Consider the following 128088-nt stretch of genomic DNA (forward strand, 5'->3'; position numbering starts at 1 on the left):
CTCAGTCTCTTCCCCGTCTCCGTCTCCCCCGCCGCTTCACCCCTCCCCGCCCCCCACGGCCCCCCCCCCCCCCCGGGCCCCCCCCCTTGCCCTCCCTCCCCCCTCCCGTTTCCTCCCTCCCTTCCTCCCCCCCCTTCTTCCTCTCCTCCCTCCTCTCCCCCCTCCGCTCCTTCCCGGGCAGCCTCCCCCCTCCCGGCGCCCTCCCTCCCCTCCCTCCCGCTCCCCCTCCATCATCAGTATTCCGCTCCCGTCTCTGCCGCTCTCGGCTGCTCCCGGTCGCTGCCGCACCGTCCGAGGCGGGGGCCGGGGCCGGGGCCGGGGCCTGGGGGGGGTGGGGTGGGGGGAGAGTGGCGCCGGCGGCCCGAGGAGGGAGGGAGGAAGGCAGGCAGGAAGCCTGGAAGGAAGGAAGCGAGGAAAGAAAGAAGGGAAGAAAGGAAGGCAAGAAGGAAGGCGGGCCGGTGGACCAGGGCGCCGGGCCGGGCGGCGGGCGGGCGGGCGGGCGAGGAGGCAGAGCGGCCCCCCACCCCCCGCCGAACCCCACCGCTGCCGCTGCGGAAGCCCCCTCCCCATCCACGAGCCGGGGAGGGGGGCGCAGAACGCGACAGCCCGGGGCCCGGCCGCAGCCCCGCCCCCCCGCGCCTCCCCGCAGCGGGCCTCGCACCCCGGATCCCGTTGCCTCATTGGGGGGGTCCTCCCCCCGTGGGCCGGGCATGCTGCCCCCCGGAAGGAGCCCCTTTCCTCGCTGTGAGTAGCCGCCGAAGGGCCCGGGCGGGGGCGGGAGGAGGAACCGCGGGGGGGTGGGGGGTGGGGGGCATTCTCTAATTAGGGGACCGTGGTCTTAGGCCTCCTCCGGGATGGGGGGGCGGCAGAGGACAGTGGGCGGGGCCTGCTGGAGCGCAGAAGCCGGTGGGAGAGGCGGCCGGGTGGAGGTTCTTAGTTCTGTGTTGGGGGGTCGCCGCCGCCGAGGGATGGGGGGAAGCACGTCTGGCAGTCGCTGCGTATCCAGCTGTGGGGCTGAGGATGGAGGCTTGCGGGGAGGGGGGGCTCGCTGGATGTGGGTTTGGGCCCCCTCTCTGGGTCGGGAGTCCGAGTTCTCCCCCCCATTGCCCCTCCCACCTTCCACACCACTGCTGCTTGGGGTGGGGGGGGCACTCCAGTGATGGGGAGGGGGGGAGAGGCGGGCACGGGGTTTCCTTGGTGACCGCGCCTGGCAGGAGCGGTTGCCGTGGCAACCGGGGAGAACCGGGGAGTTTGGGAAGTGAGAATGGGAAAAAACGGAGGGGTGACTGGGGAATGAGACACCCCCTCCCCAACCTGCAGCCCTTCTCTCTCTGGGGTCCCCCAACCCCGACTGAGGGGCCACCGAAACCCGGTCTCTCCCTCTTCCCAAGACCCCCTTCCTTGACCCCATTCTGCTTCGTGGGGCCTTGCATCCCCAGGCACGTGTCTCTCTTGGACCACTACCTGCACCCCACCGTCCTTAGCCTTCTCCGCTTGGGGACCTCCCCTCCCCCATTTGCTGCCCTCCCAGGCCTTCCCTCCCTCATACTTGCTCTTCTAGGACCTTCTAACTGCTCCTCATCTTCCCCTCAGGATCCACTCATCTCTCCACACCCCCCCCCACTCCCAACCCCCATCTCTCACTCTCTCCCCAATATCCCCCCTTGATGCCCTCTCCAGGAGACCCCAACTTTAGCATCTTTCTCCTCTAGCCCCCGGCCCCTACCATGTTCCCCTCAGGACCCCTTACCACTTCCCCTGATTAGGGCCCTCACCTGGGCAGGGGTCTGGAGCGCCTCTCTAGCACTCCCAGACTCTTTCACTCCATCCTGCTCTGTCCCGGACCCCCTTCTGTGACCTTTCTTCACTCAGGGCCTCCAACCTCGCCTCTTCACTTCAAGGGCTCCCCCAGCCCCTGTTCCCTGGTCCTAGGGGCCTCCTCTCTGGAACCTCTCCTTCTCCAACCCTCGGGTTTTCCCAACTCCCCTTCAGTCCCTGGGAGCCCGAGACCCAGGCTCTGTCCTGGGTTCCTCTGTCCAGGGTTCCGCCCACGTTTTCAAGCCCCCACATCCGCAGGCTCCTCCTCTCAGGCCCGGGGTCCAGCCACTCTCTCTGCAGGACTCGGGGTCCTGAGGCCCAGGATGCTCCCTCGCCCGCCCAACCCTAACCAGTCTCTGGGCACTCACATCTTCCCCCTCCCTCCCCACCCCCACCTCCTCCGGAGCCCCGGGCCCTTCTCCCTGACCCGCTCCCTGCAGCCTCAGACCGGGCTTTCTGGAAGAGACTTTCTCAGGGTGAGGAAATCCCCTGGGGAGAGCCCAGCTGGGAAGGGGGAGGGGGCAGGGAGCCTCAGGGCCGCCCCTCGGCCCCCTCCCCACCCCCTCCCCAGCTGGGAGCTGCAGTCGAGCCTCCGCAGCGCCCCATTGCTATGCGCCTCACATCCCGAGTCCCGGCCGCGCAGCCGCCAGACAGGAACTCGGGCTCCGGCGGCAGCTGGGAGTAGCCTTCGTCGCTCGCTCCTGGTCCAGGCCGCGGGCAGCATCCTCTCCCCGCTTAAAAAACTCCCCGCCTCCCACTCCCGACCTGGGCCAGGATCGGCCTCCTTCCCTCTTCCTGTCTCCTTGCTGCTCCTAACCTGCACCTCCTTTTCCCCTCCCCACAGTCCTTCTTCCCCGGGGTCTCCTCTGATCCTAGCCCCGGAGAGTTCGAAAGCACACTCAGGAAAGAACGACAGAAAGCAGAGCGGGAAGGATTCTGCCGAGGCAGGGAAGGGAGGGAGACAGAGGGACAGAGAGAGGCACAGCGAAAGTGAGAGAGGGGGACCCGACTCCCAGACACACACACAATTAGGGCGCATCGCCATGGGGCCAAACATACACGGAGTTACTTCATTTCTCTAGGGGAGAGAAGGGAACACACACCATCCTCACACACAGAGCCAGGGCGCAGGCGAGGCAGAGACACAGGGAGCCACAGATTCTGGGAGCGCAGGGACAGACCCAGGGCACAGCTGACAAGGAGTCCGGGGCACCCCAACACCAGAGAGGTGCAGGGGGCGACCAAGGCAAAGGGTCCAGCCTGCTAGACAGAGTCAGCCATCAGTGGAGGGCAAGAGGGGGAGTGGGAGACAGACAGAGGCGTGTGTAAGCAGAGGTGCACATGGGCGTGTGTGCACGCGCACACACACACAGTCACTCGCAGCCAGAGTCTCAGATGTGGAATCAGACAGACCCAGTTAAACACTCGGCTTTGGTGCCCAGAGCCAGGGAGAAAGACCGGGATACACAGAGACCGGAGGGAGAGACGAAGCAGGGAGACGTGGCCAGAGAGAGGCCCTCACACCTGGTGGCCCTGGGACCTCACACTCGCAGAGGCACAAATGTAGAAGCGCGGAGGCGGTGGCCTCAGAGCTGTGAAGGTGCAACCCCATGTGATGCTGGTCTAGTCTCAGAGCCCAGCTCGAGGGTCCAGGGGTGTGTGTGTGTGTGTCTATGTGTGTGTGTGTGAAGGTGCAACCCCATGTGATGCTGGTCTAGTCTCAGAGCCCAGCTCGAGGGGCCAGGTGTGTCTGTGTGTGCGTCTGTGTGTGTGTGCGCGCGCGCTGAAGGAACCCAAGCAATCGCCCTCCAACCCAACCAGAAGTTAGGAGAGTGCCCAGGTGCACCGAGTCAGAGAGCTCGGCGGAATTAAGACATCAGGTATTAGAGGGCCGTTGGCCCATCTCTGGAAAATGGAGGGAGGGTCCAGCGCGTGCACGCACACACAGGCACCGAGGCCGGTGGAGAGAGGCAGATTTCCTGGCGGAAGCGGAAGCGCGGAGTTCTCAGCGTCTTCCGGTGTCTGCGCCTCTCTTCCCTACCCTCTCTTAGCTCACCTGTCTCCTCTGCCTGGACGGCGGGCCTGCTCTCTATAGCGCCCTTCCTCTCCTTCTCTCCTTCCTCTCCTTCTGGCCTCTCTGGCTGGTCATCTGCCCCAAGGTGTCACCTGGACCTCCTGTCTTCTATCTCTGCATCTCATGTCCCGTCCCACCCCTCGGCTGACCCTGCATCTCCCCCGACCCAGCCCAGTGCTTTCGCTCCTGGCTCCTCTGTCTGCCTTTGCCTCTATTTCCATTTCTTTTCAGCCAGGCCTCCTGCACTCTTCTTGTTGTTTTCCATGCACTTGCCCTCTCCATAATCCTGAACAGTTACACTGGTGTCCTGAAGACCAGGAGTCTTAATTCCCCCAGTACTTTCAAAGTGTTTAATGTGTTGCCAACTTTTTTTTTTAATTAGCGATTTCACATAAAAAACTCATTCTCACCAGGAGAAAAAAAGTGTTTAACTATATGTGGTGATTTGTAACTAGACATTGTGGTGATTATTTTGCAAATAATGAATTATTATGCTGTGTGTTGTGGTTGTTTAGTCACTAAATCGTGTTCAACTCTTCCTACACCATGGACTGTAGACCACTAGGGTCCTCTGTCCATGGGATTTCCCAGGCAAAAATACTGGGATGGGTAACCATTGCCTTCTCCAAGAGATCTTTCTGACGCAGAGATCAAACCCATGTCTCCTGCTCATCAGGTGGATTCTTTACCACTGAGCCACCTGGGAAGTCCATTGTGCTATACACTTAAAGCTAATATAATATTCAATTATATCTAAAAAAATAGCCAGCTTATCAACTTCTTTTGAATAATTCTCCCCCACCTCCCACCTCTGGGTAGCAATGGGCTGTGTTCAGGTGCTCTGTTCTAACCTGCTTCATCTGTCAGTCTTCCCTACCCAGTGCTATAGTCAGCTGAGTTTTCCACCTCTGCTATTTTCTCTTCTCTTCTTCCAAGTGGCTCTTGGCACCACCCCACACACATACTGTCTACACTTCTTCCCTTGGTTTTCTTCCGGAATTGGGGCTCTCTCTTCCTGTCCCTCTTGCTCCATCATTCTTTGGCGCAGTTTTGCCCCCAGCTCTGAGCCTCCTTGGAGCCAGGGCCTGCCTCCCTGCCACACCAAGGGAGGGAAGACTCATAAGACCACCAGGCTGCAGAGTACAGACAAGTTCTCCATGGCCACAGCCCCTCGAGGTGTCTAGAGCTAGCGCTGCGTGAAGCCACCACGTTACAACCCGTCCTTGGCTGGCTGACAGCCAGGGTGGGCCCCAGACCCCGCCTGTGTCCCCTGTGGGTCAGGGTGTGGCCCACAGGCAGGAGTGGGCTCCCTGTGTGTTGGAAGAAGGGCAGGTACACGCTGGCTCACTTGCTACCAGTGCAGGTCTCAGAGGACACGGGGCTCGGTTCCAGGAGAGGAAGGGCTTCACCTGGTCTCATCTTGGGGTCAGGGTGACATGAGGTCCCCTTGGTGCCGTGACCGTGCTCAGACCCCCATCAGTTGCCCTGCCATCACCCTTGTCGGGATGAAGGTAGAGTGACCGTGTTTCCTCTCTGGCAGGGTGTAGGAAGCCTCTTCATCTCTGATTTTAGAAGCCCCCTCCTCTTTGCTAGGGAGAACCTCGTTTCCCTTCCCTTCCCAGTCCCTGAGAGTGGGGTGGCTCTGCCAGAGAGGGGGGTGGCGGGAGAGTTAACAGAGTGGCACAACGCCCCCTTGTTGCCTGGAAACCTACGTGCAACTGTTGTCATGGCAGGTGGAGGGGACAGGCTGCATCTGACACCTGAGAGATGGGCTGGTAGGGGCTCTGCAGGCGGGAGTCCATCCCAGGGGACAGCTGGGTCCCCAAGAGAGCTGCAGAGAGTGAGAACGCTGGGTCCTGCTCTGTGTGTGTGGAAGGGGGATTTGAGCAGCTTGTGTGTGACCCAGATCAGGAGGAGGGAGGGAGCAAGGTGGGGCTGGTGCAGCGACCCAGGCCACCCCCTTCCCGTCTCCAGCTGGGGCCCCCTGAACCCCTCAGCCCACACTGCTGTCAAAGTGTTGTGCTTACACCCCAGAGCTCTTGTTCAAACAGTGTGACAAGGGTCAGAAAGCAGCGGCAGCCCCAACTCTCCCAGAGGGCCAACCCCAGGCAGTAAATGTGGAGATCTGCCATCCGCTTGTCTGGAACCCTCAAACACAGGGCTGGAGATAGTGATAAGACCTGACATTCATTAGAACTTACCCTGGGCCAGGCTCTGTGTGGGTCATTCCAGGCGGATTCGTCCTGTTATCTCCTCTCGGGAGTCCTGGGAGGGAAGCACGATCATCGTCCCTAGTTTAACAAAAGGGGGCACTGAGGCCAGGAGAGATGAGGTCCTATGCCCAAGATCACCAAGCTAAAAATGGCAGGGCTGGGACCGCAAATCCAGGCACTGGCCACCCTGTGGATTGCCTGTCCCAGCTGAGACACTGCTTTCCAGAGGGGGAAACTGAGACCCAGAGAGGGCAACTTGCTGGCCTACCAGGCCCCCTGAGTGGCAATTAGGATTGTTAATAATAATGATAATGAGATTGTTAACAATAATCAATTCAGAAGGTTAGACCTCCAAGGAGACACTGGAGTTCTGGTAATGCACGGGCTCCTGGCCTCCCAATCTTGTTCATGCCCTTCAAACCGTAGAGGGGATAAGACATATCCTATCCCCTGGGGCCCATTGTCACAGATGACTTTCCTCGCCAAGGTAGGGGTGTCCAGCTGGGCCTGGGCAGGGCACAAAGGCCCCTCAGGTGATTCTGTGGGCCCCCTGACCCAGTGATAAGTGGACATTTTTGATCCATTCAAAAACGCTGGATATACATATGGGGGGGGGGGTAGGAGGTGGAGTCACAGTGAGAAACAGATTTGTTCTTCTGACCCAGTGAGAATAAACAATAATGGTTATTAATTATTTACTAATAATAATACTGGAAAAGACCCTGAAGCTGGAAAGATTGAGGGCAGGAGGAGAAGGGGGTGACTGAGGATGAGATGATTGAATGGCATCACAGACTCAATGGACATGGGTCTGAGCAAACTCCTGGAGATGGTAAAGGACAGGGAAGCCTGGCGTGCTGCAGTCCATGGGGTGGCAAAGAGTCGGACACGACTTAGCGACTAAACAACAACTATAATGATTGTTGTCACTACCACTGAGGTGCCCAGCACTAGACAGGTCATCCTGAATCCCTACCGGGGGGGGGGGGGGGGCGGAGGGAAACATGGCAAGAAAGCAGCGAGTCAGTGTAGACCCAGGTCTCCCCGACACCCATGTTCTTCCCACTCTGACAGCGTGACGTCTCTAGGAGGAGAAGGATAGTCACGGTTACAGAAGAGTTTTATTGAGACCTTTCTATGTGTCGGGCACTGCACCCAGCCCATCACAGATATCATCACAGATACGGGGCCACAGACGCCCCGCCATCCAAGGAAGTTGATTAGCTATTTTTCTCATCTTACAGATGAGCAAGCTGAGGCCCTGAGAGGCGATGTCCCCTTTCCAAGGTCCCACGTCTAGTAAGTGTGACAATCCAGGTGCTAACCCAGGTCTGTACCGCCCCCCACCCCCAGCACACCCTTAGACAGGGCAGGGGGAGGGTTCCTTTCTCATCCGGAAATGGAATGTGGGAGTGGACTGCACACTTAGGGGGCCCGTGACTACTTGCTGCAGGACCAGCATCCCTGGGAGGTGTGGGATCTCCACTTCGTCTTGGACCTACCGAATCAGAACCTACACTTTCACAAAGTCCCCGGTGGGTCTGGACACGCAGACGTCTAAGGAACGTGCTCCTGTTCAAGGAGTTTTCAACTTCTGGTCACTGTTAGTAGAACCACCTCTCCCCCTCCCCTCTGCCCTTTTTTTTAGATGTAGTAGTTCTGCACACCCTGAGATGGAAAACAGATAGCAACATCACCCTTCCAGGAGACAGCAAGGGGAGGGAGGTCACACACAGGCTGGCTCACACCAGAGCCCTCCCTCCAAACTCACCCCCATGCACCCCTGCAAAGTCTTGGCAGTGGCCACTGGTTTGAAAGCTACCAATACCAGGCTAGGTCCTAGTTCTCTCCTGGGTAGATTCAGTTCAACGGTGGTGTTAGCTCCTCCCCACCCCCAACATCCAGAGTCACGCAGAGTATAGGGGGCCTGGAGGTTCAGCTTCCTTCCCTCTCTGGGCTCCTACCCGGGACCAGGTGGTCACAGGTACATTGAGAACTTGGGAATCTCATGGCACCTCAGTATGCCCTTCTGTGAAGTGGGCCCGAGGATCCCTAGCACAAGCCTGGCACGGAGTAGGCGTCATATGACAGGCAGAGCCAGCCTGGCTTGGGTGCCCTGCTCTCAGTCAAGTTTGTTTCTCCAGGTTTGAGCTTCTCCAGAGTCCTTCCAGAGTGCTGTGAGGCTGTCGGGCAAGGTGTCTGAGCCGGAGCCCAAGTTTTGGGGACTCAGAACCGGTTCCAAGTGAGACTGAGCCTGAGCTGGGAGACATGGGGATGGAGACACTGGGATGGAGACGCGGGGATGAAGACACTGGGATGGAGACACGGGGATGGCCGTACCACACCGCCCAACACAGGCACCACTACGGCCACAGCCACGTGTGGCCATCAACATTTAGATTAATTTAAAGTGGGACTTCCTTGGTGATCCAGTGGTTAGGACTCCACCCTTCCACTGCAAGGGTATGGGTTTGATCCTTGGTCGAAGAACTAAGATCCCACATGCCACAGGATGCAGCCAAAAAAATTTTTTTTCTAGATAAATTTAAAGTAAATCAACAGTTCAGTTCCTCAGTTGCACTCACCACGTGGCAAGTGCTCAAAGTCACACGTGCTGGTGACCACACCCAACAGCGCAGAAAGAAGGTGCTGGGGGACAGTGACCCATTCAAATACTGGTCTCACACCAGCTGGCAAACAGCTGCTGCTCTTTCCTCATCCCCTGCCCTCCCAGCCCTTTCTCATATGGTACATGCATGCATGCAAAGTCACTTCCGTCGTGTCCAACTCTATGAGATCCTATGGACTGTAGCCCGCCAGGCTCCTCTGTCCATGGGGATTCTCCAGGCAAGAATACTGGAGTGGGCTGCCATGCCCTCCTCCAGGGGGTATTCCCCACCCTCACCTCGAGGGACTGAACCCCTGTCTGTTACATCTCCTGCATTGGAGTCTACCCAAACTCATGTCCATTGAGTCGGTGATGCCATCCAACCATCTCATCCTCTGTCGCCCCCTCTCCTCCTGCCCCCAATCCGTCCCAGCATCAGGGTCTTTTCAAATAAGTCAGCTCTTCGCATCAGGTGGCCAAAGTATTGGAGTTTCAGCTTCAACATCAGTCCTTCAAGTGAACACTCAGGACTGATTTTCTTTAGGATGGACTGGTTGGATCTCCTTGCAGTCCAAGGGACTCTCAAGAGTCTCTCCAACACCACAGTTCAAAAGCATCAATTCTTCAGCACTCAGCTTTCATAGGGTACCTGTTTTCAATTCCCATTTCTCAGATGAGGAAACAGAGGTGCAAGGTGTGGTTCCCAGCAGAAAACTGGCAGCAGCTTGGGACGGGAGTAGGTCCGCTTCTTTCCCCATGCAACAGCCGGACTTCACGTCCCAGTTCACCCTTGCCTGTCACTCACTGGTCAGACGCCCTCCTGGGCCGCCTTGCTCCAGCTCTGAGCTGATCTGTCACTGACATCCTGTGTTAGAGGAGGAAATGGGAGCCCAGAGAGGGGGAGGAGCCGGCCCAAGATAGCACAGCCCGTGACAGAGAGCACCCAGGCCCAGGGTCCCTCCACCAGCACCTCCCGCAGCATGGCGGGTCTGCCACCTACAAGTAAAGACTGCGGTTGGGAGGTGTATCTAGCCACCCCGCCGTTCTCCTCCCCTCTTCAGCCTCTTTCCCCGCCCTCTCCACTTCCGTGGCTCTAAGAATTTGACCCCCCCCCCTCCCGCCGCATGGATCAGAAGACCCAGGCCTCTCCTCCTGCCTCGTCGCCTGTTTCTGCCACTCTTGCAGACTGGCGGTATCTTTACCTTCTCCTCCTCTCCATCCCTGTGGTCCCCCAGCCCCAGCCTCACCCTATCCCCCTGGACCTTTGACCCAGCTCATCCCCGGCCTCCAGTCTCTCCCGCAACCCCAGCATCCACACCCCCGCCTCTTAGAGCGCTGTGGAGGCAGGAGGTCTTTGTAACCAAGCTGGACTCTGCAGATCCTCGGCTCCCATCCGCCTCTCTGGCCCCCGGGGCTTTGTACGCAGGGGGTCCCTCCACCCCACGCGCCCGTCTTCACCCGCCTGCCTCGCGATGGTCCTGCAGCTTTCAGCTTTGCCATCACCTCCTCCAGGCCGGGGGGCGGCGCCCCTCGGAGACGCTCCAGGGCCTTCAACCCTGAGCTCACGCTCTCACTCAGCCCTTTGTGGGTCTCCCCTCTGGACCGCTAGCTCCCCCAAAACAAAGGCAGGTTCCTCTGCCCCTGCGGCCCCGGAGCCGGCAGGGAACCCGGCGGTAGGCGGTGCTCGCTCGCACCTCGGTTCCGCGAGTGTGGAGAGGCTCTGTGGACGCCTGGAGGGTTACAGGCATCCAGGATGCTTCCGGACAGACGACCCCCGTGCCTGGGGAGCTCACCTCCTAGTGCGCAGACAGTCATCAGCAGGACCAGTCGTGATCCATCAGATAAGGTCGGGCCAGCTGATGAGGGTTTGAAGGGAAGGAAGTGAAGTGTAAGGGGTGAGATGGGGGGCGGAGGGTCGGGACACCCTGCCGCAGGTGGCATTGGAACAGAGGCCGGAATGGAGACAGAGGCAGACATGCAGACCTAAGGAGGCCCGCTTCAGGCAGAGGCAACTGGAGCAAAGGCCTAGAGGAGGGAACGTGCCTGGGATGTGGGCGGAGCCTCAGGGGGGGGGGGTCGGTGCAGCCCCTCTGTAAATATCCCTTCAATGAATGTATGAAAGATCAAATAAATGACCCGTCAGTGCGTCTCTGGGGGGTGTTGGGGGAAGACAGGAAAATATATCCCTTGCCCAGCAAGTCATCCCTCCCTAGCCCACCCCTGCCTGGGGAGCCTGGGCGGGTCCTGAGCTGAGACCCCAAACTGTCCCCAGCAGTTAGTTCTGGATCGCCCTAGTTCCAGGGTGGTTCTAGCTCAAAAGTTAGGCGACTGTCAACTCCTGAGGCTTTAGGGGTGCTTTTATTTTAAAAAGCATTAAGGACACGGACTGACTCAGAGGGACACACGTGTGAACTTGTTTCATCCATCCTTGAAGCCTATGCTGCGGGTACCCTCCGCCCTCCCCACCCTAGCCGCTCCCGCCCGCGCCAACCCCCCCCTGCCCCCGCAGGACAGACATCCAGAGAGGGAAGTGATCCTCTCTGCCCGGCTTTGATGTCTCTCCACCCTCCCGGCTCCAGGCTCCTCTTCCCCCACCCCCCCACCCAGTCCCTCACAGTCGGGAAGTTCTTCTTTAGATCTAACCTCCATCCCTCTTGCTGCGACAGCAGTCAATTTCCTATCTTCTCTCTCACCTTCTGAACTTCCCCCAGAAAAAAAAAAAATGAGTACGCCCCGACAGGAATGTTCCCTGCCTCCCTTTTCTCCTCGCCCCACCTTTTCTGGGCCCCTAAATTTCTCAGCTGCCATCTGTTTGAATCCTCTTAGGCTTGATGCCCTGAGAACTCTCAGGACTGGAGCTTGGGAGGATGGGGAAGCTGGTGAGGCCTCGGCCCACACCTCCAGCGCCTGTGTCTCCCTGCCTGCACTTTTCCCCTGGATCTCAGCTCCCTCTCTAGGTTCCTCTGTTCCCCCTTGAAGCCTCTCCCTCTCTCTCCTCTGGCGGCTCAACCGGTAGAGTCCGCCTGCAATGCAGGAGACCTGGGTTCGATCCCTGAGTCACAAAGAGCCCCTGGAGAGAATAATGGCAACCCACTCCAGCCTTCTTGCCTGGAGAAGTCCGTGGACAGAGGAGCCTGGCGGGCTACAGTCCATGGGGTCGCAGAGTTGGACACGGCTGAGCGACTAGCACTCCGCTCGTGCCGCCTCCCTGGGCTCCCCTTGGTCTCCGCTTCCTCTCTCTGACTCCGTGTCTGTCCCTCTGTGCTCCTCACACCTCTTCTCCCTGGGCCTTCTAGCAGCTCTGTGTCCGCTCTGTCTCTGGCACCACGCAGCGGTGGAGGATCCTAGCGTTGAGGCTTCTCCAGGGCGCTGGGGTGAGAGAGGCAGCGCGGTGACCTGGCCCAGGGCTGGGGCTTGGGTTCCAATCCCAGCTGTCCCACCTCCGGGCTCCGTGACCATCAGCCGGTGCCTTCAGCCCTCAGGATCTGCTTCTCCATCTGGAAAATGGGCACAAGAACAATAACCTGCTCCTAGGGCCGCGGGGAGAAGCCAGAAGCTCCAGCGGAGGGGGCCTCCCAGGTGGCACCAGGGGTAAAGAACCTGCCTGCCAATGCAGGAGACATTAAGAGACGCGGGTTCGATCCCAGGGTCGGGAAGATCCTCCAGAGGAGGAAATGGCAACCCACTCCAGTATTCTTGCCTGGAGAATCCCCATGGACAGAGGAGCCCGGCGGGCTACAGTCCATGGGGTCGCAAAGAGTCTGACACGACTGAGCGCCTTAGCACGCGCACATCAGGTAACGGCAGCACTCCCTTGGCGCAGGGCCCCAGCGAAAGCTCACTGGAGCTCCCCGGCACTATCAAGGGCGCACCGTGGCCAGCAGGGGTCACGGAAGGCAGGGCACAGTTGAGCGGGTCCCCCAGGAGGACTGTCCCTGCTCTCACGGCGAACTTGAAGGTCTGGAGCCCCTCAGCTCTGGGGCGGCTGACAGGGAGGGGCGCCTTCCCAACTGTGTCTTTGGCCTTGAGCAGGTGACTTTGCTTCTCTCTGCCTCGCCTTTCCTGTCTGTGAAATGGGGGTAAGAGCAGTCCCCTGTCAGAGGTCCAATGGGAGAGCTATGGTAAATGCTAGTCAACCTGCCAGCCTGGAGCCCAGACCCTCAAATACTGACAACTGACCAGAGCTGGGTTGTGAAGGTGTTGAACAAATGCAGGGAAGGACTGTCTTTAAAGGGAGTGAGGTGTTGGGCCTGAGGAGCCTAGGGGAAGCGGCTGGGAGAAACGAAGAAATCGCCAAGAAGTGGAGGTGAAGGGTAAGGAGGGGCTAGAGAGCCGGCGGGACCCAAGAAAGTCAGAGGGAGCCCTGGTGGGTGAGACTGGAGGAAGGGTTGTGAGGGGGTCGCCAGGGCAACTGCTGCACCGAGGGGTCCCAACCTCAGTGATGAGCCACTGGGATCAAGGGGTAGAGATCTCGCTGGGCCAGATACATGGCAGACATTCGTGCGTGGCGGTGGCGTTAGTCAAGGAGATGGTGTGAGTCAGGTATGTACCTCATCCCTGGTTTTGAGAACATGCTCAGAAGAGGGTTAGCCAGCACCCCTGTTAGCTGGGTTGGAGGGGTGTAACTGGGGCCAGGCGTCCCCTTGGCACACAGCGATGTAGCCCACACAGGTGGCATCCGAGGTGTGGCTGCCCTCAGATTTGCCTGCGTTTGGTGGGTGCACACAGCAGCCCTGGGGACCTCGGGTAGAGTATCTGGGAGCCTATCAGCCAGGTGGCACCACGGCATGGGCGTGGATGTCCAGCTGAAGGCGGTTCTGCTCATGGTATATGGATGTGCTGCCTCCACCGGGCTGGCTTCCTGGGATGGGAGGGAACGTCGGGATCCAAGAGGTCTAGGGGGTGAGCCTGAGATGTGCAGCTGGGGGATGTGTGTCTGGGCCGGGTGTGCAGAGAGGGGCATCTCTGGGAGGCATCAGTGGGGCACCTGCTGCTGCCTCCACTCGGTCTTCATTCAGCACCTACTCTGTGCCAGGCACCGTCATAGGTGCCGGGAACCAAGCTGCACACAACAGACACAGTCCCTGCCCTCGGGGCGCTTACACTCAAGTGCATGGGCTTCTAAGAGGTCATCGTCGTTGTTGTTCGGTCACTTCAGTCATGTCCAACTCTTTGTGGCCCCATGGACTGTAGTCCGCCAGGCTCCTCTGTCCATGGGATTCTCCAGACAAGAATACTGGGAGTAGGTTGCCATGCCCTCCTCCAGGGGATCTTCCCCCCTCCAGGGATCAAACTTGCATCTCTTGCAATGGCAGGCAGATTCTTTACCACTGAGCCACCAGGGAAGCCCTGGGAAGCCCCGGTCAGAGGCTAACATGCGTCAGAGGGTAACAAATGCCACATAGACAAAGCAGAGAACGTTCTGGTGTGAGGCGGGGGTGCTGTATGATGCAAGGTGTTCAAGCTGGCCTCACTGAAAAGGCGACCTCTGGGCAAAGACCAAAGGGAGGGTGGGACGCCTGAGGGTCCAGGCCGTGGGAAGAGCATGTGCAAAGGCCCTGAGGCAGGAGTGTGTGCCCGGATCCGGAAGCAGCAAGAGGTTAGTGTGGCCCGAAGTGGTTGAGTGAGCAGGGGAGCAGCAGAGGGTCTGCTGAACCTCGGTCAGGTCACACACACACACACACACACAACTCCCCCCCAACCCCCCACCCAGACAGAGTGTGAGGGCCGCCGAGCAGAGGGGGGTCAGGACCCCTCAGGCCACCTGTGGGAATAGTCTGGGAGGGAAGGTGAGAGTCAGAGAGGGGAGACCAGTGAGGAGGTACCTCTGATCACCCAGGGGAGATGGTGGTGGGCATAAGAAGTGGTCAGATCTGCATTTACTGTCAAGAAAGAGCCATTTCCTGAGCCAGTCAGTCCCCCAGTGGCCCTGTGAGATAGATACTATTATTATCCCTGTCTCACCGTGTTTTTCTGCAGCTCAGAAAAATGAAGTCACTGGCCCGAGGTCACACAGCAGGTCCAGGACGCAAACCCAGACCCCCTGGTGCTTGACCTATCCTCCTCCTACTGCTACTTGATGTTGGGGTCTGGAGGCTGAGGGTAGCGTTTGTCAGCATCTCTACCGGCGTCTGCACATAGGAGGGATATGGGGGGAAAAAAATCTGTTGGATGGATGGATTCATCGACTGATGGATGAATAGAATGAATGGAAGAGGCTGCCCTGCCCTGCCCATTTTGCAGAAGTGTATCAGGAGGTGGATAGCAGGAAACCACTGAAGTCCAGCGGGAGGGGACTGAATCTGGCAGTGGGTTTCTTTGTGGTTATGAGCAGGGGTTGGCCCTCGGGCTGAAGGACTGGGATGACCTGGGCCCGGGTTCGCTGGTATACTGGGGTGGAGGTCTGTACCCATGTGGTGGCGGGGGAGGGCGTTTGGAGGAGCTTCTGGGGTGCTGAGGGGAGCGCTGCCTGCAGAGAAGCCCTAGCTAGGTTGTCTGCACTCCGGGGGGCAGGTGTGGGAGGGGGTGCTGTGGCCAGCGGTGAAGGGGGGGCGGCCAGCGCCGGCCAGGCCTGATTTTGCAGCCCGTGAGGTTGTCTAGACCACGAGGCCAGGCTTGGCACGGTCCAGAGCCCCCCTTCCCCCCCTTCCCCGGGCAGCCCAGCCTTCAACCTTCCTCCCCCGCTTCCCTCGACCTTCCCCGGCTGCCCAGAACCAATGGGTTAATTAGATAACAGAGCCTTTGATTAGCGGGGGAGGGGGAGGCCTCCGGCGCAAGGAAAGGGTGGGGGGGGGGCGGGCGAGGAGGAGGGAGGGGAGGCGCCCTCCCCGCGCAGGAAGCGAGGAAGAAGGAGGGGGGAGGGAGGGAGCCGAGGCGCACAGCTTGGCTCTGCACTGCCGTGTGACTAGAAATTGTAATCGCGGAGAAAGCCAGGGAGAGACAGACGGAGCCCGGCCTAGGGAGACCGAGACGGACGGACCGACGGACAGAGAATCTGACCGAGACGCGCTTCCCGACCGACCTACGAGCGGGTGATGGGGGCGCAGCGAGAGTGAGGAGGAGATGGAGGAGAAGGAGAGGGGGGCCCGGTGGTCCCAAGGGCAGCGAGACAGCGAGGGGGGCGCCTGAGGAGGGGGTGGGGGGGCCCTGAAGAGGTGGACGGGGGACTGGAGGAGGCAGGGGAGTCTGGGAGAGAGCAGGGGGCCGGGGTCCCCGGGGGCAGACGGGAGGCGGGCGGAGGTGGGGGCGGGGGTAGCCGACCAGAGGAGGCGAGCCGGGAGGGGAGGAGGAGACGGTTGCTGCAGTGGCCTAGACGAGCCTCCCGGGGGGTGGGAAGGGCGACAGGCGAGGAGGGGGGGGCGCGGGGAGACCCAAGAAGCCCCTGCGCCCCCCCCCACAACCTCGACGGGAAACCCTGGAGGACTGGGGAGGCAGAGCCCCCAGCGGCTGGAGGCATGCGGAGGGGGGGGCCTGGGGCGCAGGGAGAGGCCCAGCGGAAGCCGAGCCACTGGGGTGAGTGTCGCTCGCGGCGTGTGTCGGGGGGCGGTGGGGGGAGACGAGGACGGAGAGATGGCGGAGGGCGAGGAAGGAGGGGAGGGAGGCCCCGGCGCCGCAGAAGCGGGTGGGGGTGGCTGCGAGCTGGCAGCGGGCGAGATGGGCACCGAGGCAGCGGAGGGAGGGACGCAGGGGCGGTCTGGACCTGGGGTGGGCGCTACCGGGCTCCCACCGCCCGAGGGACATCGCGATCTGGGGCTTCCCCGGCCTCAAATCCTGGCCCCCTCGGGCTGCGCGGCCTCTAGGCTGGGCGGTGCGGGGTGGGGGTGGGGGGGGACTGGCTTCTCACCAGTCTCGTGAGGTGGGGACAGGCATTGTGGGCGCGGGACGAGGACCCCATCGCCCTCGCAGGGCAGCAGAGAGGCGCTCACAGCCCCCACCCCTCTGGGCAGAAAGATGAGTCTGGGCTGTAGACCCAGGACCAGCCCTCCCCCCACCCCACCCCACCCCACTCCATCTCTCTGTGTCTCTATCTCTCCATTCTGTCTCTCTTGTCTAGATGTTGCTCTTCCCCTCACACACGCGCGCAGGCACACGGACACACGCACATGCATTTTTTTTTTTTTAATCCGAGTTACAATGATGTTGGAAACCGCGGGCGGGAGCGTGTGCGCGTGCGTGCGCACGGAGTGCGGGGGCGAGCCGCCCCGGGTCCGCGGGTCTGGGAGCGCGAGGGCGCGCCCCGTCACCGCTGAGGGTGCGCGCGTTTGTACAGACCGCACCCGCCCCCCATCCCCGGTCCCCCTGGCCTCCCCACACGTGGGAAACTCTCGGGTCTGCCGTGCGGAAGCAGAGCTCGCGGGCGTGGGCGCGCGCGCGCGCGTGTGTCTGTGTGTGCGCGCGCGCTGGGGATGGAAATGCTGCTTGGAAGAGAGGGCCGGGCGCCCCGGGGGTAAACCTTCTGCCAGTCCCCTTCTGCCACTACCCAGCCAGCCCCAGGCTCCTCAGTGGCCTCATCCGTCAATTGGGTATCCTCACAGCTTCCTCCCGAGGCTCCCCGGGAGCTTAAACAAGCGTGTGCAAAGTCTGGCGCAAGAAGGGGCTGACTCACAATTCCCAAGTTATTGTTGTTGTTTTCACTGCGCCCGTCATGACTAGCCCATCTCCCTCTAGCCCGTCTCTCCCCTGTGGAGATGGGGGTGGGAGAACCTGACCCCACGCAGCCCACTGCCCTCCCAGAGCTCCGGGTGGGAGTCCCCCATCACCGAGCCCTACCCTGGCAGCGGCTCAGCCACATCCTGCGGCAGCCACTGGCTCAGACCCACCAGCCGCCCTCGTGGCCTCCAGCCCCTGCCACCCAAGGCCACCTCCTCCCCCGTCATCGCCGCCAGTCCCCTGCCTCCCCACGGGCTTCCTCCCAGCCTCACCTGCCCACACCCAGCACTTATCCACTTGTCTTGTCTGGCACCTCACCTTCTCCTTCAAGGTCCCCCCTTTGAGTCTAACTTAAATCTTTCCAGCTGCTGCCAGGAGGCGCAAGGGAGACAGGAGCCCCGTGTGTGATGGTGGGTGGGGTGTCCGGGTCCCTGGGAAACCTGGCCTCTACAAGCACTCCCTTGAGGGAGAAATGGGGTGAGGGGGCGTCCAGGGGGCCGGACCCCTCCCAGAGGCGCATGCAGGTGGCAAGGGGACTTGGGTGGGTGCTGAGATGGGCTCCAGATCCTAGCTCTGACTTTCTCAACTTGGCTCATCACCTTTTGTCTGTCACCTGTGTCTCATCTGTCTCTCACTCCATCTCCACCTATCGATGTCTCTTTGTGAAATCACACAAGGAGCCAAGTTTTTAATCTGGCTGATGTCTCCATCTGTCAGCACATCCTCTCCCCCTAGACTCAGTTTTCTGTTCTGGGAAATGGGCATAAAGTCTTCCCAGCACGGAGATGGTGAGCTGAGGGCCAGCCCCTGCCTCTCTGCCTCCCTCAGCCTGTTGGGCCCTCATCACCTGGGACCTGGGGTGGCCTTGATCCCTTGGGTCCTGAGCCTTGATGGCAGCGGCAGCAGAGAGTTGTCTGGACTCGGGGGAGGAGCTGGGCCTCTCGGGGGTGGGGGTCCCTTCCGTCACTGAGCCTCTTCCTCTCTCCGCTCCCAACAGCCCCCCGGCGTCCAGGCGGAGCATGAACATTGAGGATGGCGCGCGCCCGCGGCTCCCTGTGCCCCCCGCTGCCGCCCGGTAGGATGTCCTGGCCCCATGGGGCCCTGCTGTTCCTCTGGCTCTTCTCCCCGCCCCTGGGGGCCGGCGGGGGCGGCGTGGCCGTGACATCCGCCGCCGGAGGGGGCACCCCTCCGGCCACCTCCTGCCCTGCTGCCTGCTCCTGCAGCAACCAGGCCAGTCGGGTGATCTGCACCAGGAGAGAGCTGGCTGAAGTCCCGGCCAGCATCCCTGTCAACACGCGGTACCTGAACCTGCAGGAGAACGGCATCCAGGTGAGCTGGGTTGGCCGCCGTTGTGGGGGCCCTGGGGCAGGGGCGCGGGTGGTGGCCGGGCGGCCGGTCCCCCCTCCCTGAGCCACCAGCTCTTCATGCTCGTCCGTCTGTCCCCGGGCACTTCTCGGACACTGTGTGCATCCTTGTTACTTGAGCCGAGGCTGTGTCTTGCATTTTCTCAGCATGAGGCTCCTTCCTGTGTCTGGGCTGCGGCAGGACCGCCTGCCTGCCTCCCACAGTGCAGGAGCCGCAGGTCATGCTGGGGGTGACCCTTCCCTAAGGCCCCCCCCACCCCGTGCCATCTGCACTGCCGCGCCCGCCGCCTGGGGCATTGGGCACATGACACTGGGCCTCAGTTTCTCCATCTGGAAAATGGGGATGATAAGAGCTCTGCCCGCAGGGCGGGTGTGAGGGCTGCTGGACTTCATAATTGTCGAGGGTGTAGACTTGCTCTGGCACGGGGAGCAGTGCTCATTCGCTTGTGGTTCTGGGCTCCCGGCCCCGCGGAGTCTGTATGAGAGCCAGGTGCTCCCAGGTGCTGGCTCCTGCTGGAACGGGGCAGGTGCCGTCCGGTTATTATTGTGGCTAAGACGGGCTGCCCGTGATGCTTTGGGGGCGGGGCTGCACTGTTTTGAAGCAGGTGTGTCCTCTTCTGCTCTTTTGTCTCTGGGGCTGGATCATCCTTGGTTGGGGGGATCTTCCTTGGTTGGGGGGTGCATCTTGTGGGCTGTAGAATGTGGAGTGGTGTCGCTGACCCCCAGAAGCCAGTAGCATCCCACCTCCTCAGTCCCAGCCACATCTCCAGATATCAGATATCCCCTGGGGATGGAGGGAATCCCCTTTGGTTGAGAACCACGGCAGGGTAGGCGTTGTGTGGGTGGTTTTCTTTTTGGCCATGAGGCATGTGGGATCTCCTCACCCACGGAACAAACCGTACCTCCTGTGTTAGAAGGCCAAATCTTTACCCCTGGACCACCAGGGAAGCCCTGAGAACCACTGGGGTTGGTTGGCTGGTTTTTGGCTGTGACGTGTGGCAGGGCAGGCAGGACCTTCCCCAACCAGGGATCAAACTCACACGCCCTGCTTTGGGAGCACGGAGTCTTAACCCCTGGACCCCCGGGGAAGTCAGAGACCCTCTGTTTCAAAGGCCTTTGGTCAGTCCGCTGTCCCCATTGCAGTCCTCTCCTCTCCCAGCCCGTAGAGCCACGAGAGAAGAGGGGTCTGAGCTAAACTTCCCCTCCCCCACTGCACCTCCTGGCCTGACCCCAGGAAGGGGAAGGGCTCAGGGACACCCCTGCCATCTGACTGTCTTGGACTGCCTGAGGACCGGGGCCCCATCTGTGGGGGCAGAGAGGGGACCTCTGGGGGGGCGGTCAGTGTCAAGTGAAATGCCAAAGGCCAGGCTTTCGCTTCCTGGGTGGCTGTGGGGCTAGAACACCTGACATCACCCAGCCCCGCTCCCGCACGACTGTGTCCCCCCCCCCCCCCCGTCACTCAGCCCCGCTCCCGCAGGACTGTGTCCCCCCCCAATCACCCAGCCCTGCTCCCGCAGGACTGTGTCCCCTTGGGCTCCAGGCCACCTCCCCAGCTGCCTCCCCCAAGAGGCTCCCTTTCCTGCTCCCGACCTTGGAGTCCAGCTTCAGTCTCCCGGCTCTGTTCAGGTCTCCCTTAAGCGGGCCCTCCGTTCCCGCCTGTGTTCCCCGTGCTCCCTCGCCCTGTCCTCTGATACCCCTGTGATGTCGAACTGATGCTGCCAGGCCCTTCCCTCTCCCTGGGCGGCTTCCCCTCCAGAAGGGAAGGAAGACATAGTTGACTGGGCAGGCACGGCAGGCTGGGGAAGCTGGGACCTGGGAGCCCGAAGCAGGGAGGTGAGCGTTGTCAGGGATCCTGTCTGTGACAGTGTCGCGGAGTCCATGCCGCAACGACCTCCCCGTGGTGGGGAGCTGGATGAAAAAGTCCGCCCCTCCAACAGCTGCTGAGGGCCAGTCCCCACCCAGGTGCCCCCGCCCCCAGCCCTGCCAGATCCTAACTCCATACACCCAGCCCATCGTCTCGGGGCCTCCACGCAGGCCTGGCAGTGCCCTCTGCCTGGGTGTTGTTCAGTCACTGAGTTGCATCTGACTCTCTGTGACCCCACAGACTGCAGCACGCCAGGCTTCCCTGTCCCTCACCAACTCCCGCAGCTTGCTCACACTCATGTCCATGGAGGCGGTGATGCCATCCAACCATCTCATCCTCTGTCGTCCCCTTCTCCTCCCACCTTCAATCTTTCCCAGCATCAGAGTCTTTTCCAATGAGTCGGCTCTCCGCATCAGGTGGCCACAGTCTTGGAGCCCTCTGCCTGAAACCCTCCAAAACCCCCTGGTCTCTGGAACGAAGTCCAGGCTCTTCTGCGGCAACCAGTCACTCTCCCAGCCCTGAGAGGCTGCTCAGACCGTCCCCTCGCCTGAACCTGCCTGTCTTTTGGCCCTGAGGTCCCCCAGGCTAACCTTCCCTCATTGCCTTCCTCTCTGGATCCACAGTCCCCCAACCTCCCTGGCCTTCCCCCTTAACACTTCCATCATTCAGTATCACTTGGTCGTCTTCCAGGAGGGAGGCTGTAGTGTAGGTACTTGGGACACATCCGTGAGCAAAACCGACACCCAAATGCGTCCTCCTAGTGCCCGCATTCCAGGACTTTGTCTAAAAGGAACTGTGTGCTGTGCAAAGTCACTTCAGTCGTGCCTGACTGTTTGCGACGCCATGGACTGCAGCCTGCCAGGCTCCTGTGTCCTTGGAATTCTCCAGGCAAGAATACTGGAGTGGGTTGCCACGCCCTCCTCCAGGGGATCTTCTCAACCCAGGAATCAAACCCACATCTCTTACATCTCCTGCATTGGCAGGCGGGTTCTTTACCACTAGCACCACCTGGGAAGCCCAGGAAGAAATGTACTTTGTATTAAAGATGTTAAGAGCTGTGGGGAAGGAGGCTGGATGGGGGTGAGGGGGGTGGTGGCTGCAGCTTTATAGGCACAGGGGTCAGGGTGGCCTCATGGAGAAGGTGACATTTGAGCAAATGTTTGTTTTCGGTTGTTTTGTTTAGCTGAGCTGTAAGGCTTGTAAGAGCTTAGTTTTCTCCTAAGGATGGAATCTGAGCCCCCTCCAGTGGAAGCGTGGTGTCCTAACCACTGAACCGGCAGGGAATTCCTCGAGCACGCGTTTGGAGGAGGTGGTGGTGGGAGCCTTGTGGGGGCGTTCTGGGCAGGGAGCAGCAGGTGCAAAGGCCCTGGGGTGGAGCCTGCCTGGTGTGTAGGAGGAACAGCCAGGAGACTGGCATGGCCAGAGCGGAGTGAGCCACAAGGAGAGGGTGGGGGTGAGGACAGAGGGCGGACAAAAGGGTCGCATGGTCATGGGGAGCGCTTGGCTCTTCTCTGCTGGAGACAGGAGCCAGGGGAGGCTCTGAGCAGAGGACATATGGGCCCTGACTTGGGTCTCTCTCTGGCCAAGGTGTGGGGACCCCAGAGGCAAGAGTGATGGCAGGCACGCCTGTTCAGAGGCTGGTGCAGAGCTCCGGAGAGAGAGGTTGGTGGCCCGGCACACTCCAGGACAGGTTATGGTGGAGGTGGGAACAAGCGGACAGATCCTGGGTCAGTTTGGGAGGTGGAGACCACAGAATTTTTTCTGCAAAGTGGATCTAGGAAAAGAGGGAGAGAGGGTGACTCTGTAGGTCTGAGTGGACCCACTGGTTGGATCTACCTGCCCGTGTGTCTATCACCCCATCACCCAGGCCACTGGCCACCAAACCATGTAACCCACACCCCTGTCAGATTATACATGTATGAATTTATTACAAAAGTCATGCAAAGGTCTATAGCATCCATGGATCGCATGTTATAAAGCTTACACAAAAATGGCTACGTTAAAGGATGGTGTGTGTGCATGCGTGCTCAGTCATGTCCAACTCTTTTGTGACCCCAGCATGGATCGTAGCCTGCCAGGCTCCTCTGTGCATGGGATTCTGCAGGCAAGAATACTGGGGTGGGTTGCCATTTCCTTCTCCAGGGAATCTTCCCAACCCAGGGATGGAACCCTCACCTCCTGCATTGGCAGGCGGATTCTTTACCACTGAGCCACCCGAGAAGCCCATTAAAGGATGGCAGGCATGTCTTTTTTTATTTTTTGACTGAGCCATGTGTCATGTGGGATCTTAGTTCCCTGACCAGGGATCGATCCCACGCCCCCCGCAGTGGAAGCTTGGAGTCTTAACTACTGAACCACCAGGGAAGTCCCCAAGCGTGGCAGGCATGTCTTAAAATCCTAACACTTTCGTTTCTCACCCCTGGAGGTTCTTGCACCCCCCCCAGCCCTGGAGAGCACTGACCCCCCCCCCCCAAAAATTGCATATTCCCTGAGGTCAGGGAATGTCCAGTCCACAAAAGCAGACGATTTGAAATGTTTAGTGGAATTGTACACCCTCGGTGGACACAGACAGATAGCAGGAGAAGTGAGGTCACCTTAGTTACCAAATAACTTCTTAATTATTCAGATTTTAAAACTGAAATAACTCACCCTTAGTCCCACCACCTAGATATAATAAATAACTACTGTTTACATTTTGTTTTAGAGCCTTCCTTGCTCTTTTCTGTGCCTATGTAAATGTGCTTTTGAATTATTTATCCTAGAATAAACACAAATTAATTTAGGAAAACTAGAAAAGATATCTAAATAAGAACACAGGGACAAAAGTCAAGTGTAATCCGACAACCACAGGTAACTGCCATTAACATTTGGTGTCTTTTCATTCAGAGACTCAGCACGTACACCTCCGTGCGTATGACAGGTTCAGGTCTCTAAAGAGATATTTTGCTTTTATTTTTTAAAAGAAAAAATGCAATCACCCCATTTCACGCTGGTTTGCAACTGACTTTTGGCACCTAGGAATTTAACCGTGAACATCTTTCTCCCTGATTCTGATACTTGTCTATTGTACGTTTGTGTGTGGTCAGTCGTGTCCGACTCTGAGATCCCGTGGACTGTAGCCCTCCAGGCTCCTCTGTCTATTACTTGTATTTTAACCACCACATTGGATTCCGATATGTGGGCGTCGGGTTAATTCACTTGTCCCTTCTTATTTCCAATGTTTTAACTGATATAAGCAATACTGCAGTGAACATCCTCAGTGCTTGTTCTTTGTACCATTCTGGATTCTGCCTTGGGGATAAATTCCTAGAAGTGGGATGGTGAGGTCAGAGGCCGTGACCTCCCCAAACACGCATGCACACACCCGAGGCCTGGCACCATAGAGGTGGCCGGGGTTGGGAGATTCAAGAGCCATCCCCCGCCCCCCTTGTCTGTGGTCACCTGCTTGTCATCTGGGCTCCCAGCCAGATGGTCACCTCCCTGAGGGCAGGGACCTCCCCCGCTCCCTTCTGCTTCCCCAGAACCCAGATCAGAGCTTGGCAGGCACTAGGCGCTCAGCAGGTATCTGTCTGAGGATAGAAGGCCAGCCCCAGGGGAGCCTCCGTGAGCTGTAGCAAGCCAGTCCTGCAGCCCCCCGCCCCGAGAACTGGGGGCAGCCCTCAGGTTCAGTCACCCGATCCCACTCACCCCGGCTTGCAGTCCAGCGAGGGTGAGAACGACACCGGGAGCGCAGCGCCCATGTAGCCACCGGGACAGGGGGCCAGGCCCTTGGAGATGCTTTCTAGGCAAAGCCCTAGGGACTCGCCTTCCCTCAGCCCCGATGCCACTCAGGCCGGGCACCTGCCCACCCTGGCCAGCTCAGGGACACCCCTGCTTCCCCGGATCCTCTGGGTCCAGGTAGACACCGTGGCTCTGCACGGAGCTCAGCCAGCTCACCCCTTCCCAGCCCTGGGCGGCGGGGGGTCCTCTCTGGGACCCCTCCCTCAATCACAGCCTCGACCTCCTCTCCTCATCCCCGCTCTGTTCTCCTCCCCACCCCCACCAGAGCCGACCATCCGCGTGTGTTTACTCTGGATCTTTCTGCTTGTGTGTGTTCTTGCAAAATGCTTATTGTTGCTTTGTGTGCATGCGTTGTTAATTTATGTAAATGAAGCTGCGTTATAGACGGCTTCCTTTGTCTCGCTGTTTTCACCGGGCCTGGGTTGTTAAGAGCCTTCCATGTCGCTGTGTGTGTGTGTCTGTGTCTGTGTCTGTATACTCAGTTGCTTTAACTGCTGCAGGATTCCCTTGATGGGACGACCCCACCAACACCCCCCAGCCCCCAGGAAGCTTCAAGCTGCCCCCACCACAAGCCCTCCCTCAGGAGCCCCTTGGGGGCTGCGGCGGGATCAAGTCTGCAGAATGCACGCCAGGGGGATTCAGAGGACATGATGCACTTGACCTCACAAAGTACGCTGACCCGCCCAAGCTTCTGTGGGCTGCCCTGGTCCCTCTGGGGGCCCACCATGGGGTCCTGTGGGCAACGTGTGTGGAGTCACTTGACTAGGAAATACGCTTCCGTCCTAAGGAGACACTCAGAGTTGTGCTGAAGGCTGGGTGGCCCAACGGCCAAAACACAGATGCAGCCCGGGCTCCCGGTGATCGGACATCAGCTCAGGGAATCATCGAGCATCCTGATGACAGAACATCCACGCACCGATTTAAAATGGAGTTTAGGGCTTCCCTGGTGGGCCAGTAGTAAAGAGTCCGCCTTTCAAGACAGAGGATGTGGGTTCGATCCCTGTTCAGGGAACTAAGATCCCCTATGCAGTAGAACAACTAAATGCAAGCGTTGCAACCACTAAAGCCTAACTAAAGTTGCACAACTGCAGAGTCCATGTGCCTCATCAAAAGATCCTTCCTGCCACAACTAAGACCCAGCACAGTGAAATAAATTAATAAATGTTTAAAATGGAGTTTCGAAGACTATTGAAGGACACCGGGAAATGCTCAGAAGATCATACTGAACTTTTCAAAGGATGCAAGTAGTGTGTCCAATGTATCTTTAAATTTTAATTTAAAATTAAAACAAAATCCAGGGAGGGACCACTCAGACATGTTAGCAGTTCCTCTTTTTTTTGGCCACGCTGCAGCTTGTGAGAGCTCAGCTCCCCAAACAGCGAGCGGCCCTGGGCCCACAACTGTAAAAGCACTGAGTCTTAACCACTGGATCGCCAGGGAATCCCTTGAATTTCTTCTTGATGTCTTCTTCATTCTCTAAATTTTCTACAGTGAGGGCATTTAATACTTTTTGAAACCGGTAAAAGATTGAACTTAAAAAATAACAAGTATAGGGCTTTCCTGGTGGCTCAGTGGTTAAGAATCCACCTGTCCATGCAGGAGACTCGGGTTCGATCCCTGATCCAGGAAGATCCCACGTGCCTTGGAGCAACAAAGCCCATGTGCCACAACTGCCGAGCCTGTGCTCTAGAGCCCGAGAACTGCAACTACTGAGCCTTCCCGCCTAGAGCCCGTGCTCCGCAACAAGAGAGGTCACCGCAAGGAGAAGCTCGAGCACAGCTGGAGGGTGGCCCCCACTCGCTGCAACTAGAGAAAAATCCACGCAGCAAGAAGACCCAGCAGAGCCCAGAATAAATACAACTGTTAAAAGCAAAAATAAGTACAAAATGTTACACAAGCCGAAGGAAGAAGTCTACGCTGGGATTTACTCACCTTTCCCTGGGGAAGGGAGAAAGAACTAGAGTTTGTGGAAGATTTGCCCCGACTCGTTTGTTCCTGTAACAGCGGGATTGCTCCCATCTGACGGGTGTGGGAACGGGGACACAGGTGGCTAGTCCCCCTGCTTATCCAAAGTCACCCAAATCGCGGTGACCCCAACGGCTTGCCCCGGGTCCCAGGAGCCAGAGCGGAAAAGCGAGGCCTTGCTGGCCAGGCTTCGGCTTCAAGAAAGTCAGTCTGTTGCAGAGAAGAACCCACCGTGGTGCATGACCGAGGTGACAGTTTGTGATTTTCTGGGCGGTCGAGTCCTACCAGCATCAGGAAACACAGGGAGTTTTTGACCAGATGGACTTTTCCCAGCCAGAGCTCTTGAAGGAAGGGAATGGTGAGCAGAGTGGGTGCAGAAGGACCCTCTCTGGAGGTCAGCAAGGGCAGGCTGGTGGGACTCCCCACCCAGGGTCACCGGGCAGGAAGGGACAGCCAGCCTCAGGGGTCACGCCCAGGTTCCCAGGACTGGATGCCTAACTGGACCTCCCCAGCTTCCATCCTGACTCTTGTTTCCTCCTTCCTTCCCTCAGAAGCGCCCCCCAGAACTCTGTGTCATCCCAGCACCCCCAGAACCCCGGGTCATCCCAGCGCCCCCAGAACCCCGGGTCATCCCAGCACCCCCAGAACCCCGGGTCATCCCATCCCCTTCTCTGGCACTTAGTTTCCGCATCTGTCAGACGGGACTCTGGAAGCCTTGTCAGTTTCTTCCTGACTTATTTTCATTATGACATGTTAACACACACACAAGAAGAACATGGATGTGAATGTCCAGCTCAAAAAGACCATCAGAAAGAGAAGGGCTGGGACTTTCCTGGTGGTCCAGTAGCTAGGAATCTGCCTGCCAATGCAGGGGACACAGGTTGTATCCCTGGGCTGGAAGATCCCACATGCCTCAGGACAACTAAGCCCATACACCACGACTATTGAGCCTGAGCCTGGGATCCACAACCACCAGAGCCTGCGTGCCCTAGAGCCCGTGGTCCTGAAAAGAGAAGCCCATGTACCTGCATCGGAGAGGAACCACCACTCTCTGCAGCTAGAGAGAGCCCGCATGTAGTGATGAGGACCCAGTGCAGCCAAAAGTAAATAGTTAAGTGGAAAAAAAAGAAAGGCTCCTTGCGTCCACTGCACGGGGTGAGGGGTTGATCCCTGGTCGAGGAATGAAGATCCCACATGCTCTGTGGCACGGCCAAAAAGTAAACTTTAAGAAAAGAGAGCGAGAAGGGCCACGTAAACACCGCCAGGACAAGAAATGAAACATAAAGAACCCTGGACCCTCCCCCAGCGTCCTCGCTCCGGGCAGCTCCCCTCCTGCACATCTGGCCGCTTCTGCTCCGCACACCCCCTGAGACGCGTCCCTGGGGTTTCCTGTGGCCGTGGCTGCGCCCCTTTCCCTTCCGTATTGTTGGGTCACGTTCTATCCATTGCAGATACCTCAGTTCCTCTTTGCATTTCTGCTGATGGGCATTTGGCCACGCCAAGCAGCATGTGGGATCTTAGTCCCCCGACCAGGGACCAAACCCACGCTCCCTGCATTGGAAGCAGAGTCTTAATCACTGGACCACCAGGGGAGTCCTGTTGATGGGCATTTGGATTGTCTCCAGGTTAGGGCTCTCACAGGCTTACATGCTGGCTCAGTGGGTAAAGAATCAGCCTGCCAATGCAGGAGTCACAGGGGGTATGGGTTCACTCCCTGGGTCAAGAAGATCCCCTGCATGAGGGCATAGCAACCCACTCCTGTATTCTTGCCTGGAGAATCCCATGGACGGGGGAGCCTGGTGGGGTCCATGGGGTTGCACAGAGTCGGACACAGCTGAAGCCCCTGAGCACACATGCAGAGTGAGAACTCTGCCTGCTTTTAGATTTAGTCTTTCCGAGTGGGAGGAGATGTGGGTGGAGCCCCTCCCCCGTTTATCCCTAGAGAGTGGGCTGCCTGCCTCTGGCTGGGATGGGAGGGGCGTCAAGGCTGCCTCAGAGTCAGGTGTGTGGGTGAGCGGGCCCAGGAAATGATGCCACACACCTCGGGCTTCACGGGGCAAGTCCTGTGCCAGCGAGCTGGTCTGCTTCTTTGAACATTGGACGCCCAGGTGTTCGCTCTGGTACCTACCTTGATGGAGGCAGAATCCTTCAGGACTCGGCCTCCCATCTCTCCCCCATCCAGCCTCCTGCATCTCGGGCAGGACACTGGCCCTTCCTGCTCCCTCCTAGCTCACCACCTTCACGTGTGCTGTTCCCTTTTTCTGGAATGCTGTTCCACTCTCCCACTCACCTGGGCAACCCCGGCACTTAGAATGGTGGGGGACTGTTGAAATTTGACTCATGAGTCCTCCGACACATTATGGAACCCACTGGGGCCTCAGTTTTTTCATCAGCAAAATGGGGATGATGGTCCTTCCATCTTAGAGCTGCCAAGAAATTCCATGTCTCTAAGCTATGGACCAGCACGTACTGAGCGCCACTGTGTGCCATGCGGTCTTGGGGCCCTGGACTCAGCACCTCAGCAGGTCTGATGTGGGAAGAGCGCCCTGCACCTTAGCACGCACGCACACAGCCGATGAACAGTGTTGTGGTGGTTAGAGGTGAATAGCGAGGGGGCGCAGCCATACATACATACATACATGTGCCCATTGTCCCCCAAACCCCCCGCCTCCCCTCCAGGCTCCCCGTGCTCTACAGGAGGTCCCTGTTCGACCCCCGAGCCTTACCCACCAGGCCGCAGGGCTCAACCTGTAAGGATGGCTGGGCGGGGTCTGCCTGAGCACCCCCTGCCGCCCCATGTAGCCGAGGAGGGCCAGCGCATGGAGCATGCTGAGAGGTTGGTTTCAGCTGCCCTCTCCCATGATGGTTGCTGGGGGACGGCAGGGGAGAGCTGCCCCTGCCCCCCTGGAGCCTCTCGGAGCCCCCATTAGAGCGGTATGTGGTATGGCCCGGAACCTCCTAGCAGGGACACACTTGTTGGATTTGTTGTTGGCAGTGACGGAGTGATGATGGAGAAGATGCTCCATTCTGGGTGGCCCCTGGGCGGGGCCGTGTTGAGGTGATACATGCTTGTTCTCAGTCCTCAGGGCCCGTGTGCCCATGTTCCAGAGGGACTGAGGCCCCAGGAGGCCGAGTCTTAGGCCTGGGCGGGGGGCTCAGTGAGCAAGATGGGAGCCCTCAGTGGCCCGCAGCTTGCCCAGCTCCGGCCACATCCTTGCAGTCAGACAGATCCCCGCTGAAGTCCCTGACCTCAGAGAAGGAAGAAATAGGAGGAGTCATCATAAAAGCAGTGGGTACAGGAAAAAAACAAACAAACAAACCAAAAAAAAACCGTGAGTGTGGACTTCCCGGGCAGGCCAGTGGTTAAGACTCTGTGCTTCCGACCCAGAGGGGTGCGAGTTCGATCCCTGGTTGGGGAACTAAGATCCCCCATGCCATGGGGCAACTAAGCTTCAGCACCCTAGCTACTGAGCCCGAGTACCTCAACTAAGACCCAGCGCAGCCCAAGGGGGGTGGGAAAGTGAACCTAAAATAATTAACCAGAAGAAAAAACCAGGAAGCTTACTAAATTTTTGTTTGCGGTTCATTACGTTCAAAACCTATCAGAGCGATTTATCTTCATAGTGTTCAGATGAATAATTCGCCTCATGATTCTCCAACCACAGTTAAATTTTTAATAAGGGATTTCTTGACAGTTTATTTTCTTAAAAATCCCAACAGAACACAGTGGGTTTGTTGGTTTTTTTTTCCCCCAGCTTTAATAGCATTTATCTACCACCACTGAAGTGGAAAGTCCCCTAATCTATAGGCAAGGTTACACGATGGAAGGAGTGGGGGAGAAGTCCCCGGCGGGGAGGGAGGTGGTCAGGGACAAGACCACATTCCCAGGCCTGCCTGTCTGCTGTTTGCATCCATGATAATTAGCACAGAGACAGGCTCACGGGTGGGGGCGGGGAGGGCTTGACAAATGTGCGCTCACAGGGGGAGGGGACTCAGGTGGCTAGGACCCCAGGCTCAGCTTCTCTGTCATGTCACTGGATGTCAGCGTTCCCTCGAGCCAGAGACGTCAGGCTGGGAGGGCAGGGGAACTTGCCTGCTCCGAGAAGCCAGTCCCCACCTTGTCCATCCCACTGTGGGCCAGTGGACATAAGGGTGAGCTGGCCCTTAGCATCAGAGAGGGTTTGGGGAGGGGTTTCAGATGGCGCAGGGTGAAGGGACCGCAGGCCTGCCTCTCCCCTGCAGCCAGGGAACCTCCCCAGATCTGTTTACACCATCACCACATAAATGATCATTTGCATAATTAGTATGCTGGGTGTCTCTGGTCCCCTCTCAAGGTCGGGCTCTGGGAAGTCGGCTGTGGCTGTGTCTTGTCCCTGCTGGATTCCCAGAGCCCAGCACAGTGCCTGACACATAGCAGGCACTCAAAATGTATCTTCCGAATGAGCAAGTCAGCATGTGGGTAACGTGAATAACGGATGGCTCTGCAGCTCAGAGAAGCACGACGGAACCCACAGAAGCCCCACCATCTGGGCTTAGGTGTGGGCGTGGTGGAGACGCGGTGTTTCGATTCAAGAGAAACAGAGTCCTTGTTCTGCTACTCTGGAGCTGTGAGACTGGAGGCAAATGACTTCACCTAGGTGAACCTCCGTGTCCTCAGCTGCAAACCACCAACTGTGCAGAGAGAAGGCAAGGGATGTGGTTGGTCATCTCCATGTGACAAGATTTCCACAAGGATCAAAGCAGATCACAACCTCAGAGTGTTTAGCACAGGGTCTGCTAAATGCTAGGCACTCAACAAATACTAGTTTCTCCGTTTGACTTGTTAGGAACCTGCCTTGGAGGGCCTTTTGTTAGAGTCAGAGATGGGATCAGCCTTGTATTGTCTGGAAGAAGAGGAGAGGAGTTGACTGGCTTTGATCTTTAGGTGGTGGTTGTTCAGTTGCTCAGTTGTGTCTGACTGTTTGCAACCCCACGGACTGCAGCACGCCAGGCTTCCCTGTCTTTCACTATCTCTGGGAGTTTGCTCAAACTCATATCCACTGAATCAGTGATGCCATCCAACCATCTCATCTTCTGTCATCCCTTTCTCCTCCTGCCCTCAATCTTTCCCAGCATCAGGGTCTTTTCCAATGAGTTGGCTCTTCGCATCAGGTGGCCAAAGGATTGAAGCTTCAGCTTCAGCATCAGTCCTTCCAATGAATATTCAGGGTCGATTTCCTTTAGGATTGACTGGTTTGCTGTCCTTGCTGTCCAAGGGACTCTCAAGAGTCTTCTCCAACACCACAGTTTGAAAGTATCAATTCTTCAGGGCTCAGCCTGCTTTATGGTCCAACTCCCACATCCATACATGACTACTGGAAAAACCATAGCTTTGACTCACACCATGGATGCTCTCCAAATGAGCCTTGTCCATTCTAAGCCTTGACTAAGCCTTGGCCTGGGTGCAGAGAAGACACAAACGATTTATATGGAGTCTACTCATGAAGACTCACAGCCCAGACAAGGAGACATATGCACTGAAGCAGCATGATAAGGGTCTGCTAAGAGAATGCCTGTGACGAGTCAGTGAGCACAAGGCCGAAGAGAGACTCCTGGCAGAAGGCAATTGGAACGTCCCAGGGAACTAGAAGCCCAGGTGGCATTAATGGTAAAGAACCTGCCTGCCGGTGCAGGAAACATAAGAGACATAAGAACGTAGGTTTGATCCCTGGTTTGGGAAGATCCCCTGGAGGAGGGCATGGCCGCCCACTCCAGTATTCTTGCCTGGAGAATCCCATGGACAGAGGAGCCTGGCGGGCTACAGTCCATGGGGTCGCAGAGAGTCGGACACAACTGAAGGGACTGAGCAGCGATAGCAGGCATTCCAGGTGGAGAGCACAGCCTGCGTGGAGGCAGAGAGGCTGGGTGGGCGACTAGAACCCCGCATGTCTCCCTGTGGCCAGAGCAGAGGGGAGCCCAGCGGGGCAGGTCCTACAGAGCCTCTGATACCAGGCTGAGAGTCACAGGGAGCCATGGGAGGGCTGTGAGCAGGGTCGTGGAAGGATCTGACCTGCACTTCAGACAGTTCTGGCAGCCGATGTAGAGAAAGCGGCCAGGGAAGAAGCCGGAAGCTCAGAGGTACGACAGTTGTTAACGGTCATCATCAGCCTCATCAACAATGTAAAAATATGTATTACTGCCTGCTTGCCGTGTCCCAGGCACTCACTGTCTTGTCCGAGCCTCACAATGCTGCAGGACCTGCAAGGAAAATGGTCTCAGAAACGTTAGGACACCTGGCCAAGCTCGCACCGCTGGTCAGCAGCAAATCCGAGATTCGAACCCAGCCAGCGCTGACTCCCACCCGCAGCCCCCGCCCCCAACAAGGGTGCTCCCCAGTCACCCTGAAGAGAGGAGGAGGGAGAGAAGACTGGAATCCTGTTAAAAATAAAGGGACTCACTATTTAAAGCAAGCCTACAGTGCCTCCTTAGTAAACCCGGGCTTCCCTTCTCCGCCACACCCCCGGCCTGCGGCCTGCTTATTCCCGAGTGCATCATTAAAGGGACTGGCAGGGAGACCCCCCCAGCCCCGCCCAGGGAGTGCCCCTGCAGCTCCCGTCACACACCCTCTTTGGAAGGGGACAAAGCACGTGGACCAGGAGCAGCTGCAGCCCTGGGCTGGGCCGGGACGCGCCTTTGGGACATGGTGTGCTTTCAGTTGCTTTGTGCAGAGAACCAGGGAGACCTGGGCCCACCTACCAGCTGTGGGCTTCCCCCAGGCCCAGTGAGCAGCCCTGCTGAGTCACTCGACCTTGCTGAGCCGTCTGATCTCCGAAACGAGGCATGATGCTCTGCAGTGCCCAGGTTGGAACCTCGCTGAGCAGTTCCTTCTGTAAACATGCGCTAATAGCACCCGCCCCACCGGCCTGGGCAGGACAAGCTGGGCTGGTGGTTGGGGATGCCCAGCCCAGAGCCTGGCACTCATCACTGCAGCTCAGATGCCGCCTGCGGGTGCCAAGAGAATCTCACCAAGTACCTCATGTCTTCTAGTCAGCTCTGCAGGCCTGGTGTTGAAGGTGCCCTTCCATGGAGAACAGTCCTTCATTTTCTCCTTCAGAATTGCCCTACCCTGGCTCAATAAATAGGCAAAGGATGGATGGATGAATGAGAGACATTTGGGCTGGGTTCAAGAGGATGGACCAGAAAGAAAGAGGGCTGATGAATATGGAAGAATTGATGCTTTCAAACTGTGCTGCTACAGAAGACTCTGGAGGGTCCCATGGACAGCAAGGAGATCCAACCAGTCCATCCTAAAGGAAATCAGTTCTGAATATTCATGGAAGGACTGATGCTGAAGCTGAAGCTCCAATCCTTTGGCCACCTGATGCCAAGACTCATTGGAAAAGACCCTGATGCTAGGAAAAATTGAGGGCAAGTGGAGAAGGGGACGACAAGAGGATGAGGTGGTTGGATGACATCACTGATTCAATGGACATGAACTTGGGTGAACGCCGGGAGATGGTGAGGAACAGGGAGGCCTGGCGCGCTGCAGTCCGTGGGGTCGCAGAGTCGAACATGACTGAGTGACTGAAGAAGAGAGTCAGTTCAGTTCAGTCGCTCAATCGTGAATGACTCTCTGCGACCCCATGGACTGTAGCACAACAGGGTGGGTGGGAGTTTTCTAGGTGGATGAAAAGGGAAGGGCATTCTGAGCAGGGTAAGAGTGTATGCAAAGATGGAGTGCCTGTGAGATAGTTCTAGAAGTTGACAGTGGCTGAAATGCAGCTGGAGTGATGGCTGCAGGTGAGCGGGCCAAGCCAGGCTTCCAAGGCAGGCTGAATCTCCCCGGAGGGCACTGGGGAGCCATGGAAGGCTCTAGAGGAAGGCAGAGGCCGGGTCAGCTACAGCTGTGGCAAGGCCCTGGAGATGGACACAAGGGGAAGAGATTGGAGGCTGGGAAGTTGGAGGCCTGAACTGGGCAGTGGGAACAGAAGAAGCGTGAGACATTCAAAAGGGACCGAACTGGCTGGCTTGCTGGTCGACCAGCCCTGACATGGGGAGGCTGTGGACAAAGCAGGGTGCAAAGCTACATTCCTGCTTTTGACTGGGAAGGTGGGCTGGAGAATAGGGACCCTAGAAGGAGTGGGGGCAGGGTGGGGCATGTGGATGGATTTGCTGGGAACTAGGGAGGACCACGGGGCATTGTGTGACTCAGACAGGGTGAGGGGGCAATGGGGCGGCTCCCAGAAGTTCTTTTTATTTATTAGTTGGTTGGTTTGGCTGCATCTGGTCTTAGCTTCGGCACGAGAACTCTTAGTTACGGCATGAGGCATCTAGTTCCCTGACCAGGGAAGGAACCCAGGCCCCCCTGCACTGGGCGTGTGGAGTCTTAGCCACTGGACCACCAGGGAAGTCCCTCCCAGGGGATCCTGGGCCAGCAACCCCTGAGTTCTCAGCTTCTCAGTCTGAACCCTCAAGTCTGACCTTTGAAGAGCCCACCTCATTCTCTGCCTAGTGATTAGTAATGACGGGATATTACTGTTGTTATTATTATTGTTGCTATTAATAGAAACAGCCACTAAAAGGCCTCCTTGGGGCTTTGCCAGTGTTTCCCAGGGTGAGGAGGAAAGGCAGCCTGTGAGAAGGGTTCTGTGGCTATTATATTTGGGAAAACTCAGGCTCGAGCAAAGCAAAGGGCCGGCCAGTTTGATCGGGAAAGCTTTTGGTCATGCTGCTGTTTAGAAGCTCACGGGATGGGTGGGCAAGAGGACACACTGGGCTCTTTCTGGGGTCACTCAGAGGAGGAAACCCAGGCTCCCGTGGCCCACGCCACAGGGCTGGGGCTCCAGGGCCTCTGAGAGCTGCCAGGCCAAGGCTTTCCAGCCCCTCTTCTTCTCAGCCCCAACCGCAGGCACAGACCTGGCTGCATCCCCATCGATGCAGGCCGCATCGTCCCCAGGCCAGCCCTCCCTAGCCACGTCCAGGTCTAAAAGTGAGCCTGTTCACTGCAGGAAACGAGATGAGGCAGGAGCGTATTAAGGAAAAGAAAAAACTGCCCTTGTCAATTCCATCTCTGAAAGCAGGTGTAGCTCCAGGAAGAGATTCTAGGTAGGCACAGAAGTCAGGTTTTAGAAGCATATTCATGACATGCGGAAGGCTCACAATATCCTATTATTGAGGGGAAAGGCAGGAACTGGCTACTAAGGGTGTGGCCTGTCAAACACACATCAGACCTCAAAGACTTAGTGTGGAAAGAGTGTAAAATAGGGGCTTCCCTGGTGGGTCAGTGGTAAAAGACTCCACCTGCCAAAGCAGGAGACACAGGTTCGATCCCTGGTCCCGGAAGATCCCACATGCGGCGGAACAGCTAGGCCCATGGGCCACAAGCATTGAGCCCGTGCCCTAGAACCTGTGCTCAGCACCAAGAGAGGCCACCGCAATAAGAAACTGTAGCATCGCAACTAGAGATCAGCCCCCACTTTCTGCAACTAGAGAAAAAGCCTGCACAGCAATGAAGACCCAGCTTAGTAAAAATAAATTTAAAAAAGAGATCGTAAAATATCTCATTTGTAAGTTCTCCCCTGGATTACATGTTGAAACCATAATGTTGCTGTTCGGTCACCAGTGAGTGTATGAAACTCGCTCAGTCGTATCCGAATCTTTGCGACCCCATGGACTATGGGATTCTCCAGGCCACAATACTGGAGTGGGTGGTCGTTCCCTTCTCCAGGGGATCTTCCCAACCCAGGGATCGAACCCAGGTCTCCCACATTGCAGGCAGATTCTTTACCAGCTGAGCTACCAGGAAATCCAGTTCAGTCATCTGACTCTTTGCGACCCCATGGACTGCAGCACGCCAGGCTTCCCTGTCCTTCACCATCTCCCGGAGTTTGCTCAGACTCATGTCCATTGAGTCAGTGATGCCATCCAACCATCTCATCCTGTGTTGTCCCCTTCTGTCTTGGAACTATCAAGCTAATCAATCATTAAAATTGATTTCATCTGTCTTGGGTCTTTTTTTTTTAATGGGGCCTCTAGGAAATTGACAATTAAACACGTAGCGGGCGTCATGCTTCTGTTGGGTCATGGCGGCAGGAATGGTGGGCTCTTGTTTTACGATGATAACTGCACCAGGAATAACATTGTTCCTTATCCTGGGGTGCCTCCCAGGTTAGAGTCTCTTTTTTTAAGTTTTTAAAGTCTTTTTCTACTTAAAAGTAATTTTTATTCATTAAAGAGAAAGCATAACTTAAGAAAAATAACTGAAGTCCATAATCCCCAGCTGCTGGAGTTCACCACCAAGAAGTGGCTAGGGCCTGTCCTTGCGGCCTTTTCTTGCTGTGTATATGCACACACACCGTTCCTTGGCTGTTTTTTTTAAGTTCTATGAGGTCATAAGCACACTGTCTGCTATTTAGGGTTCTCCATTATCCCCTTAATATTCAAATGCAAGCATCTCCGTGGCATAACTAGGCTGCAGAGAAGCTGTCTGATGGCTGCGTGATCTCCGGTGCCTTGCTGTAACCAGCACGGTGATTGATGAGGAGAATCTGGTAAGATTAGATTCTGCGTCCCACGCCCAGCCCAGCTCAGCCCCTTCTGTGGTCCATCAACCTCCACCCTGACAGGTGGCAGCCGAGTGCAGGGGTGAAGAGCTGGGGCTCTGGAGCCAGACAACCTCAGTCGGATCCCAGATCTGCCAGCCCCTCCTGTGCACCCCTGGCCAGTCACTGCGTCTCTGTGCCTCCACTTCCTCCCGCTTTGTCCTCGTTCTGTCACTCAGTCGTTCCCACTCTCTGCTACCCCGCTGACTGCGGCATGCCAGGCCTCCCTGTCCATCACAAACTCCTGAAGCCTGCTCAAACTCATCCATCAAGTCCGTGATGCCACCCAACTATCATATCCTCTGTTGTCCCCTTCTCCTACTGCCTTCAGTCTTGCTGCTAGCACTGGGGTCTTTTCTGACGTGTCAGTTCTTTGCATCAGGTAGCCAAAGTATTGGAGCTTCAGCTTTAGCATCAATCCTTCCAATGAATATTCAGGATTGATTTCCTTTAGGATTGACTGGTTTGATCTCCTTGCAGTCCAAAGGACTCTCAAGAGTCTTCAACACCACAGTTCGAAAGCATCAATTCTTCAGCACTCAGCCTTCTTTAGGGTCCAACTCTCACATCTGTACATGACTACTGGAAAAAAATCCATAGCTTTGACTACATGAATCTTTGTCAGCAAAGTAATGTCTCTGCTTTTGAATATGCTGTCTAGGTTAGTCATAGCTTTCTTCCAAGGAGCAAGCATCCTTTAATTTTATGGCTACAGTCACTGTCTACTGTCCAGTGATTTTGGAGCCTAAGAAAAGAAAATTGGTCACTGTTATCACTTTTTCCCCATCTGTTTGCCATGAAGTGATGGGACTGTATGCCATGATCTTAGTTTTTAGGATGTTGAGTTTTAAGCCAGCTTTCCCACTCTCCTCTTTCACACTCATCTTCCCACTTAGATGGAGATAATTCATTAACCCTTCGTGTGACACCCTCAAGGATGAATGTGTTTGGCCATCCGATATTAGAAAGATATTCATATATAGCATATATGTTTACAGCACCTGCAAGGATCTCATACTTCTTAAATCTGGGAATGTTCTAGAGTGGAATGTTTGACTAGTCACAAGAAGGGGATCAATAAAAGCTTTAAACAGCTTCACATGAGTTCGGATCAGGTTTTGCCACCAAATGGGGTTTGGTGCCAAAGTTTTTGAGAAACCTGGTTTTTGGAGCTCTATGGATTTCATAGTTGCTCTGCAGATTTCAGGGTGATTTGTTGGATTAACTGAGTTGTTGGCCATAAAGCAATTAGAATAGCTTCTGGCACCCAAGAAGTATCCAGTGCATGTTAACTACTGGCATAACTTTTTTTTTTAATCTTTTAGCCATGCTATGCATCATGTGGGATCTTAGTCCCCCAAACAGAGACTGAACCCGTGCCCCCTGCATTGGCAGCACAGAGTCAACAACTGGGCCACTAGGGAAGTCCCTAACTTTTTTTAATCTTTTTTTTTTTTTTTTTTTTGGCCATGCCACAAAGCTTGTGAAATTTTAGTTCCTTGCTGCTGCTGCTAAGTCACTTCAGTCGTGTCCAACACTGTGTGACCCCATAGATGGCAGCCCATCAGGCTCCCCCGTCCCTGGGATTCTCCAGGCAAGAACACTGGAGTCGGTTGCCATTTCTTTCTCTAGTGCATGAAAGTGAAAAGTGAAAGTGAAGTCGCTCAGTCGTGTCCGACTCTTAGCGACCCCATAGACCACAGCCTACCAGGCTCCTCCGTCCGTGGGATTTTCCAGGCAAGAGTACTGGAGTGGGGTGCCATTGCCTTCTCCGTTAGTTCCTTGACCAGGGACCAAACTGGAGCCCTCGGCAGTGAGAGCTTGGAGTCCTAATCACTGGACCACCAGGGGATTTCCTATATTTAATCTTTCTGATTAAATACTTTATATAGGATAAAATGCCTCCCATGTTATGGGTGGGCTTCTGCCTGCAATGCTGGAGACCTGGGTTTGATCCCTGAGTAGGGAAGATCCCCTGGAGAAGGAAATGGCAACCCACTCTAGTACTCTTGCCTGGAAAATGCCACGGACAGAGGAGCCTAGTAGGCTACAGTCCATGGGTCACAAAGAGTCGGACACGTACTGAGCGACTTCACTATGTTATGGATACAGTTTAGGGACTTTCGACAGTTGCATTCACCTTTGTAACCACCACCCCAACTAGGGGCATTTCTATCAGCCCAGGAATCCTGTTCCCTCGTGGCCCTTTGCAGACTGTCCTCCCCCTGCCCTGGAACATACACACACACGTGGAATGGACAGGGTTCTATGGCACATGCTCCTTTGGGTCTGGCTGCTTTCACCCAACCTGACGCCCGTGAGATCCATCCAAGCTGTTGTGTCCAAAGTTTGTTCTTTTTCCTTGCTGAGCTGTTGTGTCCCATCCTGCAGACACAGTGTGTGGCTCCATCACCAGGTGATGGGCCCTGGTTCATTTCCAGCTTGGGCTGTAACGAACACAGATGCTGTGAGCACCCATCACAGGCTTTTGGATGGACATCTGCTGTCCTTTCTCATGGGGAAATACTTGGGAACTGGAAGGGCTGGGTCCCAGGTAACTAACTCTGCTTCCCTTTATAAGAAGAAAGCCTCAAACTACTTTCCACAGTGACCTCATGATCTTACAGCAAAGATGGAGACGTGGGGAGTTGTCCCCCGCGCCAGCACTCAGAGCTCTTTGATCCAGACATAGAGAACAGACTCCTGGTTGCCAAGGGGAGGGGATGGGTTGGGAGTTTGGGATTAGCAGATGCAAACGATTATATATAGAATGGATAAACAGTGTCCTACTGCATAGCACATGGAACTATATTCAGTATCCTGTGATAAACCATCATGGAAAAGAATAGAAAAAAGAATGTGTGTTGTGTGTATATATATATATATAATTTTTCATATATATGAATATATACATGTATTTTTCATGTATCTATTAACTGAATCACTGGTTTACAACAGAAATTAACCAGCCATGAAAAGTGTTAGTCATTCAAGGTGTTTGACTGTCTGAAACCCCCTGGACTATATAGCCCACCAGGCTCCTCTGTCCATGGGCTTCTCCAGGCAAGAATACTGGAGTGTGCTGCCATTCCCTTCTCCAGGGGATCTTCCCTACCGCGGGATCCAACCCAGGTCTCCAGCACTGCAGGCAGATTCTTTACTGTCTCAGCCACCAAGGAAGCCCAAATCAACCACACTTCAATAAAATAATTAAAAAACAAAACAAAACCCTCTGTGGTCCACCCAGTTAGTGTCAGTATCACCGATGGTGTTTCCCCTCCCCACCCCACCCCCAGGTGATCCGGACGGACACGTTCAAGCACCTTCGGCACCTGGAGATCCTACAGCTGAGCAAGAACCTGGTGCGCAAGATCGAGGTGGGCGCCTTCAACGGGCTGCCCAGCCTCAACACCCTGGAGCTGTTCGACAACCGGCTGACGACGGTGCCCACGCAGGCCTTCGAATACCTGTCCAAGCTGCGCGAGCTCTGGCTGCGGAACAACCCCATTGAGAGCATCCCGTCGTACGCCTTCAACCGCGTGCCCTCGCTCCGCCGCCTCGACCTGGGCGAGCTCAAGCGGCTGGAGTACATCTCGGAGGCGGCCTTCGAGGGCCTGGTGAACCTGCGCTACCTCAACCTGGGCATGTGCAACCTCAAGGACATCCCCAACCTGACAGCCCTGGTGCGCCTGGAGGAGCTGGAGCTGTCCGGCAACCGGCTGGACCTCATCCGCCCGGGCTCCTTCCAGGGCCTGACCAGCCTGCGCAAGCTGTGGCTGATGCACGCCCAGGTGGCCACCATCGAGCGCAACGCCTTCGACGACCTCAAGTCGCTGGAGGAGCTCAACCTGTCCCACAACAATCTGATGTCGCTGCCCCACGACCTCTTCACGCCCCTGCACCGCCTGGAGCGCGTCCACCTCAACCACAACCCCTGGCACTGCAACTGCGACGTGCTGTGGCTCAGCTGGTGGCTCAAGGAGACGGTGCCCAGCAACACGACGTGCTGCGCGCGCTGCCACGCGCCCGCCGGCCTCAAAGGGCGCTACATCGGCGAGCTGGACCAGTCGCACTTCACCTGCTACGCGCCGGTCATCGTGGAGCCGCCCACGGACCTCAACGTCACAGAGGGCATGGCCGCCGAGCTCAAGTGCCGCACGGGCACGTCCATGACCTCCGTCAACTGGCTGACGCCCAATGGCACCCTCATGACGCACGGCTCGTATCGCGTGCGCATCTCCGTCCTCCACGACGGCACGCTCAACTTCACCAACGTCACCGTGCAAGACACGGGCCAGTACACCTGCATGGTGACGAACTCGGCCGGCAACACCACGGCCTCGGCCACACTCAACGTCTCGGCCGTGGACCCGGTGGCGGCTGGCAGTGCCGGCAGCGCGGGCGGCGGCGGCGGTGGGGGCGGCCCCGGGGGCGGCCCCGGAGGCGGGGGCGGCGGCTACACCTACTTCACCACCGTGACGGTGGAGACCCTGGAGACGCAGCCCGGAGAGGAGGCCCTGCAGCCACGCGGGACCGAGAAGGAGCCGCCGGGGCCCACGACAGACGGCGTCTGGGGCGGGGGCCGACCCGGGGAGGGGGCCGGCCCGGCCTCCTCGTCCACCACGGCGCCGGCCCCAAGGTCCTCGCGGCCCACAGAGAAGGCGTTCACCGTGCCCATCACGGACGTGACGGAGAACGCCCTCAAGGACCTGGACGACGTCATGAAGACCACCAAGATCATCATCGGCTGCTTCGTGGCCATCACGTTCATGGCCGCCGTGATGCTCGTGGCCTTCTACAAGCTGCGCAGGCAGCACCAGCTGCACAAGCACCACGGGCCCACGCGCACGGTGGAGATCATCAACGTGGAGGACGAGCTGCCCGCCGCCTCCGCCGTGTCCGTGGCCGCCGCCGCCGCCGTGGCGGGCGGGGGCGGCGTGGGCGGGGACAGTCACCTGGCCCTGCCCGCCCTGGAGCGCGACCACCTCAACCACCACCACTACGTGGCGGCCGCCTTCAAGGCGCACTACAGCAGCAACCCGAGCGGCGGGGGCTGCGGGGGCAAGGGCCCGCCCGGCCTCAACTCCATCCACGAACCTCTGCTCTTCAAGAGCGGCTCCAAGGAGAACGTGCAAGAGACGCAGATCTGAAGCCGGGGTTGGGGGGGATGGGGTGGGCCCCCCCTAGGGGGGAGGGGCTGGGGCCGGACCGGGACCCTCCCCACAGCCCCAACCCCGCACAGGGGAGGTTGGGGCAGGCAGCTCAGAGCCCCCACCAGCGTCCGGACCCCAGGGCGGCTCTCCAAGCGAGGACAGGGTGGGGCCCTGGGAATGGAGCCCCCCAGGGGTTCCGGGCCTCGCCCCCTCCCTGGCGATGGGAGGGGACGCAGGAGGGGAGTGGCCGGAAGCCTCCGCCTTTCCTCCTTGCTCTGCGAACAACTGCTCCGGGCCCTCTGCGTTCCAGGGGAGAGAGGAGCTTTTTTGAGGGGTGTCCTCTCCCCTCGCCCCCAACAGCCCTCCTTTTACGGTTCATTTTTTGCAGTTTGACGCCTGTCCCCCGACCCCCACCCCCGCCCTATCCTACCCCTAACCCCCTGGAAACTGAAGAGACAGACACGCGGTCAGAGCCTCCGGACACCCTGGCCCTGTCCCGGGGGAGTCCACTCCTGGCCCCCAGGCCCCCGTGGGCCGGGGATGGGGCGGCGTCAGCCCGTCCCCCACGGTTATCCCCAACCTTCTCCTGCCCCACAGACTCTTTTGATACTGAAGGGAGGTTTGCGTCAACGACTACCTGCTCTGTAATTACTTTAAAAAAAAAAAAAAAACACGGAAAAAGTAAAAAAAAAAAAAAAAAATTTTTTGGTCATGGAAGCATGGAGGAGAGAGAAAAAAGGGAACGTGGGTGGGCAGCTGAATGAGAAGCTGGAAAACTCCAGGCCCCATCGGGAAGGTCAGCAGGGGAGCTGGTGCCTCCAGGTGGTCTTAGACCCTTACGCTTTCACCCCTGAGGCCCCAGAGAAGGGCTGGGCCGCCCAGCGCGCCTGGCATTGTGTTTAATCTCCTTGCACCTCTTAGGAGGCATGTTCTGGGGTCCTCTCCCCTCACCTCCCACCTCACAGCAGGAATCCAGGGGGCTTGATTCCTGGGGCAGCTCTTTCAAGGTACCACAGAGTGGGTGGCTCAGAACCACAGCAATTTAGTGTCTCAGTTCCGAGTCCAAGATCAAGGTAGCGGCAGAGCCATGCTCTCTCTGTAGGGAAGGGTCCTTCTCCGCCCCTTCTGACTTCTGGGGGCCCCAGGTGCTCCTTGGCTGGTGGCGGTGTCACCCCAGGCTCCACAGGGCATTCTTCCCCCGTCCCCACGTCACCTTTCCTCTGTATCTGTGCCCAACTCCCCCCCTTCTATGAGGTGGTTGTTGTTTAGTCCCTGTGTCGTGTCTGACTTTTTTGTGACCCCATGGACTGTAGCCCTCCAGGCTCCTCTGTCCGTGGGACTTCCCAGGCAAGAATACTGGAGTGGGTTGCCACACGCTCCTGCAGGGGATCTTCCCAACTCAGGGATGGAACCAGCATCTCCTGCTTGGCAGTCAGGTTCTTTACCACTGAGCCACTTGGGAACCCCTCTTTATGAAGACAGCAGCCATATCGGATTGGGGGCTACCGGTTCCAGCATGATCTCAGTCATCTGCAAAGACCCTATTTCCTACTAGGGTCATATTCACAGCTCCTGGAGGCGAGGACACAATTCAGCTCATCACAGAGCCAAACCTGAGAGGGTCCGTCTCCACTGCAAACCCATTGGAGACACTGCCTCCAGAGAAAGTCGGCAGGGGAGGGGAGGAGGGGCATGAAGAGTGCTCAAGATGCAGCTGGGGCCTGCTGGGCACGAGGGGGCTGCACTTCTGCCTGGTTAACTCAGAGGCACGAGGCAGAGTCCAGGCCCGGGGAGTAGGCGGGGGCTATGTTGTAGCTTCCCAGGTGGCACTAGTGGTAAAGAATCCGCCTGCCAGTGCAGGAGATGCAAGAGACGTGGGTTGGATCCCTGGTTGAGGAAGATCCCCTGGGGGAGGCCGTGGCAACCCACTCCAATATTCTTGTCTGGAGAAGCCCATGGACAGAGGGAGCCTGGCTGGCTAGAGTGCATGGGGTCACGAAGAGTCAGTCGCGACTGAAGTGATTTAGCAGGCTCAGACGCATAGTGTAGTTCAGAGGGCAGGGGCCGCACAGAGTCCTCGGAGATATGAGAGCCAGCCAGCGGAAGCAAACGCCAGAGGTTGGTCAGGCCAGCGGGCAGATGCTGGCGGGGCCGGAGGAGGCCAAGGTGCCAGCGTTTCAACCTCCAGAGGGTCCCCCAGGGCAGCTTTTGCGTGCTGTGCAGACGGGCAGAAGCCAGTGGAAGCAGGATAAGGCACTGCTCCGGGCAGACATCACTGCGCACACATGGGGCTCGGCCCCAGCAGCGGCTCGGGTCTCAGCCGCCTTTCTCCCCAGCGCCCACCCCGGTCCGCGGACAGGGCAGGCCTGGCGCATGCGCAGGACGGCCGGACCCTGTGGCGTCCACGACTGCAGGTGGAGCGCGAGGAGGGCTGGAAGCCCCCGGGACCCCACCCAGGCCCTCTGTGCTCCCAGAGGCCCTGGACTGGGTCCATGCTCCTGGCCCTCCGCCTCCGCCCCGCCTGTTTCTGACCCACAGAATCTTCTCTCTCCCCCACCTGGGGCTCTTAGAGCAAATTCTTCCCTTATCACCCGTGCAGCCGCCTCTGCTGCGACGTGTCTGGGGTCCCCGGCCCTATTTGTCAGGCCTGTCTGCTGGAGACTCTCCTCTCGAGCGACGCCTGGCTCCCCCTCGCTCCCTCTTTCAAGCTCGCTCTCTCCTCTCTCGTCCTCTCTCTGGGCCCATCCTGGTTGCTATGGCAACACTGCAGCGGGTACCAGGTGGTGGTTGGGGGCAGGGAGCCAAGAGTGCTGCAGCCTCCGCCATTTCCGATGCCAGGCACCCTCGAGGCGCAGTGGCGGGGGCTCATGGTCGGGGGTGGGGGGGGCACTCAGGGCCTCCCCAGGCCTCGCAGGTTTCTCATTGGCCATGGGAGGTGGCAAGAGGGGAGATACGAGCATGGGAGTGAGGATATAAGGTGGTGCCCTGGCTGGGGAAGGGGAGGGTAAAAGGTGAGACGTCAAGGTGAACAGAAGGATGATTAGACTGGCGGGAGGCAGGTTTGGAGAGGGGCTGCGGGCATGGACCCCTCCATGGGAGCTGTGGGTGGGGGGTCGTTTGGGAGGGGGCTTCTGAGGCTAGGATGAACGCGACTCCAGCTCCTGCTGCCTTGTGGGGAGATAGGCATGACCAGGCCAGGCCTCCCTCGGACTTTGCGGGAGATGAGGGCCTGGCCTGGCTGGGGACGGAATGGTAGCCAGCCCAGAGGAGGCAGGAGTGGAAGCTGGAGGGATGGAGATCCAGGAAAAGGTGGAGAGACAGCGATGAGTGTGAGAGACACACGAGATGGAGACAGAGAACCAAGGGAGGAAACCGCTGAGGAGGAACATTGACAAGAATCCCGGGTGCCAAGGCACCGGTGGTGGTTGGGGTGGGGCAAGGATGGGGACTGGAAATACAGAAGCAGAAGGAAGGGGACAGACAGAGCCCAGAGTCCAGCGTCACCGTCTCCTCTCCCCTGCTCCCAACCCTCTCTACCCCCAACCCAAGCAGGATGCAGTTTCCATGACAACCTGGCTGGCCAGAAAAGGGGGGCAGGGGACTGCAGAGGAAATTTTCCACATCAGCAGGAAGACAGGAGGGCGTGATGCAGAGAAAGAACAGGCTAGATTGGGGGGGGGGGGGGCACGATGCAGAGTCCTAGAACTCCAAACCGCATACCGTCCCCAGGATCCTCCTTCTGCCCCCACACAGCACCCCCTCACCCCCACCTCTGGGCCACCACAGGGAAGGGGGAAGGTTCGGGAGAGGACCGAGGGTCAGAGTCCAAAGATCAGCCACTGCCCAAACCTCGTGTGTGGGGTGAGAGGGGCAGCAGGCAGCGGAGCTCAGATGCAGATCACTGAATTCAAGGGCATGGCCCTCGACAGGGTCCCGAGGAAGGTGGGGATAGTGGGCTACGGCCGCCTTGGTGAGTCCTTGACTGTCCGGGGCCTCTCCCCAACGCCCTTTCTGGGGCCTCAAAAGCCTGTGTCCTCCACCAACATTCCTTTCATCTCTGTCCTGATCTGTGGCCTGGCTGATTCTACCTAAGCGTGTTCCACTCCCCACCACGGGTCTCTGGCCCCTCAGGGTCTCTGCCCGCCACCTGTTTTTGTGCCCCCTCCTGGGGTCCCTGTCCTCCTCTCTGGGTCCCTGTCCCCTCTGAGTCCCTGTCCCCCTCTCTCTGGGTCCCTGTCCCCTCTGAGTCCCTGTCCCCCTCTCTCTGGGTCCCTGTCCCCCTCCCTCTGGGTCCCTGTCCCCCTCTCTCTGAGTCCCTATCCCCCTCTCTCGGGGTCCCTGTCCCCTCTGAGTCCCTGTCCCCCTCTCTCTGAGTCCCTGTCCCCCTCTCTCGGGGTCCCTGTCCCCTCTGAGTCCCTGTCCCCCTCTCTCTGGGTCCCTGTCCCCCTCTCTCTGGGTCCCTGTCCCCTCTGAGTCCCTGTCCCCCTCTCTCTGGGTCCCTGTCCCCTCTGAGTCCCTGTCCCCCTCCCTCTGGGTCCCTGTCCCCCTCTCGGGGTCCCTGTCCCCTCTGAGTCCCTGTCTCCCTCTCTCTGGGTCCCTGTCCCCCTCTCTCAGGGTCCCTATCCCCTCTGAGTCCCTGTCCCCCTCTCGGGGTCCCTGTCCCCTCTGAGTCCCTGTCCCCCTCCCTCTGGGTCCCTGTCCCCCTCTCTCAGGGTCCCTGTCCCCTCTGAGTCCCTGTCCCCCTCTCGGGGTCCCTGTCCCCTCTGAGTCCCTGTCCCCCTCTCTCTGGGTCCCTGTCCCCCTCTCTCTGGGTCCCTGTCCCCTCTGAGTCCCTGTCCCCCTCTCGGGGTCCCTGTCCCCTCTGAGTCCCTGTCCCCCTCCCTCTGGGTCCCTGTCCCCCTCTCTCAGGGTCCCTGTCCCCTCTGAGTCCCTGTCCCCCTCTCGGGGTCCCTGTCCCCTCTGAGTCCCTGTCCCCCTCTCTCTGGGTCCCTGTCCCCCTCTCGGGGTCCCTGTCCCCTCTGAGTCCCTGTCCCCCTCTCTCTGGGTCCCTGTCCCCCTCTCTCTGGGTCCCTGTCCCCTCTGAGTCCCTGTCCCCCTCTCTCTGGGTCCCTGTCCCCTCTGAGCCCCTGTCCCCCTCTCTCTGGGTCCCTGTCCCCTCTGAGCCCCTGTCCCCCTCTCTCTGGGTCCCTGTCCCCTCTGAGCCCCTGTCCCCCTCTCTCGGGGTCCCTGTCCCCTCTGAGTCCCTGTCCCCCTCTCTCTGGGTCCCTGTCCCCCTCTCTCTGGGTCCCTGTCCCCTCTGAGCCCCTGTCCCCCTCTCTCTGGGTCCCTGTCCCCTCTGAGTCCCTGTCCCCCTCCCTCTGGGTCCCTGTCCCCTCTGAGTCCCTGTCCCCCTCCCTCTGGGTCTCTGTCCCCTCTGAGTCCCTGTCCCCCTCTCTCTGGGTCCCTGTCCCCTCTGAGTCCCTGTCCCCCTCCCTCTGGGTCTCTGTCCCCCTCTCTCTGGGTCCCTGTCCCCTCTGAGTCCCTGTCCCCCTCTCTCTGGGTCCCTGTCCCCTCTGAGCCCCTGTCCCCCTCTCTCTGGGTCCCTGTCCCCTCTGAGTCCCTGTCCCCCTCCCTCTGGGTCCCTGTCCCCTCTGAGTCCCTGTCCCCCTCTCTCTGGGTCTCTGTCCCCTCTGAGTCCCTGTCCCCCTCTCTCTGGGTCCCTGTCCCCTCTGAGTCCCTGTCCCCCTCTCTCTGGGTCCCTGTCCCCCTCTCTCTGGGTCCCTGTCCCCTCTGAGTCCCTGTCCCCCTCTCTCTGGGTCCCTGTCCCCTCTGAGCCCCTGTCCCCCTCTCTCTGGGTCCCTGTCCCCTCTGAGCCCCTGTCCCCCTCTCTCTGGGTCCCTGTCCCCTCTGAGCCCCTGTCCCCCTCTCTCGGGGTCCCTGTCCCCTCTGAGTCCCTGTCCCCCTCTCTCTGGGTCCCTGTCCCCCTCTCTCTGGGTCCCTGTCCCCTCTGAGCCCCTGTCCCCCTCTCTCGGGGTCCCTGTCCCCTCTGAGTCCCTGTCCCCCTCTCTCTGGGTCCCTGTCCCCTCTGAGTCCCTGTCCCCCTCCCTCTGGGTCTCTGTCCCCCTCTCTCTGGGTCCCTGTCCCCTCTGAGTCCCTGTCCCCCTCTCTCTGGGTCCCTGTCCCCTCTGAGTCCCTGTCCCCCTCTCGGGGTCCCTGTCCCCTCTGAGTCCCTGTCCCCCTCTCTCTGGGTCCCTGTCCCCCTCCCTCTGGGTCCCTGTCCCCTTCTCTGTGGGTCCCTGTCCCCTATGAGTCCCTGTCCCCCTCTCTCTGGGTCCCTGTCCCCCTCTCTCAGGGTCCCTGTCCCCTCTGAGTCCCTGTCCCCCTCTCTCTGAGTCCCTGTCCCCCTCTCGGGGTCCCTGTCCCCTCTGAGTCCCTGTCCCCCTCTCTCTGGGTCCCTGTCCCCCTCTCGGGGTCCCTGTACCCTCTGAGTCCCTGTCCCCCTCTCTCTGAGTCCCTGTCCCCTCTGAGTCCCTGTCCCCCTCCCTCTGGGTCTCTGTCCCCTCCCCCCGAGTCCCTGTCCCCCTCTCTCTGAGTCTCTTTGCTTCTCCCCAGGACAGTCCCTGGTCTCCCACTTGCTGACTCAGGGACCAGAACTGGGCCTAGAACTTGTTTTTGTCTGGAACCGTGACGCAGGACGAATGGCGGGGAGCGTACCCCCTTCCCTCCAGCTCCAGAATCTTGATGCTCTCGGGGAGAGGTCAGTGACCTCGCTGTGAGAGAGCAGGGCTCTCTGAAACTCTTATTCTGGCCTCCTTTAGGTGATGTGTGCTCTCAGGCAAGGCCCTTAACCCTCTCTGGTCCTCCCTCTCCCAAACGTGAAACAGGACAAGCGTCCTCCTATTTCCCCTCCCAGGCCAGAGTGAAACATGATGGGCCTCCACAGACTCAGGGAACCTGGGGAGCGGGGGGAGGTCTGATACCTCTTCCAGGCCTTCCCCGCCTCTCTCCTGTCTCTCAGGCACCCTGACCTTGTGGTGGAAGTGGCCCATCCCAAAATAATCCAGGAATCTGGGGCAGAAATCCTGCGCTACGCAAATCTCCTGGTGAGCCCCGCCTCTTCCACCTTGACACCACCCCACCCTAAAGTGGGATCCGTCTCCTGACCTTAGCTCCCCGCTTCATCTGCCCCAGGTAGGGTCCCCCTCAGCCCTGGCTGACCAAGCCACAGAGCAGCAGCTCCTGGAGGCCTCACATCTCTGGGGCCACGCTGTGTTCGTGGCCCGGGGGGCCCTGTGGGGCGCGGAGGACATCTCCAGGTTGGACGAAGCCGGGGGTCTCCAGGTGAGGGCCCGCTGCACTCCCCGGGAATCAGAGGCGGCCAACAGGCACACCCAGGCTCCCTGACCCCAGCTCTCACTTCCAGAGCCTCCGTGTCTCCATGGCCACACACCCCGATGGCTTCCGGCTCGAGGGACCCCTGGCTACGATGCGCAGCACCGGGTCTCGTGCTGTGCTCTATGAAGGCCCTGTTCGGGGGCTCTGCCCCCACGCCCCCCGAAACTCCAACACCATGGCGGCCGCTGCCCTGGCCGCCCCCAGCCTGGGCTTCGACCGTGTGATCGGGGTGCTTGTGGCTGATTTCAGGTGAGCGGAGCTGAGTGGGGGTCTGGGCTGGGGCCAGACCAGCTAGACTGACCACCCTGCTTGCCCCAGCCTCAAGAACATGCACGTGGTGGATGTGGAGCTGAGCGGACCCCCGGGCCCCACAGGCCGAAGCTTCGCTGTGCACACGCACAGAGAGAACCCCGCAGAGCCAGGCGCTGTCACCGGCTCTGCCACCGTCACCACCTTCTGGCGCAGCCTCGTGGGTACGGCCAGGCTCCTCCTGGGCCCCAGGCAGAGCTTGAGTCTCAGGCTTTCTGAGTCTGCAGTTCTGATTCCGTCTCTATCGACTGATCTTTATTTCTCCTTAACCTTCTTCTCCACGAGGTTGAGTCTTTATAGATCTCTCACTCTCTCTCCAAGTCTCCTCTCCCAGCCTCTGTGTCCCCGTCTCTCGGGGACTCTAGCATGTGAGTCTTCCCACCTGCCAGGTCTCTATCCCTCTTCCTCTAAGTTTTGGCCCCTCTCTCTGGGTCTCTGTTCCCCTCTGAGTCTCAGTCCCTCCCTCTAGGTCTTTCTCCGACCCCACGGTGATCTGTTCCTTCTTCCAGGTGTCTTTCACTCCTCATCTCTCTGTTGTAGCCTTTCATTCACTGTATCTCCCCCGCAGGCTGCTGCCAGCTCCCCTCCAAACCGGGGATCCATCTCTGCTGAGAAGACTCCCCCTTCCCAAGAGGACATCCTCATCTCCTTTACCTCCCACCACCACCGACCCACTGCTGTCTTGGCCTCAGTGTCCCCAGACATCCCTCTGGTCTCAGTAAATATTGGAGGCTCTTCTCCCTGCGTGGTCTGGTGTCTGATCACTTTCCCTTCCGTGACGTCACGCTGCGTTATCACGCTAGGCATGACGCCAGCCCAGGAAGCGGACTTACAGGGAAGTAACACCCCTCGAACCTATCGCGAGAGCCTCCTCACTAAGTTTCCCAGAATCTTCCGAGCACCAGGGGGCGTGGAACTGTGAGAAGGAGAGGACCGATTTAGGGCACATTTCCGGGACTCGTCGAAGGGCTGACGGAAGTTGTAGTCCCGCGTTCTCGGGGCGACACCGGACTTCCGGGCCACGCTGCCCGGACGTTCCGTGAGGAGCTCGCGCTCTCGCCGGGGTCGCCGGGAGTCGTAGTCCGGCTCGCGGGGGCCGCCGGGAGCTGTAGTCCGTCCCACCTGCCCAGTCAGCGCTGTGCGGCCCGCCCTGCGCTCTCGGAGCCCGGAGCCGCCGCTCGGGGGGATGCGGGAGCCCCCGGTTTGGGGGAACAGAGAGGCAGGCGGGGTGAGGGGCGTTTCCAGGCAGCGGAACGGGCGAGCGCCATGGTTGGGGTACAGGTCGGGGAGACAGCTCTGTTACTCGGTGTCCGGGGAGGGGGCCCTGTTGCCAGGTGACAGGAGGAGAGAACTCTGCTGGTTGGTGACAGGGGAGGGGAGTCTTCTGTTGCTAGGCGACCAGAAGAGACCCTGTTACCTAGAGACGGGGAGGAGGCTTCCTCTATTGCTAAGTAACCAGAGGAGAGCCTGGTTACCTAGTAGGGGGCGAGTGGGGGAGGGGGGAGGAGTCTCCTCTGTTGCTAGGTAACCAGAGAGGAGGCCTGTTACCTAGGGACAGGGGAGGGGAGTTCTCTGTTGCTAGGTGACCACCACAGGGACCCATTCACTTAGGGATGTGGCAGGGGCGGGGGTGGTGGTCCTCTGTTGCTAAGCGAGAGAAGAGAGCTTTTTTCCTAGAAATAGGGAATGGAGGTACTCTGTTGCCAGGAGATCGTCAGAGTCAGGGGCCCCTCAGGCTGCCCGAGCCCCCACTCAATGACGGTGCCCCCAAGGGCCTGCTGGCAGGTTGGGCTTCCAGATCCCAGACTCCTGAGCACCTTTTCCCCCCACCCCTCCAAGCAGGAGCCGAGGGCGGCATGTCCCAGGCCCCAGGAGCTCAGCCAAGCCCGCCCTCCGTGTACCACGAACGGCAACGCCTGGAGCTCTGTGCCGTCCACGCCCTCAACAACGTCCTGCAGCAGCAGCTCTTCAGCCAGGAGGCTGCCGATGAGATCTGCAAGAGGTGACCATCACCCACCCCAGCCCCTGGAGAAGCAGGGCTCACGGAGGTGGGGACACCCACCTGGGTCTCGGAGCAAGGCCTGAGGCAGAGCCCTGCGGCTTCTTGCTGCCCCATCTCCTGCCCGGCTGGACTCCGGGACTCAGAGGCCGAGATGTTACCCAGGCGGCTGCGCACCCCGCTGGCCTCAGCCCCTGACCTGGCCTCAGCCTTTTACCTCTGCCCTCATCCTCACTCTCTTCCCACCTCCCAGCTTCTGGTTTATCTCCTTCAGTCCCGGCTACACAGGGCTCCAGCACTGCAGCTGCCCCTCCCCCACTCCCAGGCCTCCCAGGGCTCCCCCAGCACCCCTGGCAGAAGCCCCAGGCTCCACACCCAGCCTGATAACCAAAACCCTGTGTGCTGTGGTCCCCACCCATCTCTGCAACTTCATATCTCACTGCTTGCTTCCAAACAAATTCCCCTCTAGTCTCTGAATGAGCCCCACATGGTGCCCCTGGGCCTTTGCACAGGCTGTTCTTTCTGCCTGGCATGGCTCTCTTCTTGGCAGCCTGGAGTGCCGCCTCACTATTCAGGATTTCAAACATCACTTCTTTGTTATCTCTCTGCCAAGTCCCTCCTCTCTGGCCCCACTGCCTTCTGGACCCTCCCCTCGGCCTCCAGTCTCTCTCCTCCCATCAGTCCCCCATGTGATCCTACGCCCCCAGATGACCCTTTCTCCCCAACTCTTGCTCACAGTCCTCCAGTGCCTCCGCCCCCGCCATCCTCAGGCCGAGTCCCAGCCCCTCAAACTGATTATTTTAGAATGTATTCATCTCCTCCCATCATTCAGAACAGGAATCAATCAACTCTTTCATGGCTCGCCATGCTGGAAACTCAAAGATGAGTCCGCTGTGAGCCCCTGCCCTAAGGGAAGCCAGGGAAACAGATACACAGAAAAAGAATACACAACTTTCCCCCTCTCCAGCCCCTCCCCCTGCCTTGCCCCCCAAAGGCCCAGAGACAGAACAAAGTTGCCTTTGTCTCAAGGAGGCGGGGCCTAGAGAGACAAGTGGGCTGGGGGTCAGCTGGAGGGAAGGCGGGGTGCAGGAGCACGGGAGATGCGGTGGGTCAGGTGGCTGCAAGGAATGGGGAGGGCATGAAGCCAGGAGGCCAGCATGGCCCAGATCCTGCCAGGCCAGGCCAAGGGGCTGGGGTTCTCTCCTGGGGTGACGGGGGTGGCAGGGGCAGTGCTGGGTGTAGGAGGAGCCCCTAGGAGGGGGGAGATTGGAAGCTGGGTGAGGGTCCAGGAGGAGGAGGGCAAGGCCTGAGCAGAGCTGTGGGTGGGGGACAGGACCTACTTCCCTGAAGACAGAACGAGAGAGTCGGGGACAGGAGGAACATGGCTGGGGGTGATGAGTCGGCAGAGGGTTGAAGAGAGGGAAGAGTCCCAAGGCTGGGTGACTCACGGACCCTGGGACTCTTTGGCTCTGTGGGGGAGGGGGCGGCCCTCTCAGGAACCCCCAACTCAGGAGGCCCTGACCACCTCCCAACCAGGTTGGCCCCAGACTCCCGGCTGAACCCCCATCGCAGCCTCCTGGGCACCGGCAACTATGACGTCAACGTGATCATGGCCGCCCTGCAGGGGCAGGGCCTGGCCGCTGTGTGGTGGGACCGAAGGAGGTGCGGGCCATAGCGCTGCGTCAGGCGTGCTGAACTGGGCGCGGTGGGTGCGGTGCGACAGTGGTCGGTGGGGAACAATGCAGGGGGAGGGGACGGGTGGATGGGAGGGAGGGAGGGAGGAAGAGGTAGACAGGTGGAGGGTTTGCAGGGGTGGACAACAGGTGGCTGGCCGGCTGAGGGCTCAGGAGGTGATAGAGGGATGGTCAGGGGGTAAGCTGATGGATGCATGATTGGTAGATTGATGGGTAAGTGGATGGTGAATGGGCAGGTTGGGTGATAAGATATATGAATGGATGGGTGGTTGAGTGAATGAAAGATCAAGGATGGATCATTGATACGTGTGGGTGCGTGCTTAGTCACTCAGCCATGTCCAACTCTTTGCGACCCCATGGACTGTAGCACGCCAGGCTCCTCTGTCCATGGAATGTTCCAGGCAAGAGTACTGGAGTGAGTTGCCATTTCCTGCTCCAGGCCAACCCAGGGATCAAACCCGCATCTCTCACGTCCCCTGCAATGGCAGGCAGATTCTTTACCCCTGAGCCACTCGGGAAGCCCTCAGTTGATAGGCTGCTGCTGCTGCTAAGTCACTTCAGTCGTGTCCGACTCTGTGCGACCCCATAGACGGCAGCCCACCAGGCTCTGCCATCCCTGGGATTCTCCAGACAAGAACACTGGAGTGGGTTGCCATTTCCTTCTACAATACATGAAAGTGAAAAGTGAAAGTGAAATCACTCAATCATGTCAGACTCTTTGCAACCCCATAGACTGCAGCCCACCAGGCTCCTCCGGCCATGGGATTTTCCAGGCAAGAGTACTGGAGTGGGTTGCCATTGCCTTCTCCAGTTGATAGGCAGTGGATAGCAAACATCCAAGATGGTTGGCTGGATGGACGGATGGAAAGAGCGGATGAAGAGTTGGGTGATGGTGGAGGAGATGTTGGGCTGCCGGCTGGCTGGCTGCGGGTTGATTGCATCAGTGGGTGGCTGAGTGGGTCAGTGAAGAGTGTGGATGGTAGGTGACTGTTCTATGGCTGGGAGGCTTGGATGGGTGGGTGGTGTATAATGGGTGGATGATGGATAATGGTAGATGTGTCAGGAGTGGATGGGGAGGGGGTGGATGGTGGAGTTGTTGGGCAGGTGGTGCTTGGGAGCTTGGCTGGGTTGGGTGCATGATGCGTGGGTAACGAACGGGCAGGTGGATGGGGGTGAAGGGTGACTTGCTGGGTGGGTGGCCTGACTGGGAGGTCTGGGTGGGGTGGGCAGCAGGTGAGTGGAAGGAAGCAAAGGGTGGGCTGATGGAGGCGAGTCCCTGGGTGGGCTTGGGCACCCACCACCGCCACCAGCCCGGGCCCCACACACCTGGTCATGTTGGGCCAGCAGGCGCCCGCCCAGGGCCGGGGCTCTGACTGTGGCGCCCCCGCCCCACCCGCAGGCCCCTGTCCCAGCTGGCACTGCCCCGGGTGCTGGGGCTGATCCTGAACCTGCCCTCGCCCGTCTCGCTGGGGCTGCTGTCCCTGCCTGTGCGCCGGCGGCACTGGGTGGCCCTGCGCCAGGTGGATGGCGTCTACTACAACCTGGACTCCAAGCTGCGGGCGCCCGAGGTGCTGGGCGACGAAGATGGCGTCAGGTGAGGGCTGGGGGCGCGGCTCCAGGGCCGGGGGCCATGGGGAGGGGGCCTGTCCTCCCCCACCCCACGCCCGCGAGGCCTCAGCCTCCCCATGTCTGCGCAGGGCCTTCCTGGCGGCCGCGCTGGCTCAGGGCCTGTGCGAGGTGCTGCTGGTGGTGACCAAGGAGGTGGAGGAGCAGGGCTCCTGGCTGCGGGCAGACTGACCCCAGGAGGGGAGCACGGCTGCCCATCCGGAGCAGCCCCCGAGACCGCGTCAGCCTCCAGAGCAAGCGCCGGGGGCTTGGACACCTCGTGGACCCAGCGGAGGCCCCGCCCCCTGCCCCGTACCCCCATCCCACCTCATGCCGCTGCTGCCTCAATAAACCTGGTAATTTGCTCCTGGCCTGGCCCGTGTCTCACCCGGGACCCCTCTCCTACAGTTACTCGGGTTTATCAGAGACCTAAGCGGGTTAGACCACCTCCTGCGCTGCACTCACCTCTCAGGGCCTGTTTCCTCATGGGGGTGGGGCGGGGACGTACTGGGAGAAAGCAATGCAAATCCTTGCCCTCCGAAGCCTCGAGGGGGAGACGAGGAACAAACAAATCGGTGCATCCCAGAGAGTCCGGGGAGATGAGCCCCACGGAGAAGGCGAGGGTTGACTTCTCAGTGCCCAGCTTGTCCAGCAACTGGCAGTCGTGGCGCCAGAAGACATCCCCAACCTCATCCAGGAACCTGCAAGTCTGGCTGAGCTGCTGACCTCAAAGGCGGGAAATTGTCCTGCGTGGTCTGCATCAGCCCAGTATAATCCCGAGGGTCCTTAGACGTGAAAGAGGCAGTGGGACTTCCCTGGTGGTGGTTCAGTATGGTTAAGACTCTGCGTTTCCACTGCAGGGCGGGGGGTTCAGTACCTAGTTGGGGAACTAAGATTCCACACACAGTGCAGTGCGGCCAAAAAATTAAAAAAAAAAAAAAAACAATGGAAGAGAGGCAGGAGAGGAGAATCAGAGAAAGATGGGTAATGAAGACACTACATGGGAGGCTCGGGGTGGGGCCTGGGGGTGTCTTTGAAGATGAGAGGGGGTCATGAGCCAGGAAACAGGCAGCCTCTAGGAGCTGGAAGTGTGAAAATGAATGTGTTAGTCTTTCAGCCGTGTCCTGTGGACTGTAGCCCGCCAGCCTCCTCCGTCCAGGCAAGAATACTGGAGTGGGCTGCCAGTTACTCTGTCAGGGGATCTCTCCCGGACCAGGGATCGAACCTGGGTCTCCCTCATTGCGGGCAGATTCTTTACTGATTGAGCGGCGGGGGTCCTGGGCGGGGCTGGCTCTAGGAGGCTAAGGGGATTGCTTTCCAGGGAGCCAATGGGAAGGGTGGGAGGGGCCATTCCAGAATTAGAAACAGCCCCTAAGGAGACCTGGAATGTTGAGGGAGGCAATTTCTCCAGTATCTATCTGAGGAGGTGATTAGAGATAAGGGTAGATCCTGGCAGGGCCACCACCCACAGGGCCTCCAACAGCAGCTGGAGGGCTGGACCTGGCCCAGGGTGGGGCTATGAGCAGGGGTGGGGCGGGTAGGTCCAGGATACAGAAAGACCCCTCTGGGGCCACCTGGAGGCAGGCTGGGTGCCCAGGAAGAGGCTGAGGCTCCCTGTGGGAGGAGATGAGGCCTGAGCCAGGACCCTGCAGGCAAAACAGAGGTGACAAGAGGGTCAGGGCACACTCTGGGGGTGTGCAGGAGCAGGCAGGGAAGGAGGGACCCCGGGGTCTGGCCCTGGGGGACCATGGGGCCACCCCACAGACGGGACCCTGGGGTAGAGCGGCTGCGGGGGAGGGGAGGTGGGATGCAAGGGGTATGACAGGCTGGGTGACATCAGGAGAGGAGGACCAGGGTCAGGGACTCAGGAGATGGCTCCAGGGGTCACGGGCCTGACCCAGGAGGCGTGAGCATAGGGCAGGAAGTGGGCAAACGTGGGGCACCTCATTAGGTGCCAAGCAGAAATGGGGGACCCAGAGGCACAGGGAGGCTGTGGGCAGGGAGAGGCAGGCAGCACCCCAGCTCGGGGTGTCTCCCTACCCCCGCCTCAGGATGCGCTTCACCCAGCAGTAGATTCATCCAAAGCGGGGAACACAAGAAGGAAGGCGGGGAGCAGATGCTGGCAGGACGCAATGGCCAGCCATTGCGGGGGGACTCAGGCTTGGTGGATTCCGGCTCCCAAGGCTTCAGAGGTCAAAGGGCAACTGGTAAAAGTGAAAAGTCAAGATGCACAAGGAACGTCCTTGGTGGTCCAGTGGCTAAGACTCCAGGCTCCCAATGCCAGCGGGGGTGGGGCGGGGCGTGGAAGCGGGGCAGCAAGGTTCATTCCCTGGTCTCCCTGGTCAGGAAGGTCTCCCACATCCCACATGTAGCAACTAAGAGGTCATATACCACGGCTGAAACCCGGAGCAGCCACGCGTATAAAACAGTCAAGCAGGCCCCACGCTCCCCCCAGTCTCTGATCTGGCCCTCCCTCGGTGCCCCTGTCTTGAGCTCTCTTTCCGGGTGTTTCTCTCAGCCTCTGTCTGTCTGTCTGTCTGTCTCCCTGGGCCCTCTGTGGCCCACTCCCCCGCCCCGTGCCTGTCGCCTGTCCTGTCAAGTCCCAGACAGCCTGGCGGGGCTCCCTGAGTGCTTCTATTCCTGGGCCTGAGTGATCTTCCCAGGTGCCTTCTCCGCGGTGGCCTAATATGGTCCGAGGAGCAGGAGCTTCGGGGCAGGGGGGTGGGACCCCGGGGGGAGGGGCCGGAGGTGGGGTGTGGGGGTCCGGCAGCCTCCCTCCCTCCTACTCCCAGCCCCACCTCAGGTGATGACCCCTCCTGCTCTGCACAGGCTAGAGCACTAGCAGGCTGGGCTGGTGCACAGATTGAGCACCTACTGTTTGCCCCTTAGGGCTGCCCCCATCCCAACGCAGCCTCTCTGGCCCCCACCTGCTGCCCCCGCCCCGCCCCCGCTATTCACAAGACTGAGTCAGGCTGTTCCTTGTCCCCAGGATGCCCCCAGCCAGGCTGGTCCCAGAGCGTCGAGTGGTCGGGGGGCTCCTGGGGATCCCCAATTGCCCGTTAGGGGCGCCCCAGGCAGACCCACCGGGAGTCTCAGGGTCCGCGGGGTTGCAGGAGGGGGAGGGGCGGCAGGTGCAGGGGGAGGTGACAGCTGTCCCGCGCCCCCCGGGCGCCGGGCGCCGAGCGCCGACAGCTGAGACCCGATTTAGCTGTCTGAGCCCGGGTCTGGCCAGATAAGGCCGTGGGGGGTGTAGCCCCGCCCCCCGGGACGCCCCTTAAATCGCAGTCGGGCCGTGGCGGGGCGGCCGCCGGCGATGCCAGGTGAGAGGGGCCGCGCTCCTTCCTGCCTCCCCGCGTCCCACCCGCACGGCGCTGCCCCCTCTCTCCGGCTCTCTCCTCTCTCCCTGCGGCGCCCGGCTCTCTCCCTCTGCCTTTCTCCGTCTCTTCGCTTCTCGGACCCCCGCTCCCGCGGCTGTTTCTCCCCATCCCGTCCCTGACTCCGCCTCTGTCCTTCTCCCTTCCCCGTCATCTCTCTGGGCTTTGTCTTCCCACATCTCTCTCCTGTCTCTTCATCTCTGTCTGTCTGTCTGTCTGTCTCTCCCTTTGCACCGCGCAGCGGGCGGGTTCTCAGTTCCCTGACCAGGAATCCAGCCCGCACGCCCTGCAGTGGGATCCTGGGGTCTTAGCCACTGGACCACCGGGGAAGTGCCCTCTCTGTCTCTCTCTTTCCACTTCTTTGTCTCCGTGGCTTTCCCCGCTCTCTCGCTTTCTCTCTCTGTCTGCTCGCGCCCAGCCCTTCTCTCTGCACCTCTCTCCGCATCTCCCACCCTTCTGCCCATCCCTCTCCCGTCTCCCCAGTCTGTCTCCATCTCTCTCCTCGATTCTCTCGGCTTCTCTCTCCTTCTCTCCCTGCCTCTCCCAGCCTCTCTCTCCTCTCTCTGACCCCACCTCTCCAGCGCCTGGGATGGAGCCGCCCCGGGGCCTCTGCCGTGGTTTCTGCTGAATAAAGCTGTGTCTATCCTCACCTCTCCAACTCCTCTCGCCTCCTTTCCTTTCTCACCCCTCTGCCTCTGAGCTCAGCAACACCACCCCCGTCCTGATCCCAGCAGGTGGGAGGGGGTAGTCGAGAACCCAGGGCTGGGGTCAGGGTTCCTGCCTCCCAGAGAGACCACCAGAAACAGGCTGAGAGCCAGATGGAAGAGATGGGGAGAAAGGCAGAGAGATGTGTGCAGAGGCCAACTCCAAGACAGCAGGGGACAGGGACCCAGACACAGAGGCAGACCAGCTGGGCGCCAGGAACTCAGAGATGGGGAGGGCCGGTGAAGGTGCAAGACCCGGAGGCTCAGAGGCTGACATACACACAGCAGGCAGTGCCCACGTCCCCCCAAACACAGCAGACGGGGCTAGCGGCCACCACCCCCACAACCTCCGCCAGGCGGTGCCAGGCCCCAAACAACAGGCTCTTGTCCCACTCCGTGGTCCTCGGGGCAGCTGGGGCGGGGGGCCGCCAAAAGCCTGACTTCAGCCTCCAGCTTCAGACCCCCCTACACCCGCCTTCTGGCCTTAATGCTGGGGTCTCCACCCCCTTGAGCCTGCTTTCTGCTCTGCAGGGGAAGGAGCCAGGCATTTCTGCATCCTGCTGGGTGCACCCTGAATGCCTCCGTGCCTGTCCTGACACCCTCTCGTCTCCGCAACCCCCTTCCTCCGTGCCCTCTGCTTGTTCCTCCCGAACTTCCAGCTCTCTTCCTTGGAAGAGATGGGCATTTATTAAGTCCCTAGTGTTTGCCAGGCAGTTCCACACACTGTCTCTGCACCTTCTTCTCTCTTTGTTCTCCCATCCCTTCCACCGTTTTCTCTCCCTTCCTCCTGAACTGCCTGGTCTCTCCCGCAAGGAAATGGGCATGTATTGAGCACCTGCTGTATGCTGGGGAATTTACAAACCCTGTCTCTTCTTACACTCTTTTCTTCCCCAATTCCTTTCTTCTCTCTCTATTCATTTCCTCTCCTTTCTGACTCTGCTTCCTCCTAGGGGAGAGAATGAACATATATTGAGCACCTACTGTGTGTCAGGCAGTTTACACACTTCTCTCCCTTCCTCACACTCTCTTCCTCCTGTCCCCTCCTTGTCTTTCTGGGCTCTCTGCCAAGGCAAGGGACACACATTTACTGAGCACCATTGGAGAAGGAAATGGCAACCCACTCCAGTACTCTTGCCTGGAGAATCCCATGGAGGGAGGAGCCTGGTGGGCTACAGTCCGTGGGATTGCAGAGTGGGACACGGCTGAGCGACTTCACTTCCACTTCACTGTGGTATACCAAGCAATTGCTTGCTCTTTCTCGACTCTCCTCTCGCCCTCTCTTCTCCACAGACCTGTGGTCTTTCTTTCTGCTCTCTGCCAGGAGAGGAAATGGCATTTATGGAGCACCGATTGTATGCCTGGCAGCTTCCCTCCACTCCCCCTGCCCCTTGACTCTCCCTGTTCCTTCATCTCTGACTTCTCCTTTTTTCTGCTCTGTCTGCCCTTTCTTGGGGATGAAAAAGCAATTATGAAGCACCTACTGGTGCTTCCCTTGTGGCTCAGCTGGTAAAGAATCCGCCTGCAATGCAGGAGACCTGGGTTCGATGCCTGGGTTGGGAAGATCCCCTGGAGAAGGGAAAGGCTACCCACTCCAGTATTCTGGCCTGGAGAATTCTATGGACTGTATAGTCTATGGGGTCGTGTATACCAGGCAATTAACACCTCCTCCGCCCCCCGCCCCCAGCTCATCTTCTCTTGCTTCTTTCTTCCTGCTCCTCTCATTTTGCCACCTTCCCTTCCTGTGCTCTCTGGGCCTTCTTTGGGGAAGGGAACAAGCATTAATTGAGCACCTCCTCTTTGCCCCATGGTTTACCCACACAACCTCCTCTGCTATCACCTCCTCCCTCCTGCTCCATCCTGTCACCTCCTTGGCCAGCCTTGCTTTACACGTGTCTTCTTTTTCCTCTTGCTCTCTCTCTCCTCCAAGGAACAAAATGTGCATTTATTGAGCACCTCCTGTGTACTTCACCTTCACAATAGCATGTCCTCTCCTCATTTTCTCTCTTCTTCCCAGCTCCTTGCTCCAGCCTCTCCCCTTCCTCTCTGCCCCATTGGTGCTCTCCTGGGGGAGGACTGGGCATGTATGAGCGCCTGCTGTGTGCTACTCCTCCTATCAGCTGTCTGTCTGTCCTGGCTTGCCTCACAAGCCCGGCTCTCTCTTCTCTCACCCCTCTTGGCTTGCTTACCTCATTCTGGTTGCCTCCTCTGTCCCTAGAGCCAGGGAGGGGAGTGGGTATTTATTAAGTGCCCACTGTATTCCCACTACCTACACTACCTTTACCTACACTGTCTCCTTCTATCACAGCTTCCATTCTCTCTGCTGGAGCTTCGTCTCTCCTCTCCTTTTCCTCCTGTCTTCATTCTCCCGGGAAGAGAACGAACACTTAAGAGCACCCACTGTATGCCTGGTTCTTTCCACCCCTGGCCCTCTCTCCACAGGCTGTTTCTTGCTGTTTTTCCTCCATGCTGATGGTTTCTTCATATCTTTTCTGACTTGGCTTCTCTCTCCTGAAGAAGGGAATGAGTAGGCATTGATTGAGCACCAAGTGTGTGCCAGGCTTTTTCCATAAAGCACAGTGTCCCACCCCCCACACTTGGCTGTCTCTTCTCTCCCTTCCTGCTCTCCTCACTCTCCCCCGGTAAAGGGAAGGGGCACTAATTATGCACCAACTGCATGCTGGGCGACTCACACTGCCGCCTCTCCTTAGATCCTGTGTCCTCCCCTGCCCCTCCTCTCCTGTTCCCCTTCCTTCTCAGCAGTGGAAGCTCTCAGTTTTCCAGACACAAGGGGTCTGGGCGCTGTAGGAAGGGCCCATCGTCTTTGCCGCCCCCCCCCCCACCGTGGTGCTGGGTGAGGCCAGCTGATGAATGATGGGGGTCCAGCTGGATTTCCTCATTGGGGGAGAATGTATGGGTCACAACAGCCACTGCCTAGGGTGTGGGGTGGGGGGAGCTGAAGGAGACCAGGAGGGAAAAGCAGGATAGAAGGTGCTCATTCTTCCTCTGGTGGTGAAGTCCGGGTGGTTAGATCCCCAGGTGCCGCCTTCTGCCCCCAGTCCCCGCCTTTCTGCTTCCTCCCCCACCCCCACCCCAGGAAGCAGCTGAGGAAACTGAGGCTCTGATGAGGGTGAAGGGGGTGGGCAAGAGAATTCCTGATCCTCTGAGTCCTGACTCACTGGGGGCCTGTGTCTCCCGCCCTCCGTGAGCCTGGCTGAGGGCCCTTCTCTCCCTGGGTCTCCGTCTCCTTCCCTGCCTCTCCCTCTGACCCCTGTCTCTCCACTGGTCCTTCCCCGTCCCCCTGTCTCTCTCCTCCCTCCCATTCTCTGGGCCTCATGCTCTCTGCCCGCCCCCCCCCCCCCCGCATCTTTTTTCTCTTTCTCTCCTGCCCTCTGCCTCACGCACAGTTTCTCAGCCTCGGTTTCTCTGACACACACACGTTCCTGGATGAATCTCCCCCACACTGGTTTCCTTTGCTCACACCTTCTTGATGAGGCCTTTCTCTTCAACCTCTCTTCCTCCGGCCTCTCCTCCCCCATCCCCATCCTGACCGTCTCTACCTCCTGTCCGTTTGTCTGTCTCTCCCCACAGACCCGCCCCCAGGCTCCTCTCACCCCCGTCTTACACCCTGATCCTCAGTTTCCCCCTCTTGAATTCTCTCTCTCTCTCTCACTCACACACACATGCTGCTTCCCCACCGGCCCTTGTTTCTTTTCCTTAAACCGTGTTTGTCCTTCTTTGGGCTCCCCTGGTGGCTCAGATGGTAAAGAGTTGGCCTGCGATGCAGGAGACCGGGGTTCAACCCCTGGGTCGGGGAGACCCCCTGGAGGGGAGCGCGCGGCAACCCACTCCAGTGTTCCTGCCTGGAGAATCCCAGGGACAGAGGAGCCTGGCGGGCCAAGTCCTTGGTGTCGCGAAGAGTCGGACAGGACTGAGCGGCCCTCTCACCTCTCACCGAAGCCTCTCCTGCTCTCCCCTCTCTCCCCACGAGGCTCCCGCTGCCTTCCCGTCCTGTCCTCGCTCTTGCTCCCACTCGGTTTTCCCTGCATCTTCTTATTTGGCTGCAGCACGCAGGACCCTTAGTTGTGGCGTGGGAACTTAGTTGCAGCAGGTGGGACTGGTTCCCTGATTGGGGATTGAACCTGCGCCCCCCACACTGGAGGTCCCTCCCCGTGTCCTCTTTTCACTGGTCTAGTCCTCCGCTTTCCTCCCCCCTTCTCCCCCCTCCCCGCCCCGCTCCTGGCATCGCCCTTCCCCCACCCTGTCCGCACTCACGCCCTCCTTTCCCTGGGGGCAGCTGCCCACAGCCCCCTCCCGAGCCCCTCAGCTGTCCCGCTCTCTCCCTCCCACACCTGCTCCCGCACAGCTGGGGTTGGCAGCCTCTCCCCCCTGCCCCGCCCCGGCCCCTTCCGACTCCCACAGCGGGGGAGGCCCCTCTGCAGACCGCGTGTCCCCACGTGCTGCTGGTATTTTTATCCTGTCTCGGAACACACGGTCCTGTGATGAATGTTTCACAGTTTACGGAATTCATTTCATGTCCTGCCAGGTCCCGGACCGTCAGCTGCACGTGTTCATCCCTCTGCAGCTCGTTAACCCCAGGACGCGGGACACGCGTGGTCCCCTGACCTGGTGCCTTATCGCTCGCTCGGGGAAGTGGCAAAGCTTCCCTTCCTCCCTGTCCCTGTCTCTCTCTCTCTCTCTGTCTCTCTCTCTCCCTGTCTCTCCATCTCTCTCCCTGTCTCCCCCTCTCTCCCCCCATCTCTCTCCCTCTCTCTGTTTCTCTCTCTCCCTGTCTCTCTCTCTCCCCATCTCTCTCCCTCTCTCTCTCTCCCCATCTCTCTCCCTCTCTCTCTCTCTGTTTCTCTCTCTCCCTGTCTCTCTCTCCCCCCATCTCTCTCCCTGTCTCTCTCTCCCCCCATCTCTCTCCCTGTCTCTCCCTCTCTCTCCCTCTCTCCCCCCATCTCTCTCCCTCTCTCTCTCTCTGTTTCTCTCTCTCCCTGTCTCTCTCTCCCCCCATCTCTCTCCCTCTCTCCCTCCCTCTCTCTCCCCCCATCTCTCTCCCTCTCTCTCTCTGTTTCTCTCTCTCCCTGTCTCTCTCTCTCCCCATCTCTCTCCCTGTCTCTCCCTCTCTCTCTCTCCCTCTCTCCCCCCATCTCTCTCCCTCTCTCTCTGTTTCTCTCTCTCCCTGTCTCTCTCTCCCCCCATCTCCCCCCTCTTCTTCCTCTCTCTTCCCCCCTCCTCTCCCTCTCTCCCAGTTTTCTCTCCCCTGTCTTCTCTACACCCCACGTCTTCCCTGATCTCCCCTCTCCTTTTCCCCCCCTTTCTCACCCTTCTTGTCTCTTTTCTCTTCACCTCTCTCTCTCCCCCGCTCTCCTCCCCCATCCCCCCTCCTGACCCCATCTCTCTCCCTCTCTGTCTCTGTTTTTCTCTCCGTCTCTCTCCTCCCCATCCTCCCCGCTCAGGCTCCTCTCACCCCTCTTCCCCTGATCCTCATTTTCCCCCTCTTGAATTCTCTCTCCTCTCTCCTCACACCACATCTCTTCCCTCTCGCCCTCTCTCTCTTCCTTAACCTGTCTCTTTGTTTCCTTCTTGTCTCCCTGTCTCCCATCTAAATTGGCCTGCTCTCCGACCGTTCATCCCCTCTCGGGAACCCCCTGACCCCCATCCCACTCATGTTCCTGCTGGAATCCACAGCCTCCCAAGTCCTCTGGTGTCGCGCACGATCGCAACTGGGGGCCTCTCTCCCTCCCTCTCTCTCTCCCCCTCTCTCCCCTCTCTCCCTCTGTTTCCCCCCCTGTCCTCGCTTTTCTCCCCATCTCTTCCCTGCTCTCCTCTTCTTTTCCCTTCTCCCCCAGCCCTAGTTTCTACTGTTTCAGCTGGCTGTCCCTTTGATTGACCTCCCCCCCCACTCTGGTCCCTCCCTCTGTCCCTCTTCCCCCACTGGTCTCCCTCCTCCGCTTTTCTCTCTCCCCTTCTCTCTCTCCCCCCCCTCTCCTCATCGCCTTCCCCACCCATTCGCTCTCCCTGTCTCTCCCTTTCTCCTCTCTCCCACGCCCCTCCCGCCCCCATCTGTCTCCGCTCTCTCCTCTCACTCCTCTCCCTGTCCTCACCTCTCCCCCCCACCGCCCCGGCCCTCCTCCACTCCCTCAGCCCCCTCTCTGCAGCCGCGTGTCCCCATCTGCTGTTTTTTTTGTCCTCTCTCGACCACTCGTCCCTGTGTAATGTTCACTTCTCTTCTTTCATGTCCCTGCCAGGTCCCACCGCTCACCTCTCGTGTTTCTCTTCTCCCTGCTCTCGTCTACCCCCAGACTCTGCCCTGTCCCCTTCTCTGGTGCCCTCCATTCCTCCTGCTCTGTCTACTGCTTCTCCTTCCTCCCTGTCCCTTCTCCCCATCTCTCTCTCTGTCTCTCTCCTCTCTCTCTCTCCCTCTCTCCCCGCCATCCCTCTCCCCCTCTCTCTCTGTTCTCCTCTCTCTGTCTCTCTCTCTCCCACTCTCTCCTGTCTCTCTCCTCTGTCTCCCCCTCTCTCCCCCCCATCTCTCTCCCTCTCTTTGTTTCTCTCTCTCCCTGTCTCTCTCTCTCCCCATCTCTCTCCCGTCTCTCCCTCCCTCTCTCCTCTCTCCCCCCATCTCTCTCCCTCTCTCTCTCTGTTTCTCTCTCTCCCTGTCTCTCTCTCCCCCCATCTCTCTCCCTGTCTCTCCCTCTCTCTCTCTCCCTCTCTCCCCCCATCTCTCTGTTTCTCTGTTTCTCTCTCCCTCTCTCTCTCCCCATCTCTCTCTTTCTCTCCCTGCCTCTCTGTCTCTCCCCCGTCTCTCTCTTTTTCCCTCTCCCCCCATCTCTCTCTCTCCCCCATCTCTCCTTCTCTCCCTCTCTCCCTCTCTCTCTCTCCCCTATCTCTCTCTTTCTCTCCCTCTCCCTCTCTCTCTCTCCCTGTCTCTCCTATCTCTCTCTTTCTCTCCCTCTCCCTCTCTCTCTCTCCCTGTCTCTCCTATCTCTCTCTTTCTCTCCCTCTCCCTCTCTCTCTCTCCCTGTCTCTCCTATCTCTCTCTTTCTCTCCCTCTCTCTCTCTCCTTCCTTCTTTCTACTTGCTCCCTTCACCCACCCACTTTGCTCTCTTCCTCTCCTAGTCCTCACCGTCTCTCTCTCCCTTCCCTCTCGGGTCTGACCGCCTCCTCCCCCTGCTTCTCCTCTTTGTCCCCCCTCCCCCCGTCCCTCCCCCTCCCCCCGTCCCACCTTCCCTCCCCCTCCCCCCTCCTCTCCCCGCCCCCCCCCCACGGCTCCCTCCCCACCTGTCTTCCCCTCCTCTCTCTTCCCCGCCTTCCCTCAGGGCCTCGCTCAGTCCCCGTTTCCCCGCCCCCCCATCCCCTCTGAACGGCCCCCCTCTCCTGCATTTCCTCCCCTCCCCCTCTCCCCCTTCCTTCTCCCCCCGCCCCCCCCCACGGCTGTCTCCCCTCCTGTCTCCATCCCCCCCCCTCCTGCACTCTCTCCCCTCCTCTCCCCTCTCTCTCCTTCTCCCTCCCCGCCTCCATCTCTCCTTTCCTCTCAGTCGCCTTCCTCACCCATCCTCTTTCGCTCTCTCCCTCGTGGCTCTTCCCTACCCCTCCCACCTTCCCTTCTCCTTCCTCTCCCCTCTCTGGATCAGTCTTCTCTCTCTCCGTCCTGGGAGGCCCCTCCCAGCCTCGCGTCCTCACCCCGCGGGCTCCCAGGGCCGCCCTCCCGCCCTTGGGACTCTCAGGTTCCCAAGTTCTGAGCTGACGGAGTCTCCTAGCCAGGGATCCGGGGGCAGGGCTGTCAGGCCGGAGCCCCCGAGCTGGAAGAACCTATGTGACACCAATTTTCTCTCTCTCTTTCCTGTCCGCCCCGGACTCTGGACGCTGCCTGGAGGGATCAAGTCGGCCCCCCGTGAGGGGAACGAGGAACGGGCTCAGAGGCTGGAAGCGAGCTGCCTAAAGACACAGCAGGTAGGTGGCGGGGCGGGGACCGGGTGGGACGCCCTGCACTTGACGGGGAATCGGCGCCTTGACTCTGCTGAGCCGTGGACCCGGGCCTGAGCTTGGTGAGGACGGGGCGGCCTCCTTCCCGCGCCGTTCTCCTCCCCAACCCTCCGCCGTCGTCCCTTCCTCAGGCGGCGTGGGAGGACTTCGCCCACCGCCGACTCCACCGATGAGGAAACAGGCGCCAGGCGGGCCTGAAGACCAGCATCCACCAGGACGGAGGCCTCAAGGGAGCCCCGACGGCGTTTCCAGAGAACCCACGGCGCCCCCCGCAGAGCCCTTTTCTCCGCCAAGACGGCCCACGTGGGTCGGCGAGAGGCCCCAGGATCGGTCACCGGACAGGCTCTCTCGGACTGCGGTCGTCCATCGCCACCTACCGGCGGAAGACAAAACTGCAACCCAGCTCTAACAGACACTGGGACCGGCGGCCCCAGAGGACACTGCCTGGGGGTGAGGGGGGGCCTGGAGCGGGCGGAGAGAGGATTTGCCAAATTCTGTAAAAATCAAAAACTCTTCTACGCCTAACCAATGTATAGACGTCATACTCAGCAAGCTTCTTGGTATGCCAGCTTAGAGCTCCAACTGCATGTGTTTCCAAATCACGGGTGGTGGGTTCTCTCCTGCATTGCCATGGAAACGCAGGTCAGTGCTTTGGGAAACGCAGGAGAGTGGGATTCAGTTTATACAATGTGCTGGGGAGCCTATTTCTAGGAATTGGAATCAAATTGAGTTTGATTCCTCTACCATGAACTATCTGAATGCAAGGTGGCTGCAAGGAAAAGTGAATGGCTGACAGCCAGCCAAACATTAGTCCCTGATCCTCACCTGGAGTCTCTCTGGCTAGATAAACCTCTAGAGTTGTTTCCAGATGCTACTGCTTCAATGCACAACTTGGGGTGGAAAACATTCTTTAAAAACACTAAAATCAACCTTATATTAATATATTTTAAAAGAATACTTGCCAAACAACTATCTTGTGTGTGTGCTCAGTCACGTCCAATTCTTTGCAACTTCACGGAGCCCGCTGGGCTCCTCTGTCCATGGGATTTCCCAGGCAAGAATACTGGAGTGGGTTGCCATTTCCTTCTCCAGGGGATCTTCCCCACCCAGGGATCAAACCCACGTCTCTTTCATCTCCGGCACTGGCAGGCAGGCTCTTTATGGCTGAGCCAGCTCTTCTCAATAACCCAGATGACAGTATGAAGGCCTAGGTGGGGGGAGGGGTTTCCCCAGTGCCAGGGAACAGGTGGCATTCTGTGGGGTGGGAAATTGGGGAGGGGCCTTCCCTCCACTGAGTATTTGCCTTGCGGGTGCTCACCTGTTTTAGACCAGACCTCAGGAGGCTAGGGTGAAGAAGCCGGAGAGAGTGAGGGCTGAGCTCGGCGGGGGCTGAGAGGAAGGCATGAGACAGGACGAGGAGCGGTGGGGCTGTGGGCATGGGAGAGGAGGGAAGGTGTCTGCAATCTGGCCTGGGGGCATCTAAGTGAATCAGGAACCAAGGCTGGGGTAGTGATTCACGAGGCGGAAGAGGAGACCAGAGGGCCTCACAGGCCAGGCTGAGGGCTGGGAAGCCAAAGAGCAGAGGCGGCTCTGAGTCAAAAAGCCCTCCATGAGGGGGAGGGCCTGGAGGGGGCACACTGGAGGCTGGGGAGGGGGTCCGGGTGCAGGAGGAGGAGGCCAGGGCTGGGGCCACAGGTGAAGGGAGGAGGCAGGGAAGAACAATGGGCAGGTGGCCCAGCCCGCTGGTCTGAGGCTGGGGGTAGGGGCAGCACCACTCACTGTGGGGCGTGTCCATCTCTGTGCATTTGTGCTAAGTCGCTTCAGTCGTGTCTGACTGTGTGACCCATGGACTGAAGCCCACCAGGTTCCCCTGTCCAGGGGATTCTCCAGGCAAGAAGACTGGAATGGGTTGCCATGCCCGCCTCCAAGGGATCTTCCCGATCCAGGAATCGAACTTGTGTCTCTTTCGTCTCCAGCATCTGCAGGCGGGTTCTTTACCTCTAGCGCCACCCAGATTCCTGGGTGACCCAGACTCCCTCATCGGTCCCCAGGGCACAAGGGGAAGGAGCCTGGGGTCTAGAGAACCTGGAGGGGAGTCGGGGCTGGAGACGGGCTTGGGAGCCATCAGGAAGGGTTGCTCCCAAGCTCCAATGTGAACGGGCGGCTGGTCTATGGAGGTGGGGGTTGGGGGTCCCATACACGAGTGGGGAATCAAGCAGGCACAAAGGGATCCCTGCAGCACCCAAAGGTCCATCGACAGGAGACCAGTAGGATCCACTCAGAGCCAGCCATGAGGTGCAAGGAGAACCACTCCATATCAGACACGGAAACCTCCCTGACTTGTCAGGTGGTGGGGTGGGGGTGGGGAGCTGGGGTAACATATTTTTGCAAAAACTGTGTACATAGACTTGCTTATTTCTCAAAGGAGTTTCTACAGAGTCAGGCGCAGGAGACTGAAAGCTCGGGCTGCCCCCCAGTGCAGGGAAGAGGTGCCGGGCTGGGGTGAGCAGAAGGCTCTGTGCATTGGATGCTACAGAATCCTTTGGGTTTCGTTTGATATCCCCAGATACCCTGATCAATCAAAAGAAAACTGACTGCACTCTCCAGGGACAGGCAAGACTGAGAAGAGAAGTTTAACCGGGACAGAGCCCCAGGGAACCGGCACCAGCTCGGACACTGACTAGAATATGCCACAGAGTAACTCTGCCGGCTTGAGAGTGGCTGAGAAAGTCTAAGAAGGAAGTAATCAGATAAAGACCTCAGATCTCAGGTTACTAAAAAAAAAAATGGTCCAGCAAATGACTGGCAGGAGATCACAGCTGCAAACTAAAGGATCAAGAGCTCTTCATTTGAGAGCACTGCCCACGAAAGCGTCAGTGACAGAATTCACATGGAGCAGGAGAGATATCAGGGCAGCGTCTCCTACTGTTGGAGAAAGAAACGCCAGTTAGAGCAACTCGGGGACCCTTTCAGGACTTAAAGCTACCAAAAAAGTGGGCAAACCAATAACCCCCAATGCTGGCAGGTGTGTGACCCAACCATCACACTTGAAAACACAGAGGCAGTGTTTCTCAGGCCTCTTGTCACTGGGCAGAGGGGTGGCTGGGCAGGGCCAGTGGGCTCTGAGCTCCTGGAGCCAGGGGGAGCCGCAGCAGGATTAGAATCCAAGGGCATCAGAAGACAGAGGGCACACGGAGGTCTCGGCACCATCGATGAGTCACAAGAGGAACTCAAAGACACAAACACCGCCATGAAGCAAAGGACAAGAGCAGCTCTCAAAAACATCAACTGCGCCGCCGCGGTCTGCAGTCCTGTATTTCGGTCAAGCGTAGATTTTGTGAAAAAAGTAGGTGGAGGGCGGGCTGAGTGAGCTCAGTGTCCCTTTCTGGTGGCACACGGAAGACAGGGCCACTCTCTGGACATGGCCAAGGACAAAACCGCAGAAGATACAGACCTGGAGCATAACGGCAAGGACAGGTCAGTGCACAATCCCCAACTTACTACTCTGGTTACAGAGAGCGGCCAACAGCCTTCCCTGCTGGCTGGTGCTGGCTGTCACTCCAGGAGGGAAAATTACCTGATCGAGTCATCAGGGACACTCCACCAGGCATCTTCCTTGGCCATTCGGTCTGCTCGCAAAATGTCTCTAACCTATTGTAATTCTACTTTGAGTCATGAGTCCTCGGGAAGTCAAACTCACACCAGGGACAGGCAGGTGACAGCCTTCGACGGCACGCTATTTATAACCACATAAAGCAGGAGGCAAGCTGAACGCTGAATATTTAGGGCTCTCTTTAATAAACTGCTACACATATACACACCGTGGAGCCTGATGTCACTGTTACCATGACAATGGCGGCCATATTTTTGACGTTTCTGAATCACACACCTAGCCACCCGCAGAATTCAGTAGCGCCTGTACATCCTGACAGTCTCTTAGCCTAGTTAACAACTGTTTGCCTGTTAAGTTGCAAGCTGCAACTTTCCCAAACATTTACCTATTTCAATTATGTTGCCAATGTTTTTAAATAGACAGAAGGAGAAAGGGAGATAAATGGCAAGGAGTCAGCAAAGTCCCAGGGCAAAGACCAGCTGGGAAAGGGGTTCTCTACATCATCTGGGCCCTGACTCCGCTGCACGGTAGTCAGCTCTGTTTTGACTTCCAGCATCACTGGTTCAAGCCCCAGAGCCTCTGGAGGGCCTGGCGTACTAATAGCAGGAATTCCCAACTCCCACTAGAGCCGTGGGCAGATACAGGCCAGAGCAGCGGGAGCAGGGCTGTGCAGACGGAGTGAAAAGGGGGCGCCCAGGGCCGGCCCACCCCTGCTCTGTGCCAGCTCTGGGCTTTGGGGACCCCCAGAGTGCCCTCAAGACCACAGAGAGGAAGCTGGTGTCCCAATCCAGTGTCAGACAAGTGAGGGGGACCCCCTGGCCTGGCGGGGTGAGACCAGATAAAGGCACGGAGGCCGGAGAGAACCAGGCATGTTCCCACCCCACAGGGCTTGGGGTGCGGGATCAGGGGACCGGGAGCGTGGGCTCTACACTGCGGTGGAGCCAGGGGGGAAGGTGGGGTGCAGCAGGGCCCAGAACCCAGCCACCCCCACACCCACAGTAACTCCAAGCACAAGAGGGGAGGGACACATGGGGAGGGGGCGCCCTCCGACACCCACGGGACGGGGAGATGGTCGGGCCGGAGAGTCCTCCTAAGATGACCAAGGGAGCGGGCATGCTGGGCAGGAAGGGTGTGCTCCGGGAGAAAGAGGGCGGGCGGCACCCCGGCCCCGCGCCCCTCACCGGCCGCTGCCTCCGCCACCACCGCCTCCGCCGCCGCCCTGGCCCCCCGCATCCGGTGCTCCCGACATCATGAGGAAGAGGACGACTGGGACGATGTACATCCACTGTGAGCCGGCGGCACGGGATGGATGGACGGGCGGACAGAGAGACAAGAGAAGAGAGGTGAGGTCAGCGGTGGCCTGGCCACCGTGGGGGAGGTGGGCGCGGCGTGAGGGGAGGCGTGGGGAGAGCGGGCCCGGGTCCCCTACTGCACTACGGGCTGGGGGAGGGCTGGGGGGCTGCGGGGAGCGGGGAGGCGGGAGGGGGCGGGTCCTCACTCAGGCCTCGTGCGGCGGCGGTGCGGGCCCGGGGGCGGCAGGACGCAGGGCTGTGAGCAACACGGCCCCCCCCAGGATGAGGTGCCACTGAGGAGGGCGGGGGCGCAGGTCAGGGCCAGCGGCGGCTGCAGCGTCCGGCGGCCGTCATGGAGAGCGGGCCGGCCGGGCGCGCCCGCGGAGGCCGCGTTTGCCTGCAGCTCAGTGGTTTGGTTCTCCTGACCCCAGGAGCGACCAGCACGCTACCTGAGGCCCCGCAGACTTGATACCCAAGGCCCGGAGGCCCCAACCTCGCTGGCTTCCGCGGCCCCCTGCCCTGGCCCAGGGTGGGACGGCCTCCTCCAGCCCCAGCGTCACCAGCACCAAGGACCCTTGGCTCCCAGGCCCCTCCCCAGCCTGGCTGGAGGACACCTCCCCAATTCCCTCCTTTCTAAACCTGTTCCCCTGGATCTCTGCCTTCCACCCTGCAGCCCCCACCCCCAGCCCAGCTCAGGCCCCCTCTCCTGTCCTCGGTAGGCATGGACCCCACCCCTCCCCGACCACGCCCCCTTCTGCACTCCCTCCAAATGGAACAGACTGACACTCCCTGTCCCTGGTCTGAGCCCGGCCCAGGCACCCAGTGAGCTGGCCCCGGCTCCCTCACTGCCCAGCTCCAGGGCGGGCTGTTTTCTGAGACCGGATGCCCCGTGACCACCGCCACGAACGGACACAGGAGGGCGGGTGCGGGGCTCCAGCATTCTGCCCAGGGGCCAGGGAGACGAGCACAGAGACCAAGCCGGCCCTGCATAGAGGAGGGGAGCTGAGCAGGACGAAGCAGGACTCAGGATGAGAGGGAGAGGGCCCTTCCCCAGGGCCTCAGGGGCGTGCAGAACCCCACTCACATATTTAGCGAAGAAGGACTTCTGCTCCTGGGGGTTCTTGGCCTTCTGGGCCTGCTCCATCTCCAGGCGCTCAATGAAAGCTGCTGTCTCAGGCCTGGGAAGGTAGGGGTAGAAGCAGAAGATGGGATGAGGCGCCCCCACCTCCCCCACCCCCCCAGAGGGCCCAGAAGGGTGGCGGGAGGGGCAGCGTGGGAGGCTGGCCCGGCCCGGAGGGGCCTGGCTCTGTCCCCTTCCAGCACCCCATCCTCACCCGGGCGCAGTGACCGGCGGCTGCAACTGCACAGAAGTGTTGAACAGCTCCAGGTCCACGTCCTCCACCTCGTGGCCCCGGCAGCCCCCAGGGTACGTCACCACCGACACGCCCACCACGTTGCCGGCCACATCCACGTGCAGGGTCAGCTGGTCCGAGAGGTGAGACTCTACCAGGGAGCACTGCGGGCAGAGGGGAGGGGGCTGAGAGGAGGAGGGCCAGCAGGGGCTGCTGCCCAGGCTTCGCCCACACCAGCACGCCCCCGCATCCCATGGGGCCCCAGAGGCATCTTTAAAAGCCCTCCACGTGACCCCCTCCCACCCCACCAACCTCAGGTGGAATCAGCAGCCTCTCCAGCGCCCACAAGGCCCTGAGCTGCCCCATTGGAGCCCCCGCCAACTGGACTGCCCCTCTCCAGCCCAGGAGACCCTCAAAGGCAAAACCAGGTCCGAGCCTTCCCCATCCTTAAATGCTGGGCCACAGACAATGGAGGCCGAACAGTAGGACCTAGGCTGGAGCGGTTGGGCGAAGCAAGGATGGGGCCCAGTCCTCGTTGCTGACTCACCGCGGGGACAAAGGAGGAGACGTAGCCTCCGGCTTCTGAGCCATCAGGGGCCCCAGGCCGCCGCGGGACCCGGACACGGTACAGGCCATTCAGCGCTGCCACGTCCTGCAAGGGCGGAGAGGAAGAGGTGGTGGTGAGCGAGGCAGCGCCCAGCCCCCACCAAGTCTGCACCCCCCACGGGGCCCCCAGCCAGGAAGGCCCAGCCAAGCCCAAGACTCCTCCCACTGGCCTGCCCCACTGGGCAAAGGGGAAGCGGGAGGGAAGACCACCATGAGGAGAGCAGAGCCCGGCCCAGCGAGGGAACAAGTCCCCAAGAACGCTGCCCCCAGGTCTGGGTCCAGTCCCACACCCAGGCTCCTGTTAATCCTTTTCTTCTTTCTTTTTTGGGGTCGCGCCAGGTGGCTTCTGGGATCTTAGTTCCCCAACAGCGGATGGAACCTGGGCCCACTGCAGTGAAAGCATGGTCCTAACCACTGAGCCACCAGGGAAGGCCAGGGACTCCCCAGTTCTAGGAGTAGCAAATTCCCTCTGGGGGTGACAGGAATCACATGGGCACCGTGCTGGTCCAGGTGGACGTCACCCTGCTATCTCCCACAGGGAGGGCACCCAGGGGCCCGCAGCTGCCCAAAAGAAGCCTGTATCTCCCGCCTCCCCCACGGCTCCATCTGTCCAAAGGGGCAGAGCAGCAGTGGCCTGTGGCAGCTTTTGTGAGCTTCCCCCCAAAGTCAGCTAGCTGGCCTCTCTCCTCTCCTTCCTCCCTTTCTCCACCCTGCTGTCCAGAGCCCCACTTGAGCCCGGTACCTCCCCACACCCTCCCCAAGGAGGACCCGGAAGTACGCATGCTATGCTCCGAGGCACGTGCCCCCCCATTCCAGCAAAGCCGGGGTCCCCTCCTCACCCGGAGCCGGCCCCGCTCCTCCTCGTTGAGCTGCCGCTGTGATAAAGACAAGGTGCCGTCTTGCTGGTTCCAGAGCAGCGAGCCCCGCTTCCGGAAGTGGGCACTGTCATCTGGGGGTGGGGGGGGGCACACCTGGACTCAGCGACCTCCCAGCCACAACACCTGTCAACCTCGCAGCGACCAGGTCACCTCCCCACTCTGAGCCCTCATTGTTCCACCTAAAAACTGGGGACACCACCACCTTGTCTTGCCCTCCTGCCTCCCGGGGCAACCCACGATAGGTGCCCAGACCCCACAGCTCCTAAACCTGGTCTCCAACTTGCCAGGTGACCCAGGGTCACTCACATAACCTATCTGGCCCTCAGCTTCCCCAGTTGCAGACCACAGGGTACAGAGCTTGGGCACTCCCAAGGCCAGGCTTTCTTGGGCAGATGGCAGGCTCTGACTGGAGAGGTCTGCAGAGGGTCCCAGCTTCAATGGTTATCATGAACGCCCCCCACTCCAGAGTCTGGGGCCTCAGACTGGATTATGAACCCCTGGGCCACACTGACATATCTGGGAGTCTGGATGCATTAGTGCATTAACGCAGTTTAAGCTGGGCTTTAGAGCAGGTCCTGACTCCGCCATTCACTTGTAAAAGGACCTTGTCTGGTGTCCCTCTGCACCTCGGTTTGCTCTTCTGGGAAGTGGGGCTATCCCTACCACCTCCTACTTTGCATGACTATTCTGAAGATGTCTGAGTTAATATAGGAGGAGCATCTACCAGGGCAGGGCACGGGACAGGTGGTCAGGAAAGTCTGCTCTGAGCTTATTACCACCACAGTGACCTTTCTGACACGGGCATTTGTCTTACCAGTATAGAGGTATTCAAAAGCAGAGCTTCTATCCTTCCCCCATCCAACTCCCCCGTGTTAATGCAAACACACTCCCAAGTGCAAAGCTGTGAGTGAATGGATGACGTGTATCACATAGGGAGGCACCTGAATTCACAGGGCAGTGACTAAGTGTCCAGGTCAGGACGTTGTTGGACTCACCGATCTCAAATGAGTGCTCCAGTAGCAGCCCCACGGTGCCGCAGCCCTCGCCTTCTCGACCTTCCACCCCCACCTGCGCGTGACAGAAAGGGACCCACTTAAGGACCATCAGAGTCCTCAGTCCGGCAGGATCCAGGAACCCCAGGACACATAGACCCGTAGGCTGCTGGAAGAGCCTTATTTTCATACCCATATCCAAACACTGATGCATGCTCACGATTCCACCGGAATCTGACCATTTCATGAAAATTCATGATCTGGACGAGCCCCAGAAAACCAGAGCCTACAAACCAGTTGCCTCGTTTTCAAGGCAACTACCTCCAGGTCACTTTCACGCCTAGCATCATAAATATTCATGAGTTAAAGGGTATCCTTCACAAGCTAACATCCAAGTGACCTCGGTGTCACCTTAAGCCTCAACAGTCACGATGCCGCCATCAAGCAAATTCAAGATTTCAGGCCTTCCTTTCCTCCAACTCTCCAAATTTCTCCAACCTCTGAATACTCCACTCTCCACCCTCAAGCCTGCGCTACCTCGTTCCAGATTTTAATCCTCGAGCTCAACATTCCGCCCACCCCACGTGTATGCGGGAGACGGAACTCGTCCACTCTTTCGAGACCACCCTCGCCATTTTCATTTTAGACGCCCCGACGTCTGATTTGCCAAGATTCCACCCGGGCCACACATCCTCAAGCATATTCATGACTGCGGATCCCAAGCGCTCGAAACTTAAAGAAGTTCTTGCCCCGATCTCCTCTTTGGGTGCAGCCAAGTTTTCACCGCACCGATAGCCTTGGGGCCAAAAAACCCATCCGAGCCCCGCCTCCTTATGCATATTCACGAGTTAGGGCCTCTCTAACCTCTCGCTTTCTCCCAGGCCTCATGCACGCGCAGGACTGCAGCCTCGCTTTGCACGGTTTTCATCTCGTCTTCCCTCCCGGCCCTGCGCAGCCTCGTTCCCACCTTAACCGACCCAAAGACCCAAGACCGCGATCTCCGGCGGCCCTGCCCTCTGTGCAAAGCGAATAAGTACTCACTCCCCGCACAGTGGCTCCGGACCGGCAGCCACTACCCCGCGCCCGGCTGGGCGCTGCTGCCGCCACCAGCAAGAGGAGGAGCAGTCGAGTCGCCCCAGCGGCAGGGACAGACATCTCGGGCCCTTTCCTCCAGCCCAGAGGCTGGAGTCAGGCGGGCGCCGCGGAGCACGCCGGGAGCAACGGGCCGCATCCCGTCGCCCGTGCGCCTGCGCCGGCTTCTTGCGACTGCGCACTAGCGCCCACCCGCTACCGCGGCCTGACGTCGCTGGGCGACCGCTGCTCCCTCTGGGAGTCCGGGTACCGCCCCCTCTGGTGACGTCACGTGTCGACGCCATCCGCCTCGCTGTGACGTCACAGAGCCCGCGGCCCCGCCCTCCCGTTTTCTCCCTGGGCACCGCGCTCCGCTCCTCCCAAGGGGCGGGGCGTTGCGATGAAACGGGAGCCCGAGCCTAAGCCGGCCTTCGGTGGAGCAGGTGAGGCGGGACCAGGCGTGATGGCAGGTGAGAAGTGGAACCGGTCCTGGAGGGTTGGACCAGGTGCGGGAACCAGGTGAGGGATGGGGCCTGCGATGCGGAGACCGGTAGCCGGGAACCCCCTACCCTCCGCGCGGGGCTGTCCGCCCTGGGTAGGGAACCCCTACCCAGCCTCTTGGAATAGGTCTGCGAACTTCGCCGCTTCTGTAGAACGCCCCCTGGTTCCAGCCTGTCCCACGGGCCGGCCCGGACGGCTCCAGCGCCATCTCCTGAGCGGCGAATTCGACCAGCTGCGAGACTTCCCCATCTTTGAGAGCAACTTCGTGCAGGTGCGGGAGCCCCAGAACCCTCTGCGCCGAAGCCTGGGCCCCGACTTCCTGACGCAGGGAACCTCTGCTCACCTTACCACCCATCTCCTGACCTCCACACCCCACGCCCGCCAATACCTCCAAACCTTTAGTTCCTCTGTGACTGCTAACCTTTGATTCCCTCAGTCCATGTCCCTGACTTCATACCCAGGTGACTCGACCTTTGACCCCAAGATATCTGATCCTCTTCTTGATGGTTGACTTTCTTGGTTCATGCCCCTTAATCCTACCAAAATTCCTGACCTCTGATCCCTCCCCGACCGTGCTCCCCATTTGTCCAGCTTCTAACCTCTGTCGCCACCCCTCCCCCGGCCCAGGTGACCCGGTTAGGAGAAGTTGCCAACAAGGTCACCATGGGAGTGGCAGCCTCCAGTCCAGCCCTGGAACTCCCAGACCTGTTGCTTCTGGCGGGCCCTGCCAAGGAGAACGGACACCTGCAGCTCTTTGGGTGACTGCCCCCACCCCCAGCCTACACTGCCTTCCTCCCCAGCTCTGGGCACCCTAGGTCCCCTGAAGCACCTCCTTTCACCTGGATGGCCCCCAGGGCCAGGAGCCATGGATGGCTGCCGGCCCTCTCTGGGCTACCAGTCCACCCAGGAGAACACACACGCACACACACACACACACACAGGGCCATCTGCAGGGATCAGCAATCAGGGATAGATGGACATGAGGGGGACAGCCCATGGCCACACCCTGGTAGGGGTCAGGAGAGCGACCATTTATGCAGCACCTACTGCATGGGCTTCCTTGGTGGCTCAGATGGTAAAGTGACTGCCTGCAATGCAGGAGACCCGGGTCTGATCTCTAGGTTGGGAACATCCCCTGGAGAAGGACATGGCAACCCACTCCAGTACTCTGGCCTGGAAAATCCCATGGATGGAGGAGCCTGGTAGGCTACAGTCCATGGGGTTGCAGAGTCAGACACAACTGAGCAACTTCAGTTTCACTGCATGGTATGCTGGGGCCCTTTAACCCCATCCTCAGAAAGAAAAACTGAGGCCCAGAGAGGGGAGCCACTTGGCCAGGGTCCTAGTGTGAGTCAGGGGTGTCCTGGATTGGAACCACCTGCTCTTCACGACCAGCCCCCTGGATTCTGGAGCTCTCAGGCCACTCTCTCCACACTGTCCCTGCAGGTCTTTGTGTTTTGTTTTGTTTTTTCATTGAAAAAGTAATGCAAAAACACTCTAAGGTACAAGACACACACAGCACAAAATACACCTTTCTCCCATCCTAGGCTCCTGCCTCCAACTCCAGCTGCAAATACCAAAGCATTTACATGAATAGAGTATATTTACAGAAACATTCTGCCCGTGGCTTTCTTTTTTTTTTTTTTATTGCATGTGTGCTAAGTCATTTCAGTAATGTCTGACTCTGCAACGCTGTGGACTGTAGCCCACCAGGTTCCTCTGTCCATGGGATTCTTCAGGCAAGAATACTGGAGTGGATTGCCATGCCCTCCTTCAGGGTATCTTCCTGACCCAGGAATTGAACCTGTGACCCTTATGTCTCCTGTATTGGCAAGCGGGTTCTTTTACCACTAGCACCACCTACATCTCATAGTTAATGAAAGAAACGGGGCAGGGAAAGGGAGGGGAGGAATGAAGGAAGAATGGAGTCACATTATCACAAACACACACACAGACACACAATCCTTTATTTGCAATTCTGAAATCCAAAAAGGTTTGTTTTGGTTTTTTTTTTTTTTTTTGCAACTCATTCAGTGGTATAATGATTCTGACCTGAACGAACTTGAAGCTACATACAGCCTTTATTTATCCGCCCTGGATAAGTTGAAAACATTTCACAAAGCAGTATTCTGTTGTCAGAACCCTGTACTGAGACATTCTCTACCACACCTCCCTTTTCTTTTCAATATTAATTGTATCCCACCACTTGAGTCACAACTTGCAGTTGGAAGAATATCAAGGTTGGTGCTGAGAAGGAGTCTTTGATCTCCTTGTAATCTCCTTCAGCACTCTGCCTTCTCCCACCATAAATCATAATACGGAAGTAACATCATTGAGCCTGCTCTGCCAACTCAGCCTCTAGACTCACCCCCCAGCCCCTCACTTCTAACCAGCTTCCAGCCCTGGGCGATTCTGTGCTGGGATGGACAAGTCCTCTTTTGGACACACCATTCAACAAACTCCACCCCCTTGGGCACCAAGCTTGCATCTGCCTCTTGCTGAGATAACCTAATAGGGAATGTCCTTGAACGAATGGCTGCCTTCAGACAGCTTGGGTTCAAATCCTGGCTTCACCCCTTCTTCTCTGCCTTTGGCCAAGCTTCCTACCTGTCTGGGTCTCAGTTTCCTCACCTGCAACATGGGGATAAGAGGAGAACCCACTTTCCAGGGCTGTCAGGGGATAAACTGAGTAAATGTGAAACACTTGGAACAGCACCTGGCACAGAGTATGCGCTCTGAAAATGTCAGCTGTTATTCTTCCATTTGGGGAGCGTAATAACAGATCGAGTCACCTATGAGGGACACGGATGTGTCCTGTGCCTGGGGTGACTACCAGTGCAGCAGGCAGGGGACATCCATGCACAGCCGGGAGGGTGTGAAGTCAGTTTCTGGAGATACATTGCTGGGCCTGAGGGGGGTGGTGTGTAGCTACCCAGTGTTGCTAAGAACCTTGGTAAGACTTGGGTTCAAATTCTTGCTGTGTGATCTCTGCCAAATTACCCATCCTGTCTGGATTGTTTCCTCCGCTGCCTTTTTTGGGCATTGAATTAGGCTGGGGGCCTGAGCGATTCATGTATTCGATACTCAGTGAGCATTCATTGAGCATGGACTGTGGGTCAGCTCTGGATATGAAGGAAACAGCAGTGGAAAAAACTGGACCAAACTCTCTGCCCTCAAGCTCACCTTCTACTAGGAAGGCAGACAGAATAGATGTCAATTTGTCCAGTGGCTGAGGTCTGTGGAGACAAATCAGAAGGGGGTGAGGGGTGGTCATGGGGAGGTCAGCAAGGGCAGATATGGTTGTAAATAAGCAGGAGGTTGTAAACAGATCTTCTCCCTGAGAAGGTGCCTCTTGAGAAACAGGGGCAACCCTTCTCTTGAGATGAAGAGGGCAGGCCATGGGGATGGTTGGAGGAAGATTTTGGGCAGAGGAAACAGCCTGTGCAAAGGTCCTGGGGTAGGACCAAGCCTGGCAGGTTTATGGAACAGTAGGACCAGTATGGCTGGAGACGGTAAACCAGGAGAAAGGGCGGGAGGGGAGGACAGAGAAGGCACAAAGCGGCACAGAGCCTGCAAAACCTAGCGGTCAAGACCAGGACTCTGTTTCCTCTGAGCCCTGGGAGCAATTTGAGCTAACTCTGGTGTTGATGTGACTCTGAGGCCAAGAATCCACCTGTAATGCAGGAGACGCAGGAAACACGGGTTTGATCCCTGGGTCAGGAAGATCCCCTGGAGGAGGCAGTGGCAATCCATTCCAGTGTTCTTGCCTGGACAACCCCATGGACCGAGGAGCCCGGCGGGCTACCGTCCATGTGTCACAAAGAATCGGACACGGCTGAGCACGCCCCCATTTCACCCGGGTGTTGATTGGAGCCCTCTGGCGGCAGTGTGGGAACAGACTGGGGTGAAAGCGGGAAATTGTGGAGACTTAGAAATGGTCGGATTTTGAGTATTAATATCAGTACATTTTAACGGTGGAGCCATCAGGACTTTGTAAGATCGGTTAAAAATGTCAAAAAGACGGATCAGGAGCGACTCGCACAATTTCTGGCTGAGCAAGTGGGAGGATATAGTTAAGACGAAGACGAAGAGGAGCAGGTTTGGGGTTGGGCTTAGGTCAGGAATTCAGCTGTTGGACGTTGTGTCCGATGTCGATCCAACATCCAAATGTTAATTTCAAGTAAGCAGCTATCTATTCGAGTCTCGCGTTCAGGAGGAGGAGGACCAGCGGGAGACACAGATGGGCTCCGTGTCTGGACGAAAGTTTGAGATGGATAAAATCCAAGAGGCAGAGAAAGTGACAAAGGACTCCTTCCGGGGGCGGAGAGGGGCGCTGGGGTGGGCGCTGCTGGCGCCTGGAAGGGTCAGATGCTGAAGCCGCCCCTTCCACCCGCCCAGGCTGTTCCCGTTGCAGTTCGTCCAGCTCTTCGTCCACGACGAAAGCCGCTGGCAGCTCAAGGTCAAGTTCCGCACCGGCCGCGCCTTCTACCTGCAGCTGCGGTCCCCGCCCGAGAGCCGCGACCGAGAGTTCGGCCAGTGGGTGCGGCTGCTCTACCGCCTGCGGTTCCACTCGGCCCAGGGAGCCGTGCCTTTCACCCAGGACTACTCGGCGCTGGAGGACGACGAGGACGGGGACGAGGACGGGGATCTGACGGCGGGAGAGGCGAGGAGGGGGAGGGGCGTGGGCGGGGCTGGACTCCTGGCTCCGTAGAGAAGGAGGGAGTTGAGGGGCGGGATCCGGGATCTGAGAGTGGAGGTGACCCGGGGCCCAGACTCCTGAGTTCTGAAAGGGTGTGCTGTCTCTGCTCAGAGTTCAGGAGGCTCTCAAAACAGAGCAAGGTCCGCAGGGCCTTGATGCGCCAGCAGAGGTGGCGATGGTTTCCTAATGGGGCACTGCCTACCCAGCCTCCCTCCCCTTGACCTAACACGCTGGGATCTGGAGAGGGAATGCCTAGGCCTTGAAGAGTTGGCCAGGCCAGGGGCCAGTTACCCGGAAGGCCTGGGGAGGGGAAAGACACAAGTCTTTGAAGGTGGGGACACTGGAACCTATGGGGCCCCTTCCTTGAGAATCCCCTGCTCCCCACGTCTTCCTAGACAGTACAGAAGGCCCACTCACCCATCCCCCAAACAGCAGATACAGCCACAAAGCATCTGAGACCAGCTCTCTCTTGTACGCAGCTTCAAGCCATGGAAGCCAGACTGGACCCACAGATGTCTGAACTCTGGGGACTCTGACGCCTCCAACGTTCTTTGAGGTCACCAAAAGACCAGAGATCAAAGTGTCCCCTACCGTGGGGCCGGACAGATGAATTAATATTAAAGTTACTAAAGATCGGCCACTTAAGAACCAAGAAAACCGGGTCATGAGCACTTTCCCCATCGTCACCAACTCAACATGGCGGAAGCAGCTCTTTCAGTAATGGCTGCCTCAGCGTGGTCTCGGGTTCATGGTGTCTGGCTCCGTGGGCCCCGCACGCACCACTCCAGCATGTCTACCCCATAAGGGTAGCCCCCAAGTCAGTCCTTGGCTTCCTCTTTGACCTACTTGGCTGCCACTGCAGCCGGCCCGCCTCCTCCCCACTCACAGTGGCTCCTCCCAAGAGGGCTGCCTCCACAGGGCTTTGGGTCCCCATGCAGTTGCCATGGCAATGTGGTGAAAGTGAAAGTCGCGTCGGGCTCTTTGCGACCCCATGGACTTAGTCCATGGAATTCTCCAGGCCAGAATACTGGAGTGGGTAGCCTTTCCCCTCTCCAAGGGATCTGCCCAACCCAGGGTTCGAACCCAGGTCTCCTGCATCGCAGGCAGGTTCTTTACCAGCTGAGCCACAGGGTCAGCAACACGGTAGCCTCCCTAAAGTAGCTGTACCAAGCCTCGACATGGTCCCCTTCACCAGGGCTGCCTCGAGGTGGTGGTTGCCGCTCCAACCTGGCTGCCCCACCGCCCACCCCTGGGAGACTAAACCTACGGGAGGAGGAAGACGGAGCCACAGACTCAAGAAGGACAGACACACAGGTGTCAAGACAAGACTACCATCTTCTCACTTATAATTTGGGAAAGGGAAACGTCTCTGGGGAAGTCTGGGTTAGGACTCAGCAGCCAGTTATCTTGTTAGGTGGAGGACAGAACTTCACTGCGGCACTGTGGGGGGAGGAAGAGAAGAGGGGAGTAAAAATTCCTGTGCCCCCTGCCCCTGCCTCAGCCTCTGCCCTTTAGATTCACTTGGCCAGCAGCGGGGGGTCAAGTTTTCCCTTCCCCACCCTGCTGGACACCAGGTTAACCCAACTTCATCGAGCCCTTGATTCCTGTAGGTTTGAACTCCAAGCTGGCATGTTGTTCTTCCGAGCAGCTGCTAGAGGCCAGCCCTCACTGGAATCCTGAAGAAGCCATATTTCTGAGTGGATTCAATAGTTGATAAGGGGACAGCAGAACACTAGGAAGTGGGTCAGCCCGGCAGAACGGTGCTTTAAAATGACAGGCAGGAGGTGCGTGAAGAGTGGTCCCTTGTCTGCTGGGCTGTCATCAGAGCCAGGGGCGTCACGGCCGGGGACGGACCCTGGAGGCCCATGTGAACGTCGGCCCCTCTAAGGGACGTGGTGAGCAGCCTCCCCACCAAGTCTTGACTGGTGGGTGTTTATTGTACTGAAGCCGGAGACGGGAGAGGGAACGGCATGTGCAAAGTCCCAGGGGCAGGAGACAGCACAGCTGGTTTGTCCAACCCCCAGCTGTTCGGTGTGGCTGGAAAACGGGGAGCGCCAGGAGGAGGACCTGAGGCTGGAGAGGGGCTGGGGGTGGCAGATTCAGGACCGTGACACCAGGCTGAAGGGTCCCAGGGCCGCTGGGGGAGCCCGAAGAGGGCTGTGCGCAGGTCAGCCGTGGTACAGAGCGCCCTCTAGGGCCGGGAGGTGAAACTGGAAAGACACTGGAGGCTGGGGCGGAATTCGGGAGGAAGAGGACAAAGGAGGCCGAGGCTGTGGGGCAGAGAGGCAGGGGCCGGAGGCACAGAGCTTGGGGACAGGCCGTGGGAGGGGGCTGTCTTCCGGGCTCTCCCGGCCGCCCCCGGCCCCGGCCCTCTGCCACTGTCCATGACGGACGGTTTCGATGCTGTGTCCACACACTTCCCCACCTCAAAGCCTTACTGATCATTTGCTAAGCTCTTCGCATCCTCATTCACCTCTTATTTGTCCTTCAGCTCCTCTGGAGAACCTCAGACTCCCGCCCAGGCGGGGTCAGGTGCTACCCCCCACCCCCCAACACCCTGTGCTGCCTCTGTCCTCCACACATGACTGTGTCCCTGCTGGGGTCTGAATCGGCTTCCCAGTCGTCCTCCTAGAGGGCCCAGATCTGCCCCGCACCATCAGCTTTGTAACGGCCGTGGATGAGGGTCAGGCGGGTGAAGCGTAAGGGTACCACCCCCCCACACACACACGCCCCCAGGCTCACCTCGGACTTCCAGCTTGCACTCGGCCAGGGCCTCCCCCAGCTCGTTGACGGCCCGACACGAGTAAGTCCCCGAGTCGAAGGGGGACGGGCGGCGGATGTTCAGCGTCAGGACCCCCTGGTGGTTGGTCATCAGGAACTTGGGATCTTCGCGGATCTCCATCTTGTTCTTCATCCAGACCACCTTGGGCTGTTGAGCGGAGCAGACAAGGAAGCCACGTGACGGAGGGTCCCCTGCGCGTTGGCACGACGGGGCCTCGGAGGCAGCGCGGAGTCTCCTTTTGGCTCTCCCAGCCCCTCATTTTGACTGGCGGATGGTGGATGAGTCACTCCTCCCTGACCGTCTCCCCTTCGGTAAGAGCAAGAGCTCCCCCTTGTGGTGGCACAGGGCCCTATGTGATTTGGCCCCACCGGTCCTCTGCCCTCACCTCCCGCGCCCTCCCTCTCTGTCCAACCCGTGGGCGGCCTTGCTGTTCCTCAGATCCGTCAGGCCCCGCGAACAGCACCTGCCTGTCTTTGAGGTCTCCGCTCCCAGGTCACTTCCGGGTCCTAGACTGGAACAGGAGTGCCTGCTTTACACTCTCACAACCGCCTGCGTTTCCCTAGCGGACCCGCCACCCTTTCTAATTTTCTTAAGTAACTGATTGATTGGGCTGCCTCGGGTCTTAGTTGTATCACGCGGGATGTTTTGCTGTGATGCGCGGACTCTGGTTTCAGAGCGCAGGCTCGGTTCCTCCTTGGCAGGTGGGACCTTAGTCCCCCAACCGGGGATAGAATCCGAATCCTCGTACCCTGAATTGTAAGCTGGATTCTTAGCCCACTGGACCACCAGGGTAGTCCCCACCCTTTATAATTTCATTGTCAACCAGGTGGCACTGGTGATAAAGGACCTGCCTGCCAGCTCAGATGTAAGAGACCTGGGTTCCATGCCTGGGTTGGGAAGATTCCCCTGGAAGAGGGCGTGGCAACCCACTCCAGTATTCTTTACCATCCAAGCCCCCCAGGAAGCCCCCATTCCCATATTCTTGCTTGGAGAATCCCATGGACAGAGGAACCTAGCAGGCTACAGTCCATAAGGTTGCAAAGAGTCAGAAATGACTAAAGCGACTTAGCACGCACGCACGTGTGATTTCAGAGGAATGGCCATCTTCCCCAATATAAAGGAACTCCTTGTTCAATTCACCAGTACATAGAGAGTCTCTGAAATATGTGTGTTGAAAGAATGAAAGAATGAATGATGTAAATAAGCAAATGAAGTGAATGAATGAACTGAATAAATAAATGAATTGGTAGGGGAATAAATGAATGGAATGAATGAACAAATGGAGTTAGTGAATAAAATAGTAAACAGCAGTGATGGAATCCACGGTAGGCCTACCAGGGCTGATGCAAAAACTGGAGTTAGATCAGAAGACAGCAACATGTGTGAAAAGGGTCAGGCAGTCAATGATTTAGGTTTCCTGAGCTCTATGGAAAGAGATGGGAATATCAGACCACCTGACCTGCCTCTTGAGAAACCTGGATACAGGTCAGGAAGCAACAGTTAGAATTGGACATGGAACAACAGACTGGTTCCAAATAGGAAAAGGAGTACGCCAAGGCTGTATATTGTCACCATGCTTATTTAACTTATATGAGAAACTCTGGGCTGGATGAAGCACAAGCTGGAATCAAGACTGCTGGGAGAAATATCAATAACCTCAGATATGCAGATGACACCACCCTTATGGCAGAAAGCGAAGAAGAACTAAAGAGCCTCTTAATGAAAGTGAAAGAGGAGAGTGAAAAAGTTGGCTTAGAGCTCAACATTCAGAAAACAAAGATCATGGCTTCTGGTCCCATCATTTCATGGCAGATAGATGGGGAAACAGTGGAAACAGTGGCTGACTTTATTTTTCTGGGCTCCAAAATCACTGCAGATGGTGATTGCAGCCATGAAATTAAAAGATGCTTACTCCTTGGAAGGAAAGTTTTGACCAACCTAGACAGCATATTAAAAAGCAGAGACATTACTTTCTCAACAAAGGTCCATCTAGTCAAGGCTATGGTTTTTCCAGTGGTCATGTATGGATGTGAGACTATACATTTGGACTATATTATTTGGACTATAAAGAAAGCTGAGCACTGAAGAATTGATGCTTTTGAACTGTGGTGTTGGAGAAGACTCTTGAGAGTCCCTTGGACTGCAAGGAGATCCAACCAGTGCATCCCAAAGGAGATCAGTCCTGAGTGTTCATTGGTAGGACTGATTTTGAAGCTGAAACTCCAATACTTTGGCCACCTGATGTGAAGAGCTGACTCATTTGAAAAGACCCTGATGCTGGGAAAGATTGAGGGCAGGAGGAGAAGGGGATGACAAAGGATGAGATGGTTGGATGGCATCACCAACTTGATGAACATGGGTTTGGGTGAACTCCAGGGGTTGGTGATGGACAGGGGGGCCTGGCAGGCTGCGGTTCATGGGGTCGCGGAGAGTCAGACACGACTGAGTGAATGAACTGAACTGAGCTCTAATGGTCTCTGGGCCAGAGACAACACACAAACTAGTGTGAACAGCCGTGTTCCAATAGAATCTTATTTAGTAATGTGAAAGCAAAAGAAAAAGAAAAGAAAAAAAAAGCAAAAAGAAAAAAAGGATTATAAAATCTTATTTCGAGAAACCAGTGGCAGACAGATTTGGCCTGAGGGCCGTAGTTTGCAGCCCTTGGTCTAGGTGGGCCCTTGGGAGTTCAAGACTGCAAGTATCCACATTCCCAGACAGCAGCCTGGAGAAATGGATGGGGCAGGAAGATAACAGGGAGCCTTGAAGTGCTAGACCCCCTCCACCCCAAAGATTCCTGTTTTTGAGGGAAGTCGAAGTGTAATGAGCTGAGACTTGCGCTCTGGCTAGAGGAGAGAGACAGGAAGTGGGTTAAAAGCAAGCAAATCCTGGGGCTTCCCTGGTGATCCAGTGGTTAAGACTCCACACTACCACTGCAAGGGGCACAGGTTCAATTCCTGGTTTGGGAAGCTAGGATGCCCCAGGCCACATGGCACAGACCAAATTAAATACAAATAAAGGAAACACTTTTCACTAAAAGTAAGTCCCATGAGCAGAGGAGAGAGAACTCAGGGAGGAGGAGCCCATGCGGTGGGAAGGCAAGAGGGCTTCACCTTGGAAGGTGAAGATGTTCCCCAGGGTTACACACACACACACACACACACACACACACACACACACACGGCACCTTTGGGTGGCCTCTCACGGCACAGTTGAGAGCTGCAGCATAACCAGCCACCACCACCCGGTCGAATAGAGGCGTCAGGAACTTGGGGGCCGTTCGGAAGTCATGCTCCTTGAACTCGGGCAACTTGAGGGTCATGCCTGGGGGAGGGGAGATGCACCTGTGAGGGGATCGACCCTGACCGTCCCCGGCCGCCTCTCCTCCAGCACCAGGCGCCACCAACTCTGAATCCAGGAGGAGGATCAGAGGAGTAAACAGTCTGTAATAACCAGCATGGGAAAAGACTGAAAAATGATGAGTATACATATATGTAGAACTGAATCACTTGGTTGTACCCCTGAAACTAACACAACATCATAAATCAACGACACTCCAAAAAAAAAACCAAACAAACCCAGAGATAGATGGGGGACCGAGACTGACCCTGAGTGGGTGGGGGTGGCCAGACCTGTCTTGGCGATCCGGGCTGTGTTCTTGGAGACGCCAGGCGAGTCGCTGAGCCCACAGATGTTTTCGGTGTAAACTCGGAAATAGTACTCATTGCCCATGATGAGATCGGACACGGTGCAGGAGGTGTGCCGGTTGCGCTCATAAACCGTGAACCACTCCTGCAGTGTGGGGGACAGGGAAAGGCCGGGAGACTCAGGGACACAGACGCCTGGCTCACAGAACCTGCCCTTCCCAGAAGCCCTGTTCACAATGACCGGGAGGCGGGAGCAGCGACCCCATGGACTTGTAGCCCACCAGGCACCTCTGTCCAAGGGGATTCTCCTGGAGTGGGTTGTCATGCCCTTCTCCAGGGGATCTTCCCAACCCAGGGATTGAACCTGAATCTCTTGCATCTCCTGCATTGGCAGGCGGGTTCTTTACTACTAGCACCACCTAGGAATTTTTGCTAGGTGAATTTTACCCCAATAAAAAGAAACAGAAAACCTATTAAGAGTTCCCCTGGTGGCCTGGTGGTTAAGAGTCCAGGCTTTCACTACTGTGGCCCAAGTTCAATCTCTGGTCAGGAAAATAAGATCCCACAAGCCACATGGTGCAGCCAAAAAGAAAAAACCTATTATGCACCAAATCTCAGCCAAAAGTCTTTCCTCGCGGCCCCGGCCCATTCTCTCGGATTTCTCAGTGCCTCAGTGTTCTGCAGCTGGGAAATGGGAACAGCACACCCGCTGTGACTATCTCCCTAGCTTTTCTCCCCTTTCCCTCACGCCGCCCCCGGCCCCCCGCTCACCATGGTTTTCTTGTCGGCTTTCTGGACCAAATATCCGGTGACCTCACTGTTGCCATCATCCCTGGGGGGCTGCCACTCCACCAGCGCGTTGGTGCCCCACACCTCCTTCACCATCACGTTCTCCGGGGGGCCTGCCTTTTCTGGAAGGTGGGTGGGCTGTTAGAAGCCAGCCCAGGCATCTCTAAATGTCCACGCCTCACCTCCTCTGGCCCGCCCGCCCATCACCACCCCTGGCGGGTCTCGGGTTCCCGGCCCCGGCGTCCCGCTTGCATTTCTTCCCCTTCTGCCCCACCCTCCTCCGTTCCAACCTCTCCATTTCCCCGCGTCCGGGCTCTTTCTCCCCTCTTCCCTCCCCGCCCGCTGGCCGCGCACCCACAACGCGGATGCTGATGGTGGCCGTGTCCTTCATGTTCTCGATCTGCACCGTGAGCTCGTACTCCCCGGAGTCGGAGCGGGCCGCCTGGCGCACGAAGAACACGGTGTCGAAATCGCTGGTGCGCACGTGAACGTGGGAGGTGTCGAGGGGCGCCCCGCCCTTGGTCCACACCACCTGCGGCCGCGGCTTTCCCTGCCCGGGGAGGTAAGGCGGGGGCATGTTGGTCAGCCTGGATCCGACCCGCAGGAGCTGACCCCTCCTCACCCCTGCGCCCCGCTCCCCGCCCCGCACCCGCATCTCGACGCACCTGGAAGGGGATGACCAGGTTGAGATGCTCCCCGACTTTGCGGACGTAAGTCTGGCGGAGGTGGCGGGGTAGCCGGATTTTGGGTTGCTCTGAGGGTACAAACCCAGGGAGGGGCTCAGCGCCGGGAGGGGGTGCGGGGGAACGTCCCACGGAGGCACAGAGACCGGGGCCAACCAGGGGGCGGCCCTAGTGGCCACGCCAGCTTGGTCTTTCGGAGAGCAGGGCCGGGGGGCGGGGGGAGGGGGTGTCAGGAGCTGCTCACCCACAATCTCCCGGATGGTGACCGGCTGGGCCAGGGTGGCCGGCTGGCTTCGGCCCGCGATGTTGACCCCGACCACGCGGAAGGTGATTTTGGCTCCTGTGGGGAGATTCTTGACAGTGAAGCCACAGCGCTCCACAGGTTCCGTGTTAGCAGGGATCCACTCGTCAGCTATGAGAGAGGAGCCAGGCTGGGGAGCTTCCTTCAGGACCTTCCTAGGGCCCCCTCTGGCCCGTGTCCCTTCAGTGCCTCGGGTCCCCACCGCGAGGCCTAGCTGCAGCTGACATTTCTTGAGTTTGTCTCAGGACCAAGTTGGAGCTGATTAATGTTCGTTCATTAATTCCTGCCTCCACAGTTATCCCCATTTTAGAGGTGAGCAAACAGAGGGTCAGAGAGGGTAAAAACGTGGGAGTGGTAGAGAGGGCCCCTCGGATGTCCTGCCTCTGTAATAGGTGCCTTTCCATCTTGGTTTCTTTACCGTGGGTTGGTGAGCTAATAATATGGATCAGACCAAGAGTTGACAGGGTGAACTCTAACAAAATTAGATTCTGAAACACAGATTGGGGAGGGGAGGGCAATGGGAGGAGTGCAGCAAAGAGCGCTGGGAAGAGAAAGGGAAGAAACTGGCCAGAGCCCAAGCATCCGTCATTCATGTGCATCCCCGGATGCAGTCATCACCTCATCCCATCAAGGCGGGAACTGTCTTCGCCATTTTTAGATGAGGAAGCAGAGGCTGAGAGATTTGCCCAAGGTCACATAGTTTAAAAGTGTAGGGTAGGGCCAGGACTGGAACCCACATCTGTCTGACTTAAGGCCTGGGATATGGCATCCCTGTCTTCCCTGTGAGAGGACCACATGGGAGGCATCCCCAGGGCCCGGGCCCTGGGCCTGTCGTGGAGTCACGGAGCCGCTGACGGCAAAGTCAGCTCAGTTTGCTCAGTGAAGGATGGAGGGCGAGATATGTGGAAATATGCATGGATGGATGGATGGATGGATGGACAGATAGACAACAGATTGTTAGGCAGTTAAATGGTCCTGTAGGCAAACAGAGGGATGGAAGGCAGGGAGGGAGAGAAGAAAGCAGTGAAGAGAGAGATACAAGGATGAAAAAAATGTTATTGGTTGGGTGGATAATTGGATGATCCAAATAGTTTTCAGATGGATAGAGAGATGGCTGGATGGATGACTGGGTGGGCAAGAGGAAGGAAAGAAGGAAGGAGAGAAGGAAAGGAGAGGGAGAGAGACAAGGAAAGGAAGGAGGGAGAAGTAAGGGAGGAAAAGAAGGAAGGAAGGATGAAAGATTGGTGGGATGGGCAGATGAATGGATAAATGGATAGAACAGAAGAGAAGCTAGTGTAGGGAGTAGATAAGTACTTGGATAGGTGGATGGATGGATGGATGGATAGATGGAAGGTTGGGTGGGTAGGTGAATGGATAAATAGAATTGAGGAAGGGCAATAAATACTTGGAGGATGCGTAAAAGTATTGTGTATGGAGGAAGTATGTAGGAGAGGAAGGAAGGAAATAGGTAAGGAGAGAGGGAGGGACAGAGGACAAGCCGGTCACTGGGGGCCTGGCTTGACCCATCCCATCCCAGACTGGAGCAAGCACAAACAGAAGGGCAGCTCACTACGCCAGAGACCTGCCCCACGAGCAGTCCCCGGACTGGATGCCCACTGGGACTCTGCGTGCATCAGTCTCCCCCACCAGGCCAGATGGGTGACTCACAGCCCTCCACGCAGTACTCGATCAGGTACCCATCGATGCCGCCCGCCCCGATCTTATCCGGGGGCCGCCACTTGAGGGTGGTGGTGGTGTCGGTCACGTCCTCCACAGTCAGGTGCTGCGGTTCACTCGTGGGCGCTGTGAGATTCCAGGGAAAGGGGGGGTGGTCAGTGAGGGCTCAGGGGTCAGAGCTGGAGTCTCTGGTCAGGAAAGGGATCCATATGGTGAGTCAGAGGTCAGCAAGCAAGGATGTGGCATTGCCAGTCTTGGGCAATGGGATCCAGGGATCGTGAGGTCTCCAAGGGCAGGGATAGGTGTTAGTGTGGTAGGTCAGAGGTCAAGGACACATTCGGGAGACAGCACAGAGCGGGATTATAAAGGTTGAGTGGTGGATTACTGGGTGGGGAAGAGATCAGAAAGGTGCATGGGGCTGGAGGGGGTCAAAGTCTTCAGTTATTTGATGAGAGGAGACAGAAGTTGGCAGAGTTGATAGAGTGCAAGGCCAGGGTGTGCAGAGAGTTCAAGGCCAGGGTGTAGGGTCCAAGATCAGTGACAGGTGGGGCATGGGTCAGAGCAGGGCAGGGGCTTGGGGAGAGAGGGTGCAGAGAGGCATCACCAATAGGCATGAAGGGCTTGGTGTTCATGCTGGGCTGGGAGACCCCGATGGCGTTGACGGCAAAGACCCGCATCTCGTAGAGGATGCCCTCGATCATGTTGGTGGACTCGTAGGTGGTCTCCGTGAAGACCTCGAAGTTCAGCTTCATCCAGCGCTGGGAGCCCTTCTTCTTTCGCTCCAGGAGGTATCCTGGCAGCCCCCCATGGCAGAGAAAAGTGGAGGCAGTCACGGGGAGGCCTGGGGTCACAGGTCAGTCGGGGGGCAGTCAAGGGTGCAGCAGAAGGTCACGTGACCCAGAAAGGTCTGAGGCCATGAATCTTAGGGTCACAGAGCAGTTAGAGGTCACCCACGTGGGGCAAGGGATAGGGAAGGGTCACAGGTCATGAATCAGGGAGTCGGGGGTCACAGAAAATCCTTGGCTGTTAGTGAAAGCCAGGATCCCCAGGTCGCTGGGGAGGAAAGACTGACAGGAAGGCAGAGGGGATGGTGAGATGCTGAAGACAGAAAACCACATCTCCGAGGGCGGTCACTGAGGCTGCTGAGGACTCTTGAAGGTCAAGAAGTCGGGGGGCGAGGGAGGTCAGCGGTCATGGCCCCCTGGCAGACAGGCACTCACCGGTGACCGGCCGTCCCCCGTCATACTTGGGGGGCTCCCAGACCAGGATGGCCCAGTCCTCTCCAACCGACGTGACTCGGACCGCCTCCGGGGGGTCTGGGACATCTGGGCAGGGGGGGTTCAGGCAGGATGGTCAGAGGACCCCTTGCAGCCTTGGGGGACCACCCCCTGGCTCAGCCCCCGGGGTCCCCCACGCTTACCCACAACCTTCAGGAAGATGGAGGCCACGTCCTCGCCCACGGGATTGGTGACCTTGATGGTGTAGCGACCCTCGTCGCCTCGCTCCGCGCTCTCGATCACGAAGCTGCTAATGTCACCTCGCTCCTCGATGCGGACCCTGCCCTCGGTGCCCGTGAACACCTGAACACAACCACCGGGTGGCCTCCGTCAGCTTCTCTCCAAACCCAGACTGGCCTCTGCCTCTGCACTGCTCAGCAGTTGCCAGGGGTTCCCCGTGGCCCCAGCCACAGAGGACCTGGTGGGTCCGCCCCCAGCCTCATCACCACCACCTCTGCCCTCCTCACCCTCCAGCAAACAGCACCCTTCATTAAACACACCAGACCGTCTCATCCCCAAGATGTTACAAAGCTGATCCCTGGGGCGTGCGATGCCCTGACCCACTTCTCGACCTGCTTTATCGTTATACCTGCTATACCCTGCTATATCAGTACCCATCGTTAGCCAGAAGAAGTCACCTCTTCTGGGAATCACTCTTGGATACCATCAGGAAGGGGTGGCCCCAGCCCCTGAATCCTCACAGTTTCTGGTACCTCCCTTTATCTCAGCCCCAATCACCCCGGACTGTGACTTTTGGGGCACCGGTCTGCCTTTCTCCACAAGTGAGGCTCCAGGAAGGCAGGGGTTGCGTGTGATTCCTGGCTGTATCCTCTGCCTGAGCAGAGAACCCAGCATAGAGGGAACCTCAGGGCGGAGTGGGTGGGGTGGGCCTGTGGGGGTCTGCTTTGCTGAGTGAAGGAATGAATGAAGAATGAGTGAAGTCTCTCCATTTTACAGAAAAGGAAACCGAAGCCCAGAGGAGAGAAGAAAAACTGAACTGTCTCAGGGCCTGGAACATACAAGATGAAAATATTTGTTGGATGGGTGCATGGATGGATGGGTGGATGGATGGATAAGTGGACTAATTCATGGATAAATGGACAGATGGGTTGATTGTTGAATGAATCAATTAATGAATTGATGAATGGAAAGATGGTTAGATGGATGAGTTGATGGATGGCTGGACTGACTAATGGATTAACAGGTTAATGGATGGAGGGATAGATGGAGTACCCATCATGGGCTGGGCCAGTGCCATGTGATGAACAAATGTAATCTCCAATCTTCATCTCTCTGAGGAAGGTATCATACTCCTCCTTTTACAGACAATGAGAGTGAAGCTCAGAGAGGGGAACCAGCTTGCCTAAAGTCACCCGGCAGGGCTGAGAGGGAGAGGTCAAGGCACCAGGGAGGCCGCACCATACCTGATCCTCCTTCATCCAGGTGGCAACAGGCCGCGGCTCCCCGGTGATGGACACGTCCAGCCTCAGCTTGTTTCCCGCCACGACCACAATGGAATTTTCTGAGGTCTTCCCAGAGCAGTCCATGTGGATTTTGGGTGGCTCTGGTGGCAGAAGAGAGAGTCTGGGCAACTTGGGAGTGGACAGCTGGGCCTCCTAACCCCTCCAGCAGATCTCTTGGGAAGCTGGGTTCCAACAGCCATAGAGAACCAGCGGTCCAGGCCCCCATCCCCTCCTCCCTCAGACCCGGCGGTCCAGGCCCCCATCCCCTCCTCCCTCAGACCCGGCGGTCCAGGCCCTAGCCCCTCCCCACTCAGACCTGGGGCCCCCGGACCCTCCCCCTTCAGACCCGGGAGTCCAGGCCTCCAGCCCCTCCTGACTCAGACCTGGGGGTCCAGGCTCCCATCCCCTCCTCCCTCAGACCCGGGGGTCCAGGCCCCCATCCCCTCCTCCCACAGACCCGGGGGTCCCGTCTCCCGCTCACAGACCACAGCAGCCTCTGGTCCTTACCCTGTTTGGGGACGTACTCCACCTTGATTTCTGGAGGATGAAGAAGACCAGATGGTTAGGTCTATGGGCCCCTTATCCCACCCTCACACCCTGGAGGCAGAGGGGAGGGCCTGGTGTCACCCTGGGACCTGGGGGGTGGGGGTGGATTCAGGCCCACGACATCCCACCTCCTGCAAACACCCACTGTCACCCCCCCCCAGTGTACAGTTAGGGCAACTCAGTCCTGAAGGGGGGCATCTGAGCCCCCGGGGGGAGGTGGGAAACCCAGAGGCACCCGCACCCAGGAAGTTGAGCTTGGCTGAGAGGGACAGGGCATAGCCATCAGGCACAAACGTGTAGTCTCCCTCGTCCTCAGGCTGGACGTCATCGATCACCAGCTTGTGGAACCTAAGAGGGGGGCAGGGCAGAGGTCAGCCTAGGTCGTCCTGGGGACCACCACGGAGAAACACGCGGCACAGTGCAATCTACGTGCCCAATGCAATGCTAGTAACTGGAACCCAATCCCACTCTGCTCCTTACTAGCTGTGTGACCTTGGGCAAGTCACCTAACCTCTCTGTGCGCCCGATTCTTCACCTATGAAGCAAGGGTAATGTTGACAGTCTACGAGGGGGTTGTTGTAAAGCATTTAGAAGACTCCCCAGCACACAGTAACACATTAGCGTTGACTCTCGCCCTCACTGACACCAACAGGCAGGGGTCCTTATACAGAACCCAGAGAAAGGCTACATTCTGCCGAAAGCTGCTGTCAAGAGACCCACAGGGACACAGTGTTCCATGGGCGTCACAGCGGCACTCAGATCTTACAGATTACCAGGTGTTGATGTCAGGCGTCCACGTGCTATGCTTTGAATTCCAGTCCCCTGTTTCCCTAGCTAGACACCCTCCCCTCCAAAGTAGTTCCCTTTTTTTTTTTCCTTTTAATGTTTTCGCCACATCACACGGCATGTGGGATCTTAGTTCCCCAACCAGGGATCAAACCTGTGTCTCCTGCATTGGAAGCACAGAGTCTTAACCACTGGACCACCGGGGAAGTTCCCTCCCCGCCGAAGCCGACTGCAAATATGGCCACAGATGTCCCTCCCTGGAGCGGTGACTCCTGCAAGGAGACCTCACAGGTTGTGACCTCTTTTGTCCCATAGGACATGGTAGAAGTGATACAGGGACAGCGCACGGCACTCAGAGGCCCTGGTCGCTTCTGCTGTCTCTTGGGACGCCACAGGAATATGTGTGGGCCACAGGAATATGCCAGGACCAGCCTCCTGGGGGATGAGAGGTCCCATGGACCAGACGGGAGCAGCCCAGCTATCCTCCGCCCTGAGGGAGTCCAGCATGATGGCCATCCGAGATCAGCTAGCTTCCAACCACCCCTGAGACTCACAATGAAATAAACCCTTGTTCTTTTTTTTTTGGCCACACCACGCAACTTGCCGGATCTCAGTACCCCAACCAGGGACTGAATCCAAGCCACCGCAGGGAAAGCACCGGGTCCTGACCGCTGGACCACTGGGGAATTCCCTAAACCCTTGATCTCTGAAACCGCGAGGTCTGCGGGCCACATGCGCAGCACACTCCGTACCTCCCCACGTGGGAGATGGTGATTCGTTTGCTGGGCCGCACCTCTACCCCGTTCTTGTACCACTTGCCCGTGACCTTGTCGTCGGACACCTCACACTTGAACACGGCCTGTTCTGAGGCCTTGACGGTCAGGTCCGCGATGTCCTGCAGGACTTCCAGCTGTTTCTCTGGACGGGGAGGGAAGGAGATGGGGTGATCAAGGTCTGGCCTGTCCGCGGGGATCGGCCAGCACCCACTATGGGCCAAGCACAGTCCCCGGCTCCGGGGATCCAGCCATGAAACAACCCAGAAAAAAAAAAACTGTAAGTTTCACGAGCTCACTTTCTAGTGGGGAGACAGATACTGAACGGAAAACACACAGGCCAAAAACTAGAGGGAGCGATGGTTGGCTGGCTAGCATCACTGACTCAATGGACCTGAATTTGAGCAAACTCTGGAGATACTGGAGGACAGGTGAGCCTGGCAAGCTCAGGTTGGACATGACTTAGTGACTGAACAACAAGAGGGAGTGACGAGGCCTGGGGGAAGGCGGGGAGGCTGCAGAAGGGCCCCAGGTAAAGGGCGCAGCATGTGCAAGGACCTGGCACAGGAAAGCAGGCTTATCGACTTGGAAAACAGCCAGCAGGCTGGTGCAGAGTGAGGGAGGCAGATGTGGGAGATAACGCAGGCTGGGGCGGGCCAAAGAGAAGGCTCTGCCTTGACTCAGGGAGCTGGAAAGTGTTGCGAAGATGGCTGGGGTCTGACTTACATTTTTTTTATTTTAATTTTTTAAATAAAACAATGCATTTGTATGGCTTAAAAATAAAATGATAGGGGCTTCCCTGGTGGCTCAGTGGTAGGGAGACCACCTGCCAACGCAGGGGACACAGGTTCGATCCCCGGTCTGGGAGGATCCCACGTGCCGTGGAGCAACCAAGCCCCACAGCTACTGAGCCTGTGCTCTAGAGGCTGGGAGCCACAACTGCCGAGCTCGTGAGCCACACCTACTTAGGCCCATCCGTCCTCGAGCCTGTGCTCTGCAACAGGAAAAGCCTCAGTGAGAAGCCCGCGCACTGCAAGTAGAGAAGAGCCCACGCAGCAATGAAGACCGTCACACCCCAAAATAAATAAATAAATAAAATTATGAAAAAAAATAAAATGATAAGAAGATGTAGATATACAAGGGGAGATCGCTCATCTCCCCACTGCCAAGTGTATAGGTCTCTATCCAGTCTCCAAATACATTATAGCCAGTTCACAGCCATAAAAGCAAAGATGTACATACAGTTTCCTCCTTCCTTCCCTTCCCTCTTTTCTTTCTTCCTTCCTTTCCTTCTTTCTTTTCTCTCCTCCCTCCTTCCCTCTTTCCCTTCCTTCCTCTTTCCCTTCCATACAAATAGTGGCATATTTGCTTCTTCACCTAACAATATATGTTGGAAACCCTTCCAAATCAATAGAGTAAAAAATTGTTTTTTTTCTGGCTACAGATGGATATATCATCATTTATCTGGCCCATCAATGACTCAAGCTTTTTTTTTTAAAGAATTACAGGGCATGTCCCTGGTGACTCAGTGGCTAAGACTCCATGCTTCCAATTCAGGGGACCCATGTCAGGAAACTAGATCCCATATGCTGCAACTAGAGGTCACATGCCACAACTAAAGATCCGGCATGAGAACACGAAGACCCAATGCAGCCAAATAAATATGTTTTTTAAAAAAAGAATTACAGTCTCACAGGAGTGGGGGGGTGGGGGTGGTGACATCTCTTGTAAATGTGGTCAACTGCACCAGAAATTGACATGGGTCCTAGACCCTGAGCTAGATGACAGAATGTGTCCCATATCCATCGTGGACATTTCACAAAAGGATTGCTCTGGCTGGCATGGGGGTGGGGGCACAAGTGTAGAAATAGAGGGAGCAGTGTAGAGACTACTGCACCCATTCAGGCATAAAGGGATGGAGACCTGGGCCAGGTGTGGGCAATGGAGGTGGAAGGAAATTGTCAGATTCAGAATATCCTTTGAAGTTGGAGCCCCCAAGATCTGCTGGTGAATCGCATGTAGGGCAGGAGGCAAAGAAGGAGTCAGGGAGAGCGCCAAGCCTCGGGGCTTGGGCACCTCGGTGTGTGCAGAAGCACTGCGCACTGCGGCCCCGGCCCCGGCCCCCGGGAGACCCCGTACCTTCCACAATGAGCTCCGCCTCACACTGGTCGCCGTTGGTCACGACCTGGTAGTGCCCCTTATCCTCCATCGTCACTTCCGAGAAGATGAGGATGTGACGCTTCCCATCCTTCTTGAGGCGGTACCTGGACTTGAAGGAATCCTCCCGAGTCAGTTCCACACCGTCTTTCAGCCTGGGGGGAGGGGGAAATGAGGAATCCGTTTGGCCCGGAGTCAGGATGTCAGAGGTGAGTCAGGGGTCAGACAATCCTGAGCAAGAATCAGGGATCAGAAGGGAAATCAAGAAAAGGAGGAGAGAGAAATGTTGACAGAGGTGTCTAGAGTAGATAGGTCACAGGTCAGAGGAGAAAAACAGGAAGAAGTGGTCACAGGCCACAGGACTCCATTGGAAGTCAGGAGACACAATGAGATCATGGGGGAGAGGTCAGAGCATGAGGAAGTTCAGGGTCACCGAGATATGGCAGATATTATGGCCTCAGAAAATGGTGCTTCCCTGCCTCAGCCACTCCTCACACTTCACTTCTACTTCCTCATCATTTGAATATCAGCTCAATCGTCACCTCCTCCAGGAAGCCTTCCCTGACCTCCTGAGTCCTTCTCTCCTATTAAAAAATGGTTACAGCATCAGTTATTGCTCCTCTGATATACTTGTCAAAATAGAACTTTGATATTTATTTGTGTGATGACTTGATTAATACCTCTGTCTCCAATACACACACACAGACACACATACACACCACGCCCCAGCAATTTGCCAGATCATAAACTGCATAAGGGCAGAAGCCATGTTGATATATTCTTTCCCCATTTTATCTCTAGTACTTTGAAGTGTGCCACCACACAGTAGGTGCTCAATAAATACTTGTTGGATGGGGGAATAGATGTAAGAATGGATAGATGGGTGAGTGGATGGATAGATGCAGGATGACAAACGGACAGATAGATGGATAGATGGATACATGAGTGAATGGACCAAACGACGGATAATTGGTTGAATGGGTGAATAAATAATTTAATGAATCAGAAATAGCAGGGAAAAAAAAAAAAAGCAGGGATCCAGAAAAAGACCTGGAAGAGCAGAGGTCAGAAGTTTCAGGAAGAGGTCATAAATGAAGAACAGGATTTATTGGGAAAGGCTGAGGTCTCCCAGAAACTACTGGGGAAAGGTCTGAAGCCTTCAAGAGAGATCCTAAAGACCGAGGCTCAGGCAAAGACACTGCGGGCATCCGTGTGGAGGTTGGGGGTCAAGAGTCACTCACCACATGACTTGGGCACCCTCTTCTGACACTTCCACTGCCATTTCTACCCGATCGTCCACAAACACCTGCTGGTCCTCCAGGGGTGTGACAATCAAGACGGGGGGTTCTGGAAAGAGACTCACAAACTTAGCGAACAAACGCACAGTTCCCAGGGGGAAGGATGGGGAGAAGGAATAGTTAGGGATTTGGGGATGGACATGTCCGTCCACACTGCTATATTTAAAGTGAATAACCAACAAGAACATACTGAATAGTCCACGGAACTCTGCTCAACGTTATGTGGCAGCCTGGATGGGAGGGGAGTTTGGGGGAGAATGGATACATGTACATGTATGACTGAGTCCCTTCACTGTTCGCCTGAAACCATCACAACATCGTTTGTTAATCTGCCATACCTCAATACAAAATAAAATGTTTTTTAAAGACTGGAGATTCTGTGGGGCATCTGGAGAGGGGAGGTCAGTAGCCTCACTCCCCAAGCTCACACCCAAATCTTGGCCTCACCTTTGACAAAGAGCTCAGTGAAACACTTCTCGTCTTTGACGGCGACCTCATAAGCAGCATCATCCGCCAGCGTGCACTTGTTGATGGTGAGGATTCGCTTCTTACCAACGTTCTCAAACACGTATCTGGTGCAAAAGTCTCAGCTCAACCCAGGGCACAGAGGGGATCCTGCATGCACCCGTCTATTCTCAGGACAAACCACTCCCTCTCAGAGCCAAGTTGTGTGGGAAAGGGGTCGATGGCCCAAGTTCTAGTATTTAAAAAATCACAGCGGAAATACTAGCTGTCCACCCATATCCACCTTCTTCCATTTAGCAGCAGCACACAGCAACCCACCTAAAGAACTACATTTCCCAGATGTCTTTGCAGCTAGGACGGCCACACCGCTGAGCTTGGACCAACAGAATGTGAGCGGAGGAGATGGGCATAACTGCTAGGTCATCTCTAATTTTGTGATGCTTGTTCTAGACTTCTCTCCTTCCCTCTTCCTGTCTGATAGATACAGTTGTGCCCATGACCTAGCTTCAATCATGCAGATAAGGATAATGCCACAAGAAATTGTGTAGCCAAAAATGTGGAACCTAGATCTAGATCAATCATCTAGAAACATCTTTCTTTCTAAACGACCGTGTTCTGGGGACGCTTTGTTACAGCAAGTTAACCTGTATCTTAATTACCATAACTTTTCATCACATCCCAAATGCTTATGATGAGAAATCTAGAAAACAGAGCCAAGGGAAAAATACTAAAAGTAGAACCCATCCAGAATTGTTCTGCCAAGAGATAACTGCTACAAACATTTTGACCTCTGTCTTTTCAATCTTTTTATATAAAATCTATATGTAGATGAACATTTTGTGTAGCAGAAATGAGAACTCTTCTGCACATAACACTAACCTTCAACAGCTTCCCATGGTAGTGTAAATTTTAGAATATCTTTTTTAGTGACAGCATAGCACCTTAGTATGGAATTGTATGCTTTGCTTATTTTCCATTTTTTGTTACAGCAGCAAATGATCCAGTGAACATCCTTGCAGCTAAATATGCATAACCATGATTAGGCCCTTACAAAAAATACCTAGCATTGCACAATCTAAAAGCTTTTGAATACACTTCTGGAGAGTTGCCAATATACATTCCCACCACCACCATCTGTGGACCCATTTTCCTATGTCTTCTCCAGCAATAGGTTTTATCATTTTCTAAAGTCTTTGTCCAGTTGGAGAGCAGAAAGACCATTGTTTTGTTTAGTTTTCTGGTTTCCTAGCCCTGAGGCATGTGGGAACTTAGCTCCCCTACCAAGGATCTGAACCCACACCCCAGGTAGTAGAAGGTGAAGTCTTAACCCCTAAACCACCAGGGAAGTCCCAAGACCGCTGTTTTCATTTGTGTTATTATTGGTGATGGTGGTTGTGTTTGCAAGGTTTAATATGTACTTAGTGTGTTGGCCATTTGGGTTTCTTCGAACTGAATTCCCGTTCATTGCCTTTGTCTATTTTTCTACCCAGATATCACTATCTGTACTTTTCATATGGATGAGGGAGTGCCCTTTCTGGGTTAAGAGTAGCCTGTCTTATTTCTGGACTCTCCCTGTCTCTGGGACTTGGATTCCCCCCAACCCGGGCTCTGCCCCCCAGACATACTTGCTACTTGGTTTGATTTCCTGGCCATTCTTGAACCACTTGAGGGGAAGGTCTGGATCGCTGATCTCTACCACCAGCTTGATCTTGTTGCCTCTGTCCACTTGGTAGGCTGGATCCAGCTTCTTTGTGAAGGCTGGAGATGGAGGGATGGGAGTGGGATGGAGCTGAAATGTTCTCAGTGCTCTGAGCCATCAGGGCTCCCTCCCCAGGCCACCAAGGTCAGAAAGCCTCTTATGGCTTTGGAGGGCCCCTGAGAACAGGGCTGTCTGTTACTCCTCAGAGTGGGACCTCCCAAAGATAAGTCCAGGGTCCGACCACTGGCTGCCACGATGCTGGAGTCCCCGTGGGCAGGGCCCTTCTCCCCTCAGACCGGCACTGACCTGCGCTCTTCTTGACCTCGACCTTGGCCTTCTTGAGCCGCTTCAGCATGCCCCGGAGGTCGGTGATGCCATACTGGAAGGCGATCCTCTCATACTCGCTCTTCTTTGCCCCTTTCAGGAGCTCCCAAATCTCTGGCGGGATGCCAAGGTCATCGTCATCTTTCTTCTTTTTCTTCTCCTCCTCAACCACCTGCCTGAAGGAGGGGAGAACAGGCCGGGGGCAGGCAGTGAGGAGCTGAGGGTCTCCCCCTGCCTCCTCCTCCCACCTTCTGTGTCACTTTCCCTCTCTGGGCCTGTTATTCCTTACCCTGTCCCACCTGGTCCATCGCCCAGCCTCCTTCCTCCCTGGCCTCCTGACCTCATCCCATCTCTTCCCCTCCAGTCTGTCCCCTCCTTGGCCCCCAAGGGCTATTTCTGAACCCCTACATCAGATGCCATCCCTTCCCTGTTCAAAACTCCTCCGTGGCTCCCCACCACTCGAAGGAGGAAGCCCCAGCAGCTCAGCCTCGCCATCACAACCTCACCCTCTGACCCATCCCCACTCTCCCCACTACCCAAACCACCCTACTTTCCTTTTCCTGAATGCTCCGGACTTGCTCCTGCCTCCCTTAGCCTTTGCACAAAATGTTTCCCTGCCTGGATGACCTCTCTCCACCTGCTCTTCATCCTACAAGACCTAGCACCAGAGTTCCTCCTCCATGAGGCTCTCCCTATACTCCCAGCGTAGCAGTTGCCCTCACTCTGGGCTCTCACAGGGCCCTCATGGGACCTCTCTCTGACCACACTAAACAGTCCTGGTCTGTGTCCGTGTCTGCTGGACCAGACCATCTTCCCAAGGCAATGAGCGACCCAACGTCAGGGAACCAGTCAAACTTCTCTCTCTCCCCTGATCTCAGCTCAGGGTAGACAGGAGGCCTCAGAAGATGTTTGATGAGTGAGAGAGTGAGTGGATCTCTGGAAAGAAGGAAGGAAGGGAAGGGAACAAAGGAAGGATAGATGAGTGGGCGAATTTGGGGACATGTGACTATCTGGATTGATGTACAGAGCATTAAGTGGGGGACTGATACAGGGGTGGAGGGGTCCATGAACGGTTAGGCCGATGGAAGATTGGGTCAATGGATGGGTGGATTGGTAGGGAATGGATGGCATTAAGATAGGCGGATGGGTTGGTGGAGAATGGCTGAGTGAGCTGGGAGGAGCTGGCTGGGTGAACATATTGATGGAAGATGGCTGGAAAGATGGATGGCTGGAAAAGACAAACATGAATCTATTATTAGGTAGAATTGTTGGGGATTTCATTATGGGGATTGATGCGTGAATGGAAGCATGAATATATGGACCAGCAGATAATGAATAACTGAGTGACTGGACAAGCATCATGTTGACTCATATAAAATGGCCAATATTCAATCTTTTTTTTACCTACACAATAGCAATTGCATATAGATGAGTCTTGGAGAAGGAAATGGCAGTCCACTCCAGTATTCCTGCCTGGGAAAATCCCATGGACAGAGGAGCCTGGTGGGCTACAGTCCATGGGGTCGCAAAGAGTCAGACACGACTGAGCGACTAAGCACACAGCACATAGATGAGTCTAACAGAGCAATCTGGAGAATGGGTGTGCCATTGAAGAGGTGAACAGTTGATAGAGGGAGGCCTGGCTACATAAGGAGGTAGATGAGTTAGGATGGGTGGGTAAGATGTTGGACTCAGTTGAAAGAGAGATGCAGGTGCAGATAGAGTCACAAATGGGAAGGTGGATGCAGGGCAGACGATGGATGGTGGAGAGGTGGATAGATGTATGCCTCAGTTGGTGGGGAAGTGGAGGATGGAGTTGGTGGGGATGAATGAATGGATCAATCAATGGGGGGCTGAGTGTAATGGCCAATGCATGGGTGGACAGATGGGAAGATGGTGAGTAGATAAATGGATATGTGGGCAGAGGGATGGGCAATGGGTATGTAGGTGGATAAGTGGATTCGTAGGTGGCAGGGTGGGTGGGGGGTGGGTCAATGGAGGGGTGGTGGGGGTCCCAGGATAGCAGTGGGGAAGCAGTGGGGATCAGGGGGACCTCACCCACCATCTTTCTCCTCCTTGAGCCCCCATCTCCCCTTTCCTTGCCAGGCAGAGTGGACGCACCTCTTCTTCAACAGTCCGCTGAAATCCAGCTCACCCGCGGTGTCTGACTTCGCTTCACCCCTGTGGCCATCAAAAGGGAGTGTGAACCCCAGTAAGGTCCCGACTCTCAGGCTCACCCTGGATCCCCACTCCTAGGCTTCCCTGATCCTCCCCTTCTCCCGCAGCTGCCCCTCCCAAGGGAGACCTTCCCATGGCCCTTGGCACCAGGTCAACCCCCTGCGGCTCCCCAGGGTCCAGGGTCACTTACGATCGCTTGAAGCTTTCTAGACTCTGCCCTGCGGAGTCCTGACGGGGCGCTGGGGAGGGGTGATGGGGAAGAGAAGATGAGCTTGGAGACAAAGCATGATCTAAGACCAAGAGTGCCCCTCCCTCCAGGCCTGCACAGCCTCCTCCAGGCCTGCACAACCTCACCCAGGTCCCTTTCCCTCCATCTTGTGAGCCAGCACACCCTCTCTCTCAGACCTGGACACCCTCTGCTTGTCGACTCATTTCCCTGCCATGTACCACCCTCTCTCAGCAGCCTACATACCCCAGCTGAGCCTTCTCCCCAGGTGGGAGCAACCTCAGCACCTGTGTCCTCCATATTTAAGCTCCCATACCTTCTGGGCTGCAGACTTCTCAAAAACCTGTACACCCTCAGAGCTCCACACACATGTCCCCAAATCTGTGTAACCTCCCATCAATCCTGTATACCCCCACCCTCAACCCACTCACCCTTAGATTCACCTGAAATAAACAATAGACAATAAAACGGAAAGTATATTTAAAAAAAAAAAACTTTGGACACCCTCACTTTTCAAACCCTTACTGCCACTCTCTCAAGCCTGTATGCTGTGACCCTGGAATCTACATAACTCACCTTCTAAGCCTCACATGCACACCTCCAAACCCTGAACCTTTTCACCCCCAAATCTACACCTCAACAGGCTCTAAAATGGTAGGCCCTCCCCCCAATTTTGAATGGCTTCCTTGGTGGCTCAGGTGGTAGAGTCTGCCTGCAATGCAGAAGACCCAGGTACGATCCTTCAATCGGGAAGATCCCCTGGAGAAGGAAATGGCAACCCACTCCAGTATTCCTGCCTGGAGAAGCCCATGGACAGAGGAGGCTGGTGGGCTACAGTCCATGAAGTCACAAAGTCAGACACAACTGAGCAACTAACACTTTCACTTCCCTTCCAGGCTTAAATACCCTGATCCCTGCCTCTGTGCTCTATCCTCCAAAAACCTGTGCCCACCTTACCCCCACCTCTATATTCTATCCCTACACCTGGCTGGCAGATCTGACCCCCCACCCAGACCCAAGACCCTTGGCCCCCACCCCCACCAGCATACCCTCCACGTCGATGTTGAAGGCACAGCTGTCACAGAAGTCCTTGGCTTTGACCTCGATGCGGTAATCCCCGCGGTCCCCCAGTACCACCTTCGTGATGCGCAGCTCCACAGTGTACACCTGGGGGCCAGGCCAGGGGTGCGGGTGCATGTAATGACCCCCAGTGCCACCCCACACCCCTACAGCCCACCTCACTACTCTCCAAGTTCCCCCAGGAAGGGCCAGTTCCCATGTCTCCTCCCATGCCTGGGCAATCTTGATCTCCGGGGGCCAACATCCCTGACCCTGAGAGCTTGTGGGGGCACGCACACCCCATGCCCAAATGCAGCCTGCTCTGACCGGGACATTCTCCCGTCCTGCCCCGCACAACCTCCAGCCCTGCCCCACAGGCCCTCGCCTCCCCATGGGGTCCTCACATTGCTGGCGGCGTCATGGGACTCCTTGAAGGAGAATCGGGCACCACTCTTGCTGCCCAGTTCCAACCACTTCCCCTTGAACCATTTGATGTTGGGTTTGGCCGGCAGCTCTTTCCCATTCAACTTGGCCACGATCACAGTATCCTTTCCTAGGAGGAGGGGGGAAAGGGGTGGCAAAGGAGGGTCGGGCAGGAACCATAAGACCCTACAAAGAGGACTGGGACGCTGGGAGTCTCCGGCCCCACCTCCCTCAGGCCCAGGAGCCCCCAGATCCCCACCCCCTCCTCGCCCAGGCACCCCTCACCAGTCTCCACCGACACGGAGTCTGGTTTCTTGAGGAAAACGCCGGTGGGCTCCTCCGCAGTGGGAGACTGGTCTTCGGGTGGGGCTTCTGCTCAGGAGATAAGATCAGGGGTCGAGGAGGGGTCTGAGGTGGGCCAGGGAGGGGGGCGGCAGGCCACTTTGGGAGCGGGGTTTAGAGCGAATGACGGGACCTTCTTCTGCTGGGCATCAAAAAGACCTTGGAGGCAAAATGACTTTTCCTGACCTGGGAGAGACCAATGTGTCATCCAGGTGTGTGGGTGTCCAGGGTCCCCCACCCCTTCGGGCCTCAATTTCCCCATGTGAGATCCGGATGGTCTTCACGGGGGCTTTTTTAAAAGGGTAGGAGAGGTGTCAGGACGGCTGGGGGCTGGGGCGTTCAGAGCTGGGCGGGACTTGCGGACGGATCGGCCAGTTGCTGGCGGCTTGACGGCTAGGCTGAGGGGCTAGGCTCCGCCTTGGAGGCGCTGGGGAGCCTTGGAGGGCTGTGAGTAGGGGAGGGAGGTCAGTCGCGGAGCTGTGGGGAGGACCGACCGAAGGAAAGAGCCGGGAGGCTGGGGATGAGCCGCCAGGTTCCGCTCGGCCCGCGGGAGCGCCATCTATCTCACCTGTAGGGGGCGCTTCTTTGGGAGCCGGCTTGGCAGCAGCATCTTTGCCCGCGTCTTTGCCCGCGGGGGCCTTTTTGTCCGCTGTGAGGCAGAAGACATTCCGGGATGAGCACGCGCTCCGTCTTCTCTTCCAGAACCCCAGAGTGCAGGCCCCGGGGCCCCGCCTCCTTCAGATCCTGGAGTCCAGCCGTCCAGGTGTAAATTTATCTCTAATCCGAGAGTCTGTGGATCCGGTTTCTCCTTCCCCTCCCCGGGGAAGGCCTTGCCTCATCCACCCAGGCCACCGGGCTCTGACCTTTTAGGTCTTGACGGTATAATTAGCTCTTCCCCTGGGCTGGAAATCGGACACTGGTGCTGACCACAGCATCTTTCACACGCCCTGCCTGCTGGCGCCTGGCCCGCCAGGACCCCAGCTGCAGCGAGGGTCTGGACACCCACCCTTCAGCCTAGTTGGCCTGGTACCAGCCAACTGGACATCCCAAGAGGAAGGGTCCTCTCTGGGGGCTTGTGTCTCCTCCGTTCACTGCTTCATAGAGAGGAAGCCCCATCCCATCCGCATATTAAAAAATGCCCCCCAGTTCCATTCAAAGAAGGACCCTGAAACTGTACACAGAGAAAGGCTCTCCAGCCTCTGTATGAAGGAGGTCCCCTAATTCCTACACCAGGAATCCCCAAACCCCATCCAAAGGAGGTGCCCTCATCTTTGTACAGAGAACTCGCCTTACCACCCAGACAGGGACTCTAATAACTAGACATTTAAGGACCAGACCTCATCTCCCTGCAGAGAAAGGTCCCAATCCTCACTCACAGAAGTGACCCAGGTCCTTTCCCAGAAGACCTCATCCTCAAATGTAAAGGACCCGATCACCCGCCAAAACCCTGCAGTCTCCAACTGCAAGACTTCCATCCCCGTGGAGAAAGAGGGACACTGATTCACAGAGAATCTCCACGTACACCCAGAGATAAACCCCCAGCTCCCTGCAGAGAAAGGAAGCCCCACCACCACCACAGAGGGAAAGGGAATCACCCCCCCACACACACACACCCCTAACACAAGTATGGGACCCTCCCCTCCCACACAAGGAAGGGAGTCCCTCCCCAATGGGAGAAGACACCCCATTCTCCCAACCCCACGGAGGGAGGAGTCCCCAGTGAAAACAGGACTGTGTCTCCACAGAGGGAGGGAGTGAGTTCCCCCAGCCACCTGGTTTTGCCTCAGGCATGTCGTCGGACCTCCTCCCGCTCCTCTGACCGCGGCAGTGTCCCGATGGGCCCTAGGGAGGACAGGTGGGCCCCCCCGGGGGGCCCTTTAAAGAGTCGGGAGACTCCCAGGAGGCTCTGGGAGGCAGAGACGCGCCTCCCCACCCCACCCTCCCCTGCTGCCCCACATTCCGCCTGTGTGTTCTAAAAGGCGAGAAATAACAGCTGGACGAGGAGCGGTGGCCAAATGCCAGGTCCCCAGGGAGGAAGGGGGCTGGGCTTCCGACACCTGGGTCTAAGGGAGGATGTGCGGCAGGCGGGGACTCCTGGGTCTGAGGGAGGTGGGGGCCTGGACTCCGGAATCCGGGTGCGGAACCGACCTGGAGTCCAGACTCTTGGATCCCAGAGAAAGGAGGATGAGGGCCTGGACCCTTGGCTCCTAGGCGGAGGGACAGGAAGGGACTGGGGTTTGAAGTGGACCAGGGCTCTGAGCCAGGACTCTGGCATGGGGAGCAGGCGGGTAGGGATGGTGGGGAAGACAGGGTCTAGAAAACCATTCTTAGCATCTGCAAGTCAGGCGTTTTCGGGAAACCAGAGCCGGGAGGGAGAGTCCGGTTTCCCAGCGTAGGCAGGGTGGCCGCAGAGGAGGGGGGGGGGGGGCACCGAGGCTCGGGGACTCCGGAGTCCCACCCTCCCGGCGCGGGCCAACACGCAGACTTGGGGCCCCGGCCACCTGGGACCCCTCCTGGGGCCGCGCCCTGCCGGCTCCCCGCCGTGGTTCCCGGAGCAGGAACGGCGGGCACCGGACGCGGGGGAGGGGGCGGGTGCCCCAGCGGGGGCGGGTGGGGAGACCGGGAAGGCCCTGGAGGGCTGCCCGGACGTTGGCGCCCTTCCCGGCAGGGGGACCTGCGGCTTTTTGCATGGGGGTGGTGGTAGCTGGACGCCGGGCAGGGGGAGGCGAAGGAGACGAGGAGGGGACCGCTGGAGGGCAGCGTCTTGGGACGCCAGGTGTTTGGGGGGAGGAAGGCGAGGTGGGCGCGCGAGAGAAGAGGGGAAGGGTATGGAGGCTTGAGCTTAAGGCGGAGGACAGGCGGGCAAATAACGCCGGCGGAAAGACCCTGGAGTGAGGGAAGGCTAGTCGGTCCCGGCTTTTTTCCTGCCCTTCGTCACCTCCCGCCCCCAATCCTTTTCCAAAACCCCCTAAGAGCCGGAAACGTCCCGCCTCCTCGGAGCTCCTAGCCAACCCAGAGGCAGCTTCCAGGTGACGCCACGGGTTGCCAGGCAAACTGCTATGCGGCTCCTGCGGGCCCCGCGGGTGAGCGGAGCGCACGAAGCCTGGAGGGCATCTCCGCCAGCCCGAGGGCTGTATCCAGCGAGACCGGGACAGAGATACAGAGGAAGAGGGCAAAAGTTCAGAACGCGGGGTGGGGGAGGGGACAGAAACCCAGACGGAAAGGGAATCGGGGAGAGGGTGGGGAAGAATTCCGATCATCAAAAAGAGTCGGAGACAAAAATTGAATCGAACCACCAGTGCCTGCATTTCAAGCCCTTGCCGCGGCCTTCAAGGCTGTCTGGTCTGGCTCTAATTGCTTCTTGCATCTCCTCTCATCTCCCCCGACGCTGCCCCAGTGTCTCTGAGGGTCAGCAGGCCTGGGTGGATGGGCAGCATCGCAGTCCCTGACAAAGGGTCCCAGAAGGTCTGTCTACCTCGATGTATTTTATTTTATACCACACTTGGGGTAACGATAGTTTTTGCAAAAGGTACGTCATTTGCAAGAGGAGGCCCCCAAAAGACACGTTGTCCGTGACAACGCCCCTCCCACCCAGCCTCACCCCTCCCCGGAGGGGGGGCTCCCAGCCCGGGCTCTGCTATCAGCCACTATGTGCTCCCTTCAAGGACCTCTTCCCTCTCGGGGTCCTTGATGCTCCTTCCAGTCTTCCTCTGGCCATCAGTGGGTGGATGGTAGATTTCAGGTGATACGTCAAAGGCTTGACAGGGCTGCAAAGGACTTCCGAGATCTTTTTCCTTCTCTCCCCTTCCACAGAAGGGCCAAACTGGCCCAGAAGCAGCAAGTCTTTCTGGTCACCCTAGATCCCCCCAGTCACTCAGGCTCTAGTTTCTTAGTCCACAGCCTCTGACACCCCTGTGGGTTCCAATCAGAGCTCATCTGGGCTTCAGCTCAATGCTGGATTCACACAAAAATGGTTGGGGTCAATGGACAACTGAAACAAGCCACCGGGGTATGACAGCCAGGGGCAGATTGGAAAACAGATTCCCCATTAGATGTGGCCACCACCCTGTTCCAGCCTCTCCACACAGAAAAGCGGGTCCACCTGTTGATGGACTGCACAAAGTCTCTGGTTAGAACCGACAAGGGGGGGTTTGCCAAGGTCACACAGAAATCAAGGAGTGGCCAGAATGATCCCCGGCACCGCCCTAAGGAGGGTATTCCCGGAGAGGGAGGGTCCCCATGAGAACTCAGGGGCTGTTGGTGGGGTCCCCAAAGGGGCGTATCAGATGAGGATCCCAGGAGGGCCTCAGAGGTGATCGGAGGATTCCAGACAAACAAGGGCATCCCAGACTACATGGCCCAGACACAAGGTTCACTGAGGTCCACCGCCCCCCAAACCTGACAATGGTGTTTTCAGACATGACAAAAGGATCCCAGAGGCACCCATTATGTGATTGGAGATTTTCAGACATTGAAAAGTGACAGCAGGGTGGTTCCAGAGAATTGGGGGATCTCAAAGATGACAAATGAATTTGGAGGCACAGATAGAACGAGAGAGTCACAGATAGGCATAGAGACACGCATGCAAACGGTCCCCCACCCCACCCCAGGGACCCAGACATAACTAGGAGATCTCAGATTTGACAGGAGGGACTCAGACATGAGATGGGATCCCAGAGAGACCCTGGATAGGGCTTAGGGTTGCAGGGAGAGCCCTCCTTCTGATGTGGTGATCTCTAGGTTCACCAGCCCCTAGATGAGATTTGAGGGATTGCAGGCATCACAAGGGGATCCCAGAGAAGTTCCTGGGATTCTGGAAGCACTTTGCCCTGACCCGCCCCTCTACACAGACACGTAGCATAGTCGACTCCAGGTCTTCTGACCCAAGACAGGAAGATCTTGGGGCCCCTGGACATGACAAGGGACCCCCAAAGAGGCCCCAGACACGATGGGGGTGGGGGGGAATCCCAGAGGGGCCCCGGGCTGGGCTTAGGGATTGTGGCAGCAGCCCGCCCCCCGCACCAGTGTGGGGGGGTCCCTGGGTCCTATGACCCAGGGTGCGGGGACGCCCACGTGACACAGGCGTGGAGCCCCTGAGGGCCCCCGAGAGGCCGCCCTGGGCTCAGGCCCGGCGGGCGGCGGGCAGCAGCGCGCTGTCAAACTGGTAGGTGAGCTTGCGCTTGACCTTGCGGATCTCGCCGGTCTTGGCGTAGTTGCGCAGGGCGCGCGCCAGCTTCTGGTAGGTCATGCGCTTGCGGTTGCCCTTCTGCTGGCCCCAGCGGCGCGCCAGGAGCTCCTTGTGCTTCGAGGAGAATTGGAAGACCCCGGCGCCCGGCTCCACCCACCACACGCACTCGCGCATGTCTCCGCGCGTCAGCAGCCCCAGCAGGAACTGGTACAGGCGCAGCTTCTTGCGGGCCCCTGCGGCGGGTGCGGGGCGGTTAACGGAAGCATCCTTCCGGGCCCCACCCCGCGCCCTCCCCGGTCCGGAACCGCCAAGCCCCTGCCTCCCCATCAAGAGAAGTGGGATGAGGGAGGTGGCTGCTGGGTAACCGTGCCTGGCTTCCTCTGTGCCACCCCTCCCATCCAGGGTAAGTTGCTCCCCCTTCCTGAAGGTGTCACCCCAGAACACCCATCTCCCATCCCTGCTTTATTTTTCAGGCTGTGTGCCTATCCTGTGCCTGCTTGGTGGCCAGAATGTATCTGTGGAGCGCACGGGATGAATCTGCCAATAGGTTGGTAGTGCTCCTCAAAGGCTTCTAACAGCTGACTAGTGAAGAAGAGATTTGGAGTTGGTTTGAATCTGCCTGGCCATTTCTTCAGCTTCAGCCCTCCCAGCATGTCAGCTTGAGGGATTGGGATTCTGGGAGAGGCCGAGGGGTCTAACTCCTGGGCTTCTAGAAGCAGCAAGGGGCCCGCAGAGCTCTCGCCGTGGGGAGATGGGGAGCTGTGGCCGTTCATACCAGGCATTAGATACAAGAACCCCACCTCTGCCATTTCCAGCTGTGTGATGTTGGGGTGGTGACCTAACCTCTCTGAGCTGGTGTTTCCTCAGTTATATAAATGAGGCTTGTGTGTGTGTGTGTTTTACTTTTACCAGTCTTTGTGAAGCACTTGGTACCCACGTGCTGTACTATGCACAGTACAATTAAGAGCTCATTTAATTTTCATCACAACCCCACAATACAGGGATGATGATAACAAAGCCCATTTTACAGATGGGAAACTGAGGCCCAGATAAGGAAAGTGACTAATAATTCCAGCTTCCAGGGGTTGAGAGTAATGGAGGTCAGGCACAGGGGCAGAAGCAGAGGTTGAATAGGCGGAAGTTGATATTGTGATGGTTTCTGTTGCTCTTGTGTCCATAATGATGGTGAAGATTTATTAAGTACTGACTCTGTGCCAAGCATTGCTATCTCGTTGACACTTACAATCCCCCGAACACTCCCAGCCACCAGGAATAGACACTATTAGTGTTTTTGCCCCATTGTACAGATAGGAGCCCAAGGCACAGAGAGGTAGACGCAGTTGCCCAAGGCAGCACAGCCAGCAGATGGCAGATCTAGAAAGTGCCCTCAGCGCTGGAGTATATACAGTAGGTGCTTGGGCAGACGTGGTTCCCTTAACCCCCCCTCTAACCCCCACCAACAGTTGGAGTCCCCCCCACCCCATCAGCTCCCACATACCTGCCTCGGATCCCCTGCCTTCGGGGCCAGCCACGAGGACCTCATCCGACTCGCTGTCCGAGACCTCCAGGGCAGGACTGTCCAACAGGAGGTCCTCCTCCTCTGAGAGCACGGGGCTGGGGTAAGGGGCGTACGCCGGGGGGCCCAGGGTCTGCGGAAGGTCAGGGTTACCCATGGCCTGCAGGGGGGCACCCTTCTCTGCCTCCCTCTGCTTCGGTCCCTTCGCTTCTTCCCGGGCCCTGGCTCTGGGCTCCCTGCTCCGCTCACAGCCTGCACTCAGGCTCATTTCCGATCTCCATGGCGGGGCCAGGGACCCCCGGGCCACCTCCGTGAGAGCCTCCTGCCCCTTGACGCACGTCTGCGCCTCTGGTGGCTGGCTTGTGTGATGGAGTAATAATGCCGTTTAACCCCAGCATCGTCAGAGGGGTGAAGGGTTCCCTATGTGCTCAGGTTCTGACGCGGTGCCGGGCACCTCAATCAAAGGATGGGGAACTTGCGCGGTCTCCCCGGCCCTCACCTGGCTTGTGAAGTCTTCCGTGGGGTACGCTGGGAAGCCGGGTCCCGGGGCCTCCAGGCTGGGGGCCGGGTCCAGGCTCCCCACGGGGCTGTAGGTTGAGGGGCCGTAGCAGAGCTGAACACCCTGGGGGTGGCCGAAGGTGGCCACAGCCGGGTCAAAGGTTTCATAGGAGGCGGCTGGGACTGCGGGGCTGAGGCCGTAGCTCCACAGGTCTGGGGGGAAGGGCGCGGGATTAGAAGCCGAGAGGTCTGGCCTTGGGCCCCTCCCCCTCGAAGCCCCCGCCAGCACAGAGGGGCTATTGTGGGCTGTGCAAATCTGTGACCCCAGGATTTGCATGGGCGAGTGGGTGCGTGGGAGAGGAAAGGGGAGGAGGTCTGGAGGCCGGGACTAACCTTGTCCTGCTGGCCCAGCTGACAGCTCCCCTGGGCCTCAGCTCCCCCATCTGTGAAGCGGGCCCAAGGGGCAGTGGGGGAGGGGGGCTGGGCCAGGGTCACTCACCAGGCGCCCCCTCTGAGTCGGGGTAGCTGGAGTGTTTGCAGCTGTCCAGATCGTAGAAGACCCCATCCGGGTACTGATAGGGGTGGGGGAGGAAGAGGGGTCACCCAGGCTGCCAGGTGACCCCACCCACCCTGGACCAGTGGGGAGACTCTGACAGGCTGGGAGAGGGAGAGAAAGAGAGGCCCACGGACTAGGCATCAGAGACAGGGGCACAGAGATGGGAGGTGGGCACAGCACAGCAGAAACACACACAGACCCAGACACACACACACACACACTCACACACAACGAGAGACACAGGCAGAGACACGTAGAAACACAGAGACCACGGTCTCTGACAGACATGGCAGCCAGCTCCCAGTAAGAGTGTGGGCTTCCGGGAACCCCAGCACCTCGCCAGTACACAGTCATAGCAGCTGAGGAGGGTGGAGAATTCCCCCAGCCTTGCCTGCCTCAGGGCCGAGGGCACAGGGGATGAAGGGTAAGAGGCACGGAAGTGTTTCTAACAGAGGGAAAGAAGCTCTCGACCCTTCTTTTATTCACCTCGATATCACTTCAATTCGCCCCAAGAACTGAGCATTGCTTTAGTAAAAATCTACAACTAGAGATATGTCATCCTGGTCTTAGGGCTAGGTATTTACCCACCAGATCTGGAAACGTAAGTCCACAAAAATAGCTTTGTTCAAGAACAATCAGGGAAGCTTTAGTAACAGCCCCAAACGGGAAACAGCCTGAGTGCCCAGGGATGGGAGAACACACAGAACTGTGGTCTCGTCCTCGGAGTACTATACAGCAAAGAAAAAGGAACAGTCTCTGACACACACCTGAGGTCACATGAAGGAAGCCAGACCCAAAGGGGGCCACTGTACATAAAGCTCAGAACCAAACAAAACTAATCTGTGGTGGAAAGTATCAGAGGGGGCTATTGATTGGGAAGGGACATGACAGAATCTTCTAGAGTAACGGCAGCGTTCTCTATCTTCATATGGTCCATGGTTACACAGGTGTGCACATAAGTGAAAACCTCAGTGAGCTGTCCACAAGACTTGTCACTTTTCTGACTTGTAAGACAAACCTCAATTTTTTTTTAAAAAAGCAAAACTCTTCAAGGCGGAGAAGGGTGGGATGCCTTGGGGAAGGGGCACCCACAGGGGTTTCTTTCAAGCATATGTGTGGGGTTTTATTTCTTGGACTAGGCTGTGGGTTTATGGGGGGTGGGGTGTAGTACTCTGCATGTCTGAAATAGTTTCGACTCAATTTTCGAAAATATATAAAGTCAAGCAGAGAAGGGAAGGAGGAAGAAGTAGATTTACTGAATGTGGGATGCATGGAGGAAGAGACACAAAGTCAAAGACACAAAGACCTACTCCTCCCCATTGGAGGAAGTGGACCAGGCTCTGAGAGAAGGAAAGAGATGTTAGAAAAATACTCTGTGATGGCAGCAGGTGGGGAAAAGGGGGCTTGGGGATAGCAATGAAAAGTCAGAAAGACAAAGGGACAGGAAGAAGCAGAGGAGAAAACTGAGGCAGGGAGGCTGCGATGGGCCACGTGGGTCTCCCCCACCCCAGCCCTCGCTGACCCCCAGGACCCCGACTCACCAGACAGCTGAAGTGTGGCCCATCGAGCCTGGAGGGGGAGAGACACAAGGGCATGTCAGGGGCGTCTTCAGCTTCCTGGCTCTCGAAGTGGTTGGGGGATGGATGAGGGGCAGGTGGCTGCAGCTGTGACCACCGCAGCCGGTCCGTGGCTGCGTGTCTTGCTGTGGGACCAGCCCCACCACATTCACCCCCACTCTCCCACCGGGACAGGAAGTGGGGCGCGGAGGCCAGGCAAATGTTCCCCCCTCCCCTGGGATTTGCATAGACGGAGGCCGGGCGGGGGCAGGGAAAGTGAAGGAGAGAAAGTCCCCGGAGAGAAGATGTGGGTGCCCGAGGGCGGGTGGGGGTGGGGAGGGGGCCTCGGTGAGCGAGTCCGTTCAATGGGTCCATCCTGGACCAGAGGGGAGAGACGATGGGAGAATACACAGATGGGGAAACACAGAAGAGGCTCCGCCAGGGTGAAGGGAGGAGAGGAGGGAAGGGAGAAAGGTGTGGAGAGACGTTCGCGCTTGGGCTGCCGGAGGTATTTATTAAGCCCCAGAAATGGGTGGGGAATAGACGGGCCGACAGATGGAGAGATGAAACAGAAAGACTGGAGACAGACACAGCGAGGGAGCAAGAGGCAGCAAGAGACCCACCAACAGAAGATGTGGCCCGCAGCACAGGCTGCAGACAGTCAGGGATGCAGTGAGACCCGGGGGAAGACAGGGACAGAGGCCAAGGGCCATTCGGGAGGACACCGGGGTGGAGGGAAGAAAGCGCCCCAGGGGAGAGATCCTTTCTCTTTTCTCTCCCCAGGGGTCCAGGGGAGACACAGGTGGGATGCAGGAAGGAATCGAGGAAGTGGCAGAGGCAAAGAGACCCAGGAAGGGGAGTGGACCCCAGCCCCTCCCACCCACCTGCCCCCTGGGTGGGACAGAGACCACCGCCCCGCCGGGGGGCCTGGTGGCAGGAGGGTCAAAGGTGAGGGGCAGGGCGGGGGTCCTGGGTCCCGGGTTCGGAGGGCCCCCACTTACTGTGCAGCCTCTAGGGTGAGCATGGTGGTGCTTGCTGCCGCCTGCAGCCACCACCCCTATTTATACCTTGGCCCAGCCCCCGGGGTGGGGGGGGCAGGGGTGCCGGCTGGCTGTGAGCTCAGCCCTCCTCGAAAATCCCCTCAGGGAGGGGGTCGGGGAGGGGGCTGGATTGCACAACCCCTTGGTCACGTGGCAAGGAGGGTGGGCCCAGGGGTTCTCTGGATTTGGGGATCCCCAGGGTTGGGGTGGGGGGGCTGGCCCTGAGGAATGGAGATGGGAGAAGCATTGGCTTTGGCGGGACCCTGAGAAAGTAAGGGTCTTGTGGTCAGGGTGTGTGTGTGGGGGGGCCTCTGGACAGAGGAGCCGGGGGGAGTGGGTTCCTGGGGGACACACAGAAACCGACAACAGGTGAGAGCACTGGGGTGTCAGAGGCGGGGGAGCAGGGGCTTCCAGAGTGGATGTGAATTCAGCAGGGGTCCCTGAGGAAGAAACCCAGTCCTGAAGTTGGTGGGGACCCCGAGGTGGAAACACTGTGGGTGTGTGACCTGAGGGGGGGGGTCCCCTGGTCGTTCCGGGGAGCAGGAGCCTCCTGCCGGGGGCTGCCCCAGGCCTGGAGGAAGCAGGTCAGCACCTGGAGGGCGGGGCCCACAGAGGCTCTGCAGGCTGGGGCCTGGGGGGAGCCCTCAGGAGGGGCGGGGAGATCTGATCTGACCCAGGGGTCTTGCAAGGGAGGGTGAAGGGGCCAGTGGGGGCCTCCTGGGGGTCGGGGCATCCCACTCAGTGAAGCGAGGCCACCTGGGCCAGGGCTCGTGACAGTGGACCACGACCCCCCAGAGACCACGAGACACCATGGAACAAAAGGCCTGAGCTTTATTAATTCCCCACCTGTCCCCCCGCCCCCCAAGGTGGGAAGTCCGCTGAGGTCAGAGGTCACCAGGCCTCGGGGCCGGGGGGCCCGAAGCGCCGCAGCAGCCGCTCCTGGTCCTCCAGGTCCTTCCGCACCTTCTTGCGCATATAGAAGATGGGACAGTCCCGGCTGTGGGCCGGGCTGCTGTCAGGGCCCGAGGCAGGGCAGGGGCCGTTCCCAGGACTTTGGCCCCTGTGTGCTGCCCACCCGACGCCCGCCCACCAGGGGCTGTTTGCTCAGCAAGCCCGGGGGGGAGCCGATAACAGCGGGTGCTCGCTCAGGCGCTGGGCCACCGGCCGTATATCACCTGGCACCTGGCACCTGGCGTGGGAACCCGCCCCGCCCACCCGTTCCCTGGGGAAAGCCCGGCCCGCCCTGGGGGAGGGGGCTGGGACCCTGCATGTGCCTCTGTGTGATGGTGTGTATGGCCATTTCCTGGGCAGATACTGGGTGCCCGGCCCTGCCTGATCAGCAGCCCCCCACGCCCACCCCAGAGAGGCCAGGACACCGAGGGTCGGGGAGACCTTCACAGCTAGAGAGGGATGTGGGGGGGGAGGGCGCGGGCACTTGAGCCTGAGAGCTGGGAGCCGGGTTTTGAGCCAGGCCTGGGCAGCGGGCTGGGGGGGGGGCTGCGCTGGCCTGGCCAGCCGCCCACCTGGTGCAGATGACGTCCTCGTGCAGGCTGCCTTGGCAGCGCTGACACTGGGTCCACAGGCGTGAGAAGCGCTCCTCCAGGGCACTCAGGTGGGACACCTGGGGACGGCAGGGGCTGAGCGGGAGCCCGGCCCCGCCCGACCCCCAGCTGCTCGGCCCGCCTCCCCTGACCCCTCACCTCCTTCTGGTACAGCTCCGACTCCCGGGGCTGGCAGAACTTGCACACGGCTCCTGGGATTGGGGCGGGGGGGCGGTCAGCACAGGGGAGCTGGGGCTGAGCCAGGGCCTGGGCCGACCCATCCCCGCCCGCTGCCCATCCCGGCTTCTGAAAGTCCCCATCGACAGAGAACAAGGGAGCAAGTGTGTGGAGAAAACTCCCTGGGGAACTCCCGGGGGAGGGGGCCTGGGACCCTCATGGCGGCGCCTGTAGACGGGAGCCCCACCCAGAGGCCACGCCAGCCTGTGAGGCTGGTGCCGGAGAGCTCGGGTGATGGCAGAGGCGGGAAGGCCAGGGGCTGGGGTCCCGCACTCACCCTGGTGGCTGAGGACAGTGCGACAGCCAATGCAGCAGTTGCGGCGTTTGGCGAAGGCCAGGAGGCCGCCCACCTTGCCCGTGAGCACCGTCTTGCAGCGGGTGTGGTCCCCGCCTGCAGGTGAGGGCAGGCGGTGGGTTGGGTGCCAGACCGGGCCCCCAATACCCCCACCCGCCCCAGGAGGCCCCCCCATACGCAGCAGCACGGCCTCCGCGCGGCCCTCGCCCAGGATGGGCTCGAAGATGCGCAGGAGCGGCTTGGCGAGCTGCTGCTCCAGGTAGTACTGCGTGTCGATGGGCAGGCTGTGCTCCAGTACAAACAGGGGGTCCTGTGGGCAGAGCAGGGCCCCGTCACACGGGGCAATGGAGTGGAGGGGCCTGGGAGGGGCTGAGGGTCCGGGGTCCCTGGAGCCGCAGAGGTTGGGGGGGGGGAGTCCTTCAATCATGAGTGGGGGCAATGCTGAGTGGCAGTCGCTAGCCCAGACTAGGATGGGGTCAGAGGTCATGGGGATCCCTGGTCACAGGCTCCGTGATTCATAGGTAGACGCCCTCAGGTCCCCAAGGAAGGGTCAGAGAGCACAGTGGGGGCAGGAGGTGCAAAGATAAGAGCTGGAGGCTGGAAGCCCAGATCGAAGGTGATGGGGCAGGAACTGGGGACTGCAGAGGGGATTGTGGGGTCAGGGGTCACCAGACATCCAGATAGGATGCAGGAGGCTGTGAATCCCAGGGAAGTACAAGTTGGAGAGCCGGGACCAAGAAGCCAGAGCCACAGAAACAGATGGTGCGACAGGTACTCTCGCCGTCTGCAGGGAGGCTGCGCCCCCTTCTCCAGGAGGGGTCCGAATAGCGATGGGGGGGGGGGGGGGGGCCTTTCCAGAGGATGCAGGAAAGCCTGAGAGCAAAGCATCACGGAGCCAACTCCCAGGGGTGTGTTGATGTGTTGGGGGCGGTTCTCAAGGTCCCCGCGGGGCCGGGGAGAGGAACACCCTCCCGCCAGGCCTGGAAAGCAGAAGTGAGAGCCAGAGAGCTGGGCGGAGCGCGCAGCCCAGGTGGGCCTGACCTCGGACTTCATGTAGGCGGCCACGCCCTTGGCAGCGCTGATGATCACGTAGGGGACGCGGTCGCCCAGGCTGGGTGCGCTCCCGGGGTCCCGCTTCCTCATCCTGCGGGGAGACCGGGGCGGCGGGCCCGGGTGAGGGCAGGTGGGCCGGGTGGGGGCGGGCGGGCGGGAAGTGGCGGGCCCAGCTGGCTGGCAAGGGGCTATTTCTGGCCGCCCCCACCCCCTCCTGGGCCGGGCGCACCTCTCGGCCAGCTCCACGTGGGCCTGCTTGCCCGAGTAGTCGGCGGCAGCGCGGGTCAGCTCCTTGGTGATGACCAGCTGCGAGATGTCAATGCGATTACACAGCAAGTCGGAGATGACGTCCTGCGCATGCGCCACGGCGCCCGAGGGGTCTCTGCAGAGGGGCGGCAGTCAGCGGGACTTGGGGTACGCGCCAGGGGCGGGGAAGGGCCCTGCCCGGCCGCCGGCTGCCAAGGGGCAGAAACCGGGCCGGAACCCGCAGCTGTCCGACCCCACACTCTTTCCACAGCGCCGCCACCGAAGGGCCGGGCCTGACACCTGTGTCCCCAGGGGAGGAGGGGCTGGGGGCCGGGCCCCGGGGCCGGGTGGGGGTCCCCACGCACCGGTCGATGAGCAGGCGACGCAGCGAGGCGGTGACGAGGTTGGCCACCAGGGGGCAATTGTCCCTGCGCACGGCCTCCAGGCCCTTGCAGTCCATGCGGTCGTGGGCGTCCGGCCGGGAGGAGAAGAGCAGGCCCGCATACCGCTTCTTGCTGATGAGCAGGTAGGGGAAGTAGACCTGGGGGAAAGCCGCCGCGGGCTGAGCCCCTGGGACTGTGGGCGCCAGCGCCCCATCCTGAGACTTCCCTAGAAAAGGGACAGTCAGGGATGGTCCCCGGGGATGTGGGCTTGGGTCACTGGGGAAGGTGGACCCTAAGACCCCAGCATCCCAGCTCCGAGGGGCTGTGTGGGGGACTCAGCATTCCAGGGACTGCCCCCCAAATCAGAAACGGACTGGAATAAACCTAGACCCTAAAACCCAAGATCTAGACACCAGGGTAAAGTCTGGAGGGCCCAAATGGAGGCTTGAGACAGACCAGAAGCAGACAGGGGAGCCAGGCAGCACCCCCTCAAAAAGAGGAGACTATAGGCAGGGAGTGAGCCTGAGGCGGGGCCTCCCCAGACGGACAGGCTCCAAATCTGAGAGCAAGTGCACCCCAGCTGTGAATGCTGGGGACTGAGTGTGATGTGAGGGCTCCCAGACCCAAGCCTGTCTCACTCTGGGAGAACTGGAAAGCAGCGCTCCAATCCAGGCATCGCCTGGTCAGGGGGCCCCCAATGGACAGGGCTCCCCCCCACACCTAAAAACCGGAGATGCTCCAAGACTGACAGCATCTTTACGAAACACTGTCTTGCAGAGCAAAGACCAAGATCCTGAACTCAGGAGGATCCAGGCAGCAAACAAAATACCTCAAAAGTGGGGCTTATGAACTCAATGAATGGGACACCCAGTTCAGGGTACCCCAAAATGGAGACCTGAGCAACATAGGGTACCCAGACGTTGACACAGCAGGAGAATCTCACACAAATGCAGACATCCTGAGACTCAGAGACCCTCCCCAAAAAGTGGCGAGGCGCACGTCTGTCCAGTCCAAGCACTGGGGGCTCCCACTTACTTTCTCAAACTCTAGCCGGATGGGCGAGGGGAAGTGGCCGGACACCCAGTCTGCAGCCTCCCGTCCCAGAGCCATTGCCTCAGCCACGGAGGAAACGCCGAAGCGGCACATGACCGAGTCTGTGTCACCATACACCACCTGGGGAGGGGCGCGTGTGACCCGGAGGGGCGGGGAGATGCTGGGCAGCCCCGCACTTCCCACGCCAGCCCCGGGCCCGTCTCAGGCAGCAGCGGGCAGGCAGGAGGCCCCTGACCTTGGCGCTGGTGCTGTAGCCGTTCTCCACCGTGTACTTGGACTCCACGAGCTGCTTTGTCTTCTCAATCATCTGGCGCCCGAACCCGGTGACACTCTGTTGGGGAGAATCATGCAGTGTGAGGGCCCAGAGGCCATCTGAGGGAACACGGGCTTGGGGTCCCACCTCTGCTGCTCCTCCAGGTATAAGCATGGGTGAGCCGCTGTCTCTCTGGGCCTCAGCTTCCAAATCTGCAAAACGGGCTGCTGAGCTGCTCCTTAACGGAGGTCCTTAGAGGAAGGCCTGACGGCAGCAAATGGTGGCGGAAAGGCCAGCCCCAGAAGAGGCCGTCAGCTCAGTGTCTCTCCACACGGGTACTGAGACAGCTGGTGACATTCCTGGCCCCATTCCCCCACCCTTGGGCAATCAGAAATGTCCCCCCAGAGATAGGGGGTGTAAACAGGGCCAGGGGAGACCATTTTTTTCCAAATAAGGAAACTCAATCTAGGGAAAGAGGAGGGACACACTAAGGAGAAACACATGTGACTTCTGTTTTTGTTTGGATCCAGCCAGAAAACCTTTGTCTTTAACTTGAGCATTTAGGCCATTTATGTTTAGTGTAATTACTGATTATATGTGAGCTTAAATCTACCATCCAACCGTCTTCTATTTGTCCCACCCATTCGATGTTCCTTTTTCTTTCAAACTTTTTTCTGAAACGACTCAGTCCTTTTTTTTGTCCCACCTTCTGGCCTTCATAAGCTTAAGAAACAGAAATAGGAAAAGAGGCCAAGAAACAGACATACCTGAGACAGAGAGAAGGGGCTGAGAGGAAAATGACAAGAGAGACAAGGCCAGGAAGCGGCAGCAGTGATGAGGAAGCGCCAGGGGAAGCCCAGCCACACCCTCCTGCCTGGCCTCCCCTTGGGAGCTGCAACCTGATGCCCAAGCATCCACTGCTTTCCACCGAGGAGGTTGGGAGAGGCCCCAGGGATTAGGAAGCGCCAGAAAGAGTGGTAAGGGTGATCTACCACAAGAGATTAACCTCGCCCAAAGAGAGGTCTGGCTCTTGGCTGGCTCCTGGGAGGGAACCTCTAAACCCTTGGCATGTCCTGCCTGACAAATGTCTTTGTTCATCTGGGACCTTGGGTCACACCAAGTGATCTAATGTGATTTATGGTGGGGGCCTTGGGCCACACCGTATCACCTTGACCTCTGGAGGGACTAGAGACTGAGTAACTGAGGTCAGTCACATTGTGTACTCCATGCACCTGATCCTCAATAAAAACCCCGGCCACCAAGGCTGGGGTGAACGTCCGTGATGGGCAGTACCACAAGTCCATCAATGTGGGAGGAAGGAGAGCTGTCTGCAGGACTCCCCTGGGAAAGGCAAGTGGAAGCTTCCACCTGGTCCTCCCCTGGACTTTGCCCCATGTGCCTTTCCCTTGGCTGGCTTTAACCCCTATCCTTTTACTGTAATAAATCATAACCATAACAGCTTTTCTGAGTTCTGAATCCTTCTAGTGAATCACTGGATCTGAGGGTGGCTTGGGGGCCCCTGAACTACAAGTGGGTAGGTGGATGGGGGTGCACAGGCCCCTCCCAACAGAATGCCCAGCCCCTTCTACCCAAAGCCATGTGAGGACTGACACAACGTTCAGGAAGGGAGCTCCCTGTGGCTGGAGAGAACCAACTCTGGAATGTGCAGGGACCCAAACCCCAGCGTAAGGGACTAGAGAGAAGACCTTTCTAAGAATCTCTTAGGCCATGAGCTGAGGCACTGATCCCAGCTTGGCAGAACCTCAGTGATTCAGGCCTGCTGTGGTCTTGCTATGGGTGTGTTTCTGTCTGAGCAGTAAACAGCCCCCACAGGATGCTGCTTGTGGGCACTTCTCCCCAACATTTCCTCTCGGAGCAGAGCACTGTCCTAGTGCCAGCCGAGCATCCTCGCCGGGGTCCTCACTCAGGCACAGGATGTGGGACCTGCGTGCCTGAGGACATACAGTGAGTCAAATGCCCGAGCCTGACCGTGCTGCTGGGTGACCCCCAGCCTTGGTGGTCTGGGGTTTTACTGGGGGTCAGGTGCCTGGAGCACCATGTGACTGACCTCAGTTACTCAGTCTCCAGTCCCTCCAGAGGTCAAGGGGATATGGTGTGGCCCAAGGCCCCTGACAGAGACACGGCCCTGTGCTCCCATCAGGAGGGGGAAGGGAAGGTGCTCTCTACTCTGCCACCCCGATGGGGACCAGGGGAGGAGGTGGGCTGGGGTGGCAACTGCCAGGGAAACGAGGCTGCCAGGTGACTGTAGGACAGGTGGAAAGAACGAGCCAAACTGGGTCCCTCCCTTCATTCCTCGGCCTCTGCCTGCCCTGCCCCGCCCCACCCCACCCATCCTTCCCCGACTTTGTCTACCGAGCACCAACTGCTTTCCTGTACACATTTACTACTGTTGCCATATGTGCCCCCACAAGGCTGGACACTAGGGCAGGAACTCTCACCGTGTCACCGGCTGGACACACAGGGCCCAAGGCCCAGCCCACAGTGAACAGTCAGCAAGTGTTTTGCTGAACCAATCACGTAGGCATCCACTCTCCAAAAGGCCAGTGGGTTGGGACGATCCAGGCTCTGACCTCCACCACACTGAGCCCTGGTTCTCCCCAAGAGGGGTTGTCTGCCCTCTATCTGCCACTGTGCACTCACCTGTGAGATTTCCAGGCACGGCAGCTTGCCCACCTGGGCGCCAGTGAAGCCATATACAGAGTTGGCGCTCACTTTTAGCGCCAGCTGGCGCCCATCCAACACTTGCCGCCGTAGGGGGTCTGTCTCCTTGGCCAGCTCAGCCTTGGCCCTGGGAAGAGAAAGGAGGACGTGGGGACCAAAGGCCACTCGAATGGCATCCCAGACCTCACAGGGAGACGAGAGGGCTGGGTCAGGGTGCCTTTCTGGAAAGGAGTGCCACGTACAGTTGTGCAGGTTGCACACTGCATGGAATTGCCTAGCAGAGGGGATGGAGGAAGCTGCCTGCAGTGGGTGACTTGTTCTAATTGAGACGCAGCTGCAGCAACATGTGCTGGTGAGGAACAGGGATTCCAGGCCGCTTCAATAAGCCTGAGCTGAGAGCAGGGTGGGCGGGGGGAGCTCAAGGGCCCACCTCTTCCGGGCGCTGAGCAGGTTCTCCAGGATCTGGGGGAGCAGCCCCTTCCGCACGGATGTCTTCACAAACTCGTCCCCTGTGGGCGTCTTGATGAACTGATCCTCAGTCAGGCTGGATGAGAGACGGTGCGGGTGACACCTGGCCCCCCCAGCTCCTCGTCTTCATCCCCCAGGACATCTCTACCTCTCGCCAGTCCCCTCCCCTCCCCACTAGCTCTGGGTCTCTGGCCCCACTCTGGCCGGTCCCTGGGCAGTCTCAGGGTCCATGTGCTGAGAGGCGCTGTACCCTAGTTTCTGGGCAGCACCAGGCCGCAGGAGCGTGGTATAGCACAGGTTGTGGGCCATCATGATGGACGGGTACAGCGAGGAGAAGTCCAGGGTGGCGATGGGGACGTCATAGTACCTGGGGGCGTGAGGGCGAGTCAGGGCCGGGCGCCCCCTTGCACCCACCACCCTGGCCCCCTGCTCCCTCTGCCGGGCCTCACCCTTTCAGGGGCTCGATGACCGTGGCCCCGGTATAGTCCTCGCCGCCCTCCGTCTTTACCACGGGCATCAGCAGCCCCTGGCGCATGGCCTGGGAAAGGAGAAGGTGGGACCCAAGGGCGGGGGGTGAGCAGGGCCCCTCACTGGGGAGCGCGGTGGCCGGGCTGCCCAAGGCTCTGCCTGCTGACCTGCCGCAGCAGCTGGGACACAACCTTGACCTGTTGGCCGCGGCTCAGCAGGTAGCCGAGGGGCACGCCGGTGACGCGCGCCATCTCCATGGCGTTCACCAGCACCATGAGCCGCTCCAGCAGCCGCAGGGGCAGGAAGGCGTCCTTGAGGCAGTACACGGCCAGGCGGCGGCGCGTCTGGTCGTTCCCGTTCTGGGGACAGGGACAGGGGTCAGGCAGGCGACAGGGTGGAAGGGAGGAGGGTGCGGACTGAGGGGCTAGTGTGGACTAGGAGGGGCGGGGCAGCGGAACAGAGGTCGCCACTCCAGAGGTCACAGGAATGGCTAGGGATACAGCTCCCATCTGGGGAGGGAGGTCAGAGGTCAAGGGCAGGAGGTGAAGGGGGAAGGGCAGGAGAACAGGCACGGGATGTCCAAGACCAGGAAGGTAGGCAGGCGACTGAGGGCCACCAGTGTGGGGAGATGAAGGGGTGGGAGGTGGGGGTTTGAGGGCACGAGGGGCACGGGGTCTGTGGGATCGGGAGGTGGGGTCTGAGGGGACGAGAGGCGGGGTCTGAGGGGACGAGAGGCGGGGTCTGAGGGGATGAGGGGCGGGGTCTGAGGGCTCAAGAGGTGGAGACTTAGGGGACAAGAGGCGGGGTCTGAGGGCACAAGGGGCAGGTTCTGAGGGCTCGGGAGACGGAGTCTGAGGGGATGAGGGGCGGGGTCTGAGGGCACGAGGGGTGGGGTCTGTGGGTTCGGGAGGTGGAGTCTGAGGGGACGAGAGGCGGGGCCTGAGGGGACGAGGGGCGGGGTCTGAGGGCTCAGGAGGTGGAGTCTGAGGGGATGAGGGGCGGGGTCTGGCGGCACGAGAGAAGGGGTCTGAAGGCCTGGGAAGTGGGGTCTGTGGGCACGAGGGGTGGGGTCTGTGGGTTCGGGAGGTGGAGTCTGAGGGGACGAGAGGCGGGGCCTGAGGGGACAAGAGGCGGGGTCTGAGGGCTCGGGAGATGGAGTCTGAGGGGATGAGGGGCGGGGTCTGGCGGCACGAGAGAAGGGGTCTGAAGGCCTGGGAAGTGGGGTCTGTGGGCACGAGGGGCGGGGTCTGAGGGCTAGGGAGATGGAGAGGGGCACATGCACCTGCAGGTCTGTGATGATGCTGTGCTGCACGTCCTCCTTCTGCTCGCCCAGGAAGTGGAAGCTCACGGCGTTGAGCGTGTAGGACCGGAGCTTGTACTCCCGCAGCAGCACCTGCGGCGGGCGCGGCAGGTTGGACGGCAGCCCTGGGGAAGTGAGCCCGCGAGGGCTGCCCCTCCTGGCCTGGCCGTACCTGCAGCATGTCCATCTGCACGCGGCCCACCATGCTGACCACCTTGCTGTCCCTCCGGCCGGTCTGCCTGGACTGGAAGGACGAGTCCCGGATGTTGGAGCGGAGGCCGATCACACGGCCCAGAAAGGGGAAGCGCGGCACCTGGGGGCACAGCACACAGGGAGGGCGGAGGCTGGGGGGGTCTGCAGGGCTGAGCCACAGGAGCAGGGACCACATCACCCATAACATCCACTGCGGTGCCGCCCTGTGCCTGCTGACAGCCCTGTGGACTAGGGAAGTTGGGCAGGCACGAACTGGAGGCTGCACAGAGAGAGTCAGAGGCCTGGGACTATGGGAGTGAAGGGGGCAAGGACGGTGCCCAGGGGCTGAGGAGCTGCACCCAGACGGGGAGCTGCAGGAGGACAGACTTGGGGACAATGCTGAGCTTGCTGGGGAAGCAGTGGGTGCACGGGGTGGGGGGCCTGGGGGTCGACCAGTTGAAAGCACAAGCAGGGGCCTGCATGGAGAGCTAGGTCTACACTGGAGACAGTGAACTGGGGAGACCAGGCATGGAGGACAGGCGTGAGCTGG

General features: G+C 58.3%; 8 protein-coding genes and 3 long non-coding RNA genes across 27 annotated transcripts in view; 7 read left to right on the plus strand and 4 right to left on the minus strand.

Annotated features, from left to right (window-relative positions):
* The first annotated feature begins 327 nt into the window (after positions 1–327).
* Positions 328–42158, plus strand: LRRC4B (leucine rich repeat containing 4B). 2 transcript variants are annotated; one of them, XM_070450434.1, is made up of 3 exons: positions 328–744; positions 18360–18691; positions 40212–42158. In XM_070450434.1, exons 2-3 carry the CDS (start codon positions 18395–18397, stop codon positions 42063–42065), a joined length of 2151 nt encoding a protein of 716 aa, XP_070306535.1. In that variant the 5' UTR covers positions 328–744; positions 18360–18394; the 3' UTR covers positions 42066–42158. The 2 variants fall into 2 exon arrangements, with proteins under 2 accessions (XP_070306535.1, XP_070306534.1); XM_070450433.1 differs by lacking the exon at positions 328–744 and adding an exon at positions 15998–16225.
* Positions 18615–55414, plus strand: JOSD2 (Josephin domain containing 2). 5 transcript variants are annotated; one of them, XM_070450438.1, is made up of 5 exons: positions 18615–18691; positions 51594–51753; positions 53287–53412; positions 54844–55038; positions 55142–55414. In XM_070450438.1, the coding sequence occupies exons 2-5, from the start codon at positions 51608–51610 to the stop codon at positions 55239–55241; spliced, it is 567 nt and encodes a 188-aa protein (XP_070306539.1). In that variant the 5' UTR covers positions 18615–18691; positions 51594–51607; the 3' UTR covers positions 55242–55414. The 5 variants fall into 5 exon arrangements, with proteins under 5 accessions (XP_070306539.1, XP_070306537.1, XP_020742538.1 ...); XM_070450436.1 differs by lacking the exon at positions 18615–18691 and adding an exon at positions 50589–50979 and having other exon boundaries at positions 51594–51799; XM_020886879.2 differs by lacking the exon at positions 18615–18691 and adding an exon at positions 50589–50979.
* On the plus strand, positions 45883–50489 carry ASPDH (aspartate dehydrogenase domain containing). Of its 2 annotated transcripts, XM_020886875.2 has the most exons (7): positions 45885–46038; positions 48660–48804; positions 49066–49150; positions 49239–49388; positions 49471–49691; positions 49761–49915; positions 50320–50489. In XM_020886875.2, exons 1-7 carry the CDS (start codon positions 45960–45962, stop codon positions 50361–50363), a joined length of 879 nt encoding a protein of 292 aa, XP_020742534.1. In that variant the 5' UTR covers positions 45885–45959; the 3' UTR covers positions 50364–50489. The 2 variants fall into 2 exon arrangements, with proteins under 2 accessions (XP_020742536.1, XP_020742534.1); XM_020886877.2 differs by lacking the exon at positions 49239–49388 and having other exon boundaries at positions 45883–46038.
* A 10936-nt stretch (positions 55415–66350) lies between the features above and the next one.
* On the plus strand, positions 66351–68087 carry LOC110133156 (uncharacterized). The gene is made up of 2 exons (XR_002312699.2): positions 66351–67084; positions 67249–68087. It is a non-coding gene; the product is annotated as an uncharacterized lncRNA (long non-coding RNA).
* Positions 68088–70885: 2798 nt separating this feature from the next.
* Positions 70886–77109, minus strand: EMC10 (ER membrane protein complex subunit 10). 2 transcript variants are annotated; one of them, XM_070450445.1, is made up of 8 exons: positions 76892–77109; positions 75854–75926; positions 74820–74929; positions 73922–74026; positions 73357–73538; positions 73107–73200; positions 72229–72315; positions 71926–72015 (listed from the first exon to the last, which is right to left on the minus strand). In XM_070450445.1, exons 1-7 carry the CDS (start codon positions 77003–77005, stop codon positions 72229–72231), a joined length of 765 nt encoding a protein of 254 aa, XP_070306546.1. In that variant the 5' UTR covers positions 77006–77109; the 3' UTR covers positions 71926–72015. The 2 variants fall into 2 exon arrangements, with proteins under 2 accessions (XP_020742542.2, XP_070306546.1); XM_020886883.2 differs by lacking the exon at positions 72229–72315 and having other exon boundaries at positions 70886–72015.
* A 73-nt stretch (positions 77110–77182) lies between these two features.
* Positions 77183–82842, plus strand: GARIN5A (golgi associated RAB2 interactor 5A). 6 transcript variants are annotated; one of them, XM_020886884.2, is made up of 5 exons: positions 77183–77440; positions 77549–77693; positions 78050–78180; positions 81821–82085; positions 82601–82842. In XM_020886884.2, exons 1-5 carry the CDS (start codon positions 77322–77324, stop codon positions 82655–82657), a joined length of 717 nt encoding a protein of 238 aa, XP_020742543.1. In that variant the 5' UTR covers positions 77183–77321; the 3' UTR covers positions 82658–82842. The 6 variants fall into 6 exon arrangements, with proteins under 6 accessions (XP_020742543.1, XP_020742545.1, XP_020742546.1 ...); XM_020886886.2 differs by having other exon boundaries at positions 77183–77427; positions 77575–77693; XM_020886887.2 differs by having other exon boundaries at positions 77183–77391; positions 77575–77693.
* Positions 82843–83438: 596 nt separating this feature from the next.
* On the minus strand, positions 83439–108952 carry MYBPC2 (myosin binding protein C2). Its single transcript, XM_020886889.2, has 28 exons — positions 108786–108952; positions 107582–107662; positions 106957–107043; positions 106653–106801; positions 106239–106356; positions 105154–105202; positions 104907–104966; positions 102768–102961; positions 102388–102520; positions 100745–100869; positions 100241–100346; positions 98982–99154; positions 96822–96987; positions 95525–95631; positions 95245–95274; positions 94699–94838; positions 93418–93577; positions 93218–93322; positions 92602–92790; positions 91989–92123; positions 90264–90431; positions 90002–90090; positions 89691–89886; positions 89319–89458; positions 88533–88692; positions 88088–88224; positions 84864–85050; positions 83439–83561 (listed from the first exon to the last, which is right to left on the minus strand). Exons 1-28 carry the CDS (start codon positions 108802–108804, stop codon positions 83551–83553), a joined length of 3414 nt encoding a protein of 1137 aa, XP_020742548.2. The 5' UTR covers positions 108805–108952; the 3' UTR covers positions 83439–83550.
* A 1526-nt stretch (positions 108953–110478) lies between these two features.
* Positions 110479–117403, minus strand: SPIB (Spi-B transcription factor). Of its 5 annotated transcripts, none has more exons than XM_020886892.2 (6): positions 117329–117403; positions 116313–116340; positions 114715–114787; positions 114217–114428; positions 113700–113850; positions 110479–112434 (listed from the first exon to the last, which is right to left on the minus strand). In XM_020886892.2, the coding sequence occupies exons 1-6, from the start codon at positions 117349–117351 to the stop codon at positions 112136–112138; spliced, it is 786 nt and encodes a 261-aa protein (XP_020742551.2). In that variant the 5' UTR covers positions 117352–117403; the 3' UTR covers positions 110479–112135. The 5 variants fall into 5 exon arrangements, with proteins under 5 accessions (XP_020742551.2, XP_070306542.1, XP_070306545.1 ...); XM_070450444.1 differs by having other exon boundaries at positions 112345–112434; positions 113704–113850; XM_070450441.1 differs by lacking the exon at positions 117329–117403 and having other exon boundaries at positions 116313–117187.
* Positions 112322–114755, plus strand: LOC110133134 (uncharacterized). Its single transcript, XR_002312692.2, has 2 exons — positions 112322–112408; positions 112675–114755. It is a non-coding gene; the product is annotated as an uncharacterized lncRNA (long non-coding RNA).
* Positions 117404–118178: 775 nt separating the features above from the next.
* POLD1 (DNA polymerase delta 1, catalytic subunit) overlaps positions 118179–128088 on the minus strand; it is a 24269-nt gene continuing 14359 nt past the window's right edge. The window contains exons 11-27 of the mRNA XM_070450440.1: positions 127519–127659; positions 127329–127439; positions 126214–126405; positions 126028–126116; positions 125829–125945; positions 125541–125654; positions 125090–125237; positions 122411–122506; positions 122158–122295; positions 121105–121280; positions 120723–120875; positions 120482–120584; positions 119618–119750; positions 119423–119536; positions 119068–119120; positions 118891–118988; positions 118179–118364 (exon numbers count right to left, since the gene is read on the minus strand). Of these exons, the coding sequence (XP_070306541.1) occupies positions 118259–118364; positions 118891–118988; positions 119068–119120; positions 119423–119536; positions 119618–119750; positions 120482–120584; positions 120723–120875; positions 121105–121280; positions 122158–122295; positions 122411–122506; positions 125090–125237; positions 125541–125654; positions 125829–125945; positions 126028–126116; positions 126214–126405; positions 127329–127439; positions 127519–127659 (2082 nt within the window). The 3' untranslated portion in view covers positions 118179–118258. The remainder of the gene's footprint in view (positions 118365–118890; positions 118989–119067; positions 119121–119422; positions 119537–119617; positions 119751–120481; positions 120585–120722; positions 120876–121104; positions 121281–122157; positions 122296–122410; positions 122507–125089; positions 125238–125540; positions 125655–125828; positions 125946–126027; positions 126117–126213; positions 126406–127328; positions 127440–127518; positions 127660–128088) is intronic.
* Positions 121176–123886, plus strand: LOC139029803 (uncharacterized). Its single transcript, XR_011482015.1, has 2 exons — positions 121176–121265; positions 121900–123886. It is a non-coding gene; the product is annotated as an uncharacterized lncRNA (long non-coding RNA).

The sequence above is a fragment of the Odocoileus virginianus genome, chromosome 20 (genome assembly GCF_023699985.2).
Source record: "Odocoileus virginianus isolate 20LAN1187 ecotype Illinois chromosome 20, Ovbor_1.2, whole genome shotgun sequence".
Classification (NCBI taxonomy): Eukaryota; Metazoa; Chordata; class Mammalia; order Artiodactyla; family Cervidae; genus Odocoileus; species Odocoileus virginianus.

Excerpts from the sequence above, each read along its gene's own strand:
- LRRC4B (XM_070450434.1), top strand. The coding sequence starts at position 18,395 with ATGGCGCGCGCCCGCGGCTCCCTGTGCCCCCCGCTGCCGCCCGGTAGG. Across the intron at positions 18,692-40,211 it reads TGCAGGAGAACGGCATCCAG|GTGATCCGGACGGACACGTT; the intron begins GTGAGCTGGGTT and ends CCCCACCCCCAG.
- ASPDH (XM_020886875.2), top strand. The coding sequence starts at position 45,960 with ATGCAGATCACTGAATTCAAGGGCATGGCCCTCGACAGGGTCCCGAGG. Across the intron at positions 46,039-48,659 it reads AGTGGGCTACGGCCGCCTTG|GACAGTCCCTGGTCTCCCAC; the intron begins GTGAGTCCTTGA and ends GCTTCTCCCCAG. Across the intron at positions 49,916-50,319 it reads CTTCTGGCGCAGCCTCGTGG|GCTGCTGCCAGCTCCCCTCC; the intron begins GTACGGCCAGGC and ends TCTCCCCCGCAG.
- JOSD2 (XM_070450436.1), top strand. The coding sequence starts at position 50,938 with ATGCGGGAGCCCCCGGTTTGGGGGAACAGAGAGGCAGGCGGG. Across the intron at positions 50,980-51,593 it reads GGAACAGAGAGGCAGGCGGG|GAGCCGAGGGCGGCATGTCC; the intron begins GTGAGGGGCGTT and ends CCCTCCAAGCAG. Across the intron at positions 55,039-55,141 it reads GGCGACGAAGATGGCGTCAG|GGCCTTCCTGGCGGCCGCGC; the intron begins GTGAGGGCTGGG and ends ATGTCTGCGCAG.
- EMC10 (XM_020886883.2), bottom strand. The coding sequence starts at position 77,005 with ATGTCTGTCCCTGCCGCTGGGGCGACTCGACTGCTCCTCCTCTTGCTG. Across the intron at positions 74,930-75,853 it reads GGAGCACTCATTTGAGATCG|ATGACAGTGCCCACTTCCGG; the intron begins GTGAGTCCAACA and ends CCCCACCCCCAG. Across the intron at positions 74,027-74,819 it reads AGGAGCGGGGCCGGCTCCGG|GACGTGGCAGCGCTGAATGG; the intron begins GTGAGGAGGGGA and ends CCGCCCTTGCAG.
- GARIN5A (XM_020886884.2), top strand. The coding sequence starts at position 77,322 with ATGAAACGGGAGCCCGAGCCTAAGCCGGCCTTCGGTGGAGCAGGTGAG. Across the intron at positions 77,441-77,548 it reads GGACCAGGTGCGGGAACCAG|GTCTGCGAACTTCGCCGCTT; the intron begins GTGAGGGATGGG and ends CTCTTGGAATAG. Across the intron at positions 82,086-82,600 it reads GGGATCTGACGGCGGGAGAG|CTTCAAGCCATGGAAGCCAG; the intron begins GCGAGGAGGGGG and ends TCTTGTACGCAG.
- MYBPC2 (XM_020886889.2), bottom strand. Across the intron at positions 88,693-89,318 it reads AAGCCGACAAGAAAACCATG|GAGTGGTTCACGGTTTATGA; the intron begins GTGAGCGGGGGG and ends CCCACACTGCAG. Across the intron at positions 88,225-88,532 it reads AGCCCGGATCGCCAAGACAG|GCATGACCCTCAAGTTGCCC; the intron begins GTCTGGCCACCC and ends CCCCTCCCCCAG.
- SPIB (XM_070450441.1), bottom strand. The coding sequence starts at position 116,702 with ATGGACCCATTGAACGGACTCGCTCACCGAGGCCCCCTCCCCACCCCC. Across the intron at positions 114,429-114,714 it reads CGACTCAGAGGGGGCGCCTG|ACCTGTGGAGCTACGGCCTC; the intron begins GTGAGTGACCCT and ends CCTTCCCCCCAG. Across the intron at positions 113,851-114,216 it reads CGGAAGACTTCACAAGCCAG|ACCCTGGGCCCCCCGGCGTA; the intron begins GTGAGGGCCGGG and ends GACCTTCCGCAG.